The sequence below is a fragment of the Budorcas taxicolor genome, chromosome X (genome assembly GCF_023091745.1).
Source record: "Budorcas taxicolor isolate Tak-1 chromosome X, Takin1.1, whole genome shotgun sequence".
Lineage (NCBI taxonomy): Eukaryota > Metazoa > Chordata > Mammalia > Artiodactyla > Bovidae > Budorcas > Budorcas taxicolor.
Window position 1 is genome coordinate 40,269,009 of NC_068935.1, and position 139,588 is coordinate 40,408,596.

Below are 139,588 nucleotides of genomic sequence, written 5' to 3' on the forward strand. Positions count from 1 at the left end.
ACAGTGGGGCAGGATGGAGGTTGGTTTAAGAAACTTTAGTTCAGGGAAAGCTGATGAACTTTGAGAAGATACTAATCTATAACAAAAAGAAGATGAGTTATTTAAGCTGAAATTCTTTGGGAAAATGGAAATATGGCAATATGTAGGGCTTTATTTTTTGTTTTTTCCAAATGAGCTGGTACTTCCTGTACAGAGGAAAGGGAATAATGATAATAAAATCATCATCAGTGAGGATGTTGAAATCCAGCCCCTGTTTTGTTAAAGTAACAAATTTGGCGATGCAAGCTGATTTCTTATATGTGTTGAGTGTATCATGGTGCGAAGCACAGGGCTCACTTTTATGCTCATTTATGGTAGTTGGGGCTTCTCTGGTGGCTCAGATGGTAAAGAATCTGCCTGCAATGCAAGAGAAAGTGAAAGTGTTACTCACTCAGTCATGTCTGACTCTTTGCGATCCCATGGACTGCAACCCACCAGGCTCTTCTGTCCCTGGAATTCTCCAGGCAAGAGTACTGGAATGGGTTGCCATGCATTCCACCAGGGGATCTTCCTGACCCAGAGAGCGAACCTGTATCTCCTGCATTGAACGCAAATTGTTTACCCTCTGAGCCCCCAGGGAGCAATGCAGGATACCCAGGTTCAGTCCCTGGGTTGGGACAATCTCCTGGAGAAGGGAATGGCTACATACTCCAGTATTCTTGCATGGAGCATTTCCATGGACAGAAGGGCGTGGCAGGCTAACAGTCCATGGATCGCAAAGAGTCAGATGTGACTGAGTGAATGTCACTTTTTTCTTAGCTTAGGTTTTCAGGTATAACTGTTACACCCACACATTCGCATTTACTTGGTTTCTGAGTATATTCCTATTTATTAATACACTGCTACAATTATTTTAAAGTAGATGGGACATAAAAAACAATAAACATTATTCTTTTAGCCATGCACCTACCCCACACACACATATAAACACACACTGTGATATTTTTCACTTTGGGGAAATGAAAAGTGGAAAATGAATTGTTGAAAAACTGGAGACCCTTCTTTTAGAGTATTCTATAATCTCCTCTCTGGTCCATTCATAGGGTTTGACAAGATTAAAATTGTTTGCTATTGACACCAGCGTGCCATTGGTATCATTTTCTTGGGATCAAAGAATATTAAAGCCAGTAGGACCCAAGAGATAAATTTCCTTAGCCCTAAGATTCCACTGGGTAACTCCTTGCAAATACTGTTTGATTAAATTTGTTCAAAGTATAGATTTGATTAAAGAGAGAAATGTTGGAGGGAAATTATACTGCAGCCACTTTCTCATTAAGAATGAAAAGGTAAGTCTATGTAAAATTACACTTTTTCAATCAGTGTTAATTTTCTAAAAGAACTCATGGTATTAATAATTTAGTGCTGTGCTTACAAGCTTCAAACCTATTGATTTTAATTGGAGTTCTGCATCAAGAAGGAAGATAGACAGTGAGCAAATCAATTTTATTTTAATCCAATGCATTTTAATAAGTGTGTTGAAGATTCACCATAACATTATCCATGATAGTTCAATATTTGCTCTAAGGGGCCTCTACCTTAGATTCTATCCCAAAGTGTTTATTTCTGAAAGTGCTAAAATGACATTCTTTAATTTTGCCTCCAGTATGGATAGCATAAAATGAGGCTCTCAGTGTTCATCGTGTTAAAGTGCCCTGTGCAGATTTGATTAAATAATGCCCTGTTTTATCATTTATATATTAGCAGAATCTTTGCCTTGTCCCCCCTTTCCAAATGAATATTTTATAGTTAAAGCTTGTTATCAATCCCAGAGCATATTTATGTAACATACTGTCTATTCAGTAATAATCTCTTTAGTTTTAATCTTAATGCTTATGGTTAAACGTGATCCTTGATTGAATGGTGCATTTCTTTCTATATGTGTTGAGCCCAACTAAATTAAAAGCAGTGTTCAGCAGAATGAGACACAGACTGTGGCTCTTTGAGGCCTCTAATCTTTATATAAGTGTATGATATCATGCGAGACTCTCCAGGACAGACAGTAGTCCTGTGACTGTTTGATAGTGATTACAGATGTGCTTCCAGAATCAGATTTGCATGTGCCACTGGTATGCATGCTTTTGTGTATGGTTCCTGACAACTTTCCTTTGAGTACAGCTCCATACTATTTTAAGAATTGCTTTTTTGCTACCCAAAGAGCTCCCCAGTAGAAAGGAAAAACCTCAAAAGTTGTAACTTTGTAAAGTTTATCATGTCAATCACATGTGGGAATAGGAATTGACTTCGAATCTTGTTTTAACATCCTTCAGTTGAGTAAATGTAATCTTCTTGTGCTAAAAGTCAGAAATCAAATACAAATGGAAGGATAACTTCCTGCCAAAGATTTCATCATAGGAGGGCCCCCAGGTAAGCACCCTGAAAACATCCAAGAGCTTCAGTATACAAAATACTGTTCTGGGTGCTGTGAGGGCACCTGGTGCTTAGTGAGTCAGAGCCCCATTCTTAATGTGCTTGCTCATTTAGAAAATGGATGGTTTGGGAGAATGGCATTGAAACATGAATATTATCATATGTGAAACAGATCACCAGTCCAGGTTCGATGCATGAGACAGGGTGCTCGCGGCTGGTGCACTGGGATGACCCAGAGGGATGGGATGGGGAGGAATGTGGGAGAGGGGTTCAGGATGGGGAACACATGAATACCTGTGGCAGATTCATGTCAATGTATGGCAAAACCAATACAATATTGTAAAGTAATTAGCCTCCAAAAAATTAATTAATTAATTAAAAAGAAAATAGGTCATGGCAACGGAAGAGAATGCAAAGATAATGAAATGGCTGTTGTAATGGCGGCTCAAGCAAAGGGCTGTGGGAGGGTGGACAGTGAGACAATTGATTGTTTGGGTGATCAGATTCCCCTGGGGAGTTTGGAATGTAGTTTGCTGTTTGTTTTAGAGATTTGGATATCTAGAAGAGAGGTAGGGTATTGTCGACTGTGAAAATGGCATGGCTCAAAGGCTCAAATGTTAGAAAGTATTAACAGAATTGTTCCCCTTTGGGCATTTACTTTTGTTGGATGTTCTAATTCTGTGTATGGGCGGATATAAATAATTTCATTAGTTTCTGTATGCTTTTTTTAATATAAATTTATTTTAATTGGATGTTAATTACTTTACAGCATTGTATTGGTTTTGCCATACATCAACATGAATCCGCTCTTTACTTTCTGAATAAATTTACAATGAAAAGAGAGGAAGACTAATATAACCTTAGGTCCTGTATGAGCTGAACTCCTGGTTCCCCGTGACTTCCTTGGAGCAGTCACTCATGTATAATGGGGCATGGCTCGTGTGAGGGGGCGAGAGGTCAATCTGGGGAGTAGTTCACTCTGCTGCTCTTTATCCACCCATCCTTGGCTTCTGAGCCTGCTTCATTATAGTATCAGAGAGTTGGAATTTGAATGCAGCCTACTAGTAATTCTGAATTTCCTACTGGAACAATGGGATAGTATGTACTTTTCACTTGTGTATACAACTGTAAAATTGACCATGTGGTCAGTACCAGTTCATCCCTTACTTTAATGATTGCTTCAGAAGTAGAGTTGGGAGGCTTTCCTGGTGTTCCAGTGGTAAAGAATCTGCCTGCTAATACAGGGACATGGGTTCGATCCCTGGTCGGGGAACTAAAATTCCACATGCCAGGGGGCAACTAAGCCTGTATGCCACACCTACAGATCCCACACTCTAGAGCCCACCTGCCGCAACTACTGAAGCCCACATGCCCAGAGCCCATGCTCCATAACAAGAGAAGATACTGCAGTGAGAAGCCCAAGCACCACAACTAGACAGTGGCCGTGATCTCTGCAACTAGAGAAAGCCTTCATACAGCCACAAAGACCCAGCACAGCCGGGAATAAATAAATAGTAAATAAATAAAATTTAAATTTATTTTTAAAAAAATTAGAGTTGGGAACTGCTAGTGATAGAAGAGGGGAACAAAGGGATTTGGCTTCTAGAACATCATTAATTCAGTGTCAGAACAGTAGGGACTTACCGATCACTGGGCCCACCTCTCTCTCTCATTATACAGATGGGGAAGCTGACATTTAATTGTTGATTTCTTGTAATTTCTGGGGTAAGCACAATTATGCCAATTTTGCCTGACCTCTCTGCTCTTTACTTCTGTAATGCTTCTAAGAAACCAGATCTTTTTCCCCTTAGAATGGCTGAACGTCAGAGAGAAATGAGCTAACTGATGCAGTGGAATCTGCATCCAGCATTTATTATGATGACAGCCTTGACTTTTGGTTATTGAAAGAAGAATGTGATTGTTTGCAGGATGTTTCCTTCCCTTTACCTATGGATATAGTTAAAGATTTAGGGAACTTCCACTCCCACAGAGTTAGTAAAAAAGATAAGATTATTTATTCCCTTTAATTGAAGAGGTCTTAGATCCAAAGATGATTTACCTGGCTGAACAAAATAATCTGACATTTCCACTCTCAATTAAAATAAGAATTTAAAGGTCTGGGAAATGGAGCTAATAATTGTGCTGCTTGTTATGACTTTGTTTCTTACTTGAGGATTTCTAAGATGGGGGAAGTTATAATTAAATTTCTTCTCATTCTTTCTGTAGTTCAGTTTTCTTAAGAAAAATGTGGCATGTGGTAAAGTGACAATAGAATCAAAGATATGTTTCATTCTTCTTTACTCAATATAAATTGAACTGTCTTACAAACAGATGTAAAGAACGGCATTCTTCAAATCCCAGAATGTATCCCGCTTACTTCATTGTTCTTTTCCTCTGATCTGAGCTTGGGTGAAAAGAAGAATGCAAGTTAGGAGGCAGAGGAAGCTCTTCTCTTATCCTCTCTTGAGTAGGAGGAATTAAGATGAAGGAATATTATCAATTATGCTTTTGTTCTTAAAGATGAAGTAGACTCAAAATTATTAATCAGAAGAAACTCCTCAAACTGCTATGTTATTCATACAGTTGTGTCAAAATCTTTTGTAATAATTTTAACAAAGTTATCCTTTACTAAAATATTTGCATTCCAAGTATTTTCACTAATGAGGTACACTTAAAAGTAAGAATAATAAAATAAAGGGAAGATGAAAAAGTACTTATAAATTTAACTTTATTTCTGCCTTATGAACATATTTTTCTTGTTGCTGTGCACAGTATGGCTGAAAGTTTAAATTGTTGCCTTGAGAGTACAAAATAATACTGTGTGAGACTTTTGACTTTATGCTTTGCTATGAAGACCAGGACTGCCTTGTTGCTACCTCATCCATCTCAAAACTGCCTTTTAAGTGGGTGAGTAAAGACAGGAACTCAACTGTGAGTTTATAAAATGTGGTCTGATGACCACAAGGAAGCCCAGAGTTGTTTTAACTATATCTCTGACTACATTTCAATTGTCATTATATATACATAAAATTGAACAATTTGACTTTTAGTTTATGTTGAAAAAGCAGGTTATAATTACCTTTGAGAGATGTGAGTATTCCATAAAAATAGGTTAACTAAAAACATTCTCTTTTATGCACTTACATATTTTGAGCTCTCACAAATATGGAAATACAAATTCAAATGACTGACCACCTCAAGAGGTTTGACTTCAAGCCCAATTCTTCACGTTCAATTTGAAACACATACAGACGTACTTAATTTTTTATCTTAGTTCTTATTCCGTTATATGCAAAATGTAGTGAAGCTAAATATTTTACTTTAGAAATATAAATCGCAGAGGTCTCAAGAATTCCATAAAATTTTATCAGATACTTATAATATGAACCTGAGATAAGATAGAGAAGTACTCTGCTAACATCACATTCTTCAGAAATTAAGAAAAATTTATGAGGAGCTTGTTTTATCCTTCTCATTATTAAAATAATCTGAGTACTCACATGGTCATTTAAGCAATTCTATGCCTGTATAAAACCTAGCACAAAAGTATTGTCTTTATTCTTAGATAATTTAATCAATTTGAGAGTCTCACACACTGAACAGAGCTGAAAACCGTAGTGTTAATGGTTACTGAAGTCTAAAATAAATCACTGATAAAGCTGGAATTGGAGCTGTTGGCTTCCAGACATTGGGTCCTCTGGGAATCATGGTATGGAATACCATCACTACCTTGCCTCCCACACTTTAAAGGCTAGTTGCTGACTTGGAAAAAAATAAGCCAGAAAGTCAAGATTACATATGAGACACATCTCTGTAAGACTGTAATATGAACTGTTTGGTAATTGTGCATATATACAGAAATCAATCAGTTGCACAGTGGTTCAAAAATTTTAAGAAATCATGTCTCAAAGAATAGGAAAGTCCTATTTTAAGATTTTCAAATTCTTTAAAGTTTAAAATGTTGGGTTTTTTTTTTTCCAAATTCTTTGAAATTACTATGCAGATATTGGATAGTTGTATGATCTGTGCATGATGGAAAAACAGTTTGGTTTTATAGCCAAAAAATATAATTTAGGTTACAAATTAATCCAAGCTGTAGTGAAAGAACCTTATACTTAAGAATCAGGGGACTTAACTTCAAGTTTGAGCTTTGTCACTAGTTAATTGCCTTATGTCATTGAACAGTATATAACCTCTCTAGACTACAGTTTCTCTCCCTGTAAAAATACGTTTTGGATCACTCTAAATTCCTTTTATCTTGCTAAATCCATTCCTTGCCAAATTCCTGTTCATCCCAGAGACTCTAGAATTCTTTTAATTCCAGGATTTATTTCCTTTTTTAACCTCGCCCTATGTCTATCATCGTGACTTCCCGGGTGGTGCTAGTGATAAAGAACCCATCTGCCAATGCAGGAGACAGAAGAGACGTGGGTTCAATCCCTCCGTCGGGAAGATCCCCTGGAGAAGGAAGTAGCAACCCACTCCAGTATTCTTGCCTGGAATCCTATGGACAGACAGAGCCTGATGGGCTACAGTCCATGGGGTTGCAAAGAGTCAGACAGACCGAAAGCGACTTAACAGCACGTGTCTACCATCATTTTGACATAAATGGCCTTAAATTTCACATCTTCTGTTTGGTGGTATTAACCTAGGACACAGAAGGCATACAATAAATGCTTGTTGCTGATAATGGTGATAAGGAGTTGCATTAAATGACCATTTCCTTCCAGCTCTAAAAGACTGTGACTGTTACAGTTCTATCCAAAGAGAAGTCTATTGTGCTTAGATCATTATAGCACTTAAATAATTTCCCATGGGTATTGAACTCAAGCAGTGCTAAGGGGTAGATGGCTGTCAACTTTTAATCTTTATTTTTTTTCCTTCTGGCAATATCTTTTTTATTTAAAAATTTTTTTATAGAAGTATCATTGATTAACAATTTTGTACCAATTTCTGCTGTACAGCAAAGTAACCCTGTCATACATATACATACATTCTTTATTTATATTCTTTTCCATTATAATTTATCACAAAATATTTAATATATTGAATAGTTCCCTGTGCTATATATTAGGAATTTATTGTTTATCCATTTTAAATGTAACAGTGACAATTTTTAAATGTGGCCAAAATAAACAAATTCTTGGTTAGGAAGTATAAAACAAACTTTGAAGCAGTGTTCATAGGGCAATTGAAAAATCTTAACATAATCATAATAAAACAAATTGAATTTGAGGCTTTTGGAACCACTAGAGAAAGACTTAGATTTCTGTGCATTGTATATTGTTAAACGACATGTAATAGTATAGACATGAAAGTAATCTTGAAAAATAACTCTTTAGCTTAGAAGAACTAATCTGAGCAATTTAAAGAGTGCATCTCCAGTTTTTAGTACATTGTTAACGTTTTTAGTTACTCTCTGTGGTCCATTGCCCATTCCTTCTGGTTGTTACCACTTGAGAAGTTGAAGAGAGTAAGAGATACTCCTTTCTAAGCCTGGATAGCATTAGCACATTCTTTGCTCATAATTTCCTGTGTACCCCTCCTCATTAGTGAGTCACTGATAAGCCTACACACAGATCTTACTTTGTAAAGTGCAAGAAGTATCTTGTAGCCAAGAATACTCATAGTATGGATTTTACTAAGGTTGGGAGGCAAATGCAAGACGTAGTTTGAGGTCAGCCTTGCTTACTTCTTGGTTTCTGAAGGTTCGTTCACCAGAACTCAACCCTTCCTGGTCAAAACTTCGGAGAAATGTATCTTCATTTTCCTAAATCTATTGTTTTCACTTTCAGTTCCAGACTAGAGGGCTCACGTAGCTACATCAGATTTAAAGAAACTAGATTCTTCAGCGTTGGTTCTTTCCCACCTTTGGCTTTCCAGATCTTCATACTGCTAGAACTCCAAGACAAATTTTAGTTCTGCCTGCAATTTTCTTGTTTCTTCTAATCACCTAATGTCCCCTGATGGCGTTCAGGGCACAGTAACCCCAAAATATAGCACCTTGATATGTTGAATATTTTAACTTAAAGGAGTTAGAGAAAGACTTCCCCCTCCCCTGCTGCCTTAAAATAGGTCATGAAACTGTCATTTGAGAGGTCTTCTCCCTATACCCAGATGGAAGGGGCATCTTTGTCTCCAAAGGCAATGGGATGCCAAAAAGCATCGGAACAAACAGGTGTTGCTAAGTTTCCTGCAGTTTGTTGTGTTCAGCACATACCCTTTGCCCAATCACTCTTTCCATGATGTTCCACCCTCCACTCTTCATCAAACTTAACATAAAAACATGCAGGTTTAGCCATTTCTTTCAATCTTCGTTTGCTCATGGAGGTTAAAACTTTTATAAAATTAGATTCATTTCTTCTGTTCATCTGTCTTAGTTTAATTTTCAAACCTAGCCAGAGACCCTAACAGGATTGAGAGAAATATATATATTTTTTGCCCCTGCACCCCACTGCACAGTTTGTACCCATTTTCTATAAGCTACCTTTTACTCTTTGTCAATGTTGACTGTTGATTCAAAATGGTCATCAATTAAATCTTAACTTATTATGTATCCTACTATTACAGAGACTGTACTGGGTACAAATTGTTCAAGAATACATACATAAGGAATATGGGATATGTTACATGTGTTTTGCTGAATATTACATTTATAGTCTTATTTGAAGTGTCCTTCCTTAGAAGAAGTATAACAGACTCAATTTTTAAAATATAGGTATGTATATATAAATACCAAAGATCTCTTGGTTTTATTTTAATCTCCAAGTTGTCCACTTTTAGTGTGCAGAGTTAGAAGAGCGCTATATGCTTGCCTGGGAAAAATAGCAGAAATGAGTTCCCTATAATGAAGGATGCCGTTTTCGGATCTGTTTGCTCAGTGGTTCTTGAATGATCATTTTAAGATTAGTGGCAAAATAACTGCATAGGTAATAGTTTGGAATGATTTTTTAAAAAATACTGATTCCTGGGCCCCAGTCTCAGAGATTCTGAATCAGTAATTTTGGGATAAGGCCTATGTATCTGCATTTTAAAAGTTGTACTCATGATTCTAATGTGTAGCGAGGACTGGAGATCACTTAGAAAAGACTTTAAGAGAGTTCTTCCAGCCCTCTTAATTCTCTGATTTAAGTATGTAAGAAGCCTTTCATCTGCCCCTGATTTGCCTTTTTTTCTTTACTTATAGTTGATTACAATAGTATATTAGTTTCAGATATACAACATGGTGACCCAATATTTTTATAGACTATACTCCATTTAAAGTTAATACAAAATAATGGCTATAATTCCCTGCACTATACTGTATATCCTTGTTGCTTATCCATAGTAGTTTGTACTTATTAATCCCCTACCCTTATCTTGCCCATCCCAAGCCCATCTCCTCACTGTTTGTTCTCTATATCTTTGAGTCCATTTCTGTTTTGTTATATATGTTTATTTGTTTTTTATTTTAGATTTCACATATAAGTGATAACTTTAATACACTATTTATCTTTCTCTGACTTATTTCACTAAGCATTATACCTTCCCGGTTCATCCATGTTGCTACAAATGGAAAAGCTTCACTCTTTGATGGCTGAGTAATATTCCATTGTATACATATACCACTTCTTCTTTATCCATTTATCTATTGATGGAGATGGGTTGTTTCCATATTTTGGCTATTTTAAATAAAACTGCTGTGAACTATGGGGTACACATATCTTTTTTCAATTGATGTCTTCATTATCTTTGGATATATACTCAAGAGTGGGATTGCTGCATCACATGGTAGTTCTAGTTTTAGTTTTTTGAAGAACCTCCATACTATTTACATAGTGGCTGCACCAGTTTACATTCCCATCACCATTGTACAAGGGTTCCGTTTTCTCAACATCCTGCCCAACATTTGTTATTTGTGGGTTTTTTGATGTTAGCCATTCTGACAGGTGTGAAGTAATATCTCATTGTGGTTTTGATTTGCATTTCTCGGATGATTAGTGATGTTGAGCATCTTTTCATGTACCTGTTGGCCATCTGTATGTCTTCTTTGGAAAAATGTATATTCAGGTCCTCTCCCCATTTTTAAATTAAATTGTTTGCTTTTTTTTATATTGAGTTGATGAGCTGTTGATATATTTTGGATACCAACCCCTTATCAGGTATATCATTTACAGATATTTTCTCCCACTTAGCAGATCGCCTTTTCATTTTGTCAGTGGTTTCCTTTGCTGTGCTAAAGCTTTTAAATTTAATTATTTCCTGGTTTTTTGTTTTTTTTTTTTTTGCTTTTATTGTCTTTGCCCAAGGAGACAGATCTAAAAAATCTATTGCTACATTTGTCAAAGATTTATCTGCTATATTTTCTTCTGCGAATTTTATAGTTTCCAGTCTTATATTTAGGTACTTAATACATTTTGAGGGTTTTTTTTGTTTGTTTGTTTGTTTGTTTGGTATGTGGTATGAGAAAATGTTCTGATTTCATTCTTTTTTAAAATTTATTTATTTATTAAGAGAAGGATAATTGCTTTACAGAATTTTGTTGTTTTCTGTCAAACCTCAACATCAATCAGCCATAGGTATACATATATTCCTTCCCTTTTGAACTTCCTTCCCATCTCCCTCCCCACCCCACCCCATAGGTTAATACACAACCTCTATTTGAGTTTCCTGAGACATACAACAAAATTCCCGTTGGCTATCTATTTTATATATGGTGATATAATTTCCATGTTACTCTCTCCATGCATCTCACCCTCTCCTCCCCTCTCCCCGTGTCCATAAAGTCCATTTTCTATGTCTGTTTCTACATTGCTGCCCTGCAAATAAATTCTTCACTACCATTTTTCTGGGCTTCCCTAATAGCTCAGTTGGTAAAGAATCCACCTGCAGAAGACCCTGGTTCAATTCCTGGGTTGGGAAGATCCACTGGATAAGGGATAGGCTACCCACTCTACTATTCTTGGGCTTCCCTTGTGGCTCAGCTGGTAAAGAATCCGCCTGCAATGCAGGACACATGGGTTCAATCCCTGCGTTGGGAAGATCCCTGGAGAAGGGAAAAGCTACCCACTCCAGTATTCTGGCCTGGAGAATTCCATGGACTGTAAAGTCCATGGGGTCACAAAGAGTCAGACATGACTAAGTGACTTTCACTTTCATCATTTTTCTAGATTCCATATATATGCATTGCTGCTGCTGCTGCTAAGTTGCTTCAGTCGTGTCTGACTCTGTGCGCCCCCATAGATGGCCTCCCACCAGGCTCCCCCGTCCCTGGGATTCTCCAGGCAAGAACACTGGAGTGGGTTGCCATTTCCTTCACCAATGCATGAAAGTGAAAAGTGAAAGTGAAGTCGCTCAGTCATGTCTGACTCTTAGCGACCTCATGTACAGCAGCCTACCAGGCTCCTCCATCCATGGGATTTTCCAGGCAAGAGTACTGGAGTGGGGTGCCATTGCCTTCTCCAATATATTCATTAGTATATGCTATTTATCTTTCTCTTTCTGACTTACTTCATTCTGTGTAATAGGCTCTAGGTTCATCCACCTCATTAGAACTGACTTAAATGAGTTCCTTTTTATGGCTGAGTAATATTCCATTGTGTATATGTACCACAACTTCTTTATCCATTCATCTGTCAATGGACATCTAGGTTGCTTCCATGTTCTGCTGCTGCTGCTGCTGCTGCTAAGTTGCTTCAGTCATGTCCGACTCTGTGCAACCCCATAGGTGGCAGCCCACCAGGCTCCCCTGTCCCTGGGATTCTCCAGGCAAGAACACTGGAGTGGGTTGCCTATGCCTTCTCCAGCTTCCATGTTCTTCTAGCTATTGTAAATAGTGCTGCAGTGAACAATGGGATCCATGTATCTTTTTCAGTTTTGGTTTCCTCAGGGTATATGCCTAGGAGTGAGAGTGCTGGGTCATATGGTGGGTTTCCTCCTAGTTTTTTAAGGAGTCTCCATACCATCTTCCGTAGTGGCTCTATCAATTTACATTCCCACCAACAGTGCAAGAGCATTCCCTGTTCTCCACACCCTCTCTAGCATTTATTGTTTGTAGACTTTTTAATGGTGGCCATTCTAACTGGTGTGAGATGATATCTCACTGTAGTTTTGATTTGCATTTCTCTGATAATGAGTGATGTGAGCATCTTTTCATATGTTTGTTAGCCATCTGTATGTCTTCTTTGGAAAAATGTCTGTTTAGGTCTTTTCCCCACTTTTTGATTGGGTTGTTTGTTTTTCTGGTATTGAGTTGTATGAGCTGCTTGTATATTTTGGAAATTAATCCTTTGTAAGTTGTTTAATTTGCTATTTTCTCCCATTCAGAGGCTTTTCTTTTCACCTTGCTTATAGTTTCCTTTGCTGTGCAAAAGCTTTCAAGTTTAGTCAGGTCCCAGTCATAGAAGATTTGATTTATGTCATCAAGTGCTCGGCCTATGTTTTCCTCTAATAAGAGTTTTATAGTTTCCAGTCTTACATTTAGGTCTTTAATCCATTTTGAGTTTATCTTTGTGTATGGTGTTAGGAAGTGTTGTAATTTCATTCTTTTACATGTAGCCATTCAGTTTTCCCAGCACCATTTATTGAAGAGGCTGTCTTTGCCCATTGTATATTCTTGCCTCCTGTGTCAAAAATAAGGTACCTGTAGGTGCATGGGTTTATTTCTGGGCTTTCTATCTTGTTCCATTGGTCTGTATTTCCGTTTTTGTGCCAGTACCATACTGTCCTGATGACTATAGCTTTGTAGTATAATCTGAAGTCAGGAAAGTTCATTCCTCCAGCTCTATTCTTCTTTCTCAAGACTGCTTTGGCTATTTGGGGTCTTTTGTGTTTCCATATGAATTGTGAAATTTTTTGTTCTAGTTCTGTGAAAAATGCCATTGGTAATTTGATGGGGATCACATTAAATCTGTAGATTTCATTTGGTAGTATAATTATTTTCCAGAGAAGGCAATGGCACCCCACTCCAGTACTCTTGCCTGGAAAATCCCATGGATGGAGGAGCCTGGTAGGCTGCAGTCCATGGGGTCGCTAAGAGTCGGACATGACTGAGCGACTTCACTTCCACTTTTCACTTTCATGCATTGGAGAAGGAAATGGCAACCCACTCCAGTGTTCTTGCCTGGAGAATCCCAGGGATGGGGGACCCTGGTGGGCTGCCATCTATGGGGTCACACAGAGTCGGACATGACTGAAGCGACTTAGCAGCAGCAGCAGCATAGTTATTTTCACAGTATTGATTCTTCCTACCCAGGAACATGGAATCTCTCCCCATCTGTTTATGTCATCTTTGATTTCCTTTATCAGTATCTTATAATTTTCTGTGTACAGTTATTTTGTCTCCTTAGGGAAGTTTATTCCTAGATATTTAATTCTTTTTGTTGTAGTGGTGAATGGGATTGATTCCTTAATTTCTCTTTCTGATTTTTCATTGGTAACATATAAAAATGCAAGTGATTTCTGTGTGTTGATTTTGTATCCTGCAACTTTGCTAAATTCACTGATTAGCTCTAGTAATTTTCTGATAGTTATCTTTAGGGTTTTTCAATGTACAATATCATGTCATCTGCAATGAGAGCTTTACTTCTTTTCCAAACTGGATTCCTTTTATTTTTCTTCTTTTATTGCTGTAGCTAGGACTTCCAAAACTATGTTGAGTAATAGTAGTGAAGATGGACACCCTTGTCTTGTTCCTGATCTTAGGGAGAATACTTTCAGGTTTTCACCATTGAGAACAATGTTTGCTGTAGGCTTATCATATGTGGCTTTTACTATGTTGAGGTAGGTTCCTTCTATGCCCATTTTCTGAAGAGTTTTAATCATAAATGGGTGCTGAATTTTGTCAAAGACTTTTTTCCATCTATTGAGATTATCATATGGTTTTTATCTTTCAATTTGTTAATATAGTGTATCACATTGATTGATTTTCATATATTGAATCCTTGCATTCCTGGGATAAACCCAACTTGATCATGGTGTATGAGCTTTTTATTTTATTATTTTTTTTTATTTTATTTTATTTTTATTTTTATTTTTATTTTTTTTAATTTTAAAATCTTTAATTCTTACATGTGTTCCCAAACATGAACCCCCCTCCCACCTCCCTCCCCATAACGTATGAGCTTTTTAATGTGTTGTTGAATTCTGTTTGCTAAAATTTTGTTGAGGATTTTTGCATCTATGTTCGTCAGTGATATTGGCTTGTAGTTCTCTTTTTTGTGTGTTGGCTTTGTCTGGTTTTGGTATCAGGGTCATGGTGGCCTCATAGAATGAGTTTGGAAGTGTTCCTTCCTCTGCAATTTTGGAAAGAGTTTTAGAAAGATAGGCATTAGCTCTTCTCTAAATGTTTGATAGAATTCTCCTGTGAAGCCACCTGGTCCTGGGCTTTTGTTTTTGGAGGATTTATGATCACAGCTACAATTTGGGTGCTTGTATTTGGGTTGTTCATAATTTCTATTTCTTCCTGGTTCAGTCTTGGAAGATTGAACTAAAATCTGTTCATTTCTTCCAGGTTATCCATTTTATGGCCATATAGTTGTTCATAATAGTCTTATATAATCCTTTGTATTTTTGCATTGTCTGTTGTAACCTCTCCCTTTTCACTTCTAATTTTGTTGCTTTGATTCTTCTCTCTTTTTTTATTGATGAGTCTGGTTAAAGGTTTGTCAGTTTTGTTTATTGTCTCAAAGAACCAGCTTTTAGTTTTATTAATCTTTACTATTGTTTCTTTCATTTCTTTTTCATTTATTTCTGCCCGGATCTTTATGATTTCTTTCCATCCACTAATTTTGGGGTTTTCTGTTCTTTTTCCAGTTGTTTTAGGTGTAAAGTTAGGTTGTTTTTCTTGTTTCCTGAGGTAGGATTGTATTGCTATAAACTTCCCTCTTACAACTGCTTTTACTGCATCCCATAGGTTTTGGGTTGTCATGTTTTCATTGTCATTTGTTTATAGAAATTTTTTTTATTTCCCTTTTGATTTTTCAGTAACCTGTTGGTTATTTAGAAACATACTATTTAATCTACATGTGCTTGTGTTTCTTCGTTTTTTTTTTCTCGTAATTGATATCTAGTCTCATAGTGTTATGGTTGGAGAAGATGCTTGATACGATTTCAATTTTCTTAAATTTACTGAAGTTTGATTTGTGACCCAAGATGTTGTCGATCCTGGAGAATGTTCCATGTGCACTTGAGAAAATGTATTCTTCTGCATTTGGATGGAATGTCCTGAAGATATCAATGAAATCCTTCTCATCTAATGTATCATTTAAGACTTGTGTTTCCTTATTAATTTTCTGTTTTGATGATCTGTCCATTGGTGTGAGTGGGGTGTTAAAGTCTCATACTATTATTTTATTACTGTCAATTTCTCCTTTTATGTCTGATAGTGTTTGTCTTACGTATTGAGGTGCTCCTATGTTGGGTGCATATATATCTACAATTGTTAGGTCTTCCTCTTGGATTGATCCCTTGATCATTATGTAGTGTCCTTCCTTATCTATTGTAATATTCTTTATTTTAAGGTCTATTTTGTCTGATATGAGGATTGATAGTTCAGGTTTCTTTTGCTTCCCATTTGCATGGAATATATTTTTCCATGCTCTCACTCTCAGTCTTGAGGTCTGTGTGGGTTTGTCTTGCGAGTTCAGTCTTGAGGTCTGTGTCTTGAGGTCTGCAGTGGGTTTCTTGTACACAGCATATTATATGGGTCTTGTTTTTATATCCATTCAGCCAGTTTGTGTCTTTTAGTGCATTTAATCCATTTACATTTAAAGTAATTATTGGTATATATGTTCCTATTGCCATTTTCTTAATTGTTTGGGGTTTGATTTTGTAGATCTTTTTCTTCTGTTGTGTTTTTTTGACTATATAAGCCTTGATAACATTTGTTTTAAAGCTGGTTTGGTGGTACTGAATTCTCTTAACTTTGGCTTGTCTGAAAAGCTTTTGATTTCTCCATCAATTTTGAATGAGATCCTTGCTGGGTATAGTAATCTTGGTTGTAGATTTTTCCCTTTCATTACTTTAAATATATCCTGCTATTCCCTTCTGGCCTGTAGAGTTTCTGCTGAAAGATCAGCCATTAAACATATGGTCTTTCCCTTGTATGTTACTTGTTGCTTTTCCCTTGCTGCTTCTAATATTTTTTCTTTGTGTTTCATCTTTGTTAGTTTGAGTAGTATGTGGCTTGGTGTGTTTCTCCTTTGGTTTATCCTGTATGGGACTCTTTTCACTTCTTAGACTTAATTGACTATTTCCTTTTCCATGTTGGGGAAATTTGCAAGTATAACCTCTTCAAAAATTTTCTCATACCCTTTCCTTTTCTTGTCTTTTTCTGGGACCCCTATAATTTGAATGTTAGTGTGTTTGATATGGTCCCAGAGGTCTCTGAGACTATCCTCAGTTCTTTTCATTCTTTTTACTTTATTCTGCTCTTCAGAAGTTATTTCCACCATTTTATCTTCCAGCTCACTGATTTGCTCTTCTGCTTCAGATATTCTGCTATTGATTCCTTCTAGAGTATTTTTAATTTCAGTAATTGTGTTGTTTGTCTCTGTATGTTTATCCTTTAATTCTTCTAGGTCTTTGTTAATTGATTCTTGCATTTTCTCCATTGTGTTTTCAAGTTTTTGATCATCTTTACTATCATTATCCTGAATTCTTTTTCAGGTAGTTTGCCTATTTCCTCTCTTCATTTATTTGGACTTCTGTGTTTCTAGGTTGTTCCTTCATTTGTGCAGTATTTCTCTATCTTTTCATTACTTATTTTTAAACTTATTGTGTTTGAGGTCTCCTTTTTCCAGGCTTAAAGGCTGAATTCTTTCATTTTAGTTTCTGCCTTCCTAAGATTGGTGCAGTGGTTTGTGTAAGCTTCATATAGGATGAGATTTGTGCTGAGTTTTCTTTTGCTTTTTCCTCTGATGGGCAAGCCTGAGTGAGGTGGTAATCCTGTCTTCTGATGATTGGGTTTGTATTTTTGTTTTGTTTGGATGAGGCATCCTGCTACTGGTGCTACTGGTGGTGCTACTGGAAGGTGCTACTGGTGGTTGGGTGATGCCAGGTCTTGTATTCAAGTGGTTTCCTTTGTGTGAATTCTCACTATTTGATACTCCCTAGGGTTAGTTCTCAGAGAAGGCAATGGCACCCCACTCCAGTACTGTTGCTGGGAAAATCCCATGGACGGAGGAGCCTGGTAGGCTGCAGTCCATGGGATTGCTAAGACTCGGACACCACTGTGTGAGTTCACTTTCACTTTTCACTTTCATGCACTGGAGAAGGAAATGGCAACCCACTCCAGTGTTCTTGCCTGGAGAATCCCAGAGACGGGGGAGCCTGGTGGGCTGCCATCTATGGGGTCACACAGAGTCAGACACGACTGAAGCGACTTAGCAGCAGCAGCAACAGGGTTAGTTCTATGGTAGTCTAGGGTCTTGGAGTCAGTGCTCCCATTCCAAAGGCTCAGGGCTTGATCTCTGGTCAAAAACAAAGGTTCTACAAGTGATTTGTTATGGAATTAAGTGAGATTAAAACCAATACCCAAAAATGAGCAACCAAAGACAAACCCCAAACAAATGGCAGTTACAAAATCAGGCAACTAATAATTAAAATAATGGAGTATACACATATATACAAGTAAGCAAAGTCAAAACAGTCCAACAAAAATAAAGTAAAATACATCGACCCAGTGAACAAAGGAAACTAAAAATTATATCTACCAGTTAAGAACAAAACTAAAGCACAAACTGGAAAACAAAACTAAAGCAAGGTGCCAAGTAGGGAATAAAGCAATGAAAACAAACCTAACAAATATGTTGAGAGGAAAGGAAAGAAAGAAGAATAGATATTCAAAGTTAAATAGAAGTAGGTAAAGAAGATTTATATACACTAAAGATTAACTGGAAGGGGAAAAGAACAATAGGAAAAGCAAACAAAGGAATAAATGTAAAAATAATAATAGTTTTAAAAAATTAAAGTTAAAGAAGAAAAGAGGCAGAGGTTTGTAACAACAATAAAAAGTGTGATCATTGGACAGTATATAAACTCATTGCTAATACTAACAAGCGGGTACTCTTTCTGCCCCCTTCTGATGCCTATGTCAGAAGCTTTCTCTATCTCCTTTATACTTTAATAAAACTTTATTACACAAAAGCTCTGAGCGATCAAGCCTCGTCTCTGGCCCCGGATTGAATTCTTCTCCTCCGGGGGCCAAGAATCCCTGCGTCGTGATTCAACAACAACCTTTCAATGCGAAGAGCTGACTCATTGGAAAAGACCCTGATGCTGGGAAAGATGGAAGGCAGGAGGAGAAAGGGATGACAGAGGATGAGATGGTTGAATGGCATCAATGACTCAATGGACATGAGCTTGAGCAAGCTCTGGGAGTTGGTGATGGACAGGGAGGCCAGGCGTGCTGCAGTCCATGGAGTCGAAAAGAGTCGGAGAGTACTGAGCGACTGAACTGAACAACAACAACAACAAATCCTCTCTTATAAGCCCCTATGTTTCATAAATTGCTTTTCCTCAAGCTTGAGACATATTTTGAACGTGTGACATGTTTTGAATGTGACCAAGGTGAGAAAACCAAATATGAATGGTGCATATTCATTGTCTCAATATAATAATTCCTTAATAACACAAAACAAATTTTCTGTCTCTCTAAAATTCACCTCTTTAAATAACCTAAATAAAATAATTTAGTCAAAAACCTAAATAAAAGAATTTTATATTAAAACAAAAAACTCAAAAGCTTAATTAGATTTCATAGTGCCAATAAAATCAACAACTACAACAGAGGGAGGAAAAAAGAAAAAAATATCCAAAAGAAACTAGAGAACAGGTAAAAACATAAGAATAATAAATATTTTTTTGAGTTACTGCTGTCAGGGTCCTTTCCCTTGCTGGGAGTCACAGTCCACCTCACCTCCCTAGAATGCCCTCCCACACTGTGCTGGTCTCTGGACTTGCTGTGGGGGCAGCTCGGATTCTAGTCTGGTCCAACTCCTGTGTGTTCTTGCCTCCAATGTCCACAGCTATCAGCACTAGTGCATTTTCTTTTGGGGGAGCTCTCATTGTCTTTTTATATATTCTGTAGACACAGAGTCTGCCTAGTTGATCGTGTGGATTTAATCTGCAGCTTGTACAGCTGGTGGGAAGGTTTTGGGTCTTCTTCCTTAGCCACTTCCACTGCCCCTGGGTTTCAATTGTGGTTTTATTTCCTCCTCTCTATGTGGGTCGTCCACTGGGGTTTGCTCCTGAGGCTGCCCTGGAGGACTTCAGTCTGCCCCAGTGAGGGCCAGTTGCAGAGGTGGTGCAGCTGCTTGGGTCTCAGGGGTTCTGGCAGCACTGGGTACTCAAGGGAGTTGGCAGCTAGGGCAGCAGGAAATCTAGTACTCTAGAAGAGGATGGCAACCAGTATTGGCCAGTACACTCCAGTCTTCTTGCCTGGAGAACCCCCCTGACAGAGAAGCCTGGCACACCATAGTCCACAGTGTCACAAAAAGTTGGACATGACCAAAGTGACTCTGCGTGCATAGATGCAAGACTTTTTTTCCCTGTGGCAGCTCTTCCCCAGTGAGGGTTGAGTGTGAACGTGGCTCAGCTGCATGGGTTGTGGGTCCCCTGGTGGCACCAAGTGTGCAGGGACACAGACTGCCCCAGCCACAGGAGTTATGGCCCTATCAGAGTCTTTTTTTGAGCTTCTGGTAACTGGCGTTCGGAAGGCCTCTTTGGCTAGTCTTTCTCCATAGCTCTGCATCTTCAGGCATTTAGAGGGCTTCCTTGCCTGGGGTCTTTCTCTATTGTTTGGCCTGTCAGGCACATAGAGGGGCCCCCCTGGCTGGGGCCCCACTCTGTAGATCAGTGCATCAGGCACTTAAAGGGGCACCCTGGGTGGGGTCCTACTCTGTAGTTCTGTGTATCAGATGGTTGATGGGCCAGCCTCTCTATTATTACACTGCTGATGCTGGCATGTGGGGAGAGAGAGGCTATGGTGATGGCTCCACCCCCTACATGTGACTCAGCAGTATCACCTTGCTTCCATGGCTGCCTGGCTTTCCTCCATAGGCATTTCCCGCCACAGTGTCCTCCCTCATATCCCCTCAGTCCGTCTCTCCACAGTCAGCAGAAGCTCTCACCCTGGGATTGCTTCACAGTCCCTAAGCTCCAGCTCCCAGATGCTGCGCTTTCTAGGGGACCTGCGTCCCTGTCCAGGGTACGTGTGGCTGCGGCAAGGACTGTCTGATTCTCATTCCATTTAGGCTGACAAAGATCAGCTGTTTCACTCTCAGCCTTAAGTGTTTCTCCTCTGACTCAGACAGTTGCCCCGATGTGGGGATTGGACTCCTGCTTCAGTTCCCACACCCGCCAAGGGTAGGTCCAGTCTTACTAACATCCCTGTTTTTCCCCCTAGTTCCTTCGTCCTCCTGAGTTTTGCGTGGTTCTGTAAATTCTTTTCCACTGGTCAGGTACTCCTGTCTGCTCTCAGCTGGTGTTCTGCATGCACTTCGGTGTCTGAAGGTGTATTCCTGATGTATCCACGGAGAGAGATGTACTCCACATCCACCTACTTCTCTGCCATCTTGTTCTCCTAATTTCATTGTTTTACATGTAACTGTCCAATTTTCCCAGCACTACTTATTGAAGGGACTGTCTTTTCTCCATTGTATATTTTTGCCTCTTTTGGCATAGATTCAGTTGAGTTCAGTCGCTCAGTCGTGTCCGACTCTTTGTGACCCCATGAATTGCAGCACGCCAGGCCTCCCTGTCCATCACCAACTTCCGGAGTTCACTCAGATTCACGTCCATCGAGTCGGTGATGCCGTCCAGCCATCTCATCCTCTGTCGTCCCCTTCTCCTCCTGCCCCCAATCCCTCCCAGCATCAGAGTCTTTTCCAATGAGTCTCTTCGCATGAGGTGGCCAAAGTACTGGAGTTTCAGCTGTAGCATCATTCCTTCCAAAAAAATCCCAGAACTGATCTCCTTCAGAATGGACTGGTTGGATCTCCCAATTGACCATAAATGTGGAAGCCTATTTCTGAGCCCTCTATTCTGTTCTATTGATCTGTGTGTCTGTTTTTGTGCCAGTACCAAACTGGTTTGATTGCTATAGACTTGTAGTAGTTTGAAGTCAGGTAGCATACCTCCAGCTTTGTTATTTTTTCTCAAGATTGCCTTGGCTATTCAGGGTCTTTCATGGTTCCACATAAAGTTTACAATTATCTGTTCTAGTTCTATAAAACATAGTCATGGATATTTTGATAGGGATTGTATTAAATCTGTAGATTGCTTTTGGTACTATAGACATTTTTAATAATATCAATTCTTCCAACCCACGAACATGGAAGATAACTTTCCATTTGTTTGTATCATCTTCAGTTTCCTTTGTCAGTGTTTTATAGTTTTCAGAATATAGAAGTTTCACCTCCTTGGTTAAATTTATTCTGGGATATTTTATTCTTTTGCTGCAATTTTAAATGGTATTTTAAAATTTCTTTTTTGATAGTTCATTTATAGTATGATATAATTATGACAGATTTACATTGTTGTACAGCAGAAATCAAGACAATATTGTAAAGCAATTTTCCACCAATTAAAAAATAAAATTAGTTTTAAAATGAAAACAACAGATTTCTGTATATAATCTTGTATCCTATAACTTTACTATGTTATTTATTCTCTTTTTTTGTTGGAGACTTTAGGGTTTTCTATATAAAGTATCATGTCATTTGCAAATAGTAACAGTTTTACTTCTTTCCTTCCAGTTTAGATGTCTTTTATTTCTTTTTCTTATTTGATTGCTGTTGCTAGGACGTCCAATATGATGTTAGAAGTAGTGAGAGTGAATATCCTAGCTAGTTGTATGGCATCACCGACTTGATGGACATGAGTTTGAGCAAGCTCCAGGAGTTGCTGATGGACAGGGAAGCCTGGTGTGGTGCAGTGTATGGGGTTGCAAAGAATCAGACACGACTGAGCAACTGAACTGAATTGATTCCTGATTTTGAAGGAAAAATTTTGAACCTTTTATCATTGAGTATGATTTTAGCCATGAGCTTGTCGTAAATAACCCTTATTATGTTGATATGTGTTCCCTCTGTACCACCTTTGATGAGAGTTTTTATTGTGAATGGATGTTGAACTTTGTCAAAAGCTTTCTCTGCGTCTGTTGAGATGACCATGTGATTTTTATTCCTACTGTTAATGTGGTATATTAAGTGATGGATTTGTGACGGTTGAACCAATCTTGCATCACTGGAATAAATCCTACTTGATCGTAGTGTATGAAGTTTGCTAATATTTTGTTGAGGATTTTTTAATCTATAGTCATCAAAGATATTGGCCTGAAAATTTCTTTTCTTACAGTGTATTTGTCTGGTTTTGGTATTACAGTAGTGGTGACCCTGCAGAATGAATTTAGGAGTGTTCCATTCTCTTCAGATTTTTGGAATAGTTTAAGGACAGGCATTAGCTCTTCTTTATATGTTTGCTTGAATTCCCCTGTAAAGCCATCCAGTCCTGGATTTTTGTTTGCTGGGAGTTTTTATTATTATTACAAATTCAGTTTCACTAGTGGTGATCAGGCTGTTAATTATCTATTTCTTCTTAATTCAATCTTTGCAGGTTGCATGTTTCTAGAAATTTGTCCATTTCTTCTAGGTATCCAACTTATTGGCATATAATTGTTTGTAGTACTCTCTTCAAGATTTTTTTGTATCTTTGTGATATTGCTTGTAATTTCTCCTCTTCGGTTTCTTATTTGTTCTTTTGGGTCCTCTTTCTTCTTGGTGAGCCTATTTAGAGGTTTTCAGTTTTCTTTATGCTTTCAAAAAACAAGTCCTGGTTTCATTGATTTTTTTTTCTATTGTTCTTTAGTCTCTATTTATTTCTTCTCTGATCTTTATTATTTCCTTCCTTCTGGTGACTCTTGGCTTTGTTCTTTTTCTGTTTCTTTAGATAGTAGGTTAGTCTGAGATCTTTTTCTTGAGGGAGGCCTGTATCACTGTAAACTTCCCTCTTAGATCTGCATTTGCTGCTTCCCATAGATTTTTGAAAGCTGCATTTCCATTTTCATTTATCTTGAAGTATTTTCTGATTTCCTTTTTGATTTCTTCACTTTCCATTGGTCTTGTAATAGTTCATTTTTTAGTCTCCACCTGTTTGTGCTTTTCCCATTTTTCTTTTGTAGTTCATTCCTAGTTTTATACCACTGTAATTGGGAAAAAAATGCTTGATGTAATTTCTATTCTCTTAAATTTGTTGAGAGACTTGTTTTGTGGCCTTGTGATCTATCCTGGAGAATGTTTCCTGTACACTTGAAATGTGTTTTCTGCTGTTTGGGGATGGAATGTCCTATAAATCAATACCTATTAAATCCAACTTGTCTATTGTGTCATTTAAGACCATTGTTGCCTTATTGATTTTTTGTCTGGATGATATGTTCATTGATGTAAGTGCGGTGTCAAAAGTTCCCTACTATTGTTGTATTATTGTCAGTTTCTCCTTTTAAGTCTGTTAATATTTGCTTTATATTATTTAGGTTCTCCTGTACTGGATACATATATCTAAATGAATATAGTATCTTCTTATATTGATCTGTTTATCATTATATAATGCCCTTCTTTGTCTTTTGTTATAGGCTTTGTTTTAAAGTCTATTTGTCTGATATGAGTATTGCTATCCTTTCTTTCTTGTCATTTGTTTGCATGAAATGTTTTTCTACCCTCTCACTTCCAATCTGTGTGTGTCTTTAGCTCTGAGGTGAATCTCTTGTATACCATATATATGGGTCTCATTATCTTATCCGGTCAGCTACTCTGTGTCTTTTTTCTTTTTTTTTTTTTTACTGGAGTATAGTTGATTTACAATGTTGTATTAGTTTCTGCTGTACAGCAAAGTGAACACTGGGCTGGAAGAAACACAGGCTGGAATCAAGATTGCCGGGAGAAATATCAATAACCTCAGATATGCAGATGACACCACCCTTATGGCAGAAAGTGAAGAGGAACTAAAAAGCCTCTTGATGAAAGTGAAAGAGGAGAGTGAAACAGTTGGCTTAAAGCTCAACATTCAGAAAACGAAGATCATGGCATCTGGTCCCATCACTTCATGGGAAATAGATGGGGAAACAGTGGAAACAGTGTCAGACTTTCTTTTTTGGGGCTCCAAAATCACTGCAGATGGTGACTGCAGCCAGGAAATTAAAAGACGCTTACTCCTTGGAAGAAAAGTTATGACCAACCTAGATAGCATATTCAAAAGCAGAGACATTACTTTGCCAACAAAGGTCCATCTAGTCAAGGCCATGCTTTTTCCAGTGGTCATGTATGGATGTGAGAGTTGGACTGTGAAGAAGGCTGAGCGCCGAAGAATTGATGCTTTTGAACTGTGGTGTTGGAGAAGACTCTTGAGAGTCCCTTGGACTGCAAGGAGATCCAACCAGTCCATTCTGAAGGAGATCAGCCCTGGGTGTTCTTTGGAAGTAATGATGCTAAAGCTGAAGCTCCAGGACTTTGGCCACCTCATGTGAAGAGTTGACTCATTGGAAAAGACTCTGATGCTGGGAGGGATTGGGGGCAGTTGGAGAAGGGGACGACAGAGGATGAGATGGCTGGACGGCATCACTGACTCGATGGACGTGAGTCTGAGTGAAATCTGAGAGCTGGTGATGGACAGGGATGCCTGGCATGCTGCAATTCATGGGGTCGCAAAGAGTCAGACACGACTGAGCGACTGAACTGAACTGATATACCTACTCCAGATTTTTTTCCCATATAGGCCATTACAGAGTATTGAGAAGAGTTCCCTGTGCTATACAGTAGGCACCCTATTTGATTGGAACACTTATTCCATTGGCATTTAAAGTAATTATTTATAGGTATGTCGTTATTGCCATTTTATTACTTCTTTTCCAGTTATTTTTGTAGTTATCTGTTCATTTCTTCTGTTTCTTCCCTTGTTGATTGATGATTTTCTTTAATGGTATGGTCCTTTCTTTTTAGTTTTTTTATTTTTTTTTAATCTGTGGTAGATTTCTGATAGGTGGTTACCGTCAGGTTCCTATATGTTGACCTATAATGTACTTGTTTTAAACTGGTAGTCATATAAGTTCAACCACATTCTAAAATATCTACATTTTAAAATCCTCTTCCCCTAACATCTCTGTCTCTATAAAGTTGCTTCTTTGGGAGCATCCCTATGCAGTCTACATGTACCCAGTGGCTTTGGTGGGAGAGCTGAATCTGATGTGAGCAGGAGTCACACCTTCCCCTGGGGTGTGCTGGCAGCTATCACCATGGTAGAAGGTGGGGCTAGAGATGGAATGGCTAGAGCCAGGGCTTCTCCTATGCTCAATGGCCATCACCACCCCATTGGGGGCAGAGTTGGTGCCCAAGGTACTGGAGCAGAAGCCCTGAGGATCAGGTCCGAGCTGGTTCCGTTTCAAGTGTGTGCTTTCCTCCCTGGCAATGGCACCTCTGCCCTAGTAGAGAGCAGCACTGAACAACAGGGATTAGCAGAGGACTGCGGGACAGGCCAGGGTAAGTGCTGAGACCATCCTAGCAAGTTAGTCAGAGCCCCAGGCAATTTTCAGGCTGTTTCCTCGCGTGCATGCTGGTAATGGCTTCCTTCTCCTTGTTCAGAGGCAGGGATGTTTCCAAGGCAGCTTCCTTCTCTCTAAGAGTGAACACTCTTCTTGGTGGCAGCAGCCTTTGCAGTAATGCACTGCACTGGAGCAAGAGAAGCTGGAGTGGGCACCCTGCCAGGCAGGGGAACAGGCTGTGGCAGTTGTGGGAAACCAGCCAGAACCCCAGGTAGTTTGCAGTCTGTTTCCTCTACCTTGTTCCATGAGAGTAAGCAAGTGTATGCATGTGCTTCATGAGCAGAGTGTTGGTTTCTTACAGCCCTCTGCTAAGTCCCAATGGTTTTCAAACCAGCTAAGGGGGCTGTCTTCCTGGAGTCATGCCCAACATGTGTCTTTAACCCATCATTCTCAAGGAGGATCCTTGAGACTGTGAAATCCCCCTCCTCTTGTGTGTCCCTTACTAGAGGCACTTGTCCTGGCCTGATTGCATTTCTTCCATTCCTACCCAACTCTGTGCATTCTTTGTAACCTTGGTTGTAGATGAGCCATAAAGGTCCCAGATTGTTTTCAGCAAGAGTTGTTTCACGTGTAGATGTCTTTCGATGTGTTCATGGAAGAAGGTGAACTCAGAATCCTCATACTCTGCCATCTTGATCTCCTACCCATCTGCCCCTGACTTTCCATGAGAGACAAGATGATGATCCTTCATTTTTTCCCTTTGGACTTTCTGAGAATATTTCCATAGTAAAAGGTTGTTGTTATCATTGTTGGTTCAGTGGTGATCATACCGTCTGTCTAAGACTTCAGTTTGCAACAATGTACCTATAGGTGAAGAGTTCAAATCCAAGCAAAGGACAGGTGATAAAGGTCAGGAATAGCAAGAATGTCCTGAGGTAGATCTCTGAGGTTTTCATTTTCACAGACCCATTTTTGTGCAGCATGTATAAATCATCTACCGTTCAGTTCAGTTCGATTGCTCAGTCGTGACTGACACTTTGCGACCCCAGGAATCACAGCACGCCAGGCCTCCCTATCCATCACCATCTCCCGGAGTTCACCCAAACTCATGTCCATCAAGTCGGTGATGTCATCCAGCCATCTCATCCTCTGTCGTCCCCTTCTCCAACTGCCCCCAATCCCTCCCAGCATCAGAGTCTTTTCCAATGAGTCAACTCTTCACATGAGGTGGCCAAAGTCCTGGAGCTTCAGCTTTAGCATCATTACTTCCAAAGAACACCCAGGGCTGATCTCCTTCAGAATGGACTGGTTGGATCTCCTTGCAGTCCAAGGGACTCTCAAGAGTCTTCTCCAACACCACAGTTCAAAAGCATCAATTCTTCGGCGCTCAGCCTTCTTCACAGTCCAACTCTCACATCCATACATGACCACTGGAAAAAGCATGGCCTTGACTAGATGGACCTTTGTTGGCAAAGTAATGTCTCTGCTTTTGAATATGCTATCTAGGTTGGTCATAACTTTTCTTCCAAGGAGTAAGCGTCTTTTAATTTCCTGGCTGCAGTCACCATCTGCAGTGATTTTGGAGCCCAAAAAGATAAAGTCTGACACTGTATCCACTGTTTCTCCATCTATTTCCCATGAATTGATGGGACCAGATGCCATGATCTTTGTTTTCTGAATGTTGAGCTTTAAGCCAACTGTTTCACTCTCCTCTTTCACTTTCATCAAGAGGCTTTTTAGTTCCTCTTCACTTTCTGCCATAAGGGTGGTGTCATCTGTATATCTGAGGTTATTAATAGTAAATGTGACATGAATTTAGCCATTCATCCTTTTTGCTGTTGCAGAACTTAGAGCTTCTTCCTGGGCTATGGCTTTGAGAAGGCAATGCAAACACAGATATTGCAATAAATTCATTTGCAATAGAGATAGATTTAAACATTTTAATATTCTTAAAAGAATATTTGATTTGGGTTGAGAGGGAGCTGACTTGATTTTCTTAGAGGCTCTAAAGAAGAGTGAATGTGAATGATTGGGCAAACCAGCGTCTTTATAAGGTGGTTTTTAAATTACATTGCTTGGAGTGTTTACCATTTATTTACTTGACTTTTACCCTTGCATGAAAAGCCGGAAGGAAATATGTCTTAATAAAGACTTAGGATACTTTGGTTTAAGAAGCTGGTGACACGGTGAATGGGGAATTAGGATTTAGGAATTGTCTATCCCAGATTTAGAAAGTCAGGGAGGTGAGGTTATAACTAGTGAAAACTTGTTTTCAAGATTCCCTTCACTCTGAAAGTTGGGGTTTTGCATGAGAAAACCCCCAAACAATAATATTTTAGTCCCCCAATGAAAGATTGGGAAATGCAAATGTTGCATAAATGATAGATCTTTCTCTTTTCCAATTTTGTATTCCTTGATTTAAAATCTTATATTACACTGATGAGTTAGGATTCACTTCAGAGCATGTTTAAAATTCAAAATGTGACTTGATTTTTAAATCTTTGATTTACATACTTTCAGGAACCCATTTATTATAGAAAGCGAGAACAGCTGTGTTCTCCCTCGGGGTGGTTGTTTCAGTCAAATCCTTTTAAAACATGAATTAGGAAGATTAGGATTTAATCTTTGTTTCTTCCAAGAACAAAAAAAATCTTATTATACAGTTAATATACTCCTGGTCCAGAATGTGTTATCAGAAAGTCCGTATTGTCTACTTTTTAATCAATGGTATATTTATAACTTTTAGAGTATTTTGTAGTTACATCAGGAAACCTGAAAGGTTTGCTCTCTTTATTTTTCCAAATTCACTGAATTTAGGGAACTATAAGGTGATGAACCTATCACTGAGCTATTTGGTGAGTATTTTTGCCACAAGCTACTAGAAAGACAGGAACCATTACCAAAAGTAGGAAGAATAATTTGTGGGTTAGCTATTATATGATAGTAATCACAATGTCTTGGTAAGAAATTAAGCACCAAGTTAATCAATAGTGATGGTACTCAAGTTTTGTAGAAGGTATTTTATAACAAAATGTTGGCATTAAAGAAACATTTGCAATTTACAGAAGTCTAAACTATTTTTAAAGCCCATATGGGCAGCTGAAGATGTATTTGTCCCATGTGAGTACTGGAGGTGGGTGGAGATAACAAGTAGCTTGCCATACCAAAGAGACTATGGCATACATGGAAAGTTGTCTTTTAAAAATGGAAAAAGTCCAATCAAGGAGAATGGGTAAGCTTGTAAATTAAGCAGGTCATGTGTAAACTGTCTTTTAGGCCGGTCGAAAAGAGAAAAATTGGTGAAATTCTTTAAAATCAGTCACAAGTTTTTAAGTTACTCAAAAGTGGGCAGTTTGCTGTGTCTGTTTGGTGATGATGGTACAATGAACTTGAGAGAAAAATAATGTTAATGATCTATTTGTCTAATAAAAAAGATATTAGAGGAACATGCTAATAACTCTATAATTTGCCTCCTGAAATTGATGACCAGGTTAAATTGTAATAAATGAACAGATAATCTAGGTGCAATTAACAAATTAAATATAGACAAGTTAGAACTATATAACATTCTTCTGTATTTTGAAGGAATTCAAAGTAAAGTTTTAGATGTAGACTAATAAGGGAGTTAAGTATAAATTAGATTGACATGTACACACTACTATTATATTTAAAATAAAATGCCCTTCCATGAAAAAGTAAAATTAATTAATAACATGACTTTTGGTTTGGAAATAAGGTTTGGAAATCCTTTTTTCTACTTGATCAGCAGTATATATTCAGCAATATGAATTTAAGTAAGGTTAATGGTTATCCTGTGGGAGTCAAATTTGAAATAAAAATTGTGCACTGTTAGATAAAGGGTGTTTCTGAGTCAGGGAAGGACAGTGAAGTTATAAAATCTAAGTCTTGCCAATACATTTGTTAACCTGAAAAGTTATGCTTGATTCAGATTTTTCTGTAGAAAAATGTTGACTTATTCTGGAATTTTATTTTCAGCCATTGATGAGAGCATTACATACAAATGAAAGTTGAAAGTGTTAGTTGCTCAGTCATATAGCCTACTCTGTATGACCGCATGGACTATAGCCCACCAGGCTTCTCTGTCCCTGGGATGCTGCAGGCAAGAATACTGAAGTAGGTAGCCATTCCATTCTCCAGGGGATCTTCCCGAACCAGGAATTAAACCCAGGTCTCCTGCGTTGCAGGCAGATTCTTTACCATCTGAGCCACACATACAGATAGGATCTCAAATGAAGAAGGAAAAAAAGACTTGTAGATTCTTGGGTCTTTTGTGTTGTGTGTTGTTTACATGGTGGTTTTCAAGTACAGGTGCTGTGATTGGGTTGTCCAAGTCGGAGAGTTTAAAGGTACTATTTTGCTGGTGGAATGTAAGAATTTTAATGATGCCCCTACCTACAGTAGGTTAGGTATTCTCTCACTATCACTACCATTGTACTAATGTGTAAATTGTATGTAGTCAGCTGCTTTATTCTAAAAAGAGTCTGGCCCTTTGGCATGCACCAGAGACAACATTTGCTGTATGAGATCGTTTCTGATAGCAGGATCAGCTAAGCCCATTTAATGTGGGTGATCCAGTAGAATATGGACTACCCATTTGGGTTACAGTTGTTCTAACAAAGCACGTGTGGAGAGTCAAGGGAATTTGTATGCTTTCTTTTAGATAAATGTGATATTGTCTTACATGATTTATTTTCCTTCATTTAAAACTTTGATACAAAATGTTTGTGTTCTTCCCTTTCTTCTCTCCCTGCCCCCTCAGAATAATATAGCCGATCCAGAAGAGCTCTTCACGAAATTAGAACGCATTGGAAAAGGCTCCTTTGGAGAAGTTTTCAAAGGAATTGATAACCGTAGCCAGCAAGTGGTTGCTATTAAAATCATAGACCTCGAGGAAGCCGAAGATGAAATTGAAGACATTCAGCAAGAAATAACGGTTTTGAGTCAGTGTGACAGCTCATACGTAACGAAATACTATGGATCATATTTAAAGGTAATGTGTGCACTGGATCATTTAGGTCATGAGGTACTTTCATTATGAGTATTTCTTTCTTTTTTTAATTCTGATTTTTGAAAGGCAGTGTCTTAAATTAGGATTTGGCAGCCTTCGGCCTTCAGGCAGAATCTAGCTCCATTTGTAGGGCCAAAATAGATTTAGATTTAGCAGCTGTGTCCTGAATGCATCCAGTACTCAGCTGTACCGTTTTTCCACACCTGAACTTTTGGGTTGATGGAGGAGCAGAAAGGCAGCTGAGCCTTGACACATAACCTTTGTCAGGAAAGAGCTTTCTTCCTGGACTTTCACACATTATTCTCAATGGCCCAGTCTATCTCAACCTCAGAATTGATGGCATATGTATTGTAAGTATGTCACTTGTTCCATTGAGTTATGGTGGTTATTTACACAACTCTCCCTCCCTCTAGATTGTGAGCTTCTTGATATCACGGAGTTTAGTTCAACCTGTCATGTTTTCACATCACATAGCACAGGGCATGGCACATCTTCAGCACATGATAAATACTTGTTGAAATGTAATTAAATAGAATAATATCTAACCCCACCACCAAAAAAGTTGGATTTTTAGTTTCCAGGGTTATAGAATTAACAGACACCTAAAATTCCAGCAGATGGAGGTATTTCTGCATCACAGAAAACTCTTTGGTGAGTTCTTGGGTTCCAGAGTTAGAGTCAAGATTTGTATCTATTGAAATATAAACAATAAATAATTAGAAAAATCTAGCTTAGATTAGAGTTTAAATTATTTTACAATTTAAAAATATATCCCCATATTGATATTTTTCAGAGGAAGGCAGTATTAGTTAGATCTTTGATTTTCAGGGCTTATAAGAGGGAAGGGTTTTTTTGTTTATTTGCTTGTCTATCTCTAGGCCAGAAGGGTGTGTTTATAACCCATTAGGCTCTTGGCCTGCACAAAAGTTAATGCTGTCTTTTTATCCTTTTATGTTCTGCTGGGATAAACTGTATTAGTTAATACTCATATAGATATTCATTATCAATTTCCCTGGCTTTTTATAGAGCCTAATTTTTTTTGTTTTTGGCCAAGCTGTGTGGCTTGCAGGATTGCACCCCAGCCCCTGTCAGTAGAAGTGCAGAGTCCTAACCACTGAACCGCCAGGGAATTCCCAACAGAGGCTAATTTAGTCTAAGAGTATGTGAATTAGGTGACTGTGGAATTAACGCATAGTAGAATGAATCATTAAATAACCAGTCACTGTGTGTCACACTGTACTAGGTTATGGAGATGTAAAAGTGAACAGCTCCTGCCTTTGAAGAGCTTACAATCCCATTTTGCGCTACAATGGTGTAGATTTTGTGACTGAATGCATACAAGGCCCAAGGTGCCATTTGCATAAATAAGCAAATGGTCACTTCTATCATTTTTTCCCATTATGGTATGAAGGAAAGACTCACAGGAGGCAGTAATACTGCTAGTAACTCATATCCAATATACTTTGGAGTGTTAGCCATTACTCTGTTTTACTGTGTACATAATTACTTGATTCTTTGTGGTGTACTTTGCTTTCATATTCTTTCCTAAAAAGCTTATTTAGCAGGTCAGATTCCTTGTTTCAGTATCCTATTGGCCTTCAGTCTCAGTAGTTTTAGGTCCCCCTTATAGTTCCCGTGGTTGTAGGCAACCCAGGAAATGTGGTAGTGGTGGTAATGGTGGTGTGTGTGTGTGTGTGTGTGTGTGTGTGTGTGTGTGTGTGTGTGTGTGTGTGTGTGCACATGCTCATTCTGGTTTACTCCTTATAATTTCAGATCCACTCTGGAGCAAATCTGAACACTTGCTATTTTTAGGCATCTGTACCAGATAAGCTACTTTTGGTAACTGACTCAAAATATTAAGTAAGCCCTATTTAAAATGTGTACTGACATGGTATGGACTTTTACTGGTTGCTTTTGCTGTGCTGTGCTGTGCTGTGCTTAGTCACTCAATTGTGTCTGACTCTTTGTTTCCCCATGGATTGTAGCCCATCAGACTCCTCTGCCCATGGGATTTTCCAGGCAAGAATACTGGAGTGAGTTGCCATGCCCTTCTCCAGGGGATCTTTCCAACCCAGAAATTGAACGAGGGTCTCCTGCATTGCAGGTGGATTTATTACAAGCTGAGCTACCAGGGAAGCCCCATTGGTTGCTTACAACCTTTATTTGTAGTCAATACTCCCATGGAAAATGAATTGTAACTCGGTTTGCATGATTTATTCCTAAGATTTCACATTTTAAAAAATTTCCCTCATAGTATACACGTACCAGTCATCCCCCAAATACTTAATCTTTTAACTAATATAACTGATAGTCTGTTTTCTCCAAATCTTGATTGCAGAATATTTTTAGGCCAGTTTAGGATACAGAACTCTTATCCAAGATGTCTTCTTAAAGAATTAAACTGCATTATTTTTATCTCTTTAACTGATCATTAAAGTACATTATGAGAAAGACTACTTTGAAGAACATGTTAATTCATGATAAAATTGTAGAAATTCAGATGGCTGGTATTGATTATTTGTGTCTAGATTATTTGTACACAAACATACACACATATTGTCTCATTATGGGTATAGTATACACAGAGAGCAAAAGAATTATAATTTTATAACTCTTTAATACTGTTTATTTAAATTACTTTCTTAAATCAACCCCTTGTTTATTTTCCATTTATATTAAGACATAGTGTGACTTTTCAGGCTTGCTTTTTTTTTTTTAATTAAAATCACATCAAATATAACAGGGTTTGGCTTGGTGCAGTCAATGTAACTCAAGGCTACATTCTCTAAGTACCATCAGAGAACTGCATCATCAGTTGACTTCTGTTCTTATTGTGGCCCATCCTTGCATTTCAGATAAGATGGGGGATTTTGTGAGTCAAGCTAATTGAGTAAAGTAGGATACTGAGTTCTTCTCAGGTTGTCCTAATACAGGATATAACCAGGACCTCACTGTAAGCTGGAGGAAAAGTTATTGCATTTGAGAGAAAATTATATGCTCTCTGAAACTGTATATAGTTGTAGTGCTTTTCGTGAGACTTGCAAAAATGTACTGGGTATTCATTTTGACTGAGCTCACTGTATAACTTTGTTTTTAAAAACAAGAGTAAAAACCAGATAAACACATCAGTATGACCACAGTATTTTCCTTTAATTTTAGTTCAGTGCAGATTTTCTTGACAGACAAAGTTAGTCTTTATGAAGGGTGCTAAAATAAGCAAACCCTTCCCTTCTGATCTCATAATATTGGAAGAATCTTTTATAATCTTTAAATATTTTTCTAGTTCGATGTAAATCTTAAAATGAAGGTCACTCAGGCATTGAATAGAATTTGAATCATGCCTTTATGTGCTGCTGAAAATTGCTTTTAGATTTCTGTTTATGTTGAGGATATATGCCCCCCTCCATATACCACAACTCCTGATATTTATTTTTTTAAAAAGAATTGAGTGATTGAGGTGAAATATTCCAGAATAGGACCTGTACACAGCTTTCTTATTATTTTTCCTGAGACCTTTGTGTGTGCTTATTCCCAATGTATGGTGAATGTTTCTGGAATATTTCTGGAATTTTCTTTAGATTAAAAAAAATTTAGTTTTCTGGTGCAACTTGAAGGAAATTGAGAGGGAAATATTTCCTCCTTTTTCAGTGTTTTTTTTTTTCACTCAAAATAAGAATCGTTTTAAATTTCCTATAATACACCTATAAGAAGCCTCATATTAGACTCAATGCAGCAGATATTTATTAATTGGGTGCCTCCTCTGTGTCTTCCTCTCACTCTGCATTTTCACCCTCATCCGTCTCATCTACTTTATTCTGACAGTTTTTAGATTCCTGTCTCTGGTTTCAGCCTCTCACCTTAGCTCCAGATAGGTGGATCTAACTTCCCTCATATCTCCCACTTATCTGTGAGTAGGTTTATCAAGTACACTAATCCCCAAACTGGGGAGTAGCATTTAAAATGGGTCTTGAGTATGATTTTGATAGGGGTTGGAATATGAGAATATAGTCAATCTGATTTCAGTATTGACCATCTGGTGATGTCCATGTGTAGAGTCTTCTCTTATGTTGTTGGAAGAGGGTGTTTGCTATGACCAGTGTGTTCTCTTGGCAAAACTCTGTTAGCCTTTGCCCTGCTTCATTCTGTACTCCAAGGCCAAATTTCCTGTTACTCCAGGTGTTTCTTGACTTCCTACTTTTGCATTCCAGTCCCCTATTATGTAAAGGACATCTTTTTTGGGTGTTAGTTCTAGAAGGTTTTGTAGGTCTTCAGAGAACCGTCCAACTTCTTCAGCATTACTGGTTGGGGCATAGACTTGGATTACTGTGATAGTGAATGGTTTGCCTTGGAAATGAACAGAGATCATTCTGTCATTTTTGAGAGTGCATCCAAGTACTTCATTTTGGACTCTCTTTGTTGACTATGATGGCTACTTTATTTCTTCTAAGGGATTCTTTCCCACAGTAGTAGATGTAATAGTCATCTGAGTTAAATTCACCCATTCCAGTCCATTTTAGTTCGCTGATTCCTAAAATGTTGACATTCACTCTTGTCATCTCCTGTTTGACCACTTCCAATTTTCCTTGATTCATGGACCTAACATTCCAGGTTCCTATGCAATATTGCTCTTTACAGCATCGGACTTTACTTCCATCACCAGTCACATCTACAACTGGGCACTGTTTTTTGCTTTGGCTCCATCTCTTCATTCTTTCTGGAGTTATTTCTCCACTGATCTCCAGTAGCATATTGGGCACCTACCGACCTGGGGAGTTCATCTTTCAGTGTCCTATGTTTTCGCCATTTCATACTGTTCATGGGGTTCTCAAGGCAAGAATACTGAAGTGATTTGCCATTCCCATCTCACACACTAGCAAAGTAATGCTCAAAATTCTCCAAGCCAGGCTTCAACAGTACATGAACCATGAACTTCCAGATGTTCAAGCTGGATTTAGAAAAGGCAGAGGAACCAGAGATCAAATTGCCAACATCTGTTGGATCATCAAAGAAGTGAGAGAGTTCCAGAAAAACAGCTACTTCTGCTTTATTAACTCTGCCAAAGCCTTTGATGTATGGATCACAACAAACTCTGGAAAATTCTTAAAGAGATAGGAATACCAGACCACCTGACCTGCTTCCTGAGAAATCTGTATGCAGGTCAAGAAGCAACACTTAGAACTAGACATGGAACAACAGACTGGTTCCAGATTGGGAAAGGAGTATGTCGAGGCTGTATGTTGTCACTCTGCTTATTTAATTTATATGCAGAGTACATTATGAGAAATGCTGGGCTGGAGGAAGCACGAGCTGGAATCAAGATTGTTGGGAGAAATATCAATAACCTCAGATATGCAAATGACACCACACTTATGGCAGAAAGCAAAGAACTAAAGAGCCTCTTGATGAAAGTGAAAGAGGAGATTGAAAAAGTTGGCTTAAAGCTCAGCATTCAGAAAGCTTAAGATCATGGCATCTGGTCCCATCACTTCATGGCAAATAGATGAGGAAACAGTAACAGACTTCATTTTGGGGGGCTCCAAAATCACTACAGATGGTGACTGCAGCCATGAAATTAAAAGATGCTTGCTCCTTGGAAGAAAAGTTATGACCAACCTAGACAGCATATTAAAAAGCAGAGACATTACTTTTCCAACAAGGGTCCATCTAGTCAAAGCTTTGGTTTGTCCAATAGTCGTGTATGAATGTGAGAGTTGGAGTATAAAGAAAGCTGAGCGTCATAGAATTGATGCTTTTGAACTGTGGTGTCGAGGAAGACTCTTGAAATTCCCTTGGACAGCAAGGAGATCCCACCAATCTATCCTAAAGGGAATCAGTCCTGAATATTCATTGGAAGGACTGATGCTAACACTGAAACTCCAGTACTTTGGCCACCTGATGCAAAGAACTGACTCACTGGAAAAGACCCTGATGCTGGGAAAGATTGAAGGTGGGAGGAGAAGGGGACAGCAGAGGATGAGATGGTTGGATGGCATCACTGACTCAAAGGACATGAGTTTGAATGGGCTCTGGGAGTTGATGATGGACAGGGAAGCCTGGCGTGCTGCAGTCCATGGGGTTGCAAAGAGTCGGACATGACTGAGCAACTGAACTGAACTGAACTGGGATATGAGACTGGGGTATAGACAAGGCATTCTTGACTGGAAAAAAATCTCAGATGGTAAAATTCTGGCAAGGTGATCTCTACTCTTCCTTGCAGTTCTGTAAAATTTTACATTCTGTCTCTTTTTTTTTTTTTACTGTAGTGGAATATGCATCACAAAAGTTATCATTTTAACACTTTTAAATGTACAGTTCTGTGGCATTTCATACACTCAAGTGACTGTGTGGCCATCTCTACCATTCATCTTCAGAATGCTTTCACCTTCCTCAGCCAAAACTCTATACCCGTTAATCTGTAACTCCCCATTCTCTCCTCACCATAGTCCTTAGTAACCACCATTCTAATTTCTGTCTTTAGTTTCCCTACCCTAGACTCCTCAGATCAGTGGGATCATACAACATTTGCCCAGTGGTGACTTGTTTATCTTACTTGCATATGCTGGTTCATGTGGTCAGTGTTAGATTTGGCTATTTGCTTCATAGACCAACCTGCTTAATTCAACATATACTTGATCTGTGTTCATGTATATGAACTTGATCTATGATCTGTTATCTTGATAATACATATCATGGGTATTGTACATGTTCTTTTCTTTTAAATTTTTGTTTTTCTGTGAACAAATGAATCCCAAGGTCCACAGTAGCATTTCTGCCCCCTTTGGCCAAATGTCTGCTTTAGTGGCACACAGTGGCGTTCAAAGGCCCCATGGGGTAATGGAGCTGATACTCCAGACACCAGTGATTTGTTAAAACTAGACTCCAGCTTCTCCCCGGTAAACAGTATAACTCTGAAGTACTCACTCTTTAGGTTTTCTGCATTTTGGAACAGAGAGCCATTTCCTGACCCCTAACTTACCACCCATGTTGATGCAGGACTTTACACTTACTCTTTCCAACCCATTGCTAAAACGTGTGGGTCATTTTATAATTGGAAAGTGGCATTTTCCCTGCAGGGACTTCCTATGCTTGAATGTGCCGGATATATGGTTATGGTTTAGAGCCACTTGGCTCGTTTGGATTTGTAAACCACTATGTAGATATCATCTTAGGCTTTTAAATTATTTAAGAATAAACCAAATATTTGCATTCTCAAATGCAAACATCTTTTACCAGAAATCAAAGGTAATAGTTGTAGTTCTCCAGAAGAATACAAACACAGGATCTGGGATTTTCGGTCAGCTTTGGTTTGTGATTGGTGTTTTCATTAAGACCCACTGTGGACAAGGAACGAGTAACAGCCTGTGTGGATTAAGCATCCGTGAGTAGGCAGGAGCCCCACCAGCTTGCCGTTCCTGCCTGTGCCCAGTCGTACTTTGCTTCAGTTCCTCTGCCTGCCTCACAGTCGTCTGAATGTCCAGACATAGAACCATCCTCCAGCGACACTTGTCTGCAGAAGTGACGGTCAGAAGGAAGCACCCAGAAAACCTATGAGACAGCTCTGGTTCCCTGCCTGTTTAGGAAGAGTCCTAGTTCCACCGAATAGCTTGCTTGCAAAGAGGAAGCATTTTCAGACCTGAAAGTTGCTTAGTCATAAGGTTAATGACATTTTTAAGCTTTCTATGAATACTTTTTAGTGACGAACAGACAGTTGGTAAGTCTCTGTTTTCAATTGGTACCAAAAAAAAAAAAAGCCACACATTGTTTTTAACTTGGAAAACAGATGCTCTCATTCACACAGAACTGCAAAACAGACAAACATGTTTTGTAAGATCTTTTAATTTTTCTTTGAAATGTCACGTGCATGGGAAGCAATCTGAATTCATGAGGTAGAATGTAGTACTTATTAGAAACAAACTGTGGCAAAAGACAAGCTTCTCAGGCTGTATGGCATTGTGAGGAACGATTCAGTTATCATGTTCTAAGAGTTGCATGAATCCCTCCTGGAACTCTTCTGCCCTCTCACTGTAATGGGGATTCATTTTCTCTCATTCCTACTATAGATGCTACTCTCTCTCCTAAGCTCAAGCTAGCTTGTTGTGACAGGAGAGAGCGGGTGTCAAGATGGGTATTGTTCCTCTCTCTCTTAGACATCCTACATAGTGTCAACATCTTAATTTAACTGAACCTTCCTTCCCCAGTCCCTAACTCTCGGCCACAGCCCATTCCCCACACTACAGTGTCCCCTAAACACCCATCATCATTTTACTGGAGTCCATTCTCTGCCATCGTAAAGCCCCAGAGACACTTGGAAATTTTGAATGGAACTCCTACTTCCCAAGGATTTTAGAGTTTCAGGACTACCAGCAATAGCTTGAGAATCTATGCTGCAAGTGGGACTGTAAAGGTGAGAAATGTGTTCCCGGAATCCCAACATGAAGCAAGACACTGAATCCACTTTTCCCCTAGAAACATTGTTATGGGATAAATAGTAGTTTCTCTGGTGTTCTTTCAGGTATACTATGGATACCTTTGTGTTAAATTGTCTTTTGGAGGGGACTGCTCCAGGAACCTAGGCATTATTTTTATGGCAAAATGCTTGCTTTCCAAATCCCAAACATCTTTCTTTAAAAAGATGGACTTTTGGAATACAATCCATTCACAGCTTGGCTATTTGCCAGTACAATAAAACCAACCATTCTGCTTCCAGTCAATTCTGTGGTCCTAAAAAAATTCAGAGAACACCACTCATGAAATGTTATGGGGAGAGAGAGATGTCTCCAGTATTTCTAACTGTAGCTGAAAGAAAATTTAATGATTTCCAAATTTTGTCTGATACAGCTGAATAGTGTGTGTGTGTACACACCTGTTTTATAATTCAAATATGTGTGTTCCCTCTATGAGCTCCATTTCCTATTGTACAACTTACAGTGAAGTTAATTTTACCTGGATTAATCATCATGCTCTTCAACCTACACATTCCCTTTCTTTTATCCATTTACCTTGGGGGAGAGGGGGCTACAGTGTTACTAGTTTCTACATGTGTACAAAAAAATGCCCATTAATTGTGGCTGATAAAAGTTGTAAAGTAGATTAAAACAAAAACTAAAATAAGGTATAGTACCCAGTGTCCTCAAACTCTCAAATCACATGGGAAGCACTCAGAAGCCCCATTCAAAATTTCTACAAGTCTCCATTTACCTCCTCATTCATTTCCTTTCAGCATCATCATTCAAAATAATAATTTAAAGCTATGGTTTTTTTTCCTAACATTTATTAAAGTTGCTAATAGTTCGACAATAAGCAACAATAATGTGTCATTTCTAATATTTAGCTATATCATACATTCAATAGGTTTCAGGGAGAGTCAAGACTTAGGACTTGACTCTTATTTGTAATAGTCTATGGAAAAATATATTGAGTTCCAAACAACTAATTTTAAACCTATATTTTAGAACCAGTACATTAGTATGTCAGATTGAACATTTATGCTATGCTATGTTATTTGGCTCAGGTTTATGATTATTAAGCTATTTCATGGTTTTCACAGGGTTCAAAATTATGGATAATAATGGAATACCTGGGTGGCGGTTCAGCGCTGGATCTTGTAAGTATTTTTAAACAATTACACACACACACCCATACTTTCACTTTTCTCTTTTAATTGGAGTGAGCATTGGCTTTTGGGCAAGCTAAGTGGTTGCTTTAGTTAATATGTTCACTCTGCCTTCAGTACTGCTACTCTTAACATAGATTCCGCTGTATTGCAGGTTCTGCACATTGCTGGCGTTCTTAAAGTATATAAGAAATACAGACAGCTTAATAAAATTCCCTCCAAATTAGGAATGAGTGTGTGAAAGTTGCCATCAGTTTCATGTTTTACTTTACATGCTTATCCCTGAGAAGACTGAGCGTTCTTAGATTTTTGAAGAGATATCATCAGATAACTGTTTTTAAATGTGGTTCTTGGGTTTTGACCAAGAAGCCCTACAGACCCAGCTCTCTGCAGAGTTCTCTCTGCCTCTCTATAGGTGACTTGGAAGTGTGATGGCATTTTTGTCACAATGACTTGGAAATGCCACAGCCATTTTAGCAGACCAGGCTGCTAAAATCCTGCAGTGTGAGGGAAAAGTTCTAATAAATGAAGATGTGTTTGTGCACAAAATGTTATTGAGAAACACTGGTTGTCTTCCCCCAAGTGGTGTGATTTTATCAGTGTTGTCCCTCCCTCTTTAAAATTTTTATTAATGTGACATTGTATTTAAAATGCAATATGAATGACTAGAGACAACTTTGTGTAATAGAATGACTGCTGGGCTGGCCTATGGGAGTTTGAGTTTGTAGGGCTGCCTCTGTTTATAACTAAGTCTGTGACTGTGAGCCAGACACATAAATCCTTGGGCTTGACGTCCTAGAAAATGAAGTTGCACTAAGTTGTCTTCCATTTTTAATATTATACGACTTTTATATAATATGCTCTGCCTTTGAAATTGGAGTCTGCTGTTTCTAAAAATCAAGTGTTTTGATGATTAAGATCACCGAGTAATGTTTTCATTCTTATTTTTTTTAAGTAGAAATGAATTTTTCTGACTGCAAATGATCAAATATTTTTTAAAGCCTTTAATATTGAATGCCAGTACTTCCAAAGTTTCAAATAATCCTATGAACAGAAATGACCATAAGCGATTTTTCCTTCCTTTAGACAGAACCATATTTAAACCATTCAAAAGAAATGGTAATTAAACTTGATGGAGAGCCTTATCTTCTAGGAATTCATCTCAGTTTAATCAGTTGCTGAGTTAGGCCATCCTTCCTTGTATCTAATCTAATTCTTACATCCTAAAGCTCCATTTCATTTTTTTTTCTTTCTCTCTCCTGTCTAGTGAGAGAACATAACTGGTATTTCTTTGGCTGATAGTCCTTCATGCATACGGAGTCAGGTCTCATTCTCACCATTAAATGATCTCAGCTCTATTTGTCATGTAGTTTGATTAAACAATAGTTTATTCATTAGCTCCACAAGAAGCCTCACAATTGCTCTAGGAGCCTCCTCCTACTTTTTAAATATTAAGAATCCTTTCCAAATTTATCACAGTTACCTTAACTGGCCCCCCAAAATGTTTACCATGTCACTTCCCTGCTTTGTAGGCATTGGCAAGACCAGTGCACTGCTTTCCTCAGAATCTCTGATAGCAACGGGAAGCACTGGACAGTGGCCCAGCCCTAACTAATACAATCTGTGTCCCCCAAGAGTAGCTGGGGCAGTTTTATGAAACCTCTGAATGAAATGATTTTGAGATCTTAATCTCATTCTGAGCTCTGCCTAAGTCAAAAAATAACAATTAGCATAAATTCAATGAACTTGAAATGTTTCTAGCTGTGTAGTGGCTACAAATCAAGAGACCTAGATCCTATTCCCAATTCTGCCATTGACTAGCTGGCTAATATTGGGCAGACTATTTAACCTGTGCCTCAAATGTTCAAATAAGAAATTAGATGAGTAATCTCTCTAGTTTTCTTTTTTCTAGCTTTAACACTTAATACTATTGTGATTTAATTATAAACTTCATTGACTTGACTTTGTACGGAGAGCAAATGATGAGAATACACTATTCTTCATTTAGGAGAATGCTATCGTTTGGAGGAATCTAAGAAAGGATCAGGGTTAGAGGAGGGTACTGCTACCAGGGACAAGAGAAATTAAAAGGAATGCTGGGCAAAAAGTGTTCATCCCATTAAACTGGTGTCTGATAGTGTAATATGATTATGACCAGTAATTAAGTTCAACGCTATATAGTATATGGACCTTCCCCAAAGGCTCAGCTGGTTAAGAACCAGCCTGTCAATGTAGAAGGTACAAGAGATGCGGGTTCAATCCCTGGGTCAGGAAGATCCCCTGGTGAAGGAAATGGCAACCTACTCCAGTATTCTTCCCTGGAGAATCCCATGGACAGAGGAGTCTGGCTGGCTGCAGTCCATGGGGTTGCAAAGAATAAGACACAGCTTAGCAGCTGAAAACAACTATATACCTCAAGATTTCCTCCCATTCTTACAAAAAAATTAGTTGTGTGTGAACAGACTTTGAGCATAATGTACATTATTTTATTGAATTGATTATACCTCACTTGTTTCCAATAAAAATTGCAGTGGCTTACAACAAAAACACATATAATAAGGTTAAGAGAATAAAACATGAGCACCAGGGGAAAAAGTTGGAAACGATACGCTAACCATAAGAGAAAGCATAGCAAAACATGCTGTATTAGGGACTGGCTGGAAGTCAGAGGAGTATGGGAGAACACCCCCAAGCCTGCAAATGTCCCTCTTGAATATGCTCAGTTGACAGCAAAGGCACAGCATACAAAGCCAGCACCCTGCCCTGGGGTAGATGTGTTAGCTATTAGAGACATGGTAAAGTCTTCAGTCTTTGGAGAGAAGCTCCATCGTGCACTCCAAGGACAGTGGACCAGGATCTTGGCATCATCTCTCCCAAGGTTACATTGGAAATTTTTAAAAAGCAACCTGTATCCCATCTATTTACTTTCCTTCTCTTTCCAGCTCCTTTTTTTCTCCTCTTCTGATCATTATCATCATGGCTAAGGAAACATTTTAACCACAAGGTTTGGGATAGTTTTCTGTCTGACATGAACAAGAAAAACCCAACTCTGCCACCACCCCACTCCCATTTCCCTGCCACGGAAGTGCCCTTCCCATCCTCCTCCAGTACCCAGTTAAGTGAGATTGCATTGAATTTTAAACTGGACCTAAGTATACCAGATAAGCTAATGTGTCTGTAGGACCACTTTTCCGTTTGTTTTTACTTAAGTATATTTTTAAAATTCTGTATTATTCAGACCACTTTTAGAAATCTTTCAGAATGATAGCTAGTACCTTTTATATGGACCTTGCCCAATTTTCTAAGTGACTGAGAATATACCTCCTCTGGCCCTGTCAACATTTTATAATCAATGATACTAAAGTACTAGTCTTAAGTAGTATTACTTGACATTTATCTTTAAGTTCTTTGGTAGTACCTCAGAATTTCATTACCAGCAATCAATAAAATAATATACCATTTTCACCTTTTAGATGACTTTAATCACTGGTGTTTAAATAGATACTTTGGGGTGGAAGTTGATACATTTGAAAGTAAATAGATAATGTTACCTAGGAAAGGCACCTACTGAACTATAAACATCCCTGAAGTATACTATATATCCAGAGCATAGTTAATATTAAATAGTGAGACCGAAGTATGGGTTCTGTTTTAAGCTGTTAAATCTCAACATGAAAGTGCCCTTTATTCAGAATAAATATGGCATTCATGAAAGATGAAATACAGAAGGTGCCAAAGAGCTGTGAATCCCTCCCAGTGTGAGGCAGAGTGGGCAATGTTTGATTTTCACCACCTCTTCCCTCCTTCCAGCAAACAGAACTCTACCTCAGCTCTGACTTTAGATTCCCACCCTTTCCTGTAATAATATTATACAGTCCACTGTTTGTGCTTTATGAGGTACCAGAATTTTAAAATAACTATTTATTTTAAAGAGAGATTTTCAGATATTCCATTACAAATTCTCCTGAAACTTAATCATTGCTTTCCTTGTATTGCAGTTGAAACCACTGGCTTTAGTACAGGGATGGGGAAAGAAAGAGAAATGTGTTACATTTATTTGAAAAACTGTATCCCTCCATGATTTGAATTTCTTTTTACAATGAAAGCTTGAATAGTTTAATTATTATATTCCTAGCTAAAACTTAAATCTGAGTCTCTAAAAAGTCTCTGCTTTATAATGTTTTTGAAATTCGTAAATGTTAAGAACGGTGCTACAGCTGACCCATATGATCAGATTGGGTTGCTGCAGAAATCTTATGGACCATCTGATCTAAAAATCAGTTCAGTGTAAATATTTAATGTTTTAAACAGCAAATGCCAAAATTTAAGTAGTTGATATATTTTTTCTATCTGTCATTACTTAAGCATGTTCCTTAGATCTTTAATGTAAATATTTAAGAACCTCAAGATTTGAAGCTAATATATAGTTATATTATCTTTCAAGATTAAATCTAATCATTAAAATCTAATCATTGAAAACCCTTTTAGCCCTTTGACTTAACTCTCTTCACCCTTAAGAATTTTCTCATTTGTTTAAATACTGGCTTAATAAACAGAACTGTTTCATTATATATAAGCAATTCCCTTATTTCAAAGATAATGTTAAGTTTGAACCTTATCGTTCCAAACTTTTACATGTGTGTGCGTGTGTTTTCCCCTAAGCTGCGAGCTGGTCCATTTGATGAGTTCCAGATTGCTACCATGCTAAAGGAAATTTTGAAAGGTCTGGACTACCTGCATTCTGAAAAGAAAATTCACCGAGACATAAAAGGTATACAGAAGTCTAATATGAACCTGAGAAAAATAGATGCATTCTGAGGAAGCTGAGGTTTTTTTTTGTTTCCTTTTCCCTCTTAGCTGCCAACGTCTTGCTCTCAGAGCAAGGAGATGTGAAACTTGCTGACTTTGGAGTGGCTGGCCAGCTGACGGATACACAAATTAAAAGAAATACCTTTGTGGGAACACCATTTTGGATGGCACCTGAAGTTATCCAGCAGTCAGCTTATGACTCAAAAGTGAAGTGTTACCTATAAACTCTTTTGTTTTGAATATTGTTTTACATAGCATCCTATCCTATTTAATAAACTGCCTCAATTCTCCTTCCTCTTAGAGTATTTCTATAACTAGAGCCATGTCAAATTTTGCTGCTAAATCATAAGTTCCTAGATGCTGGTAATACTGAGTATTTGGATCTTCCCTTCAGTGACCTTCCATCCTACTTGGAATACAATGCAAAGTCCTTACTACCACGTGCATGGCCGTCTGCTGTCTGGCCCTTGTCTACCTCTGCCTCATCGCCTACCACTCTCCTCCATTTTCTACCCATTTCAGCCACAGTGGCCTCTTTACTGGTCCATAAACACAGCAAGTCCCCTCTGGCCTCAGGACCTTTGCACTTGCCTCTCCCTCTAACTGGAATAACTTTCCTCTCAATCAGGTCTCGGCTTAAACATTACTGACACGGAACAGTCTTCCCTAGCCATCCCATGTAAATTTGCAGCCCTTTTACCTTGTCATTCGTTATTCCATTATCCTGATTTTGTATTTTCTTCACAGAACTTAATACCATCTGACATCCTATTGTTTATTCATGTATCTTTCTCTTCTACTAGAACATAAGCCTCTTGAGAGCAGGAATTTTTGTCTGGTTTAGTCACCACCCGAATTCTCAGTGCTTGGAATGCGGTGCCTGGCACAAAGTAGGGAATTTGATACTTTTCTTAAAAAATGAATTCCATCAAAAAGTTATTAACACCACATTTCTTGAGACATTTTAATATTGTATGACCATGAGACTCCACGGGTTATTTTGTGGCAGAATGTTAGAATGGAATTTCAAGGTAATTGTTCTTTCCTCCTACCTTAGGCTGACATTTGGTCACTGGGAATTACTGCTATTGAACTAGCCAAGGGAGAACCACCTAACTCTGATATGCATCCAATGAGAGTTCTGTTTCTTATTCCAAAAAACAATCCTCCAACTCTTGTCGGAGACTTTACTAAATCCTTTAAGGAGTTTATTGATGCTTGCCTGAACAAAGATCCATCATTTGTGAGTATATGTGCTATGACCGTTGTTTTCTGTGATCAGATATACATAGAGCCAGTGTGGTTTGTTCAACAGTAAGGAATACAGTGCCTGTGGAAACTGTCTACAGACCATCCAGGAACCTGACTGTCCCGTCTGTGTTGCTAATTTTGTTCAGTTGTTGACAAGATCCGTAGTTCCTTCTCTCCTTCCCCTGCATCTTCTCTTTTTGCTATGTTCCCTAGCATCTTCCTCATTCTGTTGATCATTTCCTATTTCAAGGGGAAATAAAGTTCATTTTCTAGGATGTCATTAAGAAAGTATAACTATGCACCATGATTCTTATTCAACTGTTTTCATTTTTCATGAAAAGTTGTTGGTGTTTCACGATTTTTTATTTAATGTTCAGAAATTCCAACATGAAGTTGTATATTTTTCCTGAAGTCTAGTGAACTCCATTCATTCAGTTGGCAAATTTGATTACAGTTGTTTTTTTTTGTTTTTAAAATATAGTTGCCTGATAACTGTGAGAAACTAAAATATACAAGAACTATCTCTAAATTGGATGTAACTATCGTAGGTTACTAATGAATATTCTGATATTAATAAAATATTAGGGAGGAAATATCCCCCACAACACATGATATTTTTATTTAGGTACAATATGAATTAATGTGTGATGGAGAAGGGATTAATATGGGGGTCATATGATGTGTGCAGATAATAAGAAAGTTATAGCCTTGCTAGTTTTCATCCTTTTTATTCCAATTTACAGTAAATATAATAAAAGTATTTTAATGCACGATCTTGTTTTAAAATTTTTATGTAATTATCGAAGTCCTATCATGTGTTTCTCTACTTTGAAGAAAGCCCTGCCTGCCTGTTTGCTGGTACATAGGCCACCTTTTGCCACTGGATTTTAGCAAATGGATACCAAAGCAGTGAATTTAATTTGGTTGCCTTGAGCCACTTCGGAAATAGAATTAGCTATTGTCCTATGGCATTTTAGTTATTCTCATATCTATAGACAAACTTTCATACCTTTCAACTTGATAATGATTTCATATCACTCTTTGCAGTCATAAAAAGCCTAGACATATTGGCGCATCCTTTCTTTTTTGTTCCTTAGCGTCCTACAGCTAAAGAACTTCTGAAACATAAATTCATTGTAAAAAATTCAAAGAAGACTTCTTATCTGACTGAACTGATAGATCGATTTAAGAGATGGAAGGCAGAAGGACACAGCGATGATGAATCTGATTCTGACGGATCTGATTCGTACGTACCAATTGTTTACTTTTTATGTAGATAGCCCATTTCAGTATTTCATATCTGTTACTGTGAGCTGATGTGTTTTCTCTAGCATAAAATGTAAACCTTTTTCTAAAGTGTGACTTTAGAAATTGTGAAAATCTTTTAAAATCGTGGTCTGTGAAGTACAATGAATTTGGAAACACGTTTTGGTTTTTTTTTTTTCCCCTTAGAAGTGAATTTCTGTAGTTTTAAATGGTCTCAGTCTAACCCCTAGTGGATACTTGAGCATATTACAAAATTTTGGAACAAGATTGCATTTAAAGTGTTTTATTAGCTTGCCCAAAGTGATAAAGAGCAATGTCTTCTCATACTTTCCTGGCAACCTATAAAACCCCTCTGGAGAACTAACGTTTCTCACCTCTTGGCCATGTACCAAACTGTGATCAGACTGGTACATTGAAATATTCATTTATATCTGATTTGTACCCCCTAAAAAGTTGCATTATTTTTTTAACTACAGCATTTATACTAACATTTGAGCCTCTAACTCCTTAACTTAATTTAGACTACACAGTCTGTAGGCTACACCAGAATTTACTCCTCTGCTAGTTGAACTGACACAAAGGCAACACCAAATCTCTTCAGATAATATCTGCATTTATGAGAAGTTGTCCAACTTTTGAAAAGTCTAAAAAGTACCAAGGTAGTTGTCTTTACTCTGTTCTAATGGTTGTTGGCCTTTGCTGCCCATTAGTCACTCTTGGAGCCTTTAAAAATGTAGATTAACTATACTCCAATATAAAATAAGATGAAAAAAAAAAAAAAAACACCACAAGCCACATTACAGGAGATCTTGATCTAGTCAGTGGGAAGGGATTGGGCCAGGGCTTTATATATAGTAAGAGACCTTCACATGTGATTCTGATATATACTTAGAGCTGGGTACCATTGCTACTCTTTAGCAGAAAGCAGTGTGTATTTGAAACTGAGATCAAATTATTTTTTTATACATTGGGGCAATTATCCATTCAGAATCTGTCTGCACTGATTTGGTATTTTCCCCAAGCTGTGTCATTTGGGAACTTATGGAAATATCTTTGGCAATCTCTTTAGGGAGTCCACCAGCAGGGAAAATAATACTCATCCTGAATGGAGCTTTACCACTGTGCGAAAGAAGCCTGATCCTAAGAAACTACAGAATGGGGCAGTATGTATACAGAGATGATCACTTCCTTTTGGTAGACTTTGTCAAACTATAAAATGAGACAGTGTGATGGCCAGAAATTGTTAGAATTTAATACCCCTAAATGCTTGTCTACCTCACTGTGGTCCACAGTATGTTTCATTTGCCATTCATTTCAAACTAATTAAAAAAAGGTCATAGAAGTCATTTAAGTAGCCATTGGTATGTTTTAAAATAGAATTGTGCATATTAATTGTAATCCTAGAAGTTAGAGGCCTCTGGATGATGGATGGGAATGAGTGATGAGAAGAAAGTATGGAGAGTTGCCTTGTATTGGGTCTTTTTTGAGGAGGACTCCAATGAATGCACATGAGTGATTATTTTAATTTCATGTGTATAATCTGTAATATTTGTTCAAAGGAGCAAGATCTTGTACAAACCCTGAGCTGTTTGTCTATGATAATCACACCTGCATTTGCTGAAGTAAGTACAGAGTCATCAGCTTTGGCTATCTAATTTAAGAAGTTTAGTAATTTTAAATGTTATAGCTATTGATCTTTCTCAGCTTAAACAGCAGGATGAGAATAATGCAAGCAGGAATCAGGCAATCGAAGAACTGGAGAAAAGTATTGCCGTGGCCGAAGCTGCCTGTCCTGGCATTACAGATAAAATGGTGAAGAAATTAATTGAAAAATTTCAAAAGTAAGCTTGAAATGTCATTTTTAAAAAGCTATTTTGACATTTTCTGTTGGATGTTCATTTATGATGTGATAATATGATTACCTACTTATTTTGGTTATTTCTAACAAAGTCAATTCTTAATAGTCATATAATTGAAAACTGTTTTGTTTGCCGCCCATCTGAAATATTAGCTTTTGGAATTATCTGCACATATTACAAGGTAGTTTTCCACTGAATGAAATGGCCTGGTTGTTTTTCTCCCTTTTTTTTTCTTTTGTTAGTAGGAGTATAGACAAAAGGTCAGGGGGCATATTCTTATTTGGACCCTTGTAAATACCATTTAGGAATGCTTTCATTCTTGTTGCTATTCTTATCACAGTGCTATTCACAGTTTCAGTGCTATAGTTCATTAAGTTTAACCCCCATAGGAAAAGTTAAGGAAAGGATTTTAGGTAGAGAAACTCAAATAAAGATTCTGAAAAGTTCTTATGGTTGATTTCAGTTTCTATACTGTCTCTTGAACTGTTGCTTTAACTTTGTACACACTCAGTAAAGTTCTTACATTTAATTGTTAAATTCCCTTTTAAAATGCATATACAAACACAACTTCTTAGCTCAAGCAAGTTATAAAGCAATACTAATCTTAGCCTTAATCTCATTATATGGCTTCTCAGCGTATCTTTATATTTCTTTGTATTTGTGATGCCGCTGGGATCAAGTTGGAACAAACTATACAGCTGTAAAACATACTCTCCTAGATCTTTTTAGCTGATAAAGCCTATTTATATTCATCAGTTAAAACCCCTCTTAAAATCCCTTAGTTTTTCTTAAATTAATTTATTTATTTTAATTGGAAGCTAATTAAAATCCCTTAGTTTTTAATGAAAACCTCCCTTCTCTTTTCCAAATCAAACAAATCAATTGGAAGCTGTAAAATCAGACACAAAAGGGATTTTTTTTAACTTCCTTGTGTTTTAGCATCTGTATGATGAGACCCAATACAGTTTTGTCTGCTCAATCACTTCCTTCACTGGAGAGTTCATACAGATATAAGATAGACACACACATACTTATACATCGTTTAAGTTTTTCCTAATTTTATAGGTGTTCGACAGATGAATCCCCCTAAGAAACTTCTCGTTATTGGCTTCTATTTCATATGGACCCAGAGAAACCCACCAAAGCTACTTCAAGCTTACCAATGCTTAACTCATGAGCTCCATGTGCCTTTTGGATCTTTGCAACATTGAAGATTTGGAAGAAGCTATTCAACTATTTTGTGATGGTGTTTATCATTTTCTATTTTAAAGAGATTATTTTGTAAGGAGTAACTTTTAATACTATAGTTTCACCTGTATTCTAGTAAATGTTGAGACAGTTTTGCTTTTAGGTATCATTATTACTTAAGTTACTAGGATGAATACTTTTCATGTTTTGATCTTTAGTTAACTGTACACTCATGAAACATACAGGTTGTTCAAAGTCATCATAAATATTCAACTTTTATAATCATCAAGCTTCAAAAAGTTTGTTTTAAACACAGCATATTCTAAAAATGACTATTGGTGGGGAAGCAGAAACAAGTTACACATTCTTAAGATAGAAGTTTTTGATAAGCTCTTAGAAATGAAACCTGGAAAAGTATTGACGTTTCTACGAAGTGGGTATGATATTCCAGGCAGCTCAATAATGATTACATTTGAGAGCCCTGCGTCTGTAGTGTTTAGAGGCAACATGTAGCAACAGAGGTACCTCTTGTGTGCAGTATTTACTTTCTCTTACAGAAGAGATGGTTGATCCTTATTTAACATGGTTGGGAAGTTAAAGCAATACCAATTAGCCAAGGATGAATTTTCAGTAATACTGGAAGAATAAGGATTCATTTTAAAAACCAACTCAAATCGCATATTATATGAGTGGATTTGGGGAGCTTAAAAGAAGCTGATTATCATGTGATTATAAATGCCTGGTCAACAGGTATGAATATAATTTACACCAGCATATTTTTGTCATGGTCTTAAAATGTCCTATAAACTATTTATACATTTTTGTTCTTCATAACTATCCAATACGTAAGCATCATTTGTTCATTTTTGAGAGGGTATTTAAATAAGCATTTTCTAATTCATATGAAAATAATCATAGTACCGGATGATTTCTGTCCGTGCAAAGGTAGGTTAGATTGTACAGTTAATTTTCAGTTATATTTATGGTACTGTTACGTGGGTAATACCCTTTTCTGTTAAGCCCAGTATATATATTATGCCTGCCTAAGTTCTGAAGTGGGGCTGTATTTCAGTAGTTGTAGAATTATTGATATTAATTAGTTTTGATAGTTTATGTTTTATTGTTTGGATCTGCACAATTTGGGTTTTGCACAAAAGTCATTTTAATAAAGCTCAATAATTGCCAAATGTTAGAAGATGTTCTTCAAGTGAAGAATAAGTTTTTAGTCAAAGTGGCCATTACCTCCTCCTCTTTTGTAATAATACAGACACTTGAATAAGTTGTTGTTGTGTCATATGCCAAGAAAATGTTTTCATTGGTGCCTATACTGTAATAATTACTTTTAACACATTTTATTTTGAAGTAATAGTTCAGTGAAAAATTTCACCTGCTAACTAACTGAAACTCAATCAAAGTTTATAATTTGTAGAGGCCTGGTAATAATTTTGCAACTCATGTGTTAAATGAATATTTTTATAAAAGTAAAAGCAACAAATTTTTAAATTGATTATTTGAAACTTTCAGCACAGCTGCATTATGAATAGAAAATTGTATTGCTTATTCATTTTAGTTATTAGTCCTGTAAACTGTTTCTGGGTAAGCATACTTCAGTGTTTTGGGGGGATTTAAAAATAAATATTTAAATTTCATGGTCCCTAATGTTTGTTTTCTTGAGGGGTATGGTATTTTAATTGTTTCAAATTATTTCTCCTTTCCCCTTTCATTTATTGTTGGAACTTTAACATCAGAGTTTCCATTGGAAACCAGAAGATATTCTTCACAATTTTATTATGCATTGATTATAGTTCCAATGGACTATAATTTGAATATCTGATTTCTGTCCTGCTTGAATATCTGTCATGATTTCTGCCTCCTGTCCTGACAAAATTATTAATAGAGTCCTCTTTCACTCAAAAATATCCTTACTAGGTTAGACAGTAAATTATATGGTCACCCTAATATAGTTTTGTTAGGAAATCTTATACAGATTTGAACCCTGTATTTGAACAAATTTTGCAAAGATTTCTGGAAATTGAGATGAGAAACAGCATATAATCATAAAGGAGTTGGGTTTTTCCTATAGAAAAGGTCAGAGATTAACTTAATGTAGCTTTGAGTATCTATATGATTAATACATAAGTGATTGGGCTTCATATATTCTTATTATGAAATAGCTATTGTAGACTTGTGAGTTATTGGATTTGGTTCCAGAAGCAGGAAGGAAAGTGCTGGAATGTTGAAAAGCAGTAGAGTGAGGTTTATTAAAAGGGATTTTTCTGGTGTAAGGACTAGGAGAGTAAGAAAACTATTCCATCTATCTTTTATCCATTCAGTCATATATAAAAATAACTTGCTTATATAATTGCATCATTTCTTTGATGTCATTACCTAATATTATCTTGTAAATATGTTGTACTTACCATTAAAATTAAAAAAAAAGATAAAGTTCTCAAATAGAATGCTATACCTTTCAAGGGGGAATAATAGAGAAATCCTGAATGGGTCAAGAATAGAATTTTGGTTCATTAACTCAGTGTGGAGTATTATCCTTTTTCTTTTTAGCTACCCCATTTCTGCCACTTCTCCATCCCTGACTATACATTTTCACCTGCTTCCCTCCTTTTCCTTGTTCTCTAACTGTGCCTTCCCTTAATTATAGGCTAGAGACAGTCACTTCTGAAACTGATTAAAACAAAAGGAAGTTCATACTTACAACTTGTTTTTTAAGTAAATGGGTTTCCATCACTGTTTATTAAAATGCTATTCATCTCATTTTCTTGCCTACATGCATGCAACAAGATATGGCAAAAAAATTAATTCTTGCAGAAGAAATTAGATAAACAGACCAACATGTTAACTTTTATCTTTCACTACATATTATAGCTAGTTAAGAATAGAGAATAAGTCAAACATTATATTGTCCTCATCAGCAGATGACTGGTTTTAGAAACTGATCAGTTCATGAATTTCCAAGGTTTAGAATTCTGCCAAGTCCTAGATTAATTATAAACTTGTATTCTGTTGAAAGGATCTATGTTCCTTCTGTTCCTGAAGTGCAAGAGGGCCATGCTCCCCCTAATATATGTTATAAAAATTGAAGTCTTTTAACATAAAACAGGACCATTTTTACTGGGCCCCACACAAATAATGAGGACTGAAACCTTTAGTTGCAGTGTTGTTTAAGAACAAAATGATCAACACAGTCATAGTCTGTTATCACTAAATGATATCAGAAGCCAGTTTTGTATGCCAATCCATACTGTTACTGTTCTTACTGTTCTTCAGTGTTGAGAAGCCTGGCCTTCATTTATAAAGTCTCTATGGGGAAATGTATAATAGAGATGACAGATACCCACCTCACCCTGCCTCAGGGCTGGTGAGGAAAGGGCATGTTCCAGAATGATTCAGAGGAAATAGAAGAGAGGCTTGAGGAATGAGGCAGTAGCTGGATCTTTCATAAGCTAGGTGCCCAAGCTTAGAAGATTCCCTTAATACTAGTGAATAGTAATAAAGAAAACGGTTTTTTGCAGAAAGTGCCTTATGTTTCACCTAAGTGAGTAACATGGAATTGGTCTGGACATGTTCATAGGGTTCACATTTTAGGCTAAAAAGTAATTACATGGTTTTTGCAAAGTCCTATCTTCAGCAGTTGATGTATCGAAAGACACATCTTCATCTTCTTCATCTAGCTGTAGACTACCAGAAGACAAGCGGATTCTGGCCATGGGTGACCTTATGCCTTTGTCATACAAAGAGTAGTAGTCTGGTTTAAGAATCTCTGACTCTGAATCACTGGATTCACTAGGCACATACCTTTCTGTAGCTCCCTGATCCATTAAAACTGTTGGAAACTCCTGCTCTGCAAACATATATGTTAACAGGTCAGCTTTACGACTGAGAGCAGGACAAGGCCCTAAAGGTCTAAATTCTGACCCAAAAGGAAATCGGATCGTTTTCATGTCTGATTGGCTCTGGGAACGTTTAGGGGTTGGCTCTTGACTGTTATATGCAAATGCATCTTCTGTAGTTGGATCCTGCTCTTCTAGATCTACGTTCACATTGCTCCTGCCAGTGGTCCTGGCCTTAGCTTCTTGGAGTTCCTGAAAGTCTTGCTGAAAGCTCTTCATTCTGATGTTCCTTGGGCTTCTTTTGGCTGACTTCACTGCAGTAGACTGTAGACAGCTGTCTGGTCTTTCCCTTCCCTCTGCCATGATTGGAGACCGTCTGGGCACCTGGGGTGGTCTGTCCACATAAAAGAAGACTTGGGGAGGCATAATATCAACCTGCTGACCAGTACAAGGAATATAGGGCACATCTGTGTAAGTAAGCTGCCTTGCTGGACTCACTTTGCTTGTAAGGCCAGAAGATGTGCTCATGGGATTGTCAGCAAACTTAGAGCTTGTTTGGAAGGAGCTGAGAGGACTCCTTTCCTCAAAGTAGTCTCTGGGATCAGTGTCAGGATCAGGGTCAGCAGTAAAGACTGGGTCTGTATAAATAAAAGGGAAACAGGAACTGCTTTGGGACTGAGGTAATGATATGGGATCTGCCTCTGGTTTGGAATGCTCCAACTCAGCTGCAAACGTCACCTCCACTGTGGAATTTCTCCTCCTGCTATCCAGCACAGGCTCAGAGGCGTGCACTCCATTCACGGTTCTGTAGTACCCACTGCCATAGCCTAGTCTCAGCTCTTCCACCTTGAGAGAAAGGACAGGCGGGTGAAAGAAGGGAAAAAGCCATTTGGTTGGGGAGGGGACAGGCATCTAAATCAGCCTTTGATTTCACAAAGGTAGTTTTTCACAAAGTCATTTCTGCCCATGTTCTCTGCCAGGGTTGATAAATACATACATAAAAGGTTCTAACTTGGACCGCATCCCAATATATGTGCTGAAAAATAGTCATAACACTACTCTTTCTCAACACCATCACACTCCCAGACTCTACATTCTCTATCTACTTGAGCCCCAGCATTGTACTTCAAGCAGTATGGCTGAGTAGCTATATTCACAAGCCAAGAGTTCTGCCTTTTGGTCTTGGCTTGGCTCTGTCTTTACTTGCTGTGTGACCTCAAGTAAGTCTCCTAACCTCACTGTTCCAGCCTCCTCCCTCCCTTCTGTAAAATGGTTGGGAGGAGGGCTGTGAATGGCAGGAGACGATTAAACATTTGATGGTACCTTCCAGCATTAGAAGTCTGATTCCTTTCAGATAAAAACTGCCTCTGACTTGAATGAAGACAGAGTTTATGAGACCTCTAATTAGATTTTTTTAAGGGAGAGCAAAAGAAAAATGAACATGGTTCATACTATAAAACTCAAATGAAGCTATCATCTCACAGTTCCAAGAGAATAGCACTTTGTTCTTAAATTAACAAAATTACATAGCAAAAGTACTTTCAAGTCTTAACCCAAGATCTCATAGCGTCTCTAAGACTTAAGATTTTCGTAGGTAAAAAGGTAAAGCTTTTAGTTTCAAAAATAGAAAGCCATAGAAATTCATTTGGATCTGCATTTTGCAAGATGTTAGCAATACAGGTTGCCCAGATCTTGTCAGTCCATACAGTACACACCACAGTGTACCCAACAATCTTCTATTGGCTGGAGATCTTTAGCTGACAGACTCCAGGAAGTTAGCCTATTTGATCACAGTAACCTTTTTACATACTGGGAGATTCTGGCACAGTCAATTCTTGGAAGCATTTGAAATGTGGATGCATTACACTTACGTAAAGAAGAAGAAATTTTCAAAAAACCTTACTTGTTTTGACACATCAGAGAGGAGGTCTGGGGAGGACCTGCACTGTCGTTCATGGTACTGAGATGGGTAATGTTTCCTGAAATCCCCAAACAGAGAAGGAATTGAAATAGTCTTCATGTGAATACAGGATCCCTCTAACACTCTAAATTCAACTTAAAAAATTACCATCACAGAGAGAAACAAAACCAGGTTACCTTTCAAATGGCAAGCTCTTCAACCTCCCTTTTTTCCCATATTCCAAAAGTTGCCTTTGGGTTCTTCCACTGTGAGAAAAACGAGGTAAACTATTTTATGAATGCTCTTCATAAGCCAGTAGGATACTAAAACTCAAAAGCATCATTTATTGTTGAAATCAAAAGAGTCTGGAGGAGTGACGTATGTCATGTATCTCTGAGCACGTTGCTGTGTACGACTTTTTGCGACCCCATGGACTGGAGCGCGCCAGACCAGCATGTTAATAATACTCATCCAAGAATCGGGCAGAGCAATCTCAACTCCTCAGAACCCAGAAAATTTTTAAAAGCATCTGATCAGGGCTATTTAACAGGTACAAACTCTGGCCTTGAAAACTAATATACTTTCCTTTAAAGGCCTTTCCCCTTCCTCCAAATTTACACAGTTTCTATTGAGGGTATGTGTCTGGTTTCCCAACCCATGATAGGAGAAAAACACCTAACTAAACAGTAGAAGGAATTTGCTCCAGTCAGACATACACTAGCAAAGAAAACCAGCCGACTGCTGGGAGAAACACAGGAACCAAAAAAGAAATCATGAGCATAATAAAACCCCCAAAGTCAGGGCCATTCATCACTATGGTGCAGGCTCTGACATGCTACCCCCGCCCTGAGGTCGCTGCTGTACCACAGCTGCTGGCAGAGGATAATAAGCACTGTTTATAATAACTCAGGTCATTAGGAAAAGGGAGAAACATGCTTAGTATCATCTGTTTAAGAAGACAGAGATTTGTAGAATATATTTTGGAACGATTCCATAAAAATATGTACCTTGTAAAAATCCCACTTTTTACTGAGGCAGGCTTCTACTACTTGAAAAATCCTTTACAGGAAGCATTGAATTAGAATTTTTATCTTAGCTAAGAGTTTGAAAGTGTCTTTCAAAGAATTCCTAGGCTGGTGGGTTCAAGTAAAAACAAGTTCTTATTTCAACCTCGCTTCCTTTTCTCCAAGGTGTTAACGTGTAGTATGGAGGCTCTACTACCATATTGTTCAACCTCTTTAATCCCTTAGGCCCTACAGGGCTTTCTCACCCTATCTTTTGCCTAACCATAACCAAAAGGATGTTGTTGAACTAGCCCTCCCATGGCTAGCATGTAAGTTGCGCATAAGGAAAACAATAGGTTCATTGACTACATTTTCTCCACAGTATATGCCCCTCTATCCTTGCAGAAATTCTGATCTAATCCTGTAAGTGGGGTGTACTCCTTCCCCTGCCTTTGTTAGAAAATATTGACTTAATGAGTTACACAGAGAATGACCAGTTAAGGATATCATCCTTTATGTGACTGAAATGGATTATTGCTTCTAGAATTCAAGCTGTTTCTACTGCCTTCCCTGTTATTGAAAAGAAGTTGTGTGTTTAGTTTGCTTATGTGCAATATTTAATTACCTGTAGCGGAAACTGGAACCCTTGCTGCAGAGCAGGGTTTTGGGCTTTGATTTGGGCTCTTCAGAAAGTCTGAAGAAAGCGTGGTACTCCACACAGGTTTTCCAGAAAGCTTTGCAGGCATCTCGGCTGGCCATGGTGAACTCCAAAGTATCTTTGCACAACACCTGTATAAACCAATTTCCATCAAGCAAAACATCCTTCAAGAATATCAAAGACCTTCAAAGCCCAATGCCTGCCAAACTATTGGTCCAGGGTCCACATCCAGCTTCTGATTTTCCACTTGGCTCCCTTTAGGCTTCACACCTACTGAAATCAAATGATTGGCAACCTTCCGAGGAACAGACAGGGCTACTGCTCCAAAACAGAGCCTTCTCTATGAAGCAAGTCTTACTCTGCACACCCTCCTCACCTCACACCCCCTTTTACCCCCTCTTCTCTGCCAGGAACATTTTATGAAGTTGTAAATTAGGTTAAAATGAACATCAAAGGGCACCCTTTCGAGGTGACAAGAAGTTATAAATGACCAACAGGAAAGGGGGAGGGAGGAGATTTTTTTTTTACCTTTTATAGGATGACTGCATATACACGAGTCTTTGTAACATACCAGCTAGAAACATTTCTCCCTCTTTATGCTGCCTTGTTCTATGATGCTCTGTGATGTTCATTTAGCTTCTCCTAATCTGCTGCAGAGGAGCTTGGTCCTACAGACCTTAAAGTTTGCCCCATCCCCTGACTCACTATATACCCGCAATACACTTTGCTCCTCCCCTTCTCCCATTCCTCTCCAGGTCTCTGGATACAGCCCTGGGATTCTCCACAAGCTTCACACTGGATTCAGTCTTCTCAATTGCTCACATGAATATTTTTATCTAAGGTTAAGATCCGGAGCATGAATTATCTTTAGGTCAAAAAAGTAGCTGATAACATATCTTCCATTTCCTTTATAGTCATAAAAAGTCTTTCTAGCCCCTTTTGTCTCACCTGTACAATGCAGCCTTGCCCAATAATTGCTTCTTTGGCTTAATATATACCCAATCCCCACATCCTGCTTTGGGAAAGAGTAGGTGTTCAGTTATTTGGCACATAGTAGGTATTCAATTTCTTTTTTTTGGCTTCAGGAAAGATGAAAATACTTTATAAAATCAAGCAAATAACTTTGAATTAATATGAACACAGTCTTAGATCTGGGCTCCCTCATTTGACTTATTAAATCTCTGAAAAATGATATCTAAGGAGACTTGCCTTTCATCCCAGTCACCCCATTTTCCTATCGCTTTACTCATTCAGAACTGCCAGTAGGATTTCTTAGTGTTTTGCCTTTAGTGAAAATCTGACCAAAGCTCTGGTTTATTTATATAGAGGCAAAAGAGGAAGCACATCACCGGTTGGGGCCAGCCAGCTTTCACCACTCACAATCCAATCATTTGCAGAAACAACCAAGAAATCTCAAGTGAGTAGAAAGTAAAAGAATTTATTCAAAAGCTACTTACCAAGATGTTGGCATGAAGTTTGATGAGAAAATGCTTTCTCTTAAAACTTAATTTTCGGATTTTAGCCCAGTTGAAAGTATTGATCTTTGTATTTCCCTATAACAAAACACATGGCAGATTTCAGGATGAATAGCAGCACAGGCTGGTTTGTAAGACAATGTGAACCTGTTGGAAAATGCATCACATGAACAGGGCTATCCTTGATCTATCTCTTGTCTAGACTGATCCAGTTGTATTAGGTGGCTCAGACGGTATATCGTCTGCCTGCAATGCGGGAGAACCTGGTTCGATCCCTGGGTCAGGAAGATCCCCTGGAGAAGGAAATGGCAACCCACTCCAGTACTCTTGCCTAGAAAATTCCATGGATGGAGGAGCCTGATGGGCTACAGTCCATGGGGTCACAAAGAGTCAGACACGACTGAGCGACTTCACTTTACTATGGCCACAGAAGGCATTCTAGGTGGGACACAAACCTACCCTGAAATGCAAGTAAGAAGGGAAAGGTTTCTAACCAGGATAGGGACGTCACAGAAAAAACTACTTTGGCAACTAAGGTCCATCTAGTCAAAGCTATGGTTTTTCTAGTAGTCATATATGGATGTAAGAGTTGGACTATAAAGAAACTGAGCGCTGAAGAATTGATGCTTTTAAACTACAGTGTTGGAGAAGTCTCTTGAGAGTCCCTTGGACTGCAAGGAGATCAAACCAGTCCATCCTAAAGGAAATCAGTCCTGGGTATTCATTGGAACGACTGATGCTGAAGCTGAAGCTCCAATACTTCAGCCACCTGATGCGAAGAACTGACTCATTAGAAAAGACCCTGATGCTGGGAAAAATTGAAGGCAGGAGGAGAAGGGGATGACAGAGGATGAGATGGTTGGATGGCATCACTGACTCGATGCACATGAGTTTGAGTAAGCTCTGGGAGTTGGTGATGGACAGGGAAACCTGGTGTGCTGCAGTCCACAGGGTCACAAAGAGTCAGACACAATGGAGGGACTGAACTGAACTGAGGGGTCCCCTGCTTTTCAAAAGTTTGCTTTATGCCACTTTGCTTTTATTACACGAAAAACCCACATTATTACCTGTTTTCACTAACTGAAAGAAATCCAAAGAGGAATTTTGCTCTTACAAAAAAATAAAGGCAAAAATAAAAATCAGCATTTGTTTGCGTCAAGGTGTTATAAAGTAGTGCACGTGCCAAGCAGTAAGAGTGGCATCTCTATGCTCCTCCCCCAGGAACTACACGCTACTCAGCAGCTCAGCATCCAGCCAGTACTTTATCTCGATTTATCTTGTGCATCCATTAGGAAGATGTGTCCTTAGGTTAATGCTTCTTCACTTTACACCATGTCAGCTAGGAAAGGTTTCATAGGAACGCTCTACTTTTGAAGCAGGGGAAACCTGCACTTCAATAGCTTCTCACTGGAAAAGACCCTGATGCTGGGAGGGATTGGGGGCAGGAGGAGAAGGGGACGGCAGAGGATGAGATGGCTGGATGGCATCACTGACTTGATGCACATGAGTTTGAGCACCTCCAGGAGTTGGTGATGGACAGGGAGGCCTGGCGTGCTGCAGTCCATGTGGTCACAGAGTCAGACACGACTGAGTGACTGGACTGAACTGAACTGAACTGAATAGCTTCTCTAATCTCACCCCTTCCTATATTTCCAGACTGAACTGCTTAAAAAAATCCCATTTATCCTGCCACCTCATTTACTCTAAGACCTTCAATAGCTCCTCACTCACTGCCTGAATCAACTCGAAACTTTTGGCTGGATTTTCTCGCCCTTATATTGACGATGACTTTGATCCCATTACTCCCAGAAAACACCTTTCCATCCAACTCTGTACCTTTCCCACTGTCCCCATAGGTCTCCTCATTCTCCTACCAGAATGACTTCCCCGTGGTCAAGCCTTCTTGCCAGCTCTGGTAGCCCCTCGTCTAGGATATTCTATATCACCGTCACAGCCCACACACATTTCCCAACTCCTCTGAACTCCCTTAGCTCTCCTGGACTACCCGAACAAATTAACTCTTTTGGTTTTTATTCACATGGTCCAAAATCAAAGGAGGTAGAAAAATAAATATATTGAGAAGCCTCACTCCCACCACTGTCACTCCTGTCTCTGTCCCCATCTAACCATTCTCTACAGGTAACCACATACCACGTTATTCTGTTGTGTGTACTACTTGTGCAACTAAAGTAAATATGATAGATTAGCTTTTGATTATTTATTTTCTGATATTGACCATTATTTCTCTGGTCTTTCAAACTAAATTGTGACTATCTTAATGACAGGAGCCCTGTGTCATGCTTAATGTTAGCTTCTTAATTATGTCATCCTTTATCCTTTTCAGGGCCTTTGCCCATGTGCCCTTTCCCTGGAACACCCTCCTTCATCTGCCAACCTTATCCCTTCGGGCTTGCTTAAATGCTAAGTCCCTTTCACATGTGTTACCCGTATCAGCCTATGTTTCTTCTAGCACAAAGTATGTCACAGTTTTTTATAATTACTTGCTTAACTGTCTTCCTATTAGAATTTAAGTTCCATGAAGTCAGGATCATTCCTATTAACCTCTGTACCTCTAGTGCCTGGCGCAGAGTGGATGTACAATAAATATACTGATAGAAAGATGAATGGATTGCTTCCCAACTATAAATATACTCAAACTCATTGAATTGTACCATTAAAACAGATGAATTTCATGGTATGCAAATTACAGCTCAATAAAACGTTTTTAAGAAAATAATACAATGAAGAACATGTGGAAGGCACTCAATACATGAATATTCTTTGACTAGATTTCATGTAGGACAAAATAGACCATCTGTATTGTTCCCAACTGTCCGCAGAAGTAGCCACACTGAAAGAGATCACAGCTAACACAGTGATCTTGGCCCCCTACCCTCACCAACTTCTCTCATGCAACAGGAAATAGCAAGAATCAGGATCAGCAAGAATGATCCATGTATATGTAAAACTGAATCCCTTTGCTATATACCTGAAACTAACACATTGTTGATCAACTATACTTCAATATTAAATAAAAAGCTTAAATAGTTATTACAGGATAGTGGTTATATTTCTTAGAGCTGTATAATATATCCTTGTTGCTTATCTTTAAAAAGAAAATGAATCAGAGTTAGAGTGGCCTGGGTAAAAATTCCCTCCTGGGTGAACAGGTAAGCCTGTGATCCATTGGGTCTTCTGGTCATCAATGTGAGTCACATGCTGTAAAGTTTTACAACCAAATAAAAAGTGAAGATTTTTGTAGCCAAGTCTGTACCTGACCTGCTTTGTGACTTATTTCAGTGCTATAATTCGGTCCTAGAGGTCAGTGGGTCCAAAGCCATCCCTTGCTTTCTCACAAGGGGTTCACTCCCAAACGTGTCCAGGTATCTGCCTATCATTCTGAAGGTTCTTAAACTTTAACTGGGATCTGAATTCACTGAATATTCACAGATATAGAAGTCTAAACAGACTGAAAAACTGTTGAAAATAGCCTCTGGCCACATTCCTAGGTGTGAGGATTAATGATGATGGAGGACAGAGAGCCCTGAGTTGGTTTCTAACCTGGAAAACAGAATCTTGGGGAAAGGATGAGCCTGTTAACAGTAAAGATTTCTTGCAGGGTTGGGCGCTAATGCCCTACTTGTGGGCACTGGGCACCTCCAACTTGTAACTGAATGAGAAACTCTTTGGGTTGTTTCTGGCGGATTTGGACAGGCTGAATGCACTTTATATCATAGCCTGGGCTTTTAGGATGCCAAAATCTGTATTCTTCTGTAGGGTCTAAAAGTTCTGAAGAGCCTCTTGACTTCCTCTCTCCACCATGCTGGCTTGATCTACATGTGAGCTTCTGAGAAAACAGTCAGTTCTAGGTTGCAAAAGGAAACAGCTCATCAAGGGGAGGGAACTTACCTCAAATTCTTCCAAGCACTGCCTCCCTTTCTGGCTGGTGGTAAAATTGAGGGGAGGGGTCACCTTGGGAATGGACACTCAAGTTTGAGCCAAGATAACCCCCAAAGCTGAGGACTTTAAAGGAAAGGAGCTGTTACCCGTAACACCAGTACACCCATGTGAGCAACAGCCAGGTGGATCTGCATCCCTTCACCATCACTGGCGGGGTGTGGCCTGATGCCATACATGTCCAGCTTCCTCGCTATGTCCAGTAGCAGAATGTCAGATTCAGCTGGGCTCCTGCCACTGCAAGGGGAAAGAATTTATGAGCCTAATAAATGCAGCAAGAACAACACCTCCACCCCGAGAGTTCCAAGAGGCACTCAATGTTTTCTTGAGCCTGTGGTGTCAAGAAAGACTCTTGAGAGTCCCTTGGACTGCAAGGAGATCCAACCAGTCCATCCTAAAGGAAATCAGTCCTGAATATTCATTGGAAGGGCTGATGCTGAAGCTGAAGCTCCAATTCTCTGGCCACCTGATGCAAAGAACTGACTTAGGAAAAGACCCTGATGCTGGGAAAAATTGAAGGCAGGAGGAGAAGGGAACAACAGAGGATAAGATGGTTGGATGGTATCACCGACTCAATGGACATGAGTTTGAGCAAGCTCTGGAAGTTGGGGATGGACAGGGAAGCCTGGCGTGCTGCAGTCCTTGGGGTGGAAGAGCTGGGCACGACTGAGCGGCTGAACTGAACTAAAGTGAAGCTTCTCTGACTTAAAAGCTTGCTTTTAAGTGTCTGTCCCTGGCTTCAGTCTTTCCTGCCAGAGGAACAGGTGGAAACAGGTGCCAGTGAGAGAACTTACACGTGCTTCTGATGGAAGTGCACGATGTTGCTCTCTAAATCATCTTGGTTCGGTAAGTACCGGGTTTGTGCCAAGTGTTTCCTATCTGTCTCTTCATGAAAGTCTCCCAGTTCTGCTGCATGACAGAAAAGTGACATTTTTCACATTATCATTGATGAGTTAAGCAACGGAGCACCCAACAGACCCTCTGACTGCCCCCAAACAGCCCTTTCTTGGCGGCCAACGCAGCCCTAAGCCTCCCACCACATACTTGATGCGTATTTGTTTTGTTTTAGGGAAGAACTAACTGGTTCGTTTTCAAATAAAGCAGTGGGCTTTTATGAAGTCTCAACATAGGAAGTCACAGACACGGTATAGGTCTTAGAGGCTCCAGGATCATAGATGGATGTTATTTTCTTCTCCCACATTCTGTTTATGATCTCTTCTATCCTTGATCAGTCCCTGTTGTGAGTTGAATTGTGTCCTCCCTTTCAAAGTCGTATGTTGAAGTCCTAAACCCCCAGTACCCCAGTACCTCGGAATATGACTGTGTTTAAAGACGGTATATAAAGGAATTATTATGTTAAAATGGGGGCAGTAGAGTGGGCCCTAACCCAATTTGACTGGTGTCCTTCTGAGAAGAGGAAATTTGGACACACAGCCAGACACCAAGAATGCAGGTACAAGAGGAAGGACTTCGTGAGGATGCATCAGGAAGGCAGCCATCTGCAAGCCAAGGGGGGAGGCCTCCAAAGAAACTAAAACTGCTGACTCTTCAATCTTTGATGTCTAGCCTCCAGAACTGTGAGAAGATAAATTTCTGTCATTTAAGTCGCCTAGTCTGTTGTTGTTTGTTATGGTAACCCTAGCAAACTAAGACAGCCGCCTAACCTCACTCTGCACTGATCAGACATTATTAAGAAAGGAGACTATAAATGCCAACTACAATGTAAGCCAGCCACAGCCATTCATCACTCTGTACATTGGGAATCTAGTAAAACCCCACTGTGTGGAATCCCCAGTAGGTGAATCATTCTGGAAATCATTCTTGTTTTTCCAAATCACTGGAAGTTTATTCCTGGTCATAACATTCTGTTCTAAATGTATCCAACTTATTGTTATAAATGTCTATTATAACACTATGCCTACAAATGCAATTGAGGCAGATATTTACTGCCCCTACAATAAATGGCTTGACATTGTTGTTTATTTATTTATTGGCTGCACCATGCAGCATGTGGGATCTTTGTTCCCTGATCAGGGATTGAACCCATGCCCCCTGCAGTGGAAGCCCAGAGTCTTAACCACAGGACCTCCAGAGAAGTCTCCTGTTTTGGTTTTTGAATTCTTACATGTTATTTATAATTTTTAGGCCTTTCCACTCTCTGTCAGAGCCATAAGAATCACCTCCTTGTCATTGACTTCCCCTGAAGAAGTCTCTACTTGGTTCCAAATAATGACTTCTAATCTACCATAATATAGGAACCCAAAACAGTTTTTACAATTAAAATTCACGTTTTAAATGAAAAAAAAAAAAAGCTAATCCAGATATACAAACCTATTAGGATTTTATGAACTATAAGAATAAATAACTCTCCATGGAATAATGTGGTGCTCTCCTATTGAGTAAAATTCATGGACATGGGGCATCAATTTTGAGTACTAGAAAGTTATTTTTCTTTTGTCTTGGTTTTCTATTGTGTTTTAGACAGATGGCATGCTCATTTTTAGACAGATGAGGCATGCTTGTATATTTAAAAAACCACATTAGAATGAAAATCTCTATATAACAAGCTTTTTTAAAAAGACTAAATCAATGGCTCTTTTACCTATTTCTGTTTTGCCCACATTGAAAAATGTACGAATCGCGTTCAAATTTAATCAGGCCCATCCATATGGTTTCACTAGTTAATTCTATCACATATTCAAGTAAGATACAAATACCAATTTTTCAGATTCTTCCAGAAAATAGATTGAGGAACACTTACCAATTCGTTCATGGGCCAGTATTACTCTGATACGAACACCAGACACAGACATCACAAGAAAACTGCAGATTAATATCTCTCATGATTACAGAGGGAAAAAATCCTCAACAAGATACTAGTCAACTGAATCCAGCAACATATAAAAAGAATTATACATCATGAGTAAGTGGGATTTATTCTAGGAGTGAAAGATCAGTTCAATGTGTGAAGGTTAATTAATGTAACATGCTATGTTAACAGAATAAAGGACCAAAAAAACTCATTATCATCCCCTCAATAGATACAGCAAAATCCAACATCAATTCATGATAAAAAACGTTCAACAAACAAAAAACTGAAGAAAACGTCTTCAACCTGACCAAGTTATTTATGGCAAGCCTACAGCTAACATCACAATTATACTAAATGGTAAGAAACAGTGCTTCCCCCTAAAACCAGGAAAAAGACAAAAATATCTGCTCTTGCCACTTCTGTCCAACATTCTACCAGTGATTCTAGTCAGTGCAATCAGACAAGAAGAAGAATATAAAGAATTTTCACTGAAAAAGAAGAGATAAAACTGTCTTTCCTTTGTATCAAGGTATCTACAAAAAGCTACTAGAAGTAATAGATGAGTTCAGCAAGGTAGCAAGATAGAAGCTCAATATACAAAGTTTTTGGATTTGTATGTATTGGCAAAGCACAAGGAAGAAAGAAAACTAGAAAAACAATTCCATTTACAATTGTACATAAAGAATAAAAGACCAATAAATTTAACAAAAGATGTGTAAAACTTGTGGGCTAAAAATTACAAAACATTGCTGAAGTGTTTCAAAGGTCTATATAAATGGAGAAACATTTCAGATTCAAGGATTAGAAGACTCAATATTTATAAGATGGTAATTCTGTCAAAACTGATCTATAAATTCAGTGTAAGTCCCACCAAATTTGGGGGTAGAAACAAGTGATCTTGAAATGAACATGGAAATGCACAGGATGCAAAACAACTGAAACAATTTGGAAAAAGAACAAAGCTGGAGAATATATACTTCTCTATTTCAAAGCTGATACAAAGCTACAGTAAATGATAGAGTGTGCTAATGGCATAAGCACACATAGATCAATGGAATGTAGTTGAGAATCTAGAAATAAGCCCTTACATTTATGGCCAGTTGTTGTTTTTACAAAGATGACAAGATAATTCAATGAGGAAATAATTGTGTTTTCAACAAATAGGAGAAATGGACATCCTCAAGAAAAAAAAAAAAATGAAGTTGAATTCCTACCTCACAACCATATGCCATACAAACATACAAAAAAATTCAAAATGGATCATAGGCCTAAACCCAAGGGATAAACCTAAAACAGTTCTAGAAGAAAACTGAGAGAAAAGTTCTTTTGATTTTAGGTTAGACAAAAAGTTCTTAGATAAAACACCAAAAAACATGATGGACTAAAACATCTTAAGAAAGTGAAAGCCCACCAAAATTAAAAACTCTCACACTCCAAAAGACAGAATTGAAGAAATTAGGAGTTGGGAGGAAGGATGGATAACTGGGAAGTATGAGATTACGCTTACTCCTTGGAAGAAAAGTTATGACCAACCCAGACAGCATGTTGAAAAGCAGAGATATTACTTTGCCAACAAAGTTCCGTCTAGTCAAGGCTATCGTTTTCCCAGTAGTCATGGATGGATGTGAGAGTTGGACTGTGAAGAAAGCTGAGCGCCGAAGAATTGATGCTTTTGAACTGTGGTGTTGGAGAAGACTCTTGAGAGTCCCTTGGACTGCAAGGAGATCCAACCAGTCCATCCTAAAGGAGATCAGTCCTGGGTGTTCTTCGGAAGGAATGATGCTAAAGCTGAAGCTCCAGTACTTTGGCCACCTCATGCGAAGAGTTGACTCATTGGAGAAGACTCTGATGCTGGGAGGGATTGGGGACAGGAGGAGAAGGGGACGACAGAGGATGAGATGGCTGGATGGCATCACCGACTCAATGGACGTGAGTCTGAGTGAACTCCGGGAGTTGGTGATGGACAGGGAGGCCTGGCGTGCTGCAATTCATGGGGTCACAAAGAGTCGGACACAACTGAGCGACTGAACTGAACTGAACTTCCATATATATATATATATATATTAGATAAACAACAAGGACCTACTTAAAGCACAGGGAACTGTATTCAATATCTTATAGTAACTTAGAAAATAATCTGAACAAGTATTTATATGAGTATATATCTATATGTATATATATCTATATATATATAGTACATATATATGTATATATGTGAACAGCTGACTCATTGGAAAAGACCCTGATGCTGGGAAGGGTTGAAAGCAAAAGGAGAAGAAGGCAGCAGAGGATGAGATGGTTGGATGGCATCACCAACTCAATGGACATGAACTTGGGCAAACTCTAGGAGATAGTAAGGGACAGGGAGGCCTGGCATGCTGCAGTCCATGGGGTTGCAAAAAGCTAGATAGGACTTAGCAACTCAACAACAACAACGTATATCTGAATCACTTTGCTGTGCACCTGAAAGTAACACAGCATTATAAATCAACTATACTTCCATTTAAAAAAAGAAGCTGCCACCAGTGGCTGGTGCCCTTGGTCATGGGGTTTTTGTTGGCTCTAAGGCTGCAGCATTGATAATGAATTTACTTCAGGTTGTGCACGACCACTGGGTACATATACTTGTCCCTATGGAATTTGTCTTTGGATGTTATGGAGACAAAAATAATGATGAAAAGCTAACTTGCCTTCCAGAACAGGAGTCTGTTATATAAAAAGACATTGAAACCCAATGAAGGAGTCACCCGGAAGCAAAGGCTGTGGCTGAATGACAAAATGTTCACAGTTTTTAAATTGTTAGAGAAATAAAAACACATTCATTATTTTAAAAAAGAGAGAGAGAGAGAAAATGCACTTGCATACACAAAGAAAATGAAGTCAAGCCACAGATTGGAAGAAAGTTTCACAAATTACATAGCTCATAAAGGATTTTTATAAGAATATATAAAAATATCTTAAAGTCCAATAAGACAACATATTTTAAAATTGGCAAAAGATACCAAAGAAAACATAGGCAGGGTTAACAAAACAGATGAGAAGGTACTCAATATTAACAGTCATTATGCATGCATGCTCAGGTATTAAGTCATGTCTGCCTCTTTGCGACTCCATGGACTGTAGCGCACCAGGCTCCTCTGACCATGCATGGGATTCTCAGGCAAGAGTACTGGAGTGGATTGCCATGCCTTCCTCCAGAGGATATTCCCTATCCAGGGATCAAACCCACGTCTCTTATGTCTCCTGCATTGGCAGGTGGATTCTTTACCACTAGCGCCACCTGGCGGAGAAGGCAATGGCACCCCACTCCAGTACCCTTGCCTGGAAAATCCCATGGACGGAGGAGCCTGGTAGGCTGCAGTCCATGGGGTCGCTAAGACTGGAACACTTAGCGACTTCACTTTCACTTTTCACTTTCATGCATTGGAGAAGGAAATGGCAACCCACTCCAGTGTTCTTGTCTGGAGAATCCCAGGGACGGGGGAGCCTGGTGGGCTGCCATCTATGTCTATGGGGTCGCACAGAGTCGGACACGACTGAAGCGACTTCAGCAGCAGCAGGGGTCGCAGCGCCACCTGGGAAGCCCTAAATTTACCTTGAGTGAGTGAGTGAAGTCGCTCAGTCGTGTCCGACTCTTTGTGACCACGTGTACTGTAGCCCACCAGGCTCCTCCGTCCATGGGATTCTCCAGGCAAGAGTACTGGAGTGGGTTGCCATTTCCTTCTCCAGGGGATCTTCCCAACCCAGGGATCAAACCCAGGTCTCCCACATTGCAGGCAGACGCTTTAACCTCTGAGCCACCAGGGAAGCCCAAAAAATTTACCTTCAGATGAGACAATTACATTCTTAGGAATCTGCCCAAGAGAAATGAACAAACGTGTCCACACAAAGACATGTACATGATATTCATAATATTATTCATAATAGCTTAACTGGAAACAGTCCAGACATCCCTGACCAGGGATAAACAAAATGTGGTACACCCATAAAATGGAATACTACTCAGCAGTAGAAAGGAACAGACTGCTGTGATTCATGTTAGAACATGCATGAATTTCCAAAACATTATGCTTGTTAAGAAAAGCCCAATGCCGAAGACCACATATTTTATCATTGTGATTCCATCAAATGTCCAGAAAAGGCAAATCCACAGAAACAGAAAATCAATTAGTGGTTGCTGGGTGAGCATGGGCAAATGGTCATGAGAGATCTCTTTTGGCATGATGGAAATGTTTGAAAACTGAGTTGTGGTAAAGGTTGCACAACTCTGTAAATTTACAAAAAAAACCGTTGAGTTATAGGCTTCCAAACGAGTGAATTTTATGGTATGCAAATTATACCACAATTGAGCTGTTTTTAAAAAATAAATTAGACACACACACACATCACACACCAATCTTTCTGAATATTAAGCACAAGCCCTATGCTGACTCTAAGGAAAACATAGAACACATAAGACCATGCTTGTTTTTCTCTTGACAATCTAGGAAGAGACCTATGACATACAAATAGGTAAATATCATTAATGATAGAAGGCAGCACAGAGCATCCGCACCTTCACTGTGAGCACGCTGGTCCAAACTACCATCCTCTCTCTGTCCTGCCATCGCCTGTTATCTAGTCTCCCCACTTCTACCATCCTTCATAAGGTCTATTTTCTCTCTTCTTTCAATTGAATAAATTTGACTATAACATTGGGTTACTTTGATACCCTTATAGGTGGCAATATGATTGCTGTTGTAGCGATATTCATCACATTACATAATTATAATACACTATTACAGTCTACATTCATTATACTTTACATTAGATCACTATGGCTTATTTATGACTTGCTACAAGTTTCTGTTTTCACCACTGCAGCCAGCATGATGTAGTTCAAACCTAATTCAGAGCATTTCACTCCTCTGCTTCAAATGCTCTAATGGCTTCCCATCACATTTAGAGTCATATCGTATGTCTTGAATATGCTTTTTAAAAGATTTTATTTTTATGTATTTATTTGCCTACACTGGGTCTCAGTTGCAGCATGCAGGATCTTTAGTTGCAGCATGTGGGATCTAGTTTTCTGACCAGGGATCGAACCCGGGCCCCCTGCATTGGGAGCGCGGTGTCTTAGCCACTGGACTGCCAGGGAAGTCGATTTTAATACACTTTTAAGACTCTCCATGATTACTGTCTCCCTTTTTCCCTCAGTTCCAGCCAGCCATAAATCCTACTTAATATGTCTTGTATATTCCCGGCATGTTCCCCTCTCAGGCCCTTTGCACTGGATGCTCTCTGCCTAAAACTCTCTTCCACCCAATTTCTGCATGGCTTGGTCTTTTCCTTCCTCCAGGTCTTTGTTCAGCTGTTACCTTCACAGTGAAGCCTAACCTGACCACCTTTTTAAAAAATTCAGTACCTGCCCCTTGAATTTCCTTCACTCCCTTCCATATTTCATGGCCTCCGGTGTACTTATCACCGACAAACATATTAATACATTATATATTTCCTTATTTTGGTCTGATTGTCTTCCACTGCCAAAATGTGAGCTACATGAAAGCAAGGATTTTTGTCGTTTATTTCACTGCTATGTCCCCTGTGCCTATAGTAGTACCTGGCAGGTGGTAGGTACTCAATAAATTTTTGCTGAATGAATGACAAAGAAGAGTTACTAAAGGTATTCATAAATGGAAGGCTTGTTTGGAATGCACAAATTGTGTTTGGGAGGAAGTCTGGCTAGAGCCAGAGGGGTGTGTAAGAGAGATTTAAGCAGATGACAAGGTCAGAATGTGGAGGCCCTTGAATGCCTGGGACATAAATATTAAAGAAGCAAATGAATGAGCAGCTTGGTTGGGTTCTGCACACTGCCTCAGCATCCAGTGAAATAATCTGACCTGCATGGATTGTGAAGAGCTGACTCCTTGAAACTTCAGCTTTTTTCTGTGGAAAGAGCTTCTATTGGCAAACAAAATGCCCTCTAGAAAACCTGAAGTGCTCTGCGCTGTGCCTGAAATGGCCACTAGGGAGTGCTCAAATCCATAAGGCTGAACCATTAAGAATGAAATTGGGCTCCCCCATCAAAGGCTGTCTGGGGAGCCCCAATCTTCTGACTGCTGATTTAGCAGGCGGATAAAGTAGAGAAGGATAAGTCTTCCAATACTGTTTTCTCCATTTGCCATACCCCATCTCCCGACCCCACCCCAAACACAATACTGGACATGGAGTTAGTGTCCTTGGCATTCAAGGCCCTTCAAAATGATGCCTAGTTTTTGGCCACCTCCCTTAATCAGACCCTATGCTCGAGCTGTACTTAAGCTGTATCCTCTGTATATACTTCCTTCTTGTACCATCACTGGCCCCCCCTTTTTTTTTGCTTTTTTCTCTGCTTATCATTACATATCCAATTCCTATGCATCCCTTTAAAGTGCAGCACAGAAGCCACCTCCTCCATAAGCCTTCTCTGATTAACTATTGCTCTCACTGTTCACTGCCTTCCTGAGATCCTGGGCTGTCACTCTATCTCAGTTACGAGTCACTTGGTAAACAATGACTCAGACACTGTCTCTATCCAAGCCCTTTACCCTGGAGTTCCCACTGAAGTCAGAAATTGACCATTTCTGGACTGTCAGGGAGGCAATGGATAGAGGTCAAAAAAATGAAATCAAAAAGATGAAGTTATGATCCTGCAGGAATAGGAAGGAACAGCCTATTCTCCTTTGAACAAATATTATAGATTATACACATGAAATTAATCATAATGATGATTTCCAGCTGCCTCAACCCTACCCTTGGGGATGAGGAACAGGCTGACCTGCCCAGCTTCACCCCCTCCCAGGCAAGGCCCCGCTGTTCCCTGGGTCTCCTTTTCCCTGCCTTCCTTACTTAGCCTCGTCCACCGGCTTGGCTGCTAGGATATGGGGAACTCTAATAGACGCCTGGGGCCTTTTTCCCTTTTAGCCTCTCTCCACCTGCTGGACTCTGCGCTTTGTTCTCTGGAATCATGATAAAGAGCAACATGGAAATCACATTAAATGTGACAGTGTGCCGCAGAAAGCACGTACCACAAATGGCTCCTGGGGGAAGCAGAAGGAGTAGGGGGCCTGCCTAGCAAGTCCCTGCCTGGATTAGTCCAGACCAGCTCCTGGTGAGCAAGCTGAGGGCAGTGGGAGGGCAAGGTTAAACGGAGATAGAAGGAAAGCAGCATTTACTTTTAATCTACACAAGCACTCTGAGAAGGGATTCTTGTCACTATTTTAAAGACTAGGGAACTCAGGCAGAGACAGACAAGGGTACTTCACTCCAGGCTACAATAGTTAGAATGCAGAGATAGGATTTGCATCCGAATCTCAATGACTACAGTGACCAGCCCCTTTCTACTGGACCATGTCATTTCCATCCAACTCATCCCTGCTTTGTCTCCTCCACAGAAAGGTCCCAGCACAATGGTGGGGACGTTGAGGGTGCTCATCTCCTTTGCTGGGTTCTCTAGCTGATTGATAGGCCCCAAAGCCGACATTTGCTACTTACATTGTAAGATGTGGGACACCATCAACGCTGTACAGTTGTCACTGCATGGCAGCCTTCCCAGAGCCAAATCCTTCTTTATTTGAAGAGTAAAAAGGTACCTGCAAAGAAGTGGGGGGACATCTCTTGAGAAAGAAACAGGAACAAGACAGAAGCATTTCCCTTCGCCCAGACCCAAGATGTTTCAAGAAAGACACGGTGCCCCCAGTCAGGGAGATGCCTGTTGGGGGTGGTGAGTAAGGCATAGGCTTCGCTTCAGCCCCTAACCAGCAGCTAGACCACGACTCGGCTGAGCCAGCGCTTTGGCAGGCCTTACAGCCGTTAGGAATCACCCTGGCCAAGTCCTCCCGCCAACTCAAGGGAGTTGGCCAGCCATCCTCTGGTGGTTTCTGCCACGTAGCAAAGCCACACACCCCGCCAGAGAGAAAGGGAGATTCAGCAAGAATACGCCTGTGCAGGAGGCCAGGGCTGCTCTGTTCACAAAATGCTCTCCCGTCCTCACTATGGTAACAACTTAGAAAGTTGGCATCATCACCCCGTGTTCCAATTATGGAAAGACAGAGGATAGGTGATCTTGGCTAAGTCCTATCACCCGGAAAGAGTGAAACTGTGGCTAGATCTCAGGTCTGCCATCCAGTTTAGGCTGGCTCCTACCCAAAAGACGGTCTTTCAGAAATCAACTTGAGAACATGCTTCTGCCCCTTCACGTGGACCCCCGTCTCTGAATCACCAGGGCCCAGCCCAGCCCTTTGCACAGAGCAGGTATGGAATTATTGTGTCCCAAATGGAATGAAGCCAGACTGCCCTTTTCCCCAGCTTTAATCATTGGTGCTAAGTCTCTTCAGTCGTGTCTGACTCTTTGTGACCCCATGGACTGTAGCCTGCCAAGCTCCTCTGTCCATGGGATTTCCCAGCAAGAATACTGGAGTGGATTACCGTGCCCTCCTCCAGGGGATCTTTCTGACCCAGGGATTGAACCTGTGGCTCTTGCATCTCATGCACTGGCACTCTTCACCACTAGCGCCACCTGGGAAGCCCCCTACTGATAATCAGGGACCCAGAAAGTGCATGTTGGCATCCAGAGCTTTGCCAAACAGGCAAAGAGCATTTGTTCCATACTTTCAAGCCCTTATCAAAGGCAATCTACTTTCAAAAAGATGTGTATAATTAAGATTCTACTGCTGACTGTGTCCCTTCTTGGTCCAAAACTGTTTCCAATATTTTATTTTAGACATTAAAACATTTATTGAGTATCTACTGTGTGCATTTCCCTATGTAAGATGTAATTGATAATTTTCTAAATAACATTCTAGCTAGATGTTTTAAAACCAGTTAAGACTTGAAGGCAATGTGGTGAATCAAAATTAACTACAGGTGGTAGATGAAAATACAGACTGGGAGAAAACAGATAAATTAGTAGATGATTATTCACTTCACAAAAGGGTTCATTATGAAAGTGAAAAGTGATGCTCCCCTAAAGGAGTAGAAATGATTCAATTAGAAAAGTTATATTTGAATGCCACTCTGAGAAACTCAGGTATTGGCCTCAAACAACGCTTCCTTGTAAAGTCAACTACAGTTAAGTATTCTCAAATGGACCAATGGGGAAAAATAAAGGAAGTCTAAACTTTGCCATTGCCTGCTTTCAAATATAGATGTAAATGAGAATAATCAGCCTCAATTGCTAAAGGGGAAGTGAATTTCATTTTACTCCTAACAAGAAAGAAAGTAAACTTCTCATTTGACACATTCCTTGCTGTTAAGGAGGCAGCTGCAAATACCAAATCCTTCCTCTGAACAGCTGATGAATCATTTATCATCACATTGATTCTCTCATTCTTTTTTTTTTCCAAGAAAAAGTTTATCTCCATCAGAATTGGTTACAATTTGAGACTGGACTGAAATGGGTAAGCAAAGGCAAACTGATAGAGATACCATGTTATGTGGGAAAGGGGCCTAAAACTCACAAATTTGGAGAGGATTTAGAGAGAGAGACTGATTATGTGAAAAGATTGACTTCTACAAAGACCCCTCAGAAAAGAAGCTCCCTGTACAAGAGAGGTAAAGAAAAACTGGCCATGAATGATGTTGGGGAATATTTCAGGTGAAATACCCTCTAACATCCCATGACCTTGGTCAAGTCACTCTAGTCCCCAGGACCCGTTTCCTTATATCCCTTTTATGTGTAAAAGTCTGGAGTCTAACATCTAGAAAGCAGAGTAAGGTTTAGGAGAGTGTTTCCCTGGTGGCTCAGATGGTAAAGAATCTGCCGGCAATGCAGGAGACCCAGGTTTGATCCCTGGGTCAGGACGGTCCTTTGGAGAAGGACATGTCAACCCATTCCAGTATTTTTTCCTGGAGAATTCCACAGACAGAGGAGCCTGGAGAGCCACAGTCCATGGGGTCACAAAAAGCTGGACACAACCTAGCAAGTGACACTTTCATTTTTTTTTCTATGTTGACAAGGTGTTTTCGAAGAAGTAAGTTTACATTGTCATTTTAAAGTGCATTTTTACAAATATAAAAATACTTTAACATTTCATGGGGCTTCCCTGGTAGCTCAGATGGTAAAGCGTCTGCCTCCAATGTGGGAGACCCAGGTTCGATCCCTAGGTCAGGAAGATCCCCTGGAGAAGGAAATGGCAACCCACTCCAGTACTCTTGCCTGGAAAATCCCATGGACTGAGGAGCCTGGTAGGCTACAGTCCATGGGGTCGCAAAGAGTCGGACACGACTGAGTGACTTCCACTCAACTCACTTAACATTTCATACTTAATACCTTTTAAATTTTTACAAGTATACAAATATTTTACTTGTATAATATTAATAATAGCAATTATTAATATTATACTTGAATGTCAATCATTTATAATTGTACAAAATAAATAATTTATTACAGTTTATTTTTATATTTTTACTTTTCTACTTTAGAAAGGTTTTGTGAGTCATTATCACTTCCTACCTATGGGATACACACACACACACACACACACACACACACACACACACACACCCATTTTCAATATGCAGGGAACTTAGCTGGCATCATACTTGTGCTGTCAAGCTGCCCTCTGATTGGAACACAGACGCAATGAAGGCAAACACTCTTACTGTTGTAGCACTTAATGGCATATCCCCCAAGTGGGCACCCAGGCTGGTTACCACTTTTAGAACACCACCCCTCCTTCTCCCTCAAGTCCCTAACCTTTAAAAGATTAAGACTTTGGGGACCAGCCAGGCCCTCCTGCTCACCAACTCCTCACCATCTCCCAGAAAGAGACTGTGATCCAAGCCTTCCAAAGAAGGCTAGAAGCCTGTTCCCTGATAAAAGGATAATGATTAAATAACATCATGCATCATACAAGTACTATACCTTGTAAGCTCTTCTCGCAGATGTCCAGGGTCCACTGGGAAAAATTTCACCATAAATTTGAAAACAACTTCCTTAGGATCTTAAAACACAATATCTCCATAAGTTTTATTTCAACAGTTACATGTCTTCAGAAACACACACTCACACACACACAGACACTCCCCTCTCCCCTCCCCTCCTCTCCTCATCACTCCTTCCCACGGACTTTTCATTGAAATTTCAATTTTTCACATTTGTGAAATGCTGCTATTTCTGGATGGTGCCTCTATGTGGACAGCATTGGGAAAGTCCTCGTGCCCCTCTTCCTAAACCCCCTCTCTCTCTGAGTTTCTTTTTGTAAAAATGTGCCCCGTTTGGGGCCTACTATGTCCTCTCTTAAGAAGTGTTGCATTTAGCTGGAGAGGGTGTGGGGAAAAGGGAACCCTCCTACACTGTTGGTGGGAATGCAAACTAGTACAGCCACTTTGGAGAACAGTGTGGAGATTCCTTAAAAAATTGCAAATAGAACTACCTTATGACCCAGCAATCCCACTGCTGGGCATACACACCAAGGAAACCAGAATTGAAAGAGACACATGTACCCCAATGTTCATCGCAGCACTGTTTATAATAGCCAGGACATGGAAGCAACCTAGATGTCCATCAGCAGATGAATGGATAAGAAAGCTGTGGTACATATACACAATGGAGTATTACTCAGTCATGAAAAAGAACACATTTGAATCAGTTCTAATGAGGTGGATGAAACTGGAGCCTATTATACAGAGTGAAGTAAGTCAGAAAGAAAAACACCAATACAGTATACTAATGCATATATATGGAATTTAGAAAGATGGTAATGATAACCCTTTATGCAAGACAGCAAAAGAGACACAGATGTATAGAACAATCTTTTGTACTCTGTGGGAGAGGGAGAGGGTGGGATGATTTGGGAGAATGGCATTGAAACATGTATAATATCATATAAGAAATTAATCGCCAGTCCAGGTTCGATGCATGATACTGGATGCTTGGGGCTGGTGCACTGGGATGACCCAGAGGGATGGTATGGGAAGGGAGGAGGGAGGGGGGTTCAGGATGGGGAACATGTGTACACCCGTGGCAGATTCATGTCAATGTATGGCAAAACCAATACAATATTGTAAAGTAATTAGCCTCCAATTAAAATAAATAAATTTAAATTAAAAAAAAAAAAGAAGTGTTGCATTTAGAAAAACATACCACTTGCTACTTGGGATTCTGCATTCCTGGCTGAGAGAAGGGCCCCACTGTAGAGGCAGGTGAATTTCAGCTGGCTCAAAGATTCTTAAAGGGAACTAGCAGTAGGGACTGAGACCTCTGTGTATCATAAAATCTACATTAAGAAAACATCTTGGGGAATTGGGATTGACAAGTACATGCTGCTATACATAAAACAGATAAGCAACAAGGACCTACTGCAAAATTAATTACTTTAAAAATCCGTATCTACTTGCCTTCACTCCTACTTGCATTTGAAAATAAGAAACTTTTTGCATCAAAAGCAAGTGTACACATGCAGCATTAACACCATTCATTCAGTAAATATTTGTTGAGTGTCTGTTGTATGCTAAGCATTGTACTAGCAGGTCCTGGAAATAAAAATACAATTAAGCATTCAAAGGCTGGTAGAAGAGGCGGACTTCTAGACTGACAAATACAGCAGCACAAAGTGGTGCTTTATAACACTTTATAAGCCCAAGAGGGAGAAAAGAGTTTGGAGGAAGTCAAGGAAGGCTTCCTGGAGGAGCTGACACCTCAGTAGGGCCACCAGATTTAGCAGATAAAAAGACAGGATTCTCAGTTAAATCTGAATTTCAGATACACAATGATTGCATGGGACATACTTACACCAAGAAGATTAGTCTTCGTTGATCTGAAATTGTAATTTAGTTGGGCATCTTCTATTTTATCTGGGAAGCCTACACCTGAGGCTAGTTTTGTGAAAGTCAGGAGAGGTAGGAGCATGAAGTGGTCAGAGGCGGAGGTAAAGGCTGAAAAGCCGGTCAGAATTCAGTGCTTTGTGGATCATGCCAAAGGGTTTGGACTTTATTCCAAGGGCCATAGGGAGTCATGGAAACATTTTAAGCAGGAGAGTGATGCGGTAAGGTTTCTATTTGCAATAGTTCCTTTGGGAGCAGTGCACAAGATGGACTGTGGGGGTGAGGTGGGGGAGTCAGTTGGGAAGCTGTTGGAATCATGTGACAGGTTATCATCATACAGTGCATGCTAAGTCACTTCAGTCATGTCTGATTCTTTGCGACCCCATGGACTATATAGCCCACCATGCTCCTCTCTTCATGGAATTCTCAAAGCAAAAATGCTGGAGTGGGTTGCCACTCCCTTCTCCAGGGGATCTTCCTGACTCAGGGATTGAACCCACGTCTCTTACACCCCCTGCATTGGCAGGCGTGTTCTTTACTACTAGCACCACCTGGGAAGACCCACATCGTACAGTGGGAAGCACCAACATGCAGAGAGCAGGCGGGGGAAGACACACAAAGACAGCTTTCCTCAAAGTGTGGACTGAAATGAACCTGCAAGCAGAAACACCTATGGAGGTTGTTAAAAATGCAGATTGCTGGCCCCCAACACGGGGGTGAGGCCCAGGAATCTACATTTTAATAAGACCCTGCCCGCCCCACCTCACAGTGATCCTAATACACAGTGAAATTTGAGAACCACCACACTAGATTGTAACATATGGGGTAGGGGGATTATTTCATACAAAGTAGGCACTCAAATGTGGGCTTCCCTGGTGGCTCAGAGGTTAAAGCGTCTGCCTGCAATGCGGGAGACCTGGGTTCAATCCCTGGGTCATGAATGGACAATGTCTGTGACAGAATGAAACTAAAACGCCTTCTGGAAGACCGTGAATGGCATGGCTGATTGACATCAGGGATGCTCAAAGATTTGCAGGGCTAGAGTCAGAGATGTAGTCCTACGGCCCATCCACAGAGTTCTCTAAATTTACTCAAAAACCTAGCAGCCTAATTTTCTTCATCTCAGGCAAAGTTAAAATGATTTTTCAAAATTGGTAAATTTACTGGATGATGAAGGATTAAAATAATACATCAAAGCCCTTTTCTCGGCTTATATTAAGATGTAGACTAGTGTGGTATTGTTGAAATATTTTCAAGTTATAACTAGGAATTCTATTCCTTAAGTGATTTTCCATACTTACTTTTTACCTGCTTTGTAATGGGCTTCAGCAGTTCCAACCAGACCTGTAATAACATTAATGAAAGAATTGGTAGAGCATGGCATTGAGTACACCTTTTTTTTTTTTAAATAACATATTAAAGTCAACATGAAGCAAACAAAAATCAAGACTCTTCAGACTTCTAAAGATAGTAAGGAACAGCAACGTCAAAGAGATGCTGTGCCTGCCCCACACTCAGTCTGCCCCCTTGTATTTTCCCAATGACAGTGCAGACTGTTGATCTATAAACCCTTTGCTGTTGACATTTGAATCACTGCTCCCCTGCCACAGAGGGGTGATGGAGGTGTCATATGCCAGGCTTATTAGTGGCCGCAAAGACTAATGAAGGCGTTTGGCTCCATATTTGAATCCTACAGCCTCCAAATGCCAGCTTAGTAGTCATAATGAGCCTTTCTGGGAAGGGGCCAGATAAGAGATTCGCGAAGGCAGGACACAGCAGAGAGAACATTGGGAGCGGTGAGACATGAGAGAGGGCCAAGGAGAGTGCCCTATACACCTATACACTCATTGGTGAGGTTAGCAGTCTTCATTCTGGAGGCTGAGTTCCAGCCTCTGGAAAATCAGAATCAAGCACAGAGAGCTCTTCACACAGGGAAGACACAAAAGAGGAGCATCGGGTGGAAGAGTTTGTGTTTGGCAAACTGAAGTGACTTTTAATAGCCAAGGAGGGGAAATAGTGATTAAATCCTGTCATTTTGCAAGGGTTTCAATGGTTTTTCATTTTGCAATCAGGGGTTTGAGCCCTACATACCTAGCTGCAAGCTGCATTTATAAGCAATTCTAGACACAAAGAACCCTATAATGAAAGCAACTTACATTATTTCCAGAATGGCTACAGAATTCTAATCCAAAATACTCCTTTTCAGCAAGATTTAGATGGCTGCAGCTCAAGTTAAACAGCGCCTTCCCGGATGACTTTTGCTAAACAAAACAAAGAGATCATAGCAGTTTTCCATTCTAGGCTAATACTGTTATTGCAGTGCGGGGGTGGGGCATGTTGGGTGGGGAAGGGGAGAAGCACCTAGACTTTATTCAAGCAGCTTCCTTTAAGCACAGTTTTCTGGTACCCTCCCAAATGAGGTTAAATCTTACATACATATACAGGCATCTATCTGTAGATTGTTTTAGAGGTACCTTTTTAAAAGCCTCAGATGAATGAGAAACTCTCCTGCAAAAGACAGCCTCACCCTTAACTACTTAGGCTGGATCTACAAATCTACCCTTTCAATGGAATTCTTTCATCAATTCATTCCACAGGCAATTTGAAGGATTTTCCCCAAATTGACAGTTTAATCAAGACGCAATTCTCACCTGTTTAAAATCCTTCAGTGACTCCCTTCAGGATAAAGTCTGTACTCCCTAGCAGGGAGGCTGGGCCCTCCTCCCTCTCTGGCGGCCCCGCCTGCCCCTCCAGCTTCATCTCTTGCCCTTCCCCCGGCCCGCCACTTTCTACTAATCGCAGCCTGCTCCTGGCTCCCCACACAGGTCAAGTAGCTTCATGCCTCCATGCCTCTGCTCCTGTCATTCCTTCTACACAGAACGCCCTTCCCACCTTTCTTGGCTGCGGCTTCCTCCTACTCAGCTCAGATGCCATCTCCCCAGGAGAGCATTCTCTGATCCCTACAGGAGCAGGTGGAGCCAAGGGCACACTCCATGCTCCCAGACACTCTTGCTTACCTCAAACATGACCTTTCTCACATGGGATGTCTATCTTCCCTGTTAGACTGAATTCCTTCCTACCAGGGGCCTTGCTTTAATTTTCTTGTTACTCACCGGATCTAACTCAGAGCCTGGCACATACTAGGGGCTCTTGAATGCGGGTTATTCCAACATGAAATTGACCAACTTCCTCCTCCGAGCTCCGCCAGGAGATTTCATTTTGCAGCTTTTTCCACCAAATCTGCGTCTAACATACTCGTTTCCTGCAAAGCCACACGTATTATTTCTTTCTTCATAAAGTCCCTTCACACTGTGAGCACGAAACAGTCCCTTTCTCAGGCTTCTCTGAGAACGGGAGCTGTGTAGAGCTGCAAATCTGAGCAGAGTGGGGCTGAAGCTGAGGGTTGCAGTGGCGGGGAGGACAGTGATGGGAAAATTGGGCCCTGGCTGATAGGCACAAAGACACGCTGTTGAAAACCCCTAGTTAAAGCCAAGTCACGAGGTGCTGCGAAGGAAGCCGGGCTCAGGGAATATAGCTGGAAATCACCGACCCATAGAATTAATGCCAACCTTGAGAGGTCAGAGAGTCCAGACACCCCCCCACCCCCCACCCCCGCCCAACACTCTCCCTCAAAGCAGTCTCACACTGAACAGAACTCACATCTGGGATTTAATAGCTTCCAGGAAGGCAACATCCCCCACCCGCTTCCCCCAAGGACTCAAAACACTCCCCTCTTGCTTGGACCTCTCTCTGCTTGGTTACATGGTCCAAATCTCCACCAACTTGAGATTCATGAGGGTTAACCAGGGTCCTGGTTTTAAATGCAAATAGGCCGCAAAGGGTGATAGTTGCTGCCTCCTTAGCACCTGGAGAGAGAGCTGAAACAAGGGGGTTTGGTTTTATGTGGGAGGTCTCATTGGAGCTGTGGTCTGGGAAAAGGGGGCCAGCCCACAGAGGGGAGGTGGTTTGGGGGCTTAAAAGGCACTGGGGGGCAGTGGGGAGGGGTGTCTGGGAGGGGGGAGGGAGGGGGTGTTTTTCTCTCTGTGGCAACCTTGCCTAGGGCAAGTGCTGACACAGACCATTCCAGACAGATGAACTCGCTCCTATTTTTAAAGTCCTCCAGACAAGGAGCTGCCACAGGATTTTTATTATGAATTAAAAAAAATTCTAAAGAGAGAGAGAGATGACAGCAAGACTTTTTCCAACACCAAAGAAACATTTCAGTCATGGGCACCAAATTCCATCATAGACTCCAGTTTCTTTGCAAACAATTTAAGAAACTCAAGACTTTCCTTTTTCCTTCTCATTTTTTTTCTTTTTTCTTTTTCCATTGGGGTGCTTAATCCTCCGCATCAATGCTGCCACATTCCATGTGTTTGTATAGTTAAATGTTTCTGCAGTCACAAAGAATATATAGCCGTTCCTGTAAGGTTTCCAATCCAGGCTGCCTTTTTGCTCGCTTCTGTAAGATTCCATACCACGTTTACAAGAATAAGCCCCTGATTTGTCCACCCCTGTATATCTTGCCAACTGGCTCTAAAAGCCTTTGGCATTTGTGCACTCAGAGGTCAGGGGCTCACGTGGCTCAAGTTCTCCACCCCCATCTCTGGGAGAGGCATTTCCCTTCAACCCTCCATAGTGTACATTGAAATTGGCCAGCCTAGTGGAATGTGTTGCACAATAGGTAAGGTCTTGGTTCTGTCTTAACATGCAGCCTTTACTTTTTTTCAACCAATTCTTCAATCTTTATTATTTTCTCATAATATCTCTGTTTACAACTTTCCTATTTTTTCTGGACTTCTGATTCTCTTTTCCATTGCTTGCTCTTGTTTAAGCTGACACTTTTCAACATTCTAATCAAGCTCCTTAGGATCTAAATACTTTATCACCGGCCCTCTCACTCAAGAAATAGAAACTTCAATTTTGAACGCTGCCTTACTTTCATCTCCCTTGGATTACAGTCGAGCAGTATTTGCCTTAAGAAAAATCATACACACACACACACATATAATATAATTTAAAACTTTTCAAAACATGTACTTATAATCTCCAGTCTACAAACTTGGCCTTAAGCATTGGACACTGATTTCTTGGAGATCCAAACTCATTTTCTCATGCCAACGATACTTATTCAAGCGATCTTGTCTCTCTCCAAAAAAACAGTCTACCAAAGCTTCTTTGCACGTAGGGCAAAGAACAGGTGGTTAAACAAGCCTGGACTGTAATCCTGCTCTACCTATTGACTAAGGTTTTGAATTGGGGCAAATCATTTAGCTCACAGATTGATCTCCCTTATTCAGGCGTGTGTCTGAGTAGCTGGCATTCTATACAGTGACTGGCAAAGAGCGGACATTAAATAAACGCTTACTGAATAAATAGATGAAAAGATCCAAACATTTAACTTGATTCGTGCTCATTAGCACAACAGTCCTTTCAAGAGGAAGAACAAATTAGCCACTGTGTGACCTAGGGCAAATTACTGAACATTCCTGAGCCTCGGTTTACTCATCTGTAAATGGAGATAATAATAGTACTATTTTATAGAATTGTTGTGTGGATTAATCAAGATAATTCACATCAAGGGCTTAGGATAGTGCCTGGCACATAGCAAGCAGTAAGTAATGTACATACATAGATGGATAGAAGAGTCTGGAAGAATACACGCCAAACTGTTAACAGCATTATTTCTGGAGAGGGGATTAAATTAAAGGGAACTTTACCTTTTTAGTCTGTACATATTTAGATTCTTCTTAAGTAAGCAGGGACAGTAGAAACTCTCTTGTGGCTGTTCTGTCTTTAAGTTGTGTCTGACTCTGCAACCCCCTGGACTGCAGCACACCAGGCTTCCCTGTCCTTCACTATCTCCTGGAGTTTGCTCAGACTCATGTCCATTGAGTCAATGATGCCATTCAACCATCTAAAATACTTCTGTTGTCCCTTTCTCTTCCTGCTCTCCATCTTTCCCAGCATCAAGTTCTTTTCCAATGAGTTGGCTCTTCATATCAGATGGCCAAAGTATTGGAATTTCAGCTTCAGCATCAGTCCTTCCCATGAATATTCAGAGTTGATTTCCTTTAGGTTTGATCTCCTTGCTGTCCAAGGGACTCTCAATAGTCTTCTCCAGCACCACAATTGGAAAGCCATAATTCTTCGGTGCTCAGCCTTCTTTATGGTCCAACTCTCACATCCATACATGACTACTGGGAAAACCATAGTTTTGACTATCTGGACTTTTGTCAGCAAAGTGATGTATTTTCTTTTTAATATGCTGTCTATGTTGGTCATAGCTTTCCTTGCAAGAAGCAAATGTCTTTTAATTTCATGGCTGCAGTCAATGTCTGCAGTGATTTTGGAGTCCAAAAAATAAAATCTGTCACTGCTCCCACTTTTTCCCCTTTTATTTGCCATGAAGTGATGGCACTGGATGCCATGATCTTAGTTTTCTGAATGCTGAGTTTTAAGCCAGGTTTTTTACTCCCTTTCACCTTCTACAAGAGGCTCTTTAGTTTCTCTTCACTTTCTGCTATTAGAGTGTTATCAACCTCTGCATATCTGAGGTTGTTGATATTTCTCCCAGCAATCTTGATTCCAGCTTTTAATTCATCCACCCTGGCATTTCGCATGATGTACTCTGTATATATGTTAAATAAGCAGGGTGACAATATAGAACATTGTCGTACTCCTTTCCCAATTTTGAACCAGTCCTTTGTTCCATGTAAGGCTCTAGCTTTTGCTTCCCGACCTGCATACAGATTTCTCAGGAGACAGGTAAGGAGGTCTGGTATTTCCCTCTCTTTAAGAATTTTCCACAGTTTGTTGTGATCCACACGGTCAAAGGCTTTAGCATAGTTAATGGAGCAGTTGTTTTTCTGGAATTCCCTTCCTTTCTCTATGATCCAACAAATGTTGGCAATTTGATCTCTGGTTCCTCTGCCTTTTCTAAACCCAGCTTGTACACTTGGAAGTTCTCAGTTCACATACTGTTGAAGCCTAGCTTGAAGGATTTTGACCATAACCTTACTAGCATGTGAAATGAGCACAAATGTTGGGTAGTTTGAACATTCTTTGGCACTGTCGTGTTTTAGGATTGAAGAAACTATCTTAATCAACTTTAACTCAACAATGCACAGAAGATGCTTTCTGTTCCCCCTTTAAAACATTGACAGATGCTTATGTCATGATGAAAGATCATGGCTAGTAGGCTACTCTGATATGACTTTGCACATCTATATCCATTGACTGAGTCTCAGGCTTACTAATAATTATTTTCTTGAATATATTTTTGACAATTCTACTTATATTATAATTACACAATTTAATTAAATTGTTTGTATATCACAAGAATTAGGATCACAATAACAAAAGGGGTTTCTATGAAAACTAAGCTGATCACTTTGCAAAAAAAAAATCAGTAAGGGGGGAATCCCCCCAAATATGCTATCACATTAGTTTGGGGTATGACAGCAGTAAAATATTGGGGGATAAAAATCTGGAAGGATTCTGTACTCAAATTTTTCTATGTTAAATGAACAAATACTGACAATCATAGATGACGCATTATGAGTGGGTGTCAGAGAAGAAAAATGGAAACACCAATCAGAAGCCCTTACTCAAAAACCCTTGACCTTGCATCAAAAACTCCACATATGAATATAAACATATATGTTTTATGTCAAACTAAAGAGTTTAAGGTGTTTGTGTGCAAATATACATACGTATTGTGATTCCTGCTTTGGCATATTTTATCAGTTAACTGACCAACAACCACCTTTGACCACATTAGATAACAGATTCTACCTAATGTACCCACATATTGATTGTTTACTTCAAAAAAATATAGGCTATACAATTAAGGCTTCAGAGAAGGATAAACTGGAACAAAATACAGCATATTATTAACAATAGCATAATAGGAGATTTTAATTTTTCCTTATACTTGTTACATTTTCCAGAGAAATACAATACACATTATACACAATGCCATACAAAGAGTTTTATAGATGCTTCTCCTGTTTCCAATGCTGATTCCCACATTCAAAATACTTCTCACGCTCCCCTCAGGAAATTGTTCTCGAAGTCACAGAGAATAATCACTCACTCTTCTGGCTTTATGGTTATGCCTCATTTTTTAATCCCAAAATATGACCGTACTAGTTCCAGCGGCTATAACAAAACAGCACAGTCTGGGAGGCTTAGACAATGGGGATTTATTTCTCACAGTTCTAGAGGCTGGAAGTCTGAGATCAGGGTGCCAGCATGCTCAGGTTGTGGTGAGACCTCTTTTCTGATTTGCAGATGGTTACCTTCTCTCTGTGTTCTCACTTGACAGAGACAGGGACAGAGACAGAGAGAGACCTGTCTCTTCCTCTTTCTATAAAGCCATCAGTCTTATATTAGGATTCCACCCTTATGACTTCATTTAACCTTAATTACTTCCTGAAAGCTCCATCTCAAAATACAGTCACCTGAGTCACGTGGGGATCAGGGTTAGCCGTTCAACATGTGAATCAAGATTGCCGGGAGAAATATCAATAACCTCAAATATGCAGATGACACCACCCTTATGGCAGAAAGTGAAGAGGAACTAAACAGCCTCCTGATGAAAGTGAAAGAGGAGAGCGAAAAAGCTGGCTTAAAACTCAACATTCAAAAAACAAAGATCATATCACCCAGTCCCATCACTTCATGGGAAATAGATGGGGAAACAATGGAAACAGTGCCAGACTTTATTTTCTTGGGCTCCAAAATCACTGCAGACGGTGACTGCAGCCATGCAATTAAAAGATGCTTGCTCCTTGGAAGAAAAGCTATGACAAACCTAGACAGCATACTAAAAAGCAAAGACATTGCCAACAAAGATCCATCTAGTCAAAGCTATGGTTTTTCCAGCAGTCATATATGGATGTGAGAGTTGGACCATAAAGAAAGTTGAGCGCTGAAGAACTGATACTTTTGAACCGTGGTGTTGGAGAAGACTCTTGAGTTGAGAAGACTCCTTGGACTACAAGGAGGTCAAACCAGTCAATCTTAAAGGAAATCAGTCCTGAATGTTCATTGGAAGGACTGATGCTGAAGCTAAAGCTTCAATACTTTGGCCACCTGATGTGAAGAACTGACTCACTAGAAAAGACCCTGATGCTGGGGAAAATGGAAGGCAGGAGGAGAAGGGGACAACAGAGGATGAGGTAGTTGGATGGCATTACCAACTTGCTGGTCATGTGTTTGAGCAAGCGCTGGGAGTTGGTGATGGACAGGGAAGCCTGGCATGCTGCAGTCCATGGGATTGCAGAGTCGGACACAACTGAGTGACTGAACTGAACTGAAAGTGAAAGTGTTAGTTGCTCAGTCGTTTCCGACTCTTGTCCCATGGTCAGTCCATGGAATTCTCCAGGCAAGAATACTGGAGTGGGCTGACATTTTCTTCTCCAGGAGATCTTCCCAATCCAAGGATCGAACTTGGGTCTCCCACACTGCAGGCAGATACTTTACCATCTGAGCTACCAGGGAAGCCCTGCACTGAACTGAACTGACATGAATCTGGTGGAGGGGACATATTTCAGTCCATAACAATGACCCAACTTGATAACCCACTTTCGTTACCATACTTGCTCTTTAAGACTTTGTACTCTTTCCAAACATTAAATCCACTCTCAACTTAGGAAGATCTATGAGTCATTTTGGAAAGAAGGCCAAAAAGGAGTTCCAAAAATGTCCTGAAAACCTGCATATAGGAGGAGGCAGCACGCCATGGTGGGCAGCACAAGAATGTGGCCCCTGAAGCCAGACACACGTGGATCTAGGTCTGACCCTCTTCTTGTTAGAGGGGTGACCTTGGGCAGACTCTTTAATCTCTCTGAGCCTTCACTTCCTCAGCTGCGAAACAGTACTGCCAGAAATCAAACACAAAAGGGCCACATATTATATGATTCTATTTCTATGAAACGTCTAGAATAGGCAAATCCATAGAGACAGATTGTTAGTTGCCAAGGATTGGGGAGAGGGGAACAGGGAGTGACTACTAATTAGTTTGGGGTTTTCTCTTGGGAAGGATGATAATATTCTGGAATTAGATAGTTGTGATGGTTGTACAACACAGTGAATATATTAAAAACCACTGAATTTTACAGGGTGAATTTTCTGGCCTATATATTGCATCTTCATGTTAAAGAAGGATCATAACAAGCATCTATTAATGATGAAACTATTCATGTCAAATACCTTATACAATATCTGGTCCAAAGGAAGAGCTCAAGAAATGTTGACTGTTTACAGGTTGACTATGTAATTTATCATCCAAATTGGGACACTTTTGAGGGTTGATGGGGCACTAGTAATTCTTATATTGTCACATCAGGTGTAAACCAGGACTGGACAAACACTGTCCTGGGCAAATTCTGAGGGATGGTCACCTAGCTATTTGCATTTGGACAGCTTTGGGTCTGTTTTGACGAGGGCAGCATTTATTTGAATATTCAAGATTAGGAATATTAAGAATCACAGACATGACTATTAGTTTACCCACAAAGACACCCATGTCTGATGATCATTCCTCCAGTAGCAAGTGAATGAGTTGCCTTTCAGTCATTTTCACCCTGATTCCACATTTTAATAGGTACAGCTCAACCATAACAACCTCACAAAAAGCCAGGGATGGAGAGAACTGCCTCACCAGTCTTAACCTTTTCACTACAAAACACTTTAAAAGTCAACCCCTCACCTCTCCTTGAGCTTGTTTTTCTCCATTCTTTATTGTCTGTTTTTGCTCCTTTTGTTTGCCTGTTGTAATTTCCCCCAGCCGAGGCTCCAGGCTTACTTTTGATGCATTCGCCCTTTTCCTGCTCCGTATGCCTTTACTCTTTTGTGACCCTTTTCTACTACTCTTTCAGTTCAACACACCTTACTGAGTGCCTGTTCTGTGCCAGGTACTTTCCTGGACTCCAGGGATACTGAGGTGAACAAGACTCAGGCATTACCACTGAAGAATACATAGGCTGGCAGGCAAGGCAGGCGCATCCGCAGGTGATCACTGTGATTGGGGCTCATCAAGGATGTGTGCAAGGGGTAATGTGACATCACCCCTAGAAGGTAGCTAACCCAGAGTGGCGGGTGAGGGGGTAGCATAATGGATTCTTCACAGAGGGGACACTTCATCCAAAACAGGAAGCAAGAGTTAGAGTTAGCCAGGTGAGGAGGAGGGTGAGAGAAGGCTGTCAGAGGCAGAAGAGATTAGTAAACCTGCTGTGAACAATGAGGCTGTTAGCAGTGTGGCATTCCTAAAGAGTAAGGAAGGTACAGGGATGGGGAAGTGAGCGGAACCTCACCAAGACGGGCTCCTTGGGTCAGGTGAAGCCGTATACCTGAAGGCAGGGCTCGGGTGGAGTAGCTGAATGAATTTCAGCAGGGGATTGATAGGGCCAGAGTTCTGTTTTGGAAACACCGTCCTGGCAGTAGTTAGGGCAGAGCGTCCCAAACAGGAAAGTGCATATGAATCACCTGGAGCTCTTGTTAAAAATGCAGATTCAGAGTCAGTCAGTGTGGGGCGGGGCCTGAGAAACTATGTGTCTCACAAGCTCCCAGGGGAGACCAGTGCTGCAGGTGTGAGGACTATCCTTGGAGGAACAAAAGTGGAAGGAGTGGATGGAGGAGGGGGCAAAACCAGTGACGAGCCAACCAGGCAGGGCTAGTGCATCAGTTCAGATGGAGAAGATCGTCGCGTGGACGAGGGCAGTGACTGTGAGATGAGAAAGAGGCGAGACGGGAGACATGTGTCCAGGGTAACAAGTGCAGTTGAAGTTGAAAGGTCACAGAGAGGGAGAGGCCTGCATATCCAGGTGCTCTCTTTGCTGGCTCCCCTTTTGCCTTTAGGCGGAGTCAGGGTTTACATATTTGTTTGTTTACTAATTGGCTCACCAACCACATGTACAGCAAGGACAGCATGAGAAGGCTCAACTGGCAGTGCGAAGCATCCTTACAACATGATAACTTTACATAACGTGACATGATAAGCTGGGCTTCGCTTGCCTCACTCCGTTTCCACCATCCCTTGTTACTGCATTCTTCCCTTACCCACCTCTTTGAGAGGGGGGATGCTAGGAACATTCCTCACCCATGACGACACGCTTGAGCGTCTCCTTTGACACTTCCTACCCTTTGGAAAGAAAACCATAGCTTGTCAGATCAAGAGCTTTCTGCTGACATAAACATATAAATTATCTTTTTGACACCCCATCTCTGATGTGTTCCTGGATTCCTTTTAGAGTCACCTACCTGGAAATTACTTTCAGTCTTTTATGGAGCAGCTGAGAGCTTTGCCATGTGTTATCCCATTGGCAACTTACCCCAATCACCCCCCCACCCCGGCGCTGGCCCAGAGTCAGTTCATCCAGAAGCCTAAGCGCATTGCCACTCAGCGTCTTTATGGAGACAATAGTGAACTAGTCCCTTCCAGCCACCCTGATGGCTAATTTCCATCTCTCCTTTTACTCTTCACATTCTGAATCCTGAATGGCATTTTGGAGCTCAGAATCAACTGGAGTTGTCCAGTGAGAAGATCTGACTTGTGCTGAGCAGAATAGTAAATTTGGCAATGTTTTTGATTTTGGTACTATTTAGTGAACTCCCAGGCAAAATCTGTTTTCAGTGATCCTGATTTAATTTCAGCAATATAAAGAAATCGTGTTCTGCATCTTGGTCTACATTCCCTCACCTCCATCCAGCTCTCTATTTATAAGGAACAACAGGCACGCACCTCCTTTGCAGAGTTTGGACCCTTTCCTTCCTTCTCCTTTCCTATTATCTGCAGGCTACATCCAGAGACCTCAGAACCCTTTAGGGGTTAAACCCCGGGACTACTCCTTTCAAAGGGCTGTTTCATTGTTCATTTAAAATGCAAATATTCTGACATTGCAACAAGCAACAGAAAAATGAAACCCATATCATATACATCTACCAATACAGTCAGACACAACCAGTTTTCTAAAAATGAAGTTGAACAGATTTCCCAGACTTACACTGTGTAAACCACCCGGGGAACTAGGAAACAGAGCTCCTTCGGGGCAGGGCAGAAGAAATTATTAGCCAAGCTATAACCTTCCTGGAGGGTTGAACTCCTGGTAAAAAGAGAACTGCTGAGAGTGGTGAGAGGCTAATTACCAGGTAGCTGCAGTTCATTCTAAAATGGAGCCCTCTCTGCAGGCAGTCTAGTTTTTCAGCATCTGGTGGAGAGCAAGGTGCAGTCAGACACATCAAAGAACAAAGAATAAGTAGGAAGTCATCGGAGGCCCTTTCCCCAGAGCCCAGAGGACTCAGCAATAAACCCCGGAGGGAAGCACAGTTTAAATGGGTACTTAAGATTTCCTGATGGTGGTAAGCAGAGAGAACAAGCCTTGTAGTTGTGTGTGCACGTGTGAAATTCACACCAAATTACAACTGGTTTTTATTTTATTTCTGAAAACATAAAGCAGTTCAAAGTCCTGCCTGTGTGATCAATGGAAGGTTTAAAGTTGCTTGAGATAAACTGCTCAGAAAGATTTCCGGCCCACGTGGCTATCCTAGGGGGGTCCTAGAAGAATCAACCTGAGCAGCTGCCTGACCACTACTCTCTTTTTTTCTATTGAAGTGTAGCTGATTTACGATGTTGCGTTAATTTCTGCAGTTCTGTGAAATGATTCAGTTATACCTGTATACCACCCTCTTTACCTGCAGCCATGTTGATACTGACTAAACTATGTTCAGAAGGGAACTCTGAAATCAGAAGGCTCATGTAGGCCCTGATAGATGATACTACCTAGCAGACACCCTTTTCAAGCTCTAAGGGAATGATGTGTCACTGCCTGAGGCCTTAGGTTGGCCTGGCAGTGACCTGGACATGTTGCATCTGATTCATACTCTTCGCTGGATGGTGTCTAAGAGACTCTCATTGCTCAGGATTACTCTTCATACAAAGGAAAGAGAAAAAAAAATAAAAACAAGATTACCTCCCTAATAGCAATCTTGCCCCTACTCCTGGGACATTGAAATTACTGTGCCTATATTGGAAAGGCTGTTCAAAAGTGACAGTGTAATAATAGCATTCTCAAGATAGTGCTTCCAAGTCCTGTCGAAATTACTAGCTACTCGGATAATTAAAACAATTATAATTGTTTGTTTCCACGTAATGCTTTAGCACTAAATCCACGTGCTGTGCGTGATGCACAACTGGATTCCAAATGGTAGTTTGAATTTTCTTTTAAACTTCAGGTTGATAAAACATTCTGTGTATATCTAACAATCTGAGACATTCGGGACACAACAGAGATCATTTGATGTCACATAATCCGGGCCCTTCATTTTAACAAGTGGGAAGACTGAGATCCAGACAAGGGAAGAGACTTGTCCAAAGGTCTTCCAGCAGGTTATAGCAGATCAGGTCTTCTGGCCTCCGGTAATGGGCTCATTTCATTACACCAGACGTCTTTACTGAAATATAAAGGGAAAACTAATGTCTAAGTGTATGAAGGACAAGAAAGAGATGAACACCTAAACTTGTTCCCTTAAGTCACTCTTTCCTTTCATGTTTACTGTTTTTTTCTTTATCATCTTTTCTCACCTTCTAACTGCAGTGCTAATTCACTTCTCTCTCCTTCTGCTTATTAGTCCAGTGTTTCTCCCTCTTTAGTTTCCCTTTCCTTGATTGTTCTGCATTCCTGCCTCTTCTTTCTAGAATCAGTTTTGCTTGTGTTCACTATGTTGCCCAGCAAGACTGTGAGCACATTGGAGGCCATTCTGTCCTGACTGGTTGTGAATTTCAAAGAAACTCTATAAAGAACCCATTAAAGAATAATAATGCCTTTTAAAAGGGCTACTTAATAGGAGGCCATGAAACCCAGTGTATCAGGGTCACTGTAGTGAATCTGTGTTGGCTGAACAGAAAATCTTTTAGAAAAATATTTCAGAAACTATCCCAAGTTAAATTGGATCAAGAGACACCTGTGGAGCTGAGGATTCTATAAGAAAGTAATATTTCAATGTATAAAATATACATCAAAATGTTAAAAGTCTGGATGATGAGATTATCCTTGCATTTTATTTTCTTCTTTTTGCTTACCAGAATATTCTAATGAATTTATATTCTATCACATAATGGAAGCTGGATTTGAAAACTGGAAAAAAAACTGGAGAAAGACAAATACCATATGATATCACTGATTGTGGAATCTAAACTATGACACAAATGAACATATCTGTGCAACAGAAACAGACTCTAGGATGTAGAAAACAGACTTGTGGTTGCCAAGGAGAAGGGGGTTGGGGGAGGGATGGAGTGGGAGGTTGGGGTTAGCAGATGTAAGCTTTTATATATAGAATGGATAAACCACAAGGTCCTACTGTATAGCACAGGGAACTGTATTCAGTATCTTATGATAAACCATAATGGAAAAGAATATTTTAAAAAAGTATGTGTATAACTGAATCACTTTGCTCGCTGTACAGTGGTAATTAATACAACAGTGTAAATCAACTACACTTCAATTTTAAAAAACAAAATGCACCTCTAAAGGACTTTTGAGTCACAAAATGAGTGGTCATGTGAGCCATCGCTCAGGCTAATCTGCCTGTCTGAAGTGTCTCATTCCCCCACCCTTTCAACACCCCCACGGTTAGCCAGGTGTGCGTGCTTGTCAACACCTGTGGACTAGGTTTAGGGACCAGCTCTGCCCCGCAGCAAGAAGTCTATAAGAGGCTGACACTCAATTTGGCTTCTTGCCAAGCTCCACTCGGGCAGAAGTTACTTAGGACCTGTGATTTCATCCCTCTTTCCCTAGCAGACATCTGCCTGAGTTCTTGACCCCTGTTCACGTAGTCTCTGCTTGGGTTCCGGCTATTTGGTGCTGACTTGGAGAGGCAATAGCCACAGGCTAGACTCCACTCAGCTCTGTTCTCCCCCTAACTGGTCACTACCTCTGCTGTGCACATCATAGGTGCTTCATGAACTGTGGTTTAGCAATATAACTTAATTCCTGAGTGTGCATGGAGCCTTTTACCCTTTTCTTCCCAGATACCCTGGCATACAGTCACGCAAGTCCTGAGTGCTAACTCACTCCTGTGGCATTAGGGTAACCTGGGCTCTATAACCCAAAGCCTAAGAGTCATATACATCTCTCAGCCTGGCTTAGTCTGGGGCTGATCAACCCCAGGTTTACAGAACTCTGACATCCTCCCGCCCTCCACAAGGCTACCTCAATATGGCTGATCTTTGGTTAGGGTGTGTAACTCAAAACAGTTGTCTGCGATGCTCTAGCTGTACTGAGGGACAAGAATCACCAAGACCAGAGAAATTTTAATTCATATGTTTTACTAGACACTGCATATCAAAAATTCTAATGTAGAAAAAGAAACAGAAGGCCTGGTATAATGTGCAAAATGTAGAATTGTGGGCACTGGAGAAGGGCAGAGTGGCAGGAATTATGACTTACTAGCCTTCAGTGAGAAACTGGTTCCAAGGGATACTAACCTTTGTGTCTTAAAATTAGTTGCACATTCCCAGTGCAAATTTTCCAATACCTTTCTCCTCTAATTGCTTAGGGGGAATTATTTGTGCAGAAGGATCTGGTTAAACTGACTCATTGCTATTTATAAATCAAAACCAAAGATATTCCTCTTTTCTGAATGTTTAATTTGATATTTGCTTGTCCCAGCTTACAAGGCTCTAATCCACATTCCTCCAAATACAAAAATGAACAAACATGTTTATGGTGGCACCCACAGACGGACTTGGGGAGCCTTTGTAGGCTATTAGGGGTGGAGTAAACCTCTCCTTTGTTGAACCTTGGGAGAGACTGATTAGAACATTTCTCATCTCTGGCAAACCCATTTCAGTCAGTGAGGTTACTGTGACCACACAGTTTTACTTGGGTGTAGGGAGAAGGAAATGGCAACCCACTCCAGTGTTCTTGCCTGGAGAACCCAGGGACAGGGGAGCCTGGTGGGTTGCCGTCTATGGGGTCGCACAGAGTCGGACATGACTGAAACGACTTAGCAGCAGCAGCAGCAGCAGCAGGGCTGGTCCAGGGAAACTGTTAACAGTTTAACACATGCATTGTTTGTGCCACACCCCCCTCGAGTTAAGACTTTGCTTCCTAGAATGTCTTATTAGCTAACTGATATTTTATCAGCTAACTCATTGGAGCAAGGCTTAGCTGCCTGGTGCTGTAAATAAGAGAATTCATTCTTCATAGCTATTGAGCATTTACTATGTATTGGGTTAACTATACTACAGACCACATAGACTGTCGCTGATGTCACTGAATTAGAAGAACCTACTGTGTCCTTTTGGGTGCAAATCTCCCACTCCACATTGAGCCCCAAAGAGGGACCTATCTTTTTTGGCCTCATGCAATTCGCAGATGCTCTATACCTTATCTTTCTAACCCCATCCATGTCTCTGAGCTGTTTCCATTGTTCATCTGTCCCCTGAAAGCTCCCCAACAGCTCTCACAAGTCCTCTTCACCCAAAGTCAGCTTTTCCCTGAAACAGCCAATCCTGTTGTCTGCATTACCACTCCCAACACACACAAGAGCTAACTGATAAAATGTGAAATGCCGAGATGACTCCAAAACGGTGGCTTTTGAAAAACAAGCCTTAAAGAGCTTATAGTGGTCGAATACATGGGCTCTTAACTCACAGCGCCCCATTCAAATCCTGTTTCTACCACTTACTACTCTTTGACTTTGGGCAAGTTACTTCATTTCTCTGCCCAGTCTGCTAATCTGTCAAATGGGGATAGTGATGGCACATACTTCATTGAGGGTCTCAATGAATTAGTACGTGTGAAATTCATATTAGTGCCTGTGTGCTTAGTCACTCAGTCATGTCCAACTCTTTGCGACCCCATGGACTGTAACCCACCAGGCTCCTCTGTCCATTGAATTTCTCAGGTAAGAATACTGGAGTGAGTAGCCATGCACTCCTCCAGGGGATCTTCCCAACCCAAAGATCAAACTCACATCTCCGGCACCTCCTGCACTGCAGGCAGATTCTTTACTGCTGAGCCATGGACGAAGCCCCATATTAGTGCCTAGTAAATGATAAACATTCTTTTCATATATGTTAGCTATTATCATTGCTGTTTAGGTTGGAAAGGAATTGAGTAGTAACTGTGGGATAGTGGGCAATGGAGTTGATATTTGAGAACAGGCACCATTTTGAGAAAAGCCTCTATTTTGACTACTTATATGGCAGCCATTTTAAAGTGAAATTTCTTTCACTGTTTTCTTTCTGAGCTTTTACCCTCATTCAGAAAGTTAGTATGCTCATTGAAAAATCAGGGTAAAAAAGAAACAGAAAAGCAAGAAGAATTAAAATTCTTATAATCCCATCCATCAAGAGACAGACAGTAGTAGGACCTTAGGGTAAAGCTTTATTGAGGTAAAGAATTATTGAGATAATTCTCAATGCACAGCCACATTTTGGGTGACCAATTTTTTTTTTTAAACTTAGTATTATATTATTTACATTACCATTTGTTAGTATATGGGAAACTACCTTATGGGACATGTAAATTGTTTTCTCCTTTGAACTACTGCAAACAACACTAAGATAAACAGCTTAGTACACAAAGATGTACATCCATATTTGTACACAACCTTAATCATTTCCTTAGGATTAGTTTTTCCCAAAATTGAACCCCTTAGCTTATTTAGGTCGTACTGCCAGTTGTTTGAGACTTTTAATTAAATACCAAGATGTTTTATTTCTGTGTAAAATCTGAATTAAATACTGAAATACAGACACATACTGTGGAAAAGATTCATGATAGTGATGGGCCTTGCTTGGGAAAGCAGTGAAAGGTTTTTGCTACTGGATATCAGAAGCCTGGAGGCAGCAGGCTGTAGGGGAAAGAGCTGGGGCTCTCCTGACTCAAGTACTTGCTTGCAGTTGTATGGCCATGGACTCATAGTTAACCTTGCTGAACCTTAATTTCTTCATAAGGAAGAATTCCTTTTATGTCTTGGCCCATGCTTATCGCTCCCATCTCACGGCTCAGTCTCTCAACTCGCTCACAGCACTCTCTGTCCTCAGTTTTAAGATCTGATCAGACCGAGTGTCTCCACAGATCTTTCCCTATAACTCTACCTTTGTCTGGACCAAACTTCAACTTTGTTCCCTTCCATTCCCCTAACATGTCTAAATAATTAGTACCTGTCACTAGGGCTCAGGTTAGACATCATCTCCCTCCAAAAAAGCTAACTATTCACTCATCACACTTCAGTCTGGGTTACATGCCCCTCTCCTGTTATGCCATTAAAACACTCTTGGCCACTGTCATTTGTATACATCACGCTGTAGTGTACATGATTTTATGTTCTGTTTCTTCCACTAGACTATGAGGTCTTTGAGGTCAGGTACTATTTCTTATTTTTTTTGCATCCTCATTAGCCAAGCAGTGAGGGCTCATAGGAACTTGTTAAATGAGTGACGAATGAATGAAGCAGGGTAATCATACCTATTTAACACACTTATTAACTAATGATTGTATGAAATGATATAACTGGAAATTCCTGGAGTGGAGGTCAGAAAATGGTATCTCATAGTGATAAAGGTAATTGACAGTAACTTTGTGACCCATCTTGTGAAATCATTTAAAATATTCTGAGTGTGAATTTCTGGAGAATTTTTGTCTTTGCTTAAGTCTGTTGAAAGGTGAATTTCGTCATCATAGAAGGAATCTCAGAGGACAAAGGACCTCTTGTTTAAGACAGCTAAGCCCAGCGATTAGTGGTAAGGCGCCATGCCTAAGTGCTTCCAGGGCCTGGGGTCAGCTCGCCCAGACAGACCTCCCCTCTCTGGCCCCACACCTTGGACCCAGAAGTCAAGGAGGAATTGGGTAAGGAGAAAGACAGGGAATAAAGAAAAGAAGGCTGCAATAAGATTCTGTGGGGGTAATAATTGTAGCTTTTGCACAGCAGCTGTGTTTAGAACAGACAAGCTTTACAACAGAGTTCAACAGCCCCCAGACTGGCGCTGCCCTGGACGCCTGTCACTTTTCATTCTTCCTAAGCTCTGCAACCTTCAGCAGATCTTTCCTGTGGTGCCTTGTCCTGGCACCTCATTGGCTAGTTCCTCCCTACCTCCTGTGGTGCCAGTGATCTGTTCAGGGTGGATCTCTCCGCAGTAGAACTGGTCTAACCAAATGTTTTTCCACTTCTGACAGTTTGGCCCACAATTGCTTAGTGGCACCCAGAATCACAAAAGCCAGCCTTGCTCTCAGCTGCTGGGATAACATGCTCCAGGTCCTTTTAGGAAATTGCTGGGTCAGTCTGGCCACCTCCTGGGTGGTTCTGCCCCTCAAGTCAAGCCCTTTTGACCCCAAGACACTGGACTCAGCTCAGCCAGTTTAAAGAATTTCTCAGTCTCTAAGTTGCAATCGGACTTCACTGTCTTAAACCACAAGCTCTGGCTAAGCTCTTATTACTGTAATATATTGTATTTGTGACAGGTCAAATAAGGATGCAAATACAGAGTAACTGACATTTAATAAAAAGAGATAAATTCATTTAGGGATGGACATATACACACTGCTATATTTAAAATGGATAACCGGCAGGAACCTATTGTCTAGCACGGGGAACTCTGCCTCATGTTAAGTGGCAGCCCAGATGGGAGGGGAGTTTGAGAGAGAATGGATAGGAGTCCTCTTACTGTTTACCTGAAACTATCACAATATTGTTAATTGGCTGTACCCCAATACAAAATAAAAAATTTAAATTAAAAAAGAGAGAGAGAGAGAGAAACTCCTATACAATCCAGAAGAATCTTGCCCTCAAGCAAGTTTCACTCTGAGAGAAGCTCTGCAGAGAGCTCTAGCTCCAGGGTAGGGAGCCTCAGCTGAAGGGGTGGCAAGGCCCCAACTACCTGAAACTTCACAGAGATTCCTGCGAGTGCAAACTCGAACTAAGACCCAGCTGCCTCCAACCCAGTTCCAAAGACAGTTCCCCAGTCCCCACCTCCAGCACCTCGAATGTTCTTGGCTTCAGACTCCTTCTTCCTGTCAGCTGTGGGGCTGGGAAGAGAAGGGGAATGCGAAGGGTGGATTAAAGGAAGGCTTGAGTCCAGGCCTCTTCTCTGAGCTCAAGCATCAGGAGGGCAGCCTGGCAGCCAGATGACCATGGAAGATATAAGGCCCCTAGAAGGGTATGACAGGTGACACCTAAACCACATTTGGCCCACTGCTCCATCTGGCCACTGGCCAGACAAAGAACAAGCCCTTTCTTTCTTTCTCAGTTCAATTTATTCTCTGAATCAACAAACCTTAGGCTGTGAGGGGCAAAGCAAACTCAGGAATTTAAACAAAGGCATTCATCCTGCAATGACAAATAAATCCCTGGCAAAGAAATGGCCAACACTGGCTAGCCTTGGACATTATGATTCCAGGATGTTTCCTTTCTGATGTGGTTCAGAAGCTCCTTTGCTTGGAGTACTTTGTACAGGCAGAGGGCTGGGGATGAGCTGATATGGTCAGTCTGTTGGCCAGTCTGTCAGCCCGCAGTGATTGAGCACCTAGTGTGGGGCAGACTGCTTGGAACTGGAGGATATGTTATCATGTCCTAGAGAACCAGGAAGCTTCACAACACATTATAGCAATCCCTCAAGTCACAAGCCCACTACCAAACCAGTGACCAGCCAGGGTTTTTAATTTTTTTGCAAAGTGTGAATTTATTCCATAAATGTGTGTTTTATATACATGTTATAATTCACAATACAAACCTGAAGTTTTAAATGCATAATTTCAAACAGTTCTTTTTGTTTATTTTTTCACAAATGAAAGTATAGTTGTCTTACAATGTTATGTTAGTTTCAGGTATACAGCAAAGTGATTCAGTTATATATATATATATATGTATATTCTTTTTCAGATTCTTTTTCATTATAGGTTATTACAAGATATTGAATATAGCTCCCTGTGCTTTACAGTAAGTCCTCATTGGTTATCTATTTTATATATAGTAGTGTGTATATGTTAATCCCAAACTCCTAATTTATCCCCCCTGCCTTCCTTTCCCCTTTGATGCAAGGAGATCAAACCAGTCCATCCTAAAGGAAATCAGTCCTGAATATTCACTGGAAGGACTGATGCTGAAGCTGAAACTCTAATACTTTGGCCATCTGATGTGAAGAACTGATTCATTGGAAAAGACCCTAATGCTGGGAAAGATTGAAGGCAGAAGGAGAAGGGGCTGACAGAGGATGAGATGGTTGGATGGCATCACCAACTCAATGGACATGAGTTTGAGCAAGCTCCTGGAGTTGGTGATGGACAGGGAAGCCTGGTGTGCTGCAGTCCATGGGGTCGCAAAGAGTTGGATGCAACTGAGCGACTGATCTGAACCATAAACTTGCTTTCTACATCTGTGAATTTGTTTCTGTTCAGCTAGGTTTTGAAACTAGACAGACTAGGGCTTGAACCCCAGCTCACTCATTAATTGAAACAGTAATGTAACCTTGATAACTCAACCTCTCTGCACCATGGTTTTACCACCTGTAAAGATAACAACAATATTTTAGGCCTCATCAGCTTGGGATATTGCTGCTTAGACATAGCATCAGGAATGTGTATTTACCGCCTAAATTTGGAGCCAAATTCCACAAAGCATCAGCATAGCAAACACCTTTATAGCTCTTAGTAGCACTGTTGTAAGTGTTTTACATATTAATTCATTTAACCTTTCTAAAAATCTTATAGAGTGGATACTATTTCCATTTAACAGATGAGAAAGCCCAGGACACAGACAGGTAATGGAACTATCCTAGATAGTGACACTCATTTGATTTTTTTCCCACTCAGTTGATTTGTGTGAACATTACATAAAATAGTGCATGAAAAATTCACCTAGAACATATGCTCTTGATAAATACTATCTATGATTATTAGTCAGTAGTATTATCACTACCATTACTATTGACTGTGTTAGTGTTACTATGAGTAGTTACCACAGAATAATTAAAAATGTAGTTAGACTGGCCTAGAGGCAAAGATGGTGGAGTAGAAAGACCTTGAGCTCACCTCCTCTCATAAGCACACCAAAATTACAACTATTTATAGAACAACTATCAATGAAAAAGACTGGAACCTACCAGAAAAGATCTTCTATAACTAAAGATACAAAGAAGGAACCATAGTGAAACAGATAGGAGCGGTAGAGTCACAGCATAGTCAAGACCAATACCCTTAAATGGGCAACCCACAAACAGAAGGATAATTACGATTGAAGAGGTTCTCCCCAAGAAGCCAAGGGTTTAAGCCCCACTTCGGAGTCTCCAGCCCTGGGGTTCTGGGCTGGGAATACAACCCCCCAGAACATTTGGCTTTGAAGGCCAGCAGAACTTACTTTCAGGAGAGCCATATGGCTGTGGGAAATAGACTCCACTCTTAAAGGGTGCACACAAAATCTCACATGCTCTGAAACCCGGGGCAGAAGCAGTAATGTGAAAGGAGCCTGGGTCAGACCCACCTGCTGATCTTGGAGAGGCTCCCAGAGAGGGAGGAGGCAACTGGAGCTCACCCTGGGGACATGGATATACTACCAGCTCCCATGTTTTGGGAGGTCCTCCTACTACATGACACTGGTGCTGGCAAATGCCCTTTTGAAATCCTCCCTCTGGCTTGTTAGCCTCAGCACCCAGCCCTGCCCACTCCTACCAACCTGTAGACACCAGTACTGGGATGCCTCAGGCCAAGCATCTAGCTGGGCGGGGACACAGCCCCACCTACCAGCAAGCAAGCTGAGACCACAGCCACCCCTGGATATGGCCCTATCCACCAGAGGGCCCAGGACTCAGCCCCACACACCAGTGCACAGGCACTAGACCTGAGACCCTCTGGGCCCTAGAGCCAGAGACCCTAAGACCCAGCTTCACCCAGCGGGCAGGCACCAACTCTAGGATCGTCAGCCTTGAGCAAGCCTGTTCTAGCCTTGGGACCAGCAGCACCCACTAACAGCAGGCAGACAACCGTAGCCCCACAGCCTGTCAACACAGCCCACCCACCAACAGACCAGCAGTGGTGCTACAAACAAATGGGCCCAGACCCCAATTACCAGTAGGCCAACACCAGCTCTGGGACCCCTGGACCCTGCAGCTAGACCCCAGGACTCAGCTCTGCCTACCAGTGGGCCAGCACTAGCCCCAGAATCTGGCTGGGCAGGCACCAGCCCTAGGATCTCCTGGACCCTGAGTCCAGTGAGTCAGCACTAGCTTTGGGGCCCCAGGGGTTCCATAGCCAGCCATCTCATGATCTGGCCCCACCAAGTAGCAAACAGTAGCCTCCACACAAGGCAAAGCCTGGCAACAAACCAGACTGAGGCCTAGCCACACCTACCAGACCATCCATCATAGTCAACCTGTCACAACAGAAGGATGTATGCAGCCACATGGGGGCACCCCTAGAGCATATAGCTCTGATGACTAGAGAGGAGCACATTGCTTTGATGCATAAGATGTCTCCTATAAAAGGCCACTTCTCCAAGATCAGGAAACATAACCAACCTATCAGATATGTAAAAATAAAGAGCAAGTTAGCAAAATGAGATAACAGAGGAACATGTCTCAAATGAAGGAACAAGACAAAATTCCAGAAGAAGCACTAGCTGAAGTGGTGATGGACAATCTACACAAGAAAAAGTTCAAGGTAATTGTAAAGATGATTAAAGAACTCAGGAGAAAAATGGATGAACATGAAGAAGTTAGGAGTTTTTAACAGAGTTAGAAAATATTAAGAACAACCAAATAGAGATGAAAAATACAGTAACTGAAATAAAAAATAAACTGTGAGGAAATAATAGCAGATTAAATGATACAGAGGAATGGATCAATGAGTTGGAAGAAACAGTAGTGAGAATCACTGAAGTTGAAAAGAAAAAAGATGAAAAGAAATAAGGACAGTTTCAGAGACCTCTAAAACAACATCAAGTATACTAACATTCACATTATAAGGGTTCCAGAAGGAAAAGACAGAAAGAAAGAGGCAGAGAACATATTTGAAGATATAATAGCTGAAAACTTCCCTAACATAGGAAAGGAAACAGATGTCCAAGGAAGCACAGAGCCCCAAACATGATCAATTCAAAGAGGCCCACATCAGGCACATTGTGTGCAGATGACAGGATACTATACATAGAAAATCCCAAAGATGCCATCAAAAAACTATTAAAACTTGTCAATGAACTTTACCCATAAAGTTGCATTTCTATATACTAACAAAGAAATATTAGAAAGAAGAAGTAAGGAAACAATCCCATTTATGACTGCCCTAAAACAACAAACTTACCTATAGGTAAAAGACCTATTCTTAGAAAACTAAGAACTGACGAACAATACTGTTGACTGCAAAAATGGATGGAAAGATTTACCATGTTCTTGGATTGGAAAAGATAATATTGTTAAAATGACCATACTATCCAAGGCAACATACAGATGCAATGCAACCTTTATCAAAATACTAATAGCATTTTCTACAGAACTAGAATGGATAATTTTAAAAATTTGTATGAAAACACAAACGACCCCAAATAGCCAAAACGAGATTGAGTCAGAAGAGCAGAGCTGGATTTATCATGCTCCCCTGGCTTCAGACTATACTACAAAGTCACAATAATCAAAACAGTATGGTACTAGCGAAACAAAAACAAAAAACAGAAACCAGACTCACAAATTAATGGAACAGAATAGAGAGCCCATAAATAAACCCACACACTTATGGTCAATTAATCTATAACAGGGAAGGCAAGAATATACATTGGAGAAAAGACGGGTGTGTTTGTGCTTAGCCACTCAGTCATGTCCAACTCTTTGCGACCCCATGGACTGTAGCTTGTCAGGCTACTCTGTCCATGGAAATTTTCCAGGCAATAATGCTGGAGTGGGTTGCCATTTCCTACTTCAGGGAGAAAAGATGGTCTCTTCAATAAGGGGTGCTGGGGAAACTGGACAGCTATATGACAGGATAAAGTCAGAACATTCTCTAAGACCATATACAAAAATAATCTCAAAATGGATTAAAGATCTAAATGTAAGACAGGAAACCATAAAACTCCTAGTTAGACAAAAACATACAGAATACTCATTGACATAAATTGTAGCAATATTTTTTTTTTATCTGTCTCCTCAGGAAAAGGAAACAAAACAACAAGTAAGCAAGTGGGACCAGTTAAATTTAAAAGTTTTTTGCATAGCAAAGGAAAAAATGAAAATTCAGCCTACTGAATGAGAGAAAATGCAAAATCATATTTGTAAATGATTTGACCATATGGGATTAATATTCAAAAAATTAAAATGACTCATATAGCTTAATATAAGTCAAACAACCCAATTTTTAAAATAAGCAGAAGACCTGAATAGACATTTTACTAAAGAAGATGTAAAGATGGCCAACAGGCATGTAAAATATGCTCAACATTGCTAATCATCAGGAAAATGCTAATCAAAACAGCAATGAGGAGACTTTGCAAAGTGGATTGAAATTAAAATCATGACTGAGAGCATGGGTCATTACAATTTATGGGCTTAAAGGGGTTTCATAATCCTGAATCTGTGAAAGTCTGAGCTAGACTTATATACACTGAGACATGTGCCTGGACAAATATGTTCAGTTAAAGCTAATTCTAGTTAAGTTCCCTTAATACTGTGCAACCATTTTCCACAATGAAAGAAATTTAAATGTAGATGTGAAAAGAATTCCTAAACACAGTATGTAGAAAAAGTCTCTCCTTTGGCAGAGACTTGCACTTTTCATTTGTACCTTTCCAAATGGACTGAAGTTTTCTAATCTCCCTCATGTGTTACTGAATATATTAACTGTGCACATTAAGGTAGCGCTAGTGGTAAAGAACCCGCCTGCCAATGCGGGAGACATAAGAACTGAGTATTCAACCCTTGGTTCAGGAAGATCCCCTGGAGGAGGGCATGGCAACCCACTCCAGTGTTCTTGCCTGGAGAGTCCCATGGACAGAGGAGCCTGGTGGGCTACAGTGCAGAGGGTCACAAAAAGTTGGACATGACTGAAATGACTTAGCATGCATGCACATAGTTGATTTACAGTGTAATTTCTGCTATACACCAGAATGATATGTGTGTGTGTATAAATATATGTATATATATACACACACACATATATATATACAATTTTTACATTCTTTTCCATTTAAGTTATTACAAAATATAGAATACAGTTCTTTGCACAATAGAGTAGGACCTGCTGTTTATCTATTTTGCGTATAGCAGTGTGTATCTGTTAATCCCAAGCTCCTAATTTATCCTTCCCCCGTTCCCCTTTGATAACATGGAAGTTATCATGTTTTATATGTCTGTGAGTCTGTTTCTGTTTTATAAATAAGTTAGTTTGTATCCTTTTTTAGATTCCACATATGGGTGGTATTATATGATGTTTGCCTTTCTCTGGCTGACTTACTTTGCTTAGTATGATATTCTCTAGGTCCATCCATGTTGTTGCAAATGGCATTATTTCAATCTTTTTTGTGGCTGAGTAATGTTCCACTGTGTAGACATACCACATCTTTCTCCATTCATCTGTTGATGCACATTTGGGTTGCTTCCATGTATTGTCTGTTGTGGATGGTGCTGCTGTGAATGTTGGGGTGCATGCATCTTCTCAAATTAGAGTTTTCTTCTTTTCTAGATATATGCCCAAGAGGGGAATTGCTGGATCATACAAAAATTAACTCACAATGGCTGAAAATATAAGACATGAAACTGTAAAACTTGTAGACGTGAATATAGGCAAAAATGCTCTGGCATAAATCATGTCAATGTTTTCTTAGATCAGTCTCCTAAGATAAAAGAAATAAAAGTAAAAATAAAAATAAAAAAAACAGCAATGAGATATACTGACAAAGACAAATATCACATGATATCACTTATATGTGGAATTTAAATAAATTATACAAATGAACTTATTTACAAAACAGAAGCAGACTCAGACATAGAAAACAAACTTATGATTACCAAAAGGTGAATAGCAAGGGTTGAGAGAAAGTTAGGAGCTGGGGATTAACATATACACACTACTACATATAAAATATATGAAATAGGTAAACAACAAGGACCTACTTATAGAAAACTATATTCAATATCTTATAATAATCTATAATGGAAAAGAAGCCAAAAGAATATATATGTGTGTGTGTATATAACTGAATCTCTTTGTTGTACACCTGAAAGTAACACAACACTGTAAACTAACTATACTTCAATTAAAAAACATTTAAAAAACCAATAAAATCACTACAGATGGTGACTGCAGCCATGAAATTAAAAGATGTTTGCTCCTTAGAAGGAAAGGTATGACAAACCTAGACAGTGTATTAAAAAGCAGAGACATCACTTTGCTAACATAGGTCTGTATAGCCAAAGCTATGGCTTTTCCAGTAGTCATGTATGGATGTGAGAGTTGGACCAGAAAGAAGGCTGGGTGCCAAAGAATTGGTGTTTTCCAACTATGGTGCTGGAGAAGACTCTTGAGAGTCCCCTGGACTGCAAGGAGATCAAACCAGTCCATCCTAAAGGAAATCAACCTTGAATGTTCATTGGAAGGACTGATGCTGAAGCTGAAGTTCCAATCCTTTGGCGACCTGATGCGAAGAGCCAACTCGTTGGAAAAGACTCTGATCCTGGGAAAGATGGAAGGCAAAAGGAGAAGAGGGTGGCAGAGGATGAGATGGTTAGATAGCATCACTGACTCAATGGACATGAATTTGAACAAACTCCAGGGGATAGTGAAGGACAGGGGCACCTGGCATGCTACGGTTCATGGGGTGGCAAAGAGTCAGACATGACTTAGCAACTGAACAACAAAAAATATATCACCTCATACCTGTCAGAATGGCTGTCATAAAAAAGAATAGAAATAGCAGATGTTGGCAAGGATATTGAGAAAAGGAAACAGTTGAACACTGTTGGTGGGAATGTAAATTGGTGCAACCACTATGAAAAACACTACTGAGGTTTCTCAAATAACTAAATATAGAACATGATCCATCAATTCCATTCCTGGGTATATATCCAAAGAAAACAAAATATACTAATTTGAAAAGACATATGCATTCCAATGTTCATAGGAGCATTAATGACAATACCCAAGAACTGGAAGCAACCTAAGTGTCCATCAACAGATGAATGGATAAAGAAGATGTGGTGCGCACACACACACACACACACACACACACACACACACACACAAATAGAATACCACTCGGTATAAGAAAAAGAATGAAATTTTGCCATTTGCAACAACATGGATAGACCTGGAAGGTATTATTTTTAGTGAAATAAGTCAGAGAAAAACAAACACTATATGCTATCACTTTTATGTGGAATCTAGAAATGAAAGCAAACTAGTGAATATAACACAAGAGATACAGACTCATAGATACAGAGAACAAACTAGTGGTTACCAGTGGGGAGAGGGAAAGGATGAGGGGCAAGATAGGGTAGGGGATTAAGAGGTACAAACTTCTGTGTATAAAATAAGCAACAAGGATATATTGTAAAGCACAGGGAATATAGCCAATATTTTATAATAACTCTAAATGGAGTATAATCTATAAAATTTGTGAATCACGTGAAACTAATATTGTAAATCAACTATGCCTTAATTTAAAAGTGGACCTCAAAAAGTTTTTTTTTAATATCAAATTAAAAAATGTGTATTAAATGTCACCAAAGATAAAGGATTTGGCTGTTTCCATCTGCTTCCTTAAAGGAAACCCACCATTATTTTAGGTAACTTTAGACAGTTTTCATGGACCCTCGCAGGATTAATGACTCCAAGGGGGAAGAACAAATCTCCTGGGGATGCTGACTAAGAAAAGGGAAAACTGCTCAGAAAAGCAGGATAATAACCTCAGGAAGCCACAGAGGAAGAGCAAACCACAGGAAACACAGTTCTATTTTGCCTGGAGGTTGGCTGCAACATCAAGTTTTATCAAAAGAAACTTCAAGTTGAGAATGAAAGACTGTTCTCTGTTGGTTTGCAAAGTATAGAAATGAAGAGGTCTGAAAGCAAGGGAGAGAGGAATTAACATGCTTTGAGCACATTATTTGTGTCAGGAACCTTACTTCTGGTATTTCATTCATCTTTACAATGCATTTATGAGGTACATGCTATGATTATTACAATTTTGGTGATAAGCACACAGACTTAGGGGGGTGAAGTGACTCACCTGATGTTCCACATCTTGAAACTGTTAGAGCTGGCAAGGCATGCAAACAACCTAAATGTTCATCAACAGATGAATGGATAAAGGAGATGTGATATATACACAATGGAATATTACTCAGTCATAAAAAAGAATGACATAATACAATTTGTAGCAATGTGAATGGACCTAGATATTGTCATACTAAGCAAAGTAAGTCAGACTGAGAAAGACAAATATCATATGATGTCAGTTATATGTGGGATCTAAAATATGACACAAATGAACTTATCTATGAATCAGAGACAGACAGACATAGAAAACAAACTTGGGGTTGCTTAGGGGGAGGGCAGGTTGGGGAGGGATGAATTGAGAGTTTGGGATTAGCAGATGCAAATTATTATATATAGGATGGATAAATAACAAAGTCCTGCTGTATAGCATAGTGAACTATAATCAATATTCTGTAATAAGCCATAATGGAAAAGAAATGAAAAAGAATATATATGTGTATATATACATACATACATATATATATACCCATATAACTGAATCACTTGCTGTACAACAGAAATTAATACAACATTATAAATCATCTGTACTTCAATAAAATAATCTTTTTTAAAAATTGTTAGAGCAAAGACTAGAACTCAGATCTGTGCAACTCCAGATATATTTCTCTTTCCACATTCCCACAAATATGGGAAACTCCTTGCCCATCCTAAACTTTCTCCTTTTATTCTGTTCTCTTTCTTGGTGAATGAGGGCCACTCATTCAAACCATTATCTAAGCCAGAAATTTGGATGTCATCTAGACTCCTCAACTCATCTCCTATATCCAGGCTGACATCAAATACAGGATGCTTGGGGCTGGTGCACTGGGATGACCCAGAGGGATGGTATGGGGAGGGAAGTGGGAGGGGGCTTCAGGATTGGGAACACGTGTACACCTGTGGCGGATTCATGTTGATGTATGGCAAAACCAATACAATATTGTAAAGAAAAAAAATTAATTAAAAAAAAATGCTTCTAGTAATTCTATTTCATTACTGTATTTTGTATCCATCCTTCCTGTCTCCACTATTCCCTATCAGGTTGGAATTTTGATGTTTGGGCACATATTTTAGGACAGAGGTTGGCTATCTAAAATTGGAGCCACTGAACTTGAAATTATTATTACAATTCTACCTGGCATCTCCAACACTTAGAACATTTTTCATTAAATATTAGATGAGCAAGGCAATGCACAAATTAATGAGTTATCCGATGCTAATAGCCCCATTTTGAGTTTCTTAAACTCTTTATTGATTCTCTAGCATTTTCAAGATAAAGCTTAAACTTCATATATATGTATATTACTTGATCCAAATGTTCTAGCTGCTGACTACCTCTGCTTCAACTTGAATTCAAGCTACTCCCCATCTTTCTGTCCACACTCCATTCTTTGCTCACAGTGACTTTTTTTTTTTTTCTACGAAAGGGCCATGTTCTCTTTTGCACATTGGTCTTCAATCTTTCTTTTGTGTAACCACCATACAACCCCCTTCACCCTAGCTCGCACTCTTCACCTCCTTACTTAGTTCCTACTCAGCAACTTAAATATATTCTTTGGAAAGTTTTTCCTGATATCCCAAGTCCAAGTATTTAGAGTTGGCAGAACTAAGTCTGAGATGCTAAGTGACTTGCCCAAATTCACACAGCTTGCAAGCAGCAGAGTCAAAATTTGCCTTGCTATATCAGACTCCAGATATATATCATTTATATCACTCCTCACAACAACTCTGGGAGATAAGGGGTTAAGTGATTGTCCCAAGATCACACATCTAAAATGGGGCAGTTTCTGTAACCCCAAATCCAGGTACATTTTACTACACTAGAGCAATTCCATTCCTCGTGTTAGACGAGCTTTGCTTTATGAAGGGGAGGGGTATCTAGTTTGTTATTGACAAAACTACAAAAGATCCCTCATCATTACAAATTGAAAAAAACAGCTCCTGGACAAATATCCCAAGCATAAATACCACTACCAATAAGAACAAATCAGTAGGCGATTCTTGGCTTGCTTATTTAGCTCGAATAGTGCTCAGTCCTGGCAACGCTTCCCCTCTGCGTCTTTCAGAAAATGAGGCCTGGTGGCCTTTATGATGGGCTCCCAGGGGAATGGAGTAAGCTGACTCACTATATTCTCTCACTGAGTAAGCCACTAGGTACCCACTGTGCTGGCCAGTACAGTCACTTAGCAATCAGGTAAATGTAAGACTTGAGATGTTTCAAATGCTTATTTTGACTTTAGCTTCCAGAAATCATCAAAATAAAATGTACTTTTGGAAATTCACAAACAACAGCTGTTCTTCCCCTTCACTATGCTTTTACAAAGAGAGAACTGCAGCAAGCAGGGGGCATATCAGACAGAACTGTGTCAACTCTGGTGACTGGATTATTGTTTTGAAAATTCTCTATCTAAACCTCATATAAGCAAACAGTTCAGGCTTAAAATGAGGTCACTCTCCGAGGACACTCATTACTGCTACTGGTACGTGTGAGTATTAGGAGGGTTCCTAGTCAAGCTAGAAACCTGACCGTCTCTCTTCTTTCTGAGAGCTCAAAAGCCTTAGCTTGGTCTTATCCTCCCTTTTTCTATCCAGAAATGTCCCAGTCCCCATGTTGAAGAGGCAAACTGAATTTATACTAAAATCTTCAATTATTTCTAAAATCATTACCTTATTCTGTTTATCCTCCTCTTTACCCACTCCCATCATCATTCTGGACTAGAGATGCTGTTGCTATCTAACAATGTTCAGTTTTATCAAATACTTTGACTAGAAAAGTAAAATGAGGCTTTTACTAAGTACATTTTCTTCATTGGATTAAACTTTAATGGGCACATTCCAGCAATTCTGGAATCCCGTATCTATCCTGCATCCCCTAAACACTCTTGGAAATTCAGAAAGGAAAAGGTTGACTAATACTCTCACAATGTTCGTCTATAAATATCAACACCCAGTGTCTCAGATTACACATATGCAAAGAAACTTCAGAAAACCAGGACATTTCAGGGACCAGACACTCTTCCCAGTAATCTAATTGAAGGCATTAGCAAATTAAAAACAGGTCAATCACAAAAGGAGTTTGTCAACCATGCAATGAAAAGAGGAGGAATCAGTGAAGCTCAAGTTGGTGGCTCCCAGCCAGCACTGCCCAGGCGAGAGTGTTCCCTTGCGCATATTGTAGAGTTGACTGTGCCCAGAACAGGGCCTGGAACATACTAGAACCTCAACAATAATTTGTTGATGAAATGACTAAACGAATGAATAAGTGACTAAAAGGTGTCAATGACAGGGCCTTTGTGGAGATGGATTCATTATCAAGCCATCAAACCAGATCATAAATCCAGTTCCTTTAAATCTGACTCTTCTGTCCTTCGGCATCTTATGTAATCGATGAGAGGACCCTAGTGTTCCCAATCCTACCATAAATGGTAACACTGGCTTCCTGATTTTAAAATATCATTGTCTGACTTCAGATCTTGTAGAGTGCTGACAAATCAGGCTTCTGAGGCTGTAGTTCAGAGCCAGATCCTAGACACCAGCAAACTCATATAGATGATGCTACTAGGAGTGGAATAATGGTTTCTGGATGTCAATTAGTCTAATCCAGGTGACCTTATTCTATCTGATCATGTGTGCTCTTCATATTTCTACTACTGTACTTTCTGTAAAATCAACACTAATGCCCATGATGCCATCATTCCCCCCCCCCCCATGCAGCCAATTATTTTCTTTTTTTTTTAATTTTCTTAAATTTTATCTTGAAGAACAATTGTCCCTGGGACTGACTCATGCCTTGTGAGACTTCAGTCAATTTTTGTATCTAAAGCCCCTCCATGTGGCTCTCCTTACCTGCTAATGGTTCTCGTCACTATGGTTCCAAGCATTTTTTCATCCTAGGATACTCATAAAAATAACAGGTTTAGGTTGCTTTGTGAACTTTTGAATCAATTAAAAGATTCATGCCATGGTCTCTCTGAGCTCTAGGAATCGTTTTCCCATGTAGCTCCTCATCTATGGGCAAAGAAATAAGTATCTACCAGTTGGTTCATAACAATCATCAAAGGCTCATTGTATGCCAAATTCTATGCCCTTTGAGGGCCATGGAAACTAACATGCAATGGCAATATTACAGGACTTGAGAACAACTGGGACTTCCTAAGTGGCTCAGTGGTAAAGAACCCACAGGAGATGCAGATTCGATCCCTGGGTCAGAAAAATCCCCTGGAGTAGGAAATGGCAACCTGCTCCAGGATTCTTGCCCAGGAAATCCCATGGACAGAGGAGCCTAGTGGGATACAGTCCGTGGGGTTGCAAAGAGTCAGACATGACTAAACAGAAGCAGAAAGCTACTGACAGATGTGTCTTCAGATACAATTGTACATGGGGTCACAGGAAGAGTCCTGAATTGAAAGCCCCAGCTCTGCATTTCTATGCCATGTAATCCTGCCCAAGTCACTTAAGCTCCCTGAGCCCCTCTCTCTCTTAATCTGCAAAATTGGAAAAGATTCGTCTTTTGCCTACTTTCACTCACAGGGTGGAATGGAGGATCAAATGAACTAACGGATGTGAAATTGCTTTTTAAATTTTAAAGTGGTATTCATTGAGGACCCACTACTACTGCTACCATCCTCCTCCTCCTCCTCCTCATTTTCATTATCAGTCTACTATTGTTAAGGAGAGAGATCCTGTTGGATGGCTGGATGCTAGCTGAAGGCTCCATTTCCCTCAAGACAAAGCTGCCCAAGGGACTGCCGTTAGTGCTATTGCTACTCTCAGTAACGCCACGATTGCTACTTACAGAGCAGCCCTCCACAGAGCAAACGGGATCAGATGCTGTGACACCCGAATTGCTGGGTATCAAGTCTCTCCCATTATCTTCCCAAGGAACACAATGTGTTGCCAAATCATGCTGGCTTCAAGTTGCTAGAATGGGCTCCTCAGAAGGTGAATTTTGTGATGCTATAGTACTGGGCCTCCCACCCCTCAACCCCATTTAATTGGATCTGTATTTGAACTGTACATTCAGAAAGCCCTTCTGTCACTTTTTGTCAAAGATTTCTCTTTGAGTCGCTTGAAGTATCTATTAAAAACTTAGCCTAAAGCAGTGTCTTTTGAATCCCCAGCTCACTAATTCAGGTACCAGAGCACTGCAAGCATACACCGCCAGCCTGTAAATGGATAAACTACTCAAAAGACATTTTCCACCCCTTAAATATAGTTCCAAGAAAGAATAGGAAATGCCTCATACCTCTAATGGAAGCTATTTGCTACAAAAACAAATCATTCAGGTCCATGGACCTAGAAATGCCTTTTGCAAATAAAAGTGAAAGGGAGAGACAGCCAAACAGCAGCTGAAACCATGCAACCATCACCCACAAAGCACATGATTCAAATAAAAATGAAATACTTCTTTGAAAAATGGGTTACCCCCACACCCAACAGCAGTTGTCATGTAATGTATAAAAGAAAACAGCCAGCATTTTGTAGGAATTTCAAAGAAAATGAACTATTTGTTCCTTGTTAGTAGCTAATGTAAATATCAGAGCAAATAGCGGTTTTGATTCCAAATAAAATTGTAGAACATTTCCAAATGCTCATACATAAATTCTGACACCAAAATGTACATCTCTTAAGATCCTGGAAGATGAGCCCCAAATGCTGTGCTTAATACATTTGTTCTTTCTTGAAGAGATGAGGTATAATTGTACGCAATCATCATGGAGCTAGGAATTATATGAAGAACCCTGAACTTTAAGTACTAAATCAAACTAAATAGTCTCTTATCCTATTTTTCTCTTTTATACTTGTCATTACTTCCTGAAGTTCTCATTACAACTGCATAATTCTACCCCTCACCCCCACCCCCTGAAACCCCATAGGTTTTCTTCAGAAAAGGAGGGTAGCTTTCCCCTTCTCTTTTCCCTCAGAACCACAGCTTTCTCCCCACAAATATTCACGGGGTGAGACTCACAGACAAATTATTTCAATGAGCAATAACACCTTTTGGGGTAGGACAACTAAGTTATTGCTGCTTTCTTTTTATTTTTACAAATATTTAACATATCTTTAAGACTTGCTTTTGTTATCCCTTGAGAAAAGAGAACCTGTTCTAGAAGAAAGGTTAATGGGAAAGCATGAGCTACATTGTAATATTAAAAACAGATCTCTTTTTTCCAAAGCTAAAAACCACAGTCCTCCTTCATTCGGTCCTAAGAAGACATAATATTGCCAGCTAATGGGCTGTCCACAAATGACCATTATTGAATGAATAATAAAGGAATAATAGCAATGTGATTTCCACTTACATCAACCACAAAAATCTTCTGGGAATCATCCAAAAACTGCACTTTTAAATGTAGCATTCTCGGAGAGGCTGTTGGGCTGCAAGCAGGCTCAGAGTGCTGTGGGTGCTATGACAGGAAAGGGGCTTTCTCAAGGAATTTCACTCTCAGCTGGAGGCAGTGCGCTCAGGTCCCCCCACCCCCACCCAGGCACCCCCACTCTCAGCAGGGCACACTTCTGTTTGCTTGAAGTGATGCACACCAAAGGGCGTATGTGCTGCTGAGTGCTGGTGATCAATAGCAGCTGGGCGAGCTCCTCTTCGGTCAACGTCAAATCCAACTGGACTCGCTCTAGCCCTCTTACACTCGCTTCCTTTCTTCAAAGAAAAATAAAAAGAAAGCCTTTGCAACCCCTGGAGATTTTCTTTATTTCACAAAAGCGCGATTTGAAAACCCTAGATGTAGCTTCGATAAACTGAAAGTAGGTATTCTTAAAAGTGGAAAGACTAATTAGAGTTAGTCTCATATTGTACTAGAAATTTCATGGCTGAACTAGAAAACTTTATATATAACAATTGTAACTTTTGAATTTACGTGATTTAGAAATGGAAACTATATAAAAAGGAATATATGGAAAAACTCACTTCCACTCTGTCCCTTCTATTCTGTGCACCCATGACGCCCCTATCAGTAACCAATATTATTAGTTTTTTGTTGTGGTCATTTTGCCTTTAGTGTTTATGCAAATACTGTACAAGTAAATACAAATGTATTTCTCATACGTAGGTAGCATGCTATTGTTTTGTGCCTTCCTTTTCTTACTTCATATATCATTGTTGATTTCTCCTTAGCTGTGCATGGAGAGCTTCCTGATTTTTTTTTTTACAGCTGTATAATTTTGCACAGTGTAGGTGAAACATAGTTTACTCAAATAGTCACCTATTGGTGGACATGGGTCATTTCAAACTTTTTGCTATTATAAATAAACAAGTTTGAAATGAATAATCTCATATGCATACCACTTTATGTCATTTGTATCTGTAGGATAAATTTCCAGAAGTGGAATTGCAGGACAAAGGTAATACATTGGTAATCTTTATAGCTACTTCTGTTTCTTGCCATAATGGTTGTTATGATTTGATTTGTGTCCCCCCAAACTTAAGTGTTTAAGTCCTAACCCCCAGTTACTCAGAATGTGACTGTATTTGCAAATAGGGTTTATAAAGAGGTGATTAAGTTGAAATGAGGTCATTAGAGCGGCTCTAATCCAACATGACTAGTGTCCTTGTAAGTAGAGGGCATTAGGACCCAGATACGTACAGAGGGCAGACCACGTGAAGACACAGGGAAGAGAAGATGGCTGCTTACCAGACTAGGAGGGAAGGCTCAGAAGGAACCAACCTTTCTAGCACTTGGATCGCAGATGTGTAGCCTCCAGAATTGTGAGAAAAATTAATTTAAATCAATTTCTGTTCTTATAAGCCACCCAGTGTCTAGTACTTTGTTATGGCAGAACTACCAACTTATTTCAAGGGTTGTATCAATTTGTAGTCCCACCAACAATGTATGAGAGTTTCCATTTTCCCCAGGCTTACCAACAGAATGTGGTATCAAACTTTTTTACTTTTGCCAGGTTGATAAGCGAGAAAAAGAATCTCACTGTAGTTCTCAATTTGAATTTTTCGTATTATGAGAAAAGTTGAGCAACTTTTCAGAGGTTTCAGGGTTATTTGGTATTTTTATTTCATATAAACTGACTTTCCATGTAGTTCCACACACTTTTTGAAGAAAATATTGGTTACCATCCCTTTCCCTCAATCTCTGGGATCTAAATTTGCCCTCTGTGATATGAATTACAAATATTTTCCCCACTTATCCTTTATCTTTGCTTATGGGGTACATGTGTGCTGTTGTTTACTATGAGAATTTTTTTGTGAAGTGAAGTGAAATATGTGAATCAGTTTCTAAATGGCCTCTGGATTTGTCATAATTAGAAAGGCCTGATTCACGTCAAGGTTTACTGTTAGTATTTTAATGGTTTCAGATTTTAAACTTAAATCTTTGATCTATTTAGATTTTCTCTTGATATATGGTATGAAGTATGGATCATATTTAATCATTTTGCAAATAGCTACTCAGTTGTCCTAATGTTATTGATTAGACATTTCATTTTTACCCTCATTGATTTGAGAAGATACCTTTATCATATATTAATAATTTGCTATATGCATTTGGGTCTATTTTTGGATTTTTGTTTACTTCCATATACTAATTTCACATCATTTTAATTTTTGAGGCTCTAGATAATGTTTTAATATCCAACAAGGCTTCTCTACACCATATTGCTCTATATTTACAGAGTTTTCCCTGCTATTCTTGCTTACTTATTTTTCTATATAAGCTTGTTCAGTTTCAGGAAAAGAATCAGGTTTATTTATAGAGATGTGTTAAAGGTATTTATTTGTGGAAAACTTATATCTTTCTGATGGTGAGTCTTCTTATCCATGGGGTATGTATGTCTATTTGTCCGGGTCTACTTTTATAGCCTTTTTTTCTAGAATGTCGTATTTAATATAAATTTTAAAATATACATAAAACCAAAGAGTTTAGTACAATAAACTCCCATACATTTATCATCCAGATTAACAACTGTTATGAGAGGAGTTGTTTCATCCCCCAAACTCATACATTGAAGTCTTAACCCTCAGTACCTCAGAATGAGGCTATATTTGGGGATAGGGCCTTTAAAGAACAAAGTTCAAATAAGGCCTTTAGGATGGGCTCTAATCCAATCTGACTGGTCTTATATGAAAAGAAAATTTTTATACACAGGAGAGAGACCAGGGATACACACACACACACACGGGATACACACACACACACACACACACACAGGAAAATTCAGATGAGGTCACAGCGAGAGGGCAGCCATCTGCAAGCCAAGGACAGAGGCCTCAGTAGAAGCCAAACCTGCCAATGCCTTGATCCTGGATTTTCAGCCTCCAGAATGGTGAGAAATTTCTGTTTACACCACGTAGTATGGTATTTTGTTATGGCAAAATTGATACAAATTTATCGGCAAATTGATACAAATACTATTAAGATTTTGCGTGCGCTCTCTCTCTCTCTCTCCCCTTGCCTCTTTCTTTCATGAACTATTTTAAAGCAAATACCATATTATTCTACTCCCTTAATGTCTGGTATTTATCACTTAAAATATGGAAAGTTTCTCATATAAACCAAAGGCTATCACTACCACTAACAAAATTATCAAACACAGTCTTATTATCACATAATACCCAGTCTATTCTCAATTTTCCCAATTGTTTCAGAAAGGTTTTTTTTTTTTTTTTTTTTTTTACAGTTAGTTGGTTTGAATCAGCATCCAAACAAGTTCCACATATTGCATTTGGTTGTTATATCTATTGATTCTCTTTTAATCAATAACAATGTCCTTCCTCTGTTTTTACACCTTAGATTCATTGAAGAAACTTGGTCAATTGTCCTGTGAAATGTTCCATGTTCTGTATTCGTCTGCTTGTTCCACTGTGCTTTCACCTAGTTTGTTATTCCACTCCTCATATTTCTTATAAATGAGAGATAGCTGTAAATGCTTGATAAGATCCACATTCTACTTTTTTGCTAAAAATTCTTCATAGTCGATGCTGCATGCTTATATTACATCACATCAGGAGGCGTATGATGATTGTTTCTAGTGATACTAAGATTGATTAATGGGTTTAAGTAATGAACATCAAAGTGAAAGTATTTCTCATATAAGCTTTGTGTATTTCTTATATATTCACTTCTAGGCATTTAAACTTTTTGGTTGCTTTTTTAAAAATGGAGATTTTCTCTTCCATTGTATATTCTGATGCCTTTTGTATATACGAAGATTTTTTATATATTAACTTTTAATCTTGCTAGCATACTGAACTCTCTTAAATGTTTGTAGTACATTTGATTCTTGGATTTTCAGGGATAAGACAATTATATTATTTGTGAATAGAAATCGTCTTCTTTCTTCATTTCTAATTCATATAATACTAATTTCTTTCTTTTGTCTCTTTGGATGGCCAATACATCCAATGAAACATTAAATAACAGTGCTAAAAGTGGGCATCTTTTTTTTTTTCTCCTGACATTAGTGGGAATGCTTCCAGGGTTTCCCCATTAAGTAAAACTCTGACTTTTGAAGGAGATATTTTCTTAAGTATGCTTAAACCTGATTGGGCAAAAATCCCCAAACACCACCCTTTGTCTATACTGAACCAACTCATTCTATGGCACTAAACAGGCTGGTGGAGAAGGCGATGGCACCCCACTCCAGTACTCTTGCCTGGAAAATCCATGGACAGAGGAGCCTGGTGGGCTGCAGCCCATGGGGTCGCTAAGAGTCAGGCATGACTGAGTGACTTCACTTTCACTTTTCACTTTGATGCATTGGAGAAGGAAATGGCAACCCACTCCAGTGTTCTTGCCTGGAGAATCCCAGGGACAGCGGAGCCTGGTGGGCTGCTGTCTATGGGGTCGCACAGAGTCGCCAACGACTGAAGCAACTTAGCAGCAGCAGCAGCAAACAGGTTAGTAAAATTAGACCAATGAAATGCTGTCATCTGATGGACAAGAGTGCATAGCTTTGATAACATTTTGATTGCTCATAGCAGTCTCCACAAGAAGTCCAAGTGGAGAGTCAGCTGTGAAGCTGGTGGGAAAAGCACGAGCTCAGGAGGAGAAGGGGTCGACAGAGGATGAGATGGTTGGATGGCATCACCGACTCAATGGATCTGAGTTTGAGCAAGCTCCGGGAGTTGGTGATGGACAGGGAAGCCTGGCGTGCTGCAGTCCATGGTGTCGCAAAGAGTCAGGAATGACTGAATGATTGAACTGAATTGAACTGGTGGCCAAAGAATCTATTTAAAATCTTACAAGCAATGTGACCTAAGCCAGGGCACTTGAGTTCCCTGTGCCTTAGTTTCCTAACTTATAAAGTAAGGTGACAATTCTAATTCATAGAGTTGTTGTGAGAAAGAAAAGATCTAGACATGTGAAATCACATAATTCAGCACCTACCACATAGTAGGCACAGAATAAATGTTTGCTGGATTAATATTAAGGACATAAATAGAAATTATTCACTTTTTGTTGAAGTTTAAAATGGTAAATCAAGCATGAGCTCTCTCTTTTCCTCTCTTTTTCCACCTAGACTTTATTCCTTCAGTTATTACTGGCAAAATGTTACTAACTGACTGTGATTCAAAACAGGAAACTGTCCTAAAGGAAATTTTCATATTCTACTTTAAAGTAAAAATCCAAAGTTGAGCTCACCCTTGGAAAAATTATCCTGGCTAATCTGTTTTCACTTTAGTCCCTCCACACATGGAGAGGTGGAGAGGGAGAGCTGAGCGGGAGGCCAGAATAGGAGCAAAAGGAAATTGGGGGATGGAGTCCAAGGTTGGTGAGCTAGGAAGGAAAGAGTATACTAGATAGCTTTTACCATTACCATTTAAAAAGAAACCTAAATCAAAAATAAAAAGCACAGCATTGTTTCTTCCTAAGATTATGAGTGATCTGTGATATGACTTTAAGGATAAGAGTTTAGAATTCTGACCAAAATTCTGGCCCCAGTTCCTGGCATTTTATCATTAGTATCTTATTTCTTTGGGGCATGGGGTCGCAAAGAGTCGGACACAACTGAGCGACTGAACTGAACTGAACTGAAAGACTGTTCTTTTTCAAAATTTCCTTATTTTTTCCCAGCTTTATTGAGATAAAATTGACATATAATATTATGTAAGTCTAATGTGTACACTTGATTTGCTACACTTATACACTGTGAAATGTTTACCTCAATAGGATTAGTTAACACCTCCATTACCTCACATGATTACCAGTTCTTTTTTGTGATGAAAACATTTAAGATCTACTCTCTTAGAAACTTTCAATCATATAATACACTATTGTTAACTATAGTCGCCATGCAGTAGATCCCCAGGACTTATCTTATAAGTGAAAGTTTGCAACCTTTGACCAACACCTCCATCTCCTCCCCACCCAGCCACTTACAACCACCTTTCTAGTTTGTTTCTGTGAGTTTGGCTTTTATAGATACTACATATACATGATATTACACACTGCTTGTCTTTCTCTGACTTATCTCACATAGCACAATGCCCTCAAAGTCTGTCCATGTTGTTGCAAATGGCAGGATTTCCTTCTTTCTCATGGCTCAGTAATATTCCCTTGTGTACACATGCCTCACCTTCTTTATCCATTCATCTGTAGACTGACAGTAAGGTTGTTTCTGTATCTTGGTTATTGTGAATAATGCTGCAATTAACAGGGGAGTACAGTACCTCTTTGAAGTCTTGATTTCATTTCTTTTGGATATGTACCCAGAAGTGAGATTACTGGCTCTTATGGAAACTCTATTTTTAATTTTTTGAGGAATCTTCACACTGTTTGCCATAGTGGCTGCATCAATTTACATTTCCACCAATAGTGCTCCAGGGCTCCCTTTTCTCTATATCCTTGCAAAAATTTATCTCTTGTCTTTTCTATAATAGCCATTCTAACATGTGTGAGGTAACATCTCATTGTGCTTGTGATCTGCATTTCCCTGGTGACTAGTGATATTGAGCATCTTTTCATGAACCTGTTGACCATTTCTGTATCTTCTTTGGAAATATGTCTACTCAGTTCCTCTGCTCATTTTTAAATCAAATTTTATGTGTTGTTTTTGCTATTGAGTTCCTTATAAACTTTGGATATTAACTCCTTATCAGATATATAATTTGCAAATATTTTCTTCCATTCCATAGGTTGCCTTTTCGTTTTGTTAATTATATCTTTTGCTGTGCACTAGTTTACTTTGGCTTTTGTTGCTTGTGATTTCAGTGTCATATCCCCCAAAATCATTGTCAAGACCACTGTCAAGGGGGCTTTCCCCCTATGTTTTATTCTAGAAGTTTCACAGTTTTAGGTCTTATGTTTAATTTTTAAAATCCATTTCAAGTTAACGTTTGTGAGTGGTTTGAGATAGGGTCCATGTTATTCTTCTGAATGTGATTATCCAATTTTCCCAATACTGTTATTGAGAGACTATCCTTTCCCCATTGAGTTTTCTTGACTCCCTTGTCAAATATTGGTTGCATAGGCAAGGAGTTGTTTCTGCGTTCTTGATTCTGTTCCATTGTTTTTTGTCTCTATTTTTATGCCAGTACCATACTATTTTGATTACTATAGCTTTGTAATAACATAGTTTGAATTCAAAAAGTGTGATGCCTCCCACTTTGTTCTTCTCAGGATTACTTGGGTTAATCAGAGTCTTGTAGTTCCATACAAATTTAGTACTTTTTTCTCTATTTCAATGGAAAATGCCATTGGAATTTGAATAGGAATTGCATTGAATCTATAGATGGCTTTCAGTAGTATGGACATTTTGACAATATTAATTCTTCTAATACATGAAGATAGATTTTCTTTTGTGTCCTCTTCAGTTTCTTCAAATTGAACAACCACATGCAAAATAATTCAGTGTTTTTGCAGATTATATTACAAGTCATTACAAGACAAATGACTAAAATTCCCTGTGCTCTACAAAATATCCTTGTGTCTATTTTACTCATAGTAGTTTGTATCTGTTAATCCCTTACCGTTAATTTGTTCCTCCCCCCTTTGGTAAACATAAGCTTGTCCTCTATATCTCTGAGTCTGTTTCTGTTTTTTAGATTTCACATGTAAGTGATATAATACAGTATTTGTCTTTGATTTATTTCACTAAGCATATTTTTTAACATCTATTTTTAGCATTGCAGCAAACAGCAGAACTTCATTATTTTTTATGGCTCAGTAATATCCCATGTATATATACCATATATACATACTATATATATATATATATATATATATACACACACAATATCCCATTGTATATATACAATATCCCATTGTATATATTCTTTGTATATTCATCTGATGATGGGCACATAGTAATCTCTAATGATCTTTTTTATTTGTATGATATCAGTTGTAATGTCTCCTCTTCATTTCTGGTTTTTTTTTTTTTTTTGAGTCTTCTTTTTAAACTAAGTCTAGCTATGGTTTGTTAGTTTTTGTTGTCTTTTAAAAAGCACACTCTTGGTTTCATTAATCTTTTCAATTTTTAAAAATCATTATTTCATTTATTTCTGCTCTGATCTTTATTTCCTTTCTTCTACTTAATTTGGGCTTAGTTAATTCTTATTTTTCTTGTTCCTTGAGATGTAAGGTTAAGTTGTTTGAGATTTTTTTTCTTAATGTAAGCATCTACTACTAAAACTTTCCTCTTTTAAGTGTTTTTGCAGCATCCTATAAGTTTTGGTATGTAATGTTTTCATTTTTGTTTGTTTTCAAGATATTTTTAAATTTTCCTTTTGATTTCGTCCTTTGACCCATTGATAATTCAGGAGTGCGTTGTGTCAGTGCTTTGCCCAGATCCCCTCAGATACCTTTTACTATTTTTGTGTACCCATCTTTCCACCGTCTATGTATTTTGCTTTTAAATGCCAGCACTTGCAAATGTTTTTAAGAAGACTGTACTTGGGAGACTGGAGCCGTTTTTCCTAAAAATGGAGAATAATCAGAAAATCCTGGGAGATTTAAATCTCTCCAGGGCAGCCCTTAGCCAATGGCTGATGCAGAAGTGTAAAAGTTCAGCTTTGGTGTATAATTTAAGTGTCAGAGCTTCCCTGAAGAATAAAGCTAAGATTGGGACTTACCTCGAAATTGCACTCCCCCCACCTTTTTTTTTCTTCTCCTTTTGTATCCCACTTGCCCTACTTTTTCCAGTTCTTCCAAGAGCAATTACTTGATAAACCACATACACGTGAAACTATTTGCTTGTCTGCTTGTGGGGTAGCAGCCTAAGACATTCTGGTTGCTTACCTCACAGGTTGTTGTCAAGATAACTCAAGAAAGTGAAAATGGCTACTTTTTGCTAGGCAAAGGGCCCTCCCATGACATATTTCTGCTTTCCTTTTCAAGAATGAGGTATATGTATGACTGACTCTTTGCAGAATCACCTCTCTAGAAATAAGTCTCTGCCCGTATTTAGGGTTGAAGAAATTACCACTCTTTCTAGCCCATTCTTTCCTTCCAAGTGTGTTAATCCCAAGATACTAATAATTACAATGACTGTATATAGAACTCCTACCATCTTCAGAAGGTTTGGATGCATTATCACATTTTATCTTCAAAACAGCCTCCAGAAGTCAGAATTCTTATTATCATCCCCATATTATAGATAAGGAAATATGGATGCCTAGAAAAAATAAGTATCAGCAAATACCAGGGCTGGAATTTTAACTCAGGTCACATATTCATGACTTCAGTGTCCAACTCTTGATCATTACACACATTGCCTCCCACTTTTTACCTACCTCTCACTCAGGAAGCTCAGGAATCCTGGTTTTCCTCTCCATATGAGCATCAGAATCTCATCACTTAAAACATGCCTCCATTATATTTTAACATTCACCCCTGACCAAGTCTCTGAATTTCTATAGTATACATCCTTAATCTTTGCTTTGGGGCTTCAATATAAAACAGTCTATCTTTACGTGATTGTTTTGAGACTCCTGGGAAAGTGAGCTTTTCTTGAGTGTTCATTATGAGTAAGGCACTTTGTTAATCAGTTAGCTAACCAGCTCATTTAATTTCCACATAAACCTATGATACAGGTAATATTTTTATCAGACAAGGAATGAGGATCACTTAGTAGGCTAAAAACAAACAGAGGATCAGAGAGGTCTTACCTAAAGATCACCCAAGCAATAACTGGCAGATCTGAAATTGGGGGCCTGTTGACTACAAAGTTTAAATTTCTTTTTTTTCCATCAGGCTGCCTGTTAATTTTGTTTGTCCAAATTTCAAATTTGACTTGTTGGCTACAGAGCCAACTGTATTGCTTCTGTTCTTACTGTGTGTTAGTCACTCAGTCAAGTCGAACTCTTCGCAACCCCTTGGATTGTAGGCGGCCAGGCTCCTCTGTCCATGGAATTCTCGAGGCAAGAATACTGGAGTGGGTAGCCTTTCCCTTCTTCAGGGGATCTTCCCAACCCAGGGATCGAACGCAGGTCTCCTGCATTGCTGGCAGATTCTTTACCTTTTAGCCAGCAGGGAAGTGCTACTATTGAAGAGGATGTTTGATGTATATTCATGTTTAACCAGGTGCTCAGTCTGATTTTTGCAAGCCCTGTCATAAGCCCAGAGGTTTTGAGGTGAGAAAGAAGTGATGAGGCCAAAGTCACTCCATTTGATGTCTTTTTCTCCCTGCATAGCCAGTCTCCCATTACACACTTAAGTGGTCTAAGAGAATAGCAGAAGGGGTAACAAGATAGGTGAGTGAAAAGGAGGACATGAGTTTTCTCCTGGGTGGGAGTTTTTATTCTTACACCAACAAAATATTGCTCAGTTTCCTGCAGGGTTTTAGTTAAGTAAAAGGCACAAAGATTTTGTTTGTTGCTTATTATGTGCCAGCCGTTTTCATATACTATTTCTCCATCATTCATTCAAAAATATCTGTTGAGCCCTGTTAATGATAAAGCATCATTGATTGAAGACACTGGAAATGCAGCAGTGAACATAACAGGCAACATTCCTGCTGTTCGAGAGCTTACTTTTGAGTGGAAACCAAAGAGAAGCCTGCCTTTCTTCCCCCAGCTCCAGCTGCAGCTCCACTCCACTTATATTTGCTTTTATTTATTCAATGTATCAGGGTTCCAAGTGAGAATACACTTGAAAAAAGAACTCTGCTGCCTAGGAGAAAATGAAGTTAGAGAAAGACCATGCTAAATAAATCAGATAATTAGATCTAAAGTAGAACTATAATTTAAACACAGTCCTTTGGATTTTTTTGTAAAACCTTTTTGTTAGAAACTAAACAGATGATTTTTTCAGACAACATCATTCCAAGTATGAATCAGTTCTGAGTAAAGTCTTCTGGCTTAGATAGCAAGAAAGAGATTTGAGCATTTTTATTGTGAAAGCTGCAACAAAACCCCCAATAAATTAAAATATTGTACTTTAAAATTATCAAAAGTGGGTAAATGACAGCAATATTGCTCTCTCATTTCATTTTCTTTTTCATTGCATAAAGCAGCTGCTATGATTATGCTGTTTCTTAGATAAGGAGAGTAAAGCTCAGAGAGATTGAGTTCCTTGCTGTTGGAGGACAGAAGTGGCAGGGCTTGCATGGAGGCTTCTCTGTGTTTCATCCACACGCTCTGCATGTGGAAGAGCTGGGATTTGAATCTAATTCCCTTTAACTCCAAAGCCCAGACATTTTTCTACTTGAGCAGATACTATATTTTAGGACCCTATATGTTTGTGTTTCTGCTCCCTACCCTCACTAATGAAAGACAGTGTTCAAGAGACTTCACTAATGCTTTTTGGCTAGGAAACAGGAAGAGCAATGTGGATCCCACAGCACGTGTCTAGGCTGAGCGTTCCAGGGCGTCATCTGACCCGAGATCTTTGGGTTTGACCATGCCAGGAAGGGCCTACATTTGAAGGAAAGCAGTCTTGCCTCGGAGAAGGAAATGGCAACCCACTCCAGTATTCTTGCCTGGAGAATCCCAGGGACGGGGGAGCCTGGTGGGCTGCTGTCTCTGGGGTCGCACAGAGTCGGACACGACTGAAGTGACTTAGCAGCAGCAGCAGCAGCAGGAGTCTTGCCTCCTGTCAGATTCCAGGGATTAAATTTCAATCAGCTATGAAGGAAAGAACAGCCATTTATTAGGTCCTTTCCACTCCTGGGAAATTTCCTGTGATCTCTGCAAAGACAATCCAGGTTCAAGGAGCTACGATGAAACTCTTTAAGAGCAGGGCCATGGGGGGCCCATTGTGCTGCTGAGAAAAGCCAATCAAGCTGTAGAGAGAGCGCTGACTGTGTGCCAAGATTTCAGCTTAGAAGCATGAAGCATAGAACAGTCTTCCTTACTTGCCCCTCAACTCTGGCTTCCTCAAATACCAGCCTCAGAGCCAGTGTACAGCTGGAATATCCAGCATGTCCTGGATGCCCTCAATTGATAAAACACAGCCCGGTCTTTGAGAGCAGATACAGTGAAATCCACCAGATGGTGATGTTTCCAAACAAGGTGATGTGGACCATGACTCGGAGCTGCCTGGGAGGTCTGGAGTGTTCGCTGATGCCAAACCAAAAGAAAGCTGCACATGTTGCTCAAAAATCAAAGGGCATCTCTAGAAACCATGAAGATGATGGATCTCTGCAGAGACAACTTGGGGCAGGCTGCTTGGGGCCAGGAATTATCCATTCTCTTCACAAGGAGCCCTTTGGCTCTCTGCGGACTAAACCTACCCTCCCTGAGGCCCTGGGCCCGGTACTTGATGTCTTGGGGAAAAGGATACATGACTAAACATTAGGGCTGATGTCAGACATTTCAGCCAGAAAGCAAGTTCCAGTGTCTGTCCTAAGAGCAGCCCAGATGAGGCCCCATGTCCCACATGATCTATATCAGTGGTTGGCAAACTTTCAGAAAGGGCAGGCCACAGCTTTATTTAGCCCCTCTAATTTAAGGTTGTGCATGCCAGGAATACATTTGAGCATTTGAGGTCTCTTGACTCAACTCTTCACATATGTACAGCGAATATGATTTCTTAAATGTTCAAAGGCCTTCTTTTAAAATTTGCAGCTGCAAAGGCAACTCGGCCACTTTGGTGTGATTCACTGCTTTGACTTTTCTGGCAGAATATCTTCATGGATGCTTTAATCTACCTTGACAAAATGTAGCCCCCAGCAGTCACTTTCCCCCTGGGCTGTGCCCCTCTGCCTTGCAACTTCCCAGGGGATTAGAGGATTTGTTTCCATAGGGCAAGCCACTGGAATTCTCTTTTCCCTGGTCCTCAAGTCGTCTTAATTGTGAAGCACATGCAGTTCTCTGTAGGCGGCCTCAGTTCCTGCTAGGATTGTGGACCAGTAGGCTGAGCACCCTGGACCTCAGAGGCTAGCAAAGCATCCTGGCTTCTCTTCTCTCAGCCTCCTCCTCTCTCTTTTAGCCCCCTTCCCCAGACTAATGTATTCACTCTCCACACTGCAGCAGAGATGTCTCGCCTGATAACCTGGACTAGAAGAGATTTCTCTCTAAAGCATGCTCATCAGCCTTGTTGTAGCACTAATTGTAACTCTAAATTAAACATTATTTTAATATCATTTAACCTCTACCTTATGTACTAGACTGTAAGATCCACGAAGGCAGGGAAGTATCATTTTTACTCACCATTACATCCCTAGTAGGTAATAAAGTCAAGCATTACGATATTCAGTGATAGTAAACACTTAAATGTGCCAGACATTGTTCAATGTGGTTATGTGTGTGTTCTGTGTATCTTAATTCATTTAATCCTCACAACCATCTTATATGGTGTGCACTATTATTATCACTGAGAGGTGAGGAAATGAAAGCGTTGAGAGGCTAAGCATCATGCCTAAGGTCACATAGCCAGGAAGTGATGGAGTTCAGATTTATTTATTTATTTTATTTTATTTTATTTTTTTTTAGAGTTCAGATTTAAACTCAAGTGATAGGGCTTCAAAGTCAATGTTCTTAACCATCATACTCTTGTCCCTCTCCCTGAGACTAAGACATGAATGGAACCGAGTGAAATAATCCATCTCCAACATATTCTCCAGTTAAGATCAAAAGTAGTACTCTTCTTGGACCTGAGGAAAAAATCTTCTGTGTTTGAAACTGGAAGCCAGATGGAAGTAAGCACACAAGTATTGACAATCTTTGTTTAGAGAGGTCCATCCAAGTAGAATTGTTCTTTGCGTGGCTAGCAAGAGACTAGCTTGGACTCAACTTATTTCACTTCGCACATTGAAAAATACATTCTTAAAAATCAAACAAGAATTTAGGAAGATCTTATCTTTAAGAGAAGGCAGAGAAGGCTGAATAATACTGCATTATTGGGATTAGGTTTAGTTATAAGCAATAGTAAATCCCCAAATAATAGATGTTTATTTTTCATGTTCAATAAGTCCAGAGGCCATCAGTTCAGGATGGGGCATGGTGTTTAAAGGAGCAAAGGACATGTATGATTAAGAGATCAAGGAAAAGCACAGTGGAGGAATGAGTGATTTAAATGGGTTTTAAAGCATGAGAAGAATTTTCTTGGGATAGATGAATTCTAAGAAGGGCGTTTTAGATAGAAGGAAGAGTCGAAGCAAAGGCATGGAGATTGAAATGAGCAGAATGTATTGTCTTGTTTGTAGCTAAAGGTTCAAGTTGAGTAATAGGTGAGGCTGTAATGGAAGGTTGGCATCATTTGGGGAAGGGAATGTTGGAGCAAAAAGTTTGTATCTGATTTGATGATCAAGAGGGAGTAACTGAAGGCCTTTGTGCAGAATACCTGAATACCACTACAGCATGAGTGTTAGACAACTTTTGAGCAGGAGAGAGAAGAGATCTGAAGACTATAGCAGCAAAATGTACAGTTTGGAAATGAGGCAACAGAGACACAATGAGGCTATTGTAATAGTCAAAGTAAATGGTAACATGGTTCTGAATCAAACAGGCATAGTAGGCATGCAGAAGAGACAAACACAAGGCGCACTGGAGAGAGGGAATCTATTGAAATTGACTACTGATTGTGGAGTGGAAGATCGTCAATGATTTGACTCCTGATTTCAAATCTAAATGGCTTGGAGAAAATAAAAGCACTGGTTAAGTAGAGAATACAGGAAAAGATGATAGGACAACAGAAAATGGCAGGAGACCTAAACAGACATTTCTCCAAAGAAGACAAACAGATGGCCAACAGACGCACGAAGAGATGCTCCACAAAGCTAATTATTAGAGAAATGGAAATCAAAACTACAAATCAAAACTCACACCAGTCAGAATGACCTTCATCAAAATGCCTACAAATAATAAATCCTGGAGAGGGTACAGAGGAAAGGAACTCTGACTACACTGTTGGTGGGGATGGAAATTGGTGCACAACTATGGAAAACAGTATGGAGGTTCCTTAAAAACTAAAAACAGAACTTCCCTGCCAGCCCTGTACTTAGGACTCTGCATTTCCACTGCAAGGGGCCCATGGTTGAGCCCTGGTTGGGGAACTGAGATCCTGTAAGCCCACAAGCCATGTGGCACACCCAAAAAAAGAAAAATCCCTAAAGAGAGAGCTACCATATAATTCAGCAATCCCACTCCTGGGCATATATTTGGACAAGGGGAAAACTCTAATTCACAAAGATCCGTGCATCCCAGTATTCATAGCACCACTATTCACAGTTATAAAGACATAGAAGCAACCTAAGTGTCCACCAGCAGATGAATGTACAAAGAAAATATATGTGGAGACATATATATGTATGTATGTATGTATGTATGTATGTATGTATGTACATGGTGGTGGTGATTTAGTCGCTAAGTTGTGTCCAACTCTTGTCACCCCATGGACTGTAGCCCGCCAGGCTCCTCTGTCCATGGGAATTCCCGGGCAAGAACACTGGAGTGGATTGCCGTTTCCTTCTCCAGCGATCTTCCCCACTTAGGAACTGAACTCACGTCTCTTGTGTTTCCTACATTGCAGCCGGATTCTTTACCCCTGAGCCACCGTGGAAGCCCGTGTATATACATACAACGGAATACTACTCAGCCCTAAAAAGAATGAAATATTGCCATTTTCAGCAACATGATGGATCTAGAGATTATCATACCAAGTGAAGTAAGGCAGACAGAGAAAGACAAATATTATATGATATCACTTATATGTCAAATCTAAAAAAATAATGCATATCAACTTACTTATAAAATAGAAATAGACTAACATAGAAAACAAACTTATGGTTACCAAAGGGGAGAGGGGAGACAGGAGGGATAAATTAGGAGTTTGGGATTAACAGATACATACCATTACATATAAAATAGATAAACAATAAGGATTTACTGTATAGCACAGGAAACTATGTTCAACATCTTGTAATAACCTAAAATGGAAAAGAATCTGAAGCTGTGTACCTGAAACTAACACAATATAGTAAATCAATTATAGTTACATTTTTTTTAAAAAAAAAGGAGAGACGTTGAAGTGGAGCATAGAGGGAAGATGATGCATTCAGTTTGAAGTATGCTGAGTTTGAAGCCCCCTTAGGGTATCTAGATGGAGATCTGTATTAGAAAGTAAGATATGTCAGAGGACTGGACTACAGACACAGCTTTGAGAGTCTCCATCACAGAAACAATAACACAAGCCCTTGGGGGGATACAATTTCAGAATCTGAAAGTATAAAGAGAGAAAAAAAATTGTCAGTATCCTGAAGTTTTGAAATAAGAGTTTCAGGGAGAAGAAGGAAGATCAATAATGTCTGCTATTGTAGAAAACTCAAAGAGGATGAAGGCTAGGAAAGGGACATCAGAGATAACCAGTTGAAACTGCACTGAGCAATCTTGGGTGGTGAAGAGTTGTGGGGAGTGTTAGCAACATGCGAGAGTGTGAAGGCAAAGTAAAGCAAGGAAGAAGGGAAAAGACCCAGATTGCAGGGTGCCAAGAGTGGGTGAATGATAAGTAAGCCTGGATCCAGGTTATATGTAGGCTATGCAGTGCAGTAAGGCTTTGATGTGTGAGTGAGGGTAGGAAACAGAATATGCTCTCTTTTAAGAAAAGCATGGGATTTCAGAACTGGAGGTGCCTTTAGAAACTTCAGCTAATCCTTATGTATTTTGGAGCTGTTGCTATTTATTATCTCTATAAGAATACTATCATCTCGGGAAAGGAAGGATTCTTCCCCAGAACTTTCAGCAGGAGCATGTCCCCTTGGCTACTCACCAAATCTTAACAAGGTGCTTGTTGAATAATAGTTCCTCCCCCTCTCTGATGAAATGTTTAAAAAGAAAAAGTAAGAAGAGAACGATCTTGACTAAAAACTGGATTTGATTTGTAAAAAACCACCCAAAATAAGGACATCAATTTTGATTTCCAGTTCAGACTTTAGGAATTATGAACCAAGCTAGCTTAAATATCTCCAAGAGCAAACATCATCCAGAATCCATGGAGTGACACAGATTTTCACCACTCTTTGGGGGGTGGTGGTTCAGTTGCTAAATCATGTCCAATTCTTGCGACCCCATGAACTGTAGCCTGCCAGGCTCCTCTGCCAATGGGATTTTCCAGGCAAGAATAATGGAGTGGGTTGCCATTTCCTCCTCCAGGGGATCTTCCTGACCCAGGGATAGAACCTGGGTCTCCTGCACTGCCAGAAATTCCTTACCAACTGACCTACCAGGGAAGCTCACCACTCTTTGCAGCTTGTCAGTTCTTCTGTCAAGTAGCCAGAGGTTTCAGCCCGAATGGGATATTTATAGTAACTCCTCTTGTGAGGGCTTATTCTCAACTGGAAGCTTGTCCCTGGAGTAGTGGTATTCTTTTATACTCCCTAACTGTACGTTTTCAAAGGCTGCCCTAACAAATTATCACCAATTGGGTAACTTAAAAAAAAACAAAAATTGATTCATTCTTAGTTCTGGAGGCTAGAATACTAAAATCAAGGTGTCAGCAGAGCCATATACCTGAGACTGTGGGTAGAATCCTTCCTTGGCTCTTCCTAGCTTCTGGTGGTAGCCACCAATCCTGGGTGTTCCTTGCCTTAAAGCTACATCACCCAATCTCTGCCTCTGTCATCACATGGCATTGTCCCTATGTGTCTCTCTGGGTCTCTTCTCTTATGAGGACACCAGTCATATTAGGTTAAGGGCCCACCCTACTCCACTATAGGGTGATAGGGTGAAGTCGCTCAGTCGTGTCTGACTCTTTGCGATCCCATGGACTGTAGTCTAGCAGGCTTCTCTGTCCATGGGAATTTCCAGGCAAGAGTACTGGAGTGGGTTGCCATTTCCTTTCTCCAGGGGATCTTCCTGACCCAGGGATCAAACCCAGGTCTCCTGCATTGCAGACAGACGCTTTACCCTCTGAGCCACCAGGTATGACCTCATCTAAACTTGATTTCATCTACAACAATTCCAACTCTATTTCCAAATAATGTGACATTCTGTGGTCCTGAGGGTTAGGACTTTAACATATCAACTCACAATATTAACAGAATCATGAGGTCAAGTTGTGGGCATGTTTTGACTTTCAACCAGAAGTAAAGCCTTCTCAGAAATGACACCTTGGACTTTCCTAGTGGTGTAGTGGACAAGAATCCGCCTGGCAATGCAGGGGAAACAAGTTCGATCCCTGGCCCGGGAAGATTCCACATGCTGCAGTGCAATTAAGCCTGTACACCACAACTACAGAGCCTGTGAGCTGTAGCTACAGAAACCTGAGCACCTAGAATCTGTGCTCCACAACAAAGAAGCCACCAGAAATGGTGAGCCCACACACTGCAACAAAGAATGGCTCCCGCTTGTCACAACTAGAGAAAGCCTGCATACAGCCATGAAGACCCAGTGCAACCAAAAAAAAAATCTCTCTCTTTAAAAAGAAAAAAAAAAAAAGAAATGATACCTTCTACTATTGAGAACAGCCTTGGGATTCTAGATGGACCAAAAGTCCAATCCTTAATACTATGTATAGTCATGCTTTCTCAAACAACAGATGGAACATTCATTCAGGGGTTCTTTATCTATAGGTTAATAGCTCTAAAGAGGCTTTTTTAGCCTCACTAGGCAGGACTGTGTAGCTCCTTGAGGCCACCATCAGTCTGACAATTCACACCATATAAGTAGCATCATTCAAAACCAGGCCTCGATCTGAATTATTCACAGCTTTAGTTCTGAACTTCCTGTCCTAGACTTTCCTCCCCACTTTTATCTGTTTCTTTCAGCTTCTGGTCTCATGATTCCTCTTACTGATGATGGTTATACTTATCCTTTGGGTTTGATGCTTAGCACCATTTCTCTGGCTTTCACCAGTATCTTTCTTCCTGCACCCCGATTTAAACTTACTGAAGACCAGGTTGTAATCATGCATAGTGGGCAAATACTCCGTAATGTCTATCCATACACAGCACAGTGATCTACAGTTAGCACTTGCATTGGACCATATGAATCAGAGCCAAACATCAAGCCATGACCTCTAAGGTTCTTGGCCATTCCTTATGCTACCGTGAAAAACTGGACCTTCTTTGACTCAGGCAGAACCATCCTTTTTCCACTGGGAACATATTTCCGCATTTATTTTCAAAACTGAAAGTGCATTTTTGAAATAAAGGTTTTATTTGCTCATGGGAATTCTGCAAGTTTTACACAGTTACGCTGGAACGTCTCAGGATATAGAAATCTCCTTCAGGTTCTTCATGGTGTCAGTCTTCTGCCCTCACACCTTGCCTGGAACAGCCCTAGGAGAGGTCCCCAGTACCCTCTAACTACTGCATGTAATCACATGTTTTCAGTCCTCACCCTGCTTAACTTCATAATGCCATTTGACACTACTGACCCTTCCCTATATGTCAAAAATCAACCCTCTCTTGACTTAAGACACAGAACCTCTGCTATCTTCTCGAACTTCAGGCTCCTTTACTGCCTTCTCTGACTCTGACCAACATTTAGTCTTTGGCCATTCTCTAGGCTCTCTCCTTGGCTTTTTGATGTCATGCTATACCTTATGTGGGTGATGCCATTTCCTGTCAAGGCTTCAGTTATATATGTTAGTGATTTCCAAATCTGTATCTCCAACCTTGGCTTCTTTCCTGAGCTCCAGACCTGTGTGCCCAGTGGCTGACTGGACACCATTCAACGTGTCCACACAAATCTCATTGTTTATATTGTCCACCTCAATGAAAGTACCATCAGCTTAGATTTGTTCCCCGTTTTTACCCCTCGCCTGTGATCTGCATGTTCTGTTTCTCTTAATTGACTCTTTATCTGTACTCACTAGCTTTACCCTAGTTGGAGCCTTGATTACACTTTGTCTGGACTATTTTAATAGCCTTTTGCATGGTTGGTCTCTCACTTCATACCATTCTCCATCTGGCATTGAGAGTGAAAATGTCACAGCATGAAAACCTTCAGTTGATTTCCACTGCCTACAGGATAAAGTTCAGTTCCCTTAGTGAGCCATTCAAGGGGTGGCCTTTTGCACCTTGAACCTCATCTTTTGGTTTGCTATGTCTCCTCCCCAAAGCTTCAGTCATATGAAACTACTTCTAGATCCCACTGTGTATTATTGCTTTATGCCTTTACTTTGTTTCTCTCCGCTTGGAAGGTTTCCCCTTCTCCACCCTTGACTACTTAGAAAAGGCTCAGGGCCAGACCTCCCATCTGAATATGAGATAAGAAAGGCAGGCCTCTGTAACAGCTCATCCGCATGGATGTCCCAGCAGACACTGTGCTGGGCAATCATCCCCTTTTTCATCTGGACCCTGGAGAGCCATGGCACTGTAACCCTGGATCTCTGTCAGAAGTTGCAAGCAGAGACAACTTCTGTGGTGGTGGACTCTTCCAGATGTGTGTCAGTTCTGGGTGAGGTTTAGAGGCTGCCAAGTTCTCAGGCTGGATCTCCGTTGGCAAGCTCACAGCTTCTCCATGCCCTAGGTGCAAGCATTGTGAAGGTTTCTGCTAAGGGGTTCCAGTTTTCCACCGTTCCACAGACAGCTAGACCTACCCTTGTCTTTGGCCTGACTCAAAAGCAGATGGGTGAATAGGACTGTTCCCATCCCCAATGGCCCCTGGGATACCTTATGGCTAGCCCACAAGATCCATCCTGCAAGAGGCCTCTTTCTCTAAATAACTTATAAGATGGTCTCTCTCTCCTCAGCATCTATTTCATCAACCAATATTTAGTGACCAAGAAGTCTACTAAATACTGAAGACATAGCAATATACAAAAAACAGGAACAAAAAAAATCACTGTCTTTTTTGAGCTTACAGTCTGATGTGAGAGACAGACATTAAGTACAAAGACACACAAATATTTCCTTCATAATAGTTGGGAAGAAAACAGTGCAATGAACGAAAAGTGCAGGGTTCTGTGAGAGAAGCTGAGTTTTTGTCAACCTGATTTGTTGGAGAAATGAAATCCCTCAAGTGAATACAAAACAATAGCTTTGCTCTTGAAGTTTTAAGTTTTTCTTCTCTAGTTGTATATTTCTCACACGTGAAATCTATTAACCTCTTGCCTGATTAAAAAAAGTGATAAATTTGAATATTACAGCCATGCTTTGTAGGTGTCCCCTATTTCAGTTTGTACTTTGCCAACAAAGGTCGTTCTAGTCAAGGATATGGTTTTTCCATTGGTCGTGTATGGATGCAAGAGTTGGACTGTGAAGAAAGCTGAGCGCCAAAGAATTGATGCTTTTGAACTGTGGTGTTGGAGAAGACTCTTGAGAGTCCCTTGGACTGCAAGGAGATCCAAGCAGTCCATTCTGAAGGAGATCAACCCTGGGATTTCTTTGGAAGGAATGATGCTAAAGCTGAAGCTCCAGTACTTTGGCCACCTCATGTGAAGAGTTGACTCATTGGAAAAGACTCTGATGCTGGGAGGGATTGGGGGCAGGAGGAGAAGGGGACGACAGAGGATGAGATGGCTGGATGGCATCACGGACTCGATGGACGTGAGTCTGAGTGAACTCTGGGAGTTGGTGATGGACAGGGAGGCCTGGCGTGCTGTGATTCATGGGGTCGCAAAGAGTCGGACACGACTTTGAACTGAACTGAACTGAATGTTTTCTCATGACTAGGTTCAGGTTCTGATTTTTTGGCACAATTATCATGGAAGTGATGCTTTGCACTTTTCATTGCATCCTTTCAGGGGCACATGATTTCAATGTATTCTATTACCGATCATGTTCACTCTGACCACTTGGTTAAGGTTTTCCACTGTGAGGTCACTCTTTTTCCCCCTTGGCTTGTTATTTGGGGGACTCCTTTCTCACTTGGCGTGGACTCCAACACCTTACACCAGGCTGCTCATCTATGGATGCCTTCATCACCCAGGAATGGACAACCTTCTCACCCCCTTCAGGCTCTGACACCCCATACTGGGCCACTCCCACGTGTGGATGTCCTCTTCACCCTGCCTGGGTTCTGACACCCCGTGCCAAGCCTTCGCTCCACATAGACGTCATCTCCTGCCCTGCTTGGCTCTGCCTCTGCTTCATGGAGGCCCTGATGACTCACTTGGGTTCCAGCACCCTATGGCAGGTGTTCCATGTGGCAGGACACACTCCATTCGGGCTCAGACATCCCATGCCCCCTCCTCAGACACCTGCCCACACTGGTTAGGTTCTGAAACCGAACCTGCATGGAGTCTGTCTCCATACCCATGATGGGATTCTGCAGGGACACCCTTCTCACCGGGACTTGGCTCTGACTTCTCACTCCAAGCTGCCTTGCCACGCACCTCACTCCATCCCTCTTAATGGCATAGAGACTAAACTGCTCAGAAGGAAAAGAAAAAGGAACAGAAGACAAAGAAGTAGAGCTCTACCCACTCTGGTACCACCAGAGTCTAACTGGTGGTCAACTCTCATCAAGATTACCTGGATTACTTCAAAAAGCACCACCTGCTTAAAGGGTGCATTTAAATGCCATCTCTTTCTGGGCATTTTCTTGTCGTAGAAACATTATTTTATTGAAGTATAGTTGATTTCCAGTGTTGTGTAATTTTCTGCTTTACAGCAAAGTGTTTCAGTTATAACATATATATTTTTTTACATATTATTTTCCATTACAGTTTATCACAGGATATTCAGTATAGTTGTCTGTGCTATACAGTAGGATATGGTTGTTTATCCATTCTATGTTTAATAGTTTGTACCTGATAATCCCAAATTTCTAACCCATCCCTCTCTATCTCCCTTTGGCAACCACAAGTCTGTTCTCTCTGTCTCTGAATCTGTTCCTGTTTCGTAAATATGTTCATTTATCTTATGTTTTAGACTCCCTATATAAGTGGTATTGTGTTATTTGTCTTTCTCTTTTGGATTCACTTCACTTAGTGTGATAATCTCTAGTTCCATCTATGTTGCTGCAAACGGCAGTATTTCATTCTTTCTATGGCTCAGTAGTATTCTGTTGCACGCGTACCACATCTTTATCTATTAGGTTGTTTCCACGCCTTGACCATTGTAAATAGTGCTGCTGTGGACATAGGGGTGCATGCATCTTTTCTAATTAGAGTTTTGCTTAGTATGCAGGCCTGAGAATGTGATTGCTGGATCATATGGCAAATCTATTTTCAGCTTTTTGAGGAAGCTCCACACTGTTCTCCATACTGGCTACACCGATTTACATTCTCATCAACAGTGTAGCAGGGTTCCTTTTTCTCCACACCCTCTCCAGAATTTGTCATTTGTAGATTTTGAAATGATGTCCATTCTCACCGGTGTGAGGTAGTACTTCACTGTAGTTTTGATTTGCATTATGAAGTATTTTCTAATCAATTCATCCAAATATCAGTGATCTTCCCCCTTATTCAGAAGCTTTGAGACTCCCAAGACATTTATTCAACAAACATTTATTGCATGCCAACTCTGGTGCCAAGCACTGTATGCTGAAGGATGCCGAAGATAATGTGGCAAATGAGACTCCAGCCCCAGTGGAGCTTACAGTGTAGTTAGAAATCTAGGCAAATGAACAGGGAATAATAAAGTGTGCCAAATGTGCAGGAGAGAGAAATGCATAGTCTGTAGGTCATGAAGGTGTGGAGGAGAAATGAGGCTGAAGAGGTAGGTGAGGCCAAATCATGTAGGGTT

The 139,588-nt window shown here is 39.8% G+C and overlaps 2 protein-coding genes across 2 annotated transcripts; one reads left to right on the top strand and one right to left on the bottom strand.

Moving 5' to 3' along the window:
* The first annotated feature begins 25,672 nt into the window (after positions 1–25,672).
* Positions 25,673–50,835, top strand: STK26 (serine/threonine kinase 26). The gene is made up of 12 exons (XM_052662616.1): positions 25,673–25,916; positions 29,195–29,217; positions 30,699–30,929; positions 40,495–40,551; positions 45,223–45,331; positions 45,418–45,575; positions 46,427–46,612; positions 47,718–47,866; positions 48,956–49,049; positions 49,446–49,508; positions 49,591–49,727; positions 50,811–50,835. The coding sequence occupies exons 1-12, from the start codon at positions 25,673–25,675 to the stop codon at positions 50,833–50,835; spliced, it is 1,476 nt and encodes a 491-aa protein (XP_052518576.1).
* A 3,697-nt stretch (positions 50,836–54,532) lies between these two features.
* FRMD7 (FERM domain containing 7) lies at positions 54,533–115,971 on the bottom strand. The gene is made up of 12 exons (XM_052662617.1): positions 115,915–115,971; positions 81,527–81,631; positions 80,672–80,714; positions 77,470–77,548; positions 74,100–74,197; positions 64,570–64,684; positions 63,865–64,012; positions 59,801–59,896; positions 58,311–58,474; positions 56,879–56,947; positions 56,685–56,760; positions 54,533–55,627 (listed from the first exon to the last, which is right to left on the bottom strand). The coding sequence occupies exons 1-12, from the start codon at positions 115,969–115,971 to the stop codon at positions 54,533–54,535; spliced, it is 2,145 nt and encodes a 714-aa protein (XP_052518577.1).
* Positions 115,972–139,588: the final 23,617 nt, after the last annotated feature.

What these genes read in the sequence shown, in the direction of transcription:
- FRMD7 (XM_052662617.1), bottom strand. Translation starts at nt 115,971, where the DNA reads ATGCTACATTTAAAAGTGCAGTTTTTGGATGATTCCCAGAAGATTTTT. An exon ending in GGTGTCCCACATCTTACAAT is followed by an intron (nt 64,685 to 74,099) that starts GTAAGTAGCAAA and finishes TCTGTCATGCAG; the next exon opens with CAGAACTGGGAGACTTTCAT. An exon ending in TGGGTGTACTGGTGTTACGG is followed by an intron (nt 59,897 to 63,864) that starts GTAACAGCTCCT and finishes GTTTTGTTATAG; the next exon opens with GGAAATACAAAGATCAATAC.
- STK26 (XM_052662616.1), top strand. Translation starts at nt 25,673, where the DNA reads ATGGTAGAAGGTGGGGCTAGAGATGGAATGGCTAGAGCCAGGGCTTCT. An exon ending in AGTCAGCTTATGACTCAAAA is followed by an intron (nt 45,576 to 46,426) that starts GTGAAGTGTTAC and finishes CTCCTACCTTAG; the next exon opens with GCTGACATTTGGTCACTGGG. An exon ending in TTAATTGAAAAATTTCAAAA is followed by an intron (nt 49,728 to 50,810) that starts GTAAGCTTGAAA and finishes CTAATTTTATAG; the next exon opens with GTGTTCGACAGATGAATCCC.